This window comes from Vipera berus (genome assembly GCF_964194415.1).
Source record: "Vipera berus genome assembly, chromosome: 6".
Lineage (NCBI taxonomy): Eukaryota > Metazoa > Chordata > Lepidosauria > Squamata > Viperidae > Vipera > Vipera berus.
The window spans coordinates 8,171,870-8,315,494 of record NC_138208.1 but is presented as its reverse complement, the minus strand read 5'-3'; the positions used below and the strand labels follow the sequence as shown (position 1 = coordinate 8,315,494).

Sequence of the window (143,625 nt, the reverse complement as noted above, 5' to 3'; positions counted from 1 at the left end):
AAACTTCTCTTCCATCTTCTCCTCCAGTTTCTCCTCCAGCTTTTCCATCATATCTGACATTAATTGTGAATGCTTTTCGAAGGCATCCTGTAAATCCTTAAGCGTCAATGCCGGAGCAGGTGCAGGAGGAAGCAGAGCTTGCAGCGAAGTCTGTTGCACCGGGGAAGCCCCCGCACTCCGAAGAACTTTGGAGGCTTTCGTCGCCATCTTCCCCCACTTTCACTTGCTGCGCACTTTCACTTTAAAGCCATAAAATCCATTGAGCTAGAGAGTAAAGATAAAAGTCCACTTCACCTTGACCTCCTGTACCGCTCTGCCTGCGTCTTCATACTCAAGAGTCTTTCCTTCTGGCAGGGGTGGTTGCTAACGCTTGGCTCTGCTCCAAAAATCATGGAGCAGAGACGCTGCGCAGCCCGGAGCAAACCCAGGCTTCGGGGGGGCTCGATCCTTCAGCCGCCCAAACTTAAAGCTCAGGCGGCCCCGGAGAGCTCAACCCCTACCTGGGGCCTCACCCCCTCCTCTTCTCCCGGGGAGGGGGCTTCCGAATCACCAAAACAGCTGATCGGCGCTGTTTTCAGTGATTCAACAAAGCTGCGGAGCGGACAGCCCGGAGATGGCTGTCTTCAGCGTCGCGTCGCCACTGGAAGGCCGGTTACATGGATTCTAAGCCCCCTTCTAGCTCATCCCTAGCCCCCCCTGGCAGTGCGAAATTCTAGCTAAATATCGTGCAACCTTGTTTCTAACAATGGTCACAGGCCCCTTGCTAGCATCTAAGTTTCCTGTGCTATGTCTGTGGTTGGGTACAAGCGAGACATATGTGGTTAGCTGTAACTGAGCTCTGTGACAGCTATCTCAAAGGTGCCCCAGGGGTGAATGTGTGGTCTGACATTTTCCATTTCCTGGTTCTTCTTCTAACTAATACACGTATTACTCTTTATGCCTTACTTTTGTGTCCTACCTCACATTTATGACATACAGCATCCATAGGTATTATCTATATTGGCCTTTATGGCCTGCCTCATTCCCCCCTGTTGAGACTCAATTTCCATTTGGACAAGGAGTCTCACCTTCCATGATACTCCTTTATTTCAGCAAGCAATTCCCGTTTCCCCAGCAAGCAAAGATCAAAACCATTGTATATTAGGATAGGTGAACAGTATAGCAGAGCAACACTTGGAACTGGCACTTATCAAGACAGAGATAGATAGCGACAAGCAAAGAAAGCAAGAAGTATTCCATGAGTTAGACTTCATCCTCCTCAGGCACTCTCTCTAAGCCCCAAGGTCCAAACCGCACATATATTCCACCATCCGGATCCCTTCTTTCCCTTGGAATCCCAGGTGTGTATCCATTTTCCAAAGATCCCTCGAGCATAATCAGTTCCTTTTCAATCCGTATCTCTTTCATTGATCTCACAGCCAATTGCCTCATTAAGGGAATTACACACGGGATGAAGGCTAATCCCGCTACTCCACAGAGCAATAGGAACAGCACTTGCTTGACCCATGCGGTTCCTGGTAACCAAGAGAACCATTGGTCAGTTCCTTGGATTCTCTGGCTAATTCTGGATGCTCTGTCTTGCAGATCCTTTGCCACCTCTCTGACCATTCCTGATTTATTCATGTAAAAGCAGCATTCTTCTCCTAAGAAGAGACACAAGCCACCTTTTTCAGCTGTCAGGAGGTCTAGGGCCCGCCTGTTCTGCAACACTACTGCTGCCAAGGAATCTATTTGGTCTTGTACTTCGACCAAGGTCCCAGCAATCTGAGTTAGACTTTGTTGAAATTCCTCAGAAAGCTGTTGAAACTGGATTGTAGAATGGGCCAAGCCTCCCACACCTGTTCCCACTGCAGTACCTATTCCTAGGACAGCTAACAGGGGTATCACTAGAGGTACCCTTTTTTGCACATGTCCTATGAGAGGAACAGGGAGGGCTTGTCCACCCTTAACAACACCCATCTTGGGAAAAAGGTGTACTAGAGTACAAGTTCCAGTCCAGTTTGTAGGCAAACACACATAAGCATTTTCTCCACACAAGAAAAAGACTCCATTCTCTTCCAAACACACTGCCATACTCATAGAAAAGGCATGGAGTCTACGATCATACTCATTGCTCCACACTCCCAAAGTTCCTGCCATGAACATCACCGGAGCCTGCGATAAGGCCGTTTTTAGAGTCTCAAAAGCCTGTCTTTGTGCATGCATCCAGACAAAAGGCTCCTTTTCTCCCCCCTGTGTGGACTCATAGAGTGGTTTGGCTAACAGGGCAAAATTTGGTATCCATATTCTACAATATCCTGCTGCTCCTAAAAACCCTCATAATTCTCTTCTATTTGTGGGCTCTGCAATGCGACACACAGCTTCCTTTCTTTCATGTCCTATACATCTCTGACCTTGACTGATGATGTAACCTAAGTATTTTACCTGGGTTCTTACTAGCTGGGCTTTCTTCCTAGAGGCACGGTATCCTCTTTCCATTAGAAGATGAAGTAGTTGGTTCGTGTTCTCCCAACAAATTTCCTTGGTTTGCCCCGTGACTAAAACATCATCAACATACTGAAGTAATACATCCCCTTCCTCACACGGCTGAAAGTCTTCTAAATCCGAGGCCAGGGCGTTGCCAAATAGAGTAGGTGAATTTTTAAATCCTTGAGGAAGCCTGGTCCAGGCGTATTGTCTCTTGCGACCTGTTGCCGGATCCTCCCATTCAAAGGCAAACAACTTCTGACTGTCTTTATGTATGGGAATAGTGAAAAAGGCATCCTTCAAATCTACCACCGAGAACCAAGCAGCTGATGGGGGAACTAAACTTAACAAAGTATAGGGATTTGGCACAGCAGCATGGACCGTGATTGTGGCATCATTGACAATACGGAGATCTTGCGCTGGCCTGAAATTTCCGTCGGGCTTTGGAATGGGTAAAATAGGGGTATTCCATGGAGATTGGATGGTTGTTAGAATGCCTGCTTTCAGGTACTTAACAATATTATCTTGAATTGCTTGTGCAATGGGGCGGGGATAACTCCTCTGTCGAAGGCGAACAGGCACTACTAGAGGCTTCACTTGGATGACTAATGGTACATGGTGGGCTGCAAAGCCTGGCATGTTATCTTCTGCCCATAACTGAGGCACTCCAAAGTCCTGCCAGTTATCAAATATTGGAGTCTCGTGGGCCACCATTATTCGCCACATTTCATCAGGAGGGTGTTTCATTCTGAGTGACATTTGATTTTCTTCAAAGGATAGAGTTGCTCCCATCTTACACAACATGTCTCGGCCCAACAAAGGAATGGGACATTCGGGCATGTATAGGAATTGATGTTCCAGGTGTCTCCCATTTAGGGAACATCTCAGGGGCTTCAAAAATGTGTGGCAATTAACGGAACCATCAACTCCTTGTACATTAATAGTGGCGGTAGAAAAAGGAGCCAATAACTTAGTAACTACAGATCTAGATGCCCCTGTATCAACTAAAAAGGTCACATCGTTGCCCCCTATCTTCATTCGGACCAAGGGTTCAGGGGGGGCTTGACTTAACCCCGGTCCCCTTCAGTTTTCAGCCCATTGTTCAGCTGCCGCCAGTCCTATGGCCTCTGTTTGTTCCTGAGACCGCCCTCTCCCTCTTCCTCAGAGTCCATATGGCTGTGCCCCTGAGCCTTTTGTTTCCCCCTGGAAATCATAGATCTTGACCTCTTGAGTCAACTGTCCACGGCCTCTTCCTCTTCCTCTTCCTTGTCCCTGCCGACCCCTTACATTGTCAAACTGTCGAGGACACTCATGTTTCCAGTGTCCTTCTTGTTTACACAAGGCACACTGATTTCTCCCCAGGACTGCGGAGTTCTTGGACAGAGCTATGGCCAATAATTCAGCCTTTCGTTGCATTCTCCCCTCTCTCTTCCTTTCTTCCAGTTTTTCTCTATTCACGTAGACCTTTCGAGCAATCTCCATCAGATGACTCATGGTCATACCCAATGCCCCTTCTTGTCTCTGCAATTTCTTTTTAATATCGGGGGCACTCTGCGATATGAATGACATGGCTAACATACGGGCGTTTTCAGGGCTCAAAGGGTCAATGGGGGTGTAGGTTTTATAGGCTTCAACCAAGTGTTGGAGAAAGGCTTCAGGACTCTCTTCTGACTCTTGTATTATCAAAGAGGGCTCTAGGGTCACCATAGTCCCCACTAAAACCTTTCTTAAAATTCTGTAACATGCATTGAAGAGGTGTCTGAGGGACACTTCCTCCACCACCCATGTTCTAAGACACTGCCACTGACCTGTGGTGCCGGACGTTCCGATGGTCACCAGCAGGAACTGCAATGGCTTAACCACCCACACAAACAAAACTCTGGGGTCACGTTAGAATGCACTGATCCTGGACCCAGGGGGGTGATCAGGTCCACTCTTAGTGGGTCTATAGTCCCTACGTTTTACAACAAATGGGACTATTCCATCCACTTTTTGTTTTCCAACGAGTGGGACTACCCTTTTTCAATATACTTGCCTGGAGGCGTCTTCTCCCTCAGACGTCAAGTTCTGGTTGTGGATGACTTATTTTGATTCCGTGCGGGTTCTTGGATCGGTTGGGTGTTCACCAGGCGCCCCACAGAGTCCTCCGCCTCCTTTCGGAGAAATCGTCTGTGCCGGCTAAAGGAAGACAGGACGACCCCGGCTGGGCCCCAGGTGGTCCGTGCCGTCCTCAGCGAAATATCGCTCCAAGTCCCATCTCTGGGTGCCAGAAAATGTTGCAGAATTAAGAGACTCAGACCTCAGAATCAAAAGAAGTTTGGTTTATTTTGCGCGCAAAAGGTTCAGATTAGAAAGCAAAGGCAATGTCTGAACAACTTTCCAGCAAACAAGCAGGTACATTTATAGTTTTCAAAAGTCACAGAACACGGAAATGTAAATTATTAACTCTGATTGGTTACATGGATTCTAAGCCCCCTTCTAGCTCATCCCTAGGCCCCCTTGGCAGTGCGAAATTCTAGCTAAATATCGTGCAACCTTGTTTCTAACAATGGTCACAGGCCCCTTGCTAGCATCTAAGTTTCCTGTGCTATGTCTGTGGTTGGGTACAAGCGAGACATATGTGGTTAGCTGTAACTGAGCTCTGTGACAGCTATCTCAAAGGTGCCCCAGGGGTGAATGTGTGGTCTGACATTTTCCATTTCCTGGTTCTTCTTCTAACTAATACACGTATTACTCTTTATGCCTTACTTTTGTGTCCTACCTCACATTTATGACATACAGCATCCATAGGTATTATCTATATTGGCCTTTATGGCCTGCCTCAGTTTAATTCGGTATCGTGCCTGGGAGCGGCTGGTATTTTGATCCTCCTCATTCCTTCTATCAAGGCACACGGTCATCATTGCCAGATTATTGTCTGCTGGACCACGAGAACCTCCAAAATACATACCAAATATGGGGGAGGCCCTCCCACCATCTAAGCAGATCGTGGTTTGAACCCTCTCCTGCAGTCTGCCTTTTTTCCACATTGTGAGGGATCTCCCGTCCCACCTCTCAGCGTTTTGATGGAGACCATCTCAAGCCCCCTTCTTCTGACCGTTGTCTTCCTCCTGGGCCTGTGCTTGCTTTTACTCACGTACAAGTTGCCCTCAGCCACAACTGAATCTGAAATCTCCGTTGCTAAGCAAGGCAGTTGCTAGTCGTTTCCAACTCTAGGGGCCGGTGCTCATCTCTGTTTCAAAGCCGAAGAGCCAGCGCTTGTCCGAGGACGTCTCCGTGGTCATGTGGCTGGCATGACTAGACGCCAAAGGCACATGGAACGCTGTTACCTTCCCACCATAGTGGTCCCTATTTCTCTACTTGCATTTTTACATGCTTTCGAACTGCTAGGTTGGCAGAAGCTGGGACGAGTAACAGGCGCTCACTCTGCTACGCGGCACTCAGGATTCGACCCACCAAACTGCCAATCTCCTGATCGACAAGATCAGCATCCTAACCCACCGAGCCACTGCGTCCCTTTTGCCCAGTGGTGGGATTCAAATAGGTGAACAACCGGTTCTCTGTGTGGATGTCACTTCCGGAAGTCCATTCTGGACCTGGGCAACAAAAAAAATTAGCTACCGGTTCCGCCGAAGTGGTGTGAACCGGCTGAATCCCACCACTGATTTTGCCCCATTTTCACGACCTTCCTTGATAACAGTTGTTAAGTACGTCTCTGCCCTGCTTAAATGAGTAACTCAGTTGTTAAATGAATCGGGCTTTGACTTTGCTTGTCAGAAGGTCATAAATATAAGCCAGTTGCCAAGCGTCTGAATTTTGATCCCATGGCTGTAAGGATGCTACTATGGTAGTACGTGTGAAGAACGGTCATAAGTTGCTTTTTCCCCCAGTGCCGTTGTAACTTGAAGCAGTCACCAAACGAAGGGCTGTACATAGAGAGGATTACCTGTACTTGTTTCTGATTACCTGTACGTGAATCTTGGCTCCTCCTCAGTGGCCATTAGAAGAGGACGTGGAATACGTGGAATACGTGCCGGAAACTGGGAACGGCAAACAACCTCTTCCATCACGCTGGCACAAAGTGGCACAGTTGTGTAAGGAGTTGAGTTTGACTGAAAGCTGGCAGGAAGTCCATCATCATCATCATCATCATCATCATCATCATCATCATCATCATCATCATCATCATAATTTTATTTATATACCGCCCTTCTCCCGAAGGACCATCTCTTCTGTTGGGTGAAAACTTGACTTCTGCTTGACTTCCCATTTCTCTGATTATTCTGCTTCTGGTCGCAGAACCTGTTCTGCAATTTGCTTTGCTGGTTTTTGATTTTCCTTGGCCTTTCTTTTTTTTTATTCTTTCTTCATTTCTAGGTAGCCTCCTTTTCAAAATCTGGCCCAGCCTGAAATCCCACACTCTCCCCGTGTTGATTTTCAGGCCCCAGGTTAGCATGGAGATGCTTGCTTATCTGTTGGCTGGAAACACCATTTATTTGGCTCCTTCTGACTGTCTTTACAGAACTCCTGGCTCAATTTTTGGAGCTGTTTTTCCAGCTTCGTTGTTGTTGTTTTATTTTTATTTTTTTCCCCTTTTCCCCAAGGCTTCCTTGGGCCACCCATTTAGGAAAAACGGCTTTAAAAATGTAAGTCAGCAAATCTGGCCACACTAGGATGGTGGGTGATGGGGGCTTATGATACCTTATCCGATGGACTGCAAAACATAAGTAGTGTATGTTTGTACAGGTGATCCTCAACTTATAACTTATATTTAGCGACGTTTGAAGTTACAGCTGCACTGAAAAAAGTGATTTGTGACCGTTTTTTCCCCCCACCCTTGCAGCCACTGCAGCATCCGCCAGGGTCACATGATCAAAATCAACTGGTTCATACTTACGACGGTTGCAGTGTCCCGGGGTCATGTGATCCCCTTTTTGCGAACTTTTGATAAGCAAAATCAATGGGGAAAGCCAGATTCGTTCAACAACCGTGTTACTAACTGAACAACTGCAGCAATTCGCTATAACAACTGTGGCAAGGAAGGTCATAAAATGGGTCAAAACTCACTTAACGTCTGTCTGGCTTAGCCATGGAAATTTGGGACTGAATTGTGGTCGTACGTTGAGGTCTGCCCGTGCTCTGTGGTCATCTGCGGCTTCCTCAACCGCTATTTAGTCGTAAGTGTGAAAAACGGCCGTAAGTCACATTTTTTTCAGTGCCCTCGTAACTTCGAACAGCCACTGAATGAACTGCTGTAAGTCGAGGACTGCCTGTTAATTGAAAACTATGAATAAATCAATTAAAAAGAAAGGAAAAAATGAACAAAATGTTATTCTGTTCTCTGTTAAAAAAACTCAAAAGGCTCTTTTTTCTAGCTGCCTTTTCGCTGCTTCTCCATTTCGAAGTGCTTAGAAGGGAACAGATTCTTCCAACTCTGATCCATCGTAAAGTGATTATTTTTGGCACCGGACAGAAACGTCTTATCCCAGTGTTTTCTTGATTACCCAATTTAGTCTGCAGCTCCAGGTTTACGACGTTGTAGATATTCTTCTTAATAGGAAAGAAGACCCATCAGACCTGAAATCCAGACCGTTTTATAGCAGAAGTAGAGTTCGCCGCTGCCAGGCAAGCCAACAGCAGCGAGAATTATGTATGCCCAATATTGGAAAAAATAAAAATTTACTGACTGAAGAAGTACTAATTAAGAAAATATTAGATTGTGCAGAAATGGATAGGTTAACTTTAGAGATTAAAGAGAAAGAGCATTCAGTTTACTATAGAACTTGGAATAAATTTTATCAACCGCTAGATAAACGAATTAGAGAGGAAGGAATGTGATATGTAATTTTGACTTTGTTTGAGCAAGAAAAATACTATGGATTGAAAACAACATTGTGATAGCTTACTATACTTATTATTGTTATCAGTAATTAGTTTTATTATTCATATATATATATATATATATATATATATATATATATATATATATATATATATATATATATATATATATATATATATATATATATATACACACACACACACACACACACCCCCAGGCAAAGTGAAATAATATGAAATAATATTATATGAATGTAATATAATATAATATGAAATAATATGAAATATGAAATATTGTCAAATATTGAATGTTATTGGGGAAAACCCCAACCCTCACCCCAATCTTCCCTGTATAAAGGTAAAGGTTCCCCCGCACATGCGTGCTAGTCGTTTCCAACTCTAGGGGCCGATGCTCATCTCCGTTTCAAAGCCGAAGAGCCAGCGCTTGTCCGAGGATGTCTCTGTGGTCATGTGGCCGGCATGACTAGACGCCAAAGGCGCACGGAACGCTGTTACCTTCCCACCGTAGCGGTCCCTATTTTTCTACTTGGACTTTTACGTGCTTTCGAACTGCTAGGTTGGCAGAAGCTGGGACGAGGAACAGGCGTTCACTCTGTTACGCGGCACTTGGGATTCGACCCGCCAAACTGCCGACCTTCTGATCGACAAGCTCAGCGTCCTAACCCACTGAGCCATCTTCCCTGTACCCTAACCCTAATCCCCACCCTTTCACTCCCTTTCCCAACCCTATAAAAACCAATAAAAATTTTCAAAAAAGAAAAAAAAAAAGGAAAACGTCCCAATGTCCTAAAATGTAATAAATGGCCAGTTGGCTCTTCCTGAGATTTCCTTGAAAGAGATTCTTATTCTCAAATAGGACTCTAGAGGGCAGATGAATTACATTTTATAATTCCACCTGCAACGAGAGAAGCAATTGGCTCAATCTTTCCTTCTTTCCAAGGGAAAAAAAATGTAGTTACATTTGAGGGAGCTGGAAACACTCTCCTAGAGATAGCATTTTTGGTGGAAGGCAATCATTCTTATCCCAAGAAGTTCTCGATTTGCATTCATTCAGTGTGTCGTGGTTCCGACAGATGATACTCTTCAAAAGAACTTCAAGGCATTGTTTACCTTGAAGAATCTTTATTTGAGTAGCATGGCATCGGCACGCACATAAGCGAAACCAAAATCTGTATTCCCCTCCTCTGGGCATATAGTATCAAAGCACCATTCCCTCCTCTAATTAACTGTCATAAATCACATTCTCCAATTAGTTTGAAATGCAGGCTTTCCCTCCAGTTTTCCAGCCCTCCAATTCTTATCTCTTATTTCAATAACCTTGGTTCTCACACTAGCTTCAGTATTGTTATGTCTAGCTAAATTCTCATGCACATTCCTCCTCTCCCAGCCTGGTATCATCTAATTCTAACTCTAATTCTGAGAGTAAAGCATAAGAAAGCAAAGGGCTGCATCTCCATACGTTGTCAAAGCAAGAACATCCGATGTTAGCAGCATTGACACAATGACTGTTCGAAGTTACAGGGACCCTGAAAAAAGTCACTTATGGACCAGTCCTCTTACTTACAACCATTACTGCACCCCAAGGGTCACGTGATCAAAATTCAGATGCTTGGCAACTGGCTTGCATTCACGACGGTTGTAGTGTCCCCCAGGGTCATGTGATCAAAATTCGGACACTTGGCCACTGTCTCGTATTTACGACGGTTGCAGCATTCTGGGCTCACCCGATCACCATTTCCCATCTTCCCAGCCGGCTTCCAACAAGCGACGTCAATCGGGGAAGCCAGATTCATATAACGACCTCATTGGCTCACTAAACAAGTGCAGTGATTGGCTTGGCATCCATGGCAAAAACAGTCATAAAAAACAACACGCCCAGCTTAGCCATAGAAATTCTTTATGCACACCGCTCAACCAAGAACTGCCAAAGCGGCTGGTAGTTAGTTGCAAGGTTGCCCAGAGCTATTCTTCCTGATCTAATAGATTTAATTCAATGCAATACAATACAATAACAGAGTTAGAAGGGACCTTGGAGGTCTTCTAGTCCAACCCCCTGCTCAGGCAGGAAACCATTTCAAACAAATGATCGTCCAGCCTCTTCTTAAAAACTTCCAGTGTTGGAGCATTCACCACCTCTGGAGGCAGGTTGTTCCACTGGTTAATTGTTCTCACTGTCAGGAAATTTCTCCTTAGTTCTAGGTTGCTTTTCTCTTTGGTTAATTTTCATCCATTGCTTCTTGCCCTGCAGGTGCTTTGGGAAATAATTTGACCCCCTCTTCTTTATGGCAACCCCTGATATGCTGGTGATGACCTATAAAGCCCTAAATGGCGAGGGTCCGGGATATCTGAGGGAACACCTGCTGCCGGCATCAAGTTCCCTTCGTCCAGTGCGCTCCCACAGGGAGGGTCTTCTCAGGGTGCCACCGGTAAGAGATTGCCGGCGGACGACACCCAGGGATAGGGCCTTCTCAGTGGGTGCACCTGCCCTTTGGAACCTGTTACCCGTAGAGCTCAGGACTGCCCCCGACCTCCGTTCATTCCGCCGGGACCTGAAGACCTGGCTCTTCAAGCTCTCTGGCCCAGGCTGAGAATTTGAATTTGAATTTGAATTTGAATTTTAACTGGGGTTTTATTTGTTCAGGGACGGATATAATTTTTTAAATTGTTTTTAACTTTTGTACTTTTTGTTTTAATCACCCTGTAAACCGCCCTGAGTCCTTCGGGAAAGGGCGGTATATAAATATAATAAAATAAAATAAAAATAAATATAATTCACACTATCATAGCGTATGGCCACTAAAACTGATAGCCAGTAGGACACTTGGGATTACAGGTAATCCTCGATTTACGACCACAATTGAGCCCCAGATGTCTGTTGCTAAGCAAGACATTTGCTAAGTGAGCTTTGCTCCATTTCATGGCCTTCCTAGCCAGGTTTGCTGAGTAATTCCCTGCAGCTGTTAAGCTAGCAACACGCTTGTTAAGTGACTCTGGCTTCCCCCATTGACTTTGCTTGTCAGAAAGTCGCAAAAGTTCATTTAGTGACTGTTCAAATTTACAACGACACTGGAAAAAGTGACCCGGGACCGTTTTTCCACACTTGCGACCGTTGCTGCATTCCCCGTGGTCACGTGATCAGAATTCAGATGTTTGGCAATTGACTCGTATTTATGATGGTTGCCGTGTTCCGGGGTCACATGATCCCCTTTTGTAACCTTCTGACAAGCAAAGTGAAGGGGCAAGCCAGATTCACTTCACAACCGGGTTGCTAACTTGGAGCCTTGGTGGAGCAGTGGGCTAATGCCTCCTTAAGTAACACCAGCTGCCTGCAATTAGTGCAGGTTCGAGTCCCACCAGGCTCAAGGTTGACTCAGCCTTCCGTCCTTCCGAGGTAGGTAAAATGAGGACCCAGACTGTTGGGGGCAATTAAGCTGACTTTGTAATAATGCCGCTTGGGGTGTGTGTGTGTGAAAGCCCTAATAAGCAGGCATATACATAGAATGAAGGCTACTGCTAAGCTTGTAAGCCGCCCTGAGTCTTCGGAGAAGGGCGGGATATAAATGGAATTAAAATAAAATAAATAAAAATAAACTTAGCAACTGCCGTGATTCGCTTAGCCACTGTGGCAAGAAAAGTCGTAAAAATGGGGCAAGACTCACTTGATGACAGAAATTTGGGGCTCAGTTGCGGTCGCAAGTCGAGGACTACCCCTACCCAACAATTTGGGAATCTCAACTTTGAAGACTGGGAGCCGGGCATCCTGTTTCAAACCATCTGCTTTCTGCAATGCGATTGCCAAGCCAAATTGCGCTTCAGTTTTTCTTTCACTTTTTAGAAGGAAGGAAAAATGAGATAAAAGGCCAACAGGAGTTGACTTGCAGGGCCAAGGAGGCTTAGATAACATCTGGCACAGAGGTAAAAGACCGTTAGCAATCTGCTCTGTATTTGCCAAGCTTATCTTCAGCGAGCAGCCTTTATGGAATCATGATTTATGTTGTTTGATTATTTCTTCGCCAAATAAGATCTGAGCAAAGTTAAAGCTGGCGTGTAGCTAGGACATTGGATAGTCTGCTTCAGTACTTTTTTTGTAAAAGAAAATGGTGCCGGAACTCACACATGTCATACAACCCGCCTTGCCTACCCTACAAGGTTCCATCCAAAAAAGGTGCCGGAACTCCGTTCTCAGCATTCTATGACAAAAAAAGCCCTGGACTCTGCTTGAAAGAAAGATTTCTTCAGCTCAGTTGCTCTTAACAGGAATTAGAGGACCGGAGGCTAAAACATACAAAGAGCGGTTGCAGGAATTGGGTTGTTGTTGTTAGTTGCGAAGTTGTGTCTGACCCATTGCGACCCCATGGACAACGTTCCTCCAGGCTTTCCTGTCCTTTACCATCTTCTGGGGTCCCTTTAGGCTCACGCCTACTGCTTCAGTGACTCCATCCAGCCACCTCGTTCTCTCTCGTCCCCTTCTTCTCTTGCCCTCAAACCTTTCCCAGCATTAGGCTCTTCTCCAGTGAGTCCTTCCTTCTCATTAGGTGGCCCAAGTACTTGAGTTTCAGCTTCAGGATCTGGCCTTCTAAAGAGCAGTCAGGGTTGATCTCCTCTAGGACTGACCGGTTTGATCGCCTTGCAGTCCAAGGGACTCGCAGGAGTCTTCTCCAGCACCATAGTTCAAAGGCCTCAATTCTTTGGCGCTAGTCTAATGAAGAGAAGGACCAGGGGAGACATGATAGCAGTGTTCCAATATTTGAGGGGCTGCCACAAAGAAAAGGGAGTCAAGCTATTGTCCAGCCTGAAGGCGATGGAGGGAAATTGTATGTTTGAACAAGAGCAAGCAAAAGAGGTACACCAAATCTTTTCATTACTTGAGCTCTCTTTCCCAACTTCCTTGTATTTCACATCAGCAATAACATCACAGAGAAAATGTCTCCTATATACTACCATAAGAGCTCCATAGTCAGTCCTAACATTACACTCAAATCACTTGACATGCTATACTTCAGTGTTTGATCAGAGAGGAGAACATCTCAACCAGTTTATCAAAGGTATGCATCAGAGGGCATCTAACTTACAGAAGGAAAGCTACCTCTCTCAAAATTGTGGATCTACTGTGCCCAACACCTTTTCCCATTAAGTTGAGAACATGATGGGTCATCCTAAAGCTTCCATTGAGTTGAGAACATGATGAGTCATCCTAAAACTTCCACTGAGCTGAGAACATGATGGGTCATCCTAAAACTTCCATTGACTTGAGAACATGATGGGTCATCCTAAAACTTCCACTGAGTTGAGAACATGATGGGTCATCCTAAAACTTCCACTGAGTTGAGAACATGATGGGTCATCCTAAAGCTTCCACTGAGTTGAGAACATGATGGGTCATCCTAAAACTTCCACTGAGCTGAGAACATGATGGGTCATCCTAAAACTTCCATTGACTTGAGAACATTTTTTTTATTTTTAATTCCATTTATATCCCGCCCTTCTCCGAAGACTCAGGGCGGCTTACAAGCTTAGCAGTAGCCTTCATGGGTCATCCTAAAACTTCCACTGAGTTGAGAACATGATGGGTCATCCTAAAGCTTCCACTGAGTTGAGAACATGATGGGTCATCCTAAAGCTTCCACTGAGTTGAGAACATGATGGGTCATCCTAAAACTTCCACTGCGCTGAGAACATGATAGGTCATCCTAAAACTTCCACTGAGCTGAGAACATGATGGGTCATCCTAAATCTTCCATTGAGTTGAGAACATGATGGATCTAATGTGCCCAACACTTTTTTCCACTGAGTTAAGAACATGATGGGTCATCCTAAATGATTTCATTTGGTATGGGGGTCTACCAAATCTAGGAAACCCACAAATAGAAGGTCAAGATATATCTCCTCACCCATCTTTGCTGTGGGCACCTCGTTCTAGGCTAGAAATAAATGACTAGCATTCCTTGGTTGATCTGCCCTCTAGAACCTTGGGTGCTTCTAAGGTCATCTAAATTACCATCTAACACAACATCTTGCAACAACACGTTCTTCTACTCAGATCCAACTATGACCTCTGAATCACTCCCTTCCTTTTTTTATATATTTTACACCATTCAATTCAGCTTTTGCAACAATATCTTTTTAGTGGTGGGACTGTCTGTTGGGGGAAGTGTGGAGAATTTGCACTGTTTGAGTTTAAGGTAGAAGTTCCTAACTTCAAGATCAGAATTGCCTTGCGTTTAGAACACCCCACCATGCTCAACACCATCTTTGCTAGATGAAATATGGAAAGAATAACACTGTTTTTCTTGGCAAAATTCTTTCGACTAAAATTATGCTTCTGAATTTATTTTTGTCACTCTGAGAGAAATTCTTCAGATGCTTCCTTGAGGTTCAAGCTTTGTTTGCCACCCAGGAAGGCCACTGTCTGAACTGCAATAAGATCCAGGTTGAACTGCAGCTGATTTGATTTTTTTTTTCAGTGTAATGCCTATGCAAAGCCATTATTTGCTTTTGAGCAACGTTGGGTGTGAGAAAAATGGTTACCGTTTTGATAAGGGGAAAAAAAAACAACTTAGGCAAGAAAGAACAGTGGGTCTTGAAGTCTTTATGAGATTGCCAATGCTTAAATTGATCAAATTTAAGTGATTCCACTATGTTTGTTCATCTCCCTTCTTCTAATTTAGCAACACATTCAGAACACTGTATCCCAAAGATGCTTTTTCAGGAGGCAACTGGACTTCCTTGTTTTTCTTTGAAGACGTTTCGCTTCTCATCCAAGAAGCTTCTTCAGCTCTTCTTTGGCAGCACCTTTGGGATAGCTATTGTGGGAAGTCAGCTCCCCAGAGAAGGAAATATTAAAAGGGCAGAAAAATATGTTTCCTAAAAAGATATTGAAGAACCAGGAAAGCATGCCCAGTTTTCTTAATAGCCCCAGGTCTCCTTCCCCCAAGCAGAAACCAGTTCTATAGAAATGCAGATGCAAACCATTAGGAAGGTTGCAGGCCCCCAGCTGGGAGATTAAGAAGACAAAGACACCTAAAATCTGCATACCTCACCCAAACTCCAAAGAGTCATAAGCCCAGTCCCAGGAAAGCAGGACATGAACTTTGGACATAATAGGATTAACCCATCACCATCACAATACCAGAAAGGCACACTCAGACTCAGGTCACAAGTTCATGACACAGGAAATAGCCTCAAACAGGAACAGGGAGCATCTCCAAACAAAAGGCTCCAGAGGGTATAAAAACCCACTCCCTACATGTGTTCAGTCCTTTTTCTGCCAGACATCTTCCTGTCTGGTTCTCCTCTCCAATAAACTACAACCTTCTTCCCAAAGCAGTTGCCATGTTTATTCCCTGCTTGGATGAACCACGATGAAGACCTTTCTTCCAACACTGTGACCTGGATGACTGAGAATCTTCATAGGCAGTCAGGACACTGATTGAATAGGGTTGCAACAATCGACATGACCACGAGATGGCAGCAAAACGATTTGAGCTATGGAACCACTGGCTGCCATCTAATGGTTTGCTGGATGTTTGCAGCCTAGATATGGAAGCTGTATTAAAGTGTCCTTCAAGTCAGAAGATGACCTTGACCACTATCAGCACCTGTAATCAATTTGTCCTGAAGTCCTCCAGAAAAGTTAGAGATGATCTCCTCCAGATAGAAATCTACAAATCTTGCTACAGCAAAGTCTTTGCTTTTCCCCCACTGTGGAATTGGTGAACTACTCTTAAGGGCTCTGAATAAGTAGCTACCAAAGCTTTTTTCTCTCTCTTAATAAATAGTGGTTGTCTTCTGCAACAAAGAATAATAAACTGTATTTATATTTTTTGTAAGTTCATCCTGATTTAAATCAGCAAGAAGGAATTGACAAAAGTTTTGTTGCTTTTTTAATGCTTGTTCTTAGTATTCTTAGAAAGATAAAGGACTACAAATGTAGAAAAGGGAAAGGAAACTTAAACAACACAACACTTGGAATACTGCATCCACTTTTTTTGTACAAGTTTTATTATAAAGAACAGGGAGGGTTGTCAACCTATTTTCCAAAGAAAGAAAGACAAGAAACAATGGATGGAAAATATGGAGATTCTCAGTCACCAACATCATAGTTATCCCAAAGGTGTTTTTTCATGAGGCAACTGGATTTTCTTGTTTTTTCTTTGAAGACGTATCGCTTCTCATCCGAGAAGCTTCTTCAACTCTGACTGGATGGTGGGGAATGGAAGGATTTATACTCCTTGCAGACAGCTGGTCAGTTGCCTTTTTTTAGAGCAGGGGTGTCAAACTGCCGGCCTGTGGGCCGGTTGCATCATGCGGAGGCTGCATCCATCCCAGCTCCGGCAATGTGGAAAAAAGTCGTGATATGTCGCGACACGTCATGTGATGCGGCGAGCTTGACACCCGTGTTTTAGAGAGCCGTTGAAGCCACTTGGAGGTTTATCTGTGTCCTCAAGGTCACCTGAGTGGTGTGGAGCCTTCTTGGAACTGCTGAAAGGACTGTGTTGTAGATTGAAGATAGATGATGTCGTATCCCTCCCTCTCTGTTGAGAGAGGGCTGTTCAGTTGGACACAGATGGCTTCTTTGGCTCCTCTTTCAAACCAGTGGTCCTCTCCGTCCAAAATGTGGACTTTGCTGTCTTCAAAGAAATCATCTTCAAGGAAAAACAAAGGGAGTCCAGCTGCCTCTTGAAAAAGCACCTTTGGGACAAAGGCCTCATTCTTTCCTATCTAAATATTCTCCCGCCAGGTTCTGCTTTTATGTCAGTTATCACAAACTGCTGACATTTAACCAATCATTGTTGCTAGTTCTCATTTAATCAGCTCGTTGCTTTTCCTTCTGCTCCAAAGAGTACCAAGGACTCCCTGAACTACACATACTCTCTTCTGTAAAAAAAATACCTGCCTGAGGACCTAAAGCAAAACAGCTCTAAAGTTTTATACAGTGTAAAACATCTATTTCAGGAGTGTGGGGTTTTTCTGGGAACTTCAAAAGCAATTTCCTTCTGAATAGGATTCTGTCTAAAATTGTCTAAAATCTTCATTCTTATTATGGACAGATTGGATGTTTTCCTTGGATTTTATTTCAATCTCTACACAACTACCGCCATTCAAGGAAGAATCCTACCAAAATTAAATCCTCGGGGTTTATTTAAGCTGGGCAGAGGTTTTATTTGCTTGTATAAACACGAAGAGAATGTTTTGTGTGTTTAGGACACAGAGAATGTGAACATTCTGGCTGTGTTTGCAAAACAAAGTACAGCAGAAAATTTGCTAACGAGGGCAGGCATTCTACCATCTTACACACAAACACAGATCACGCATGGCTCCTTGTTGGTTACAAAATCTGTTCGATCCAACTGGGGTCCTTCTGCGTTTGGATAACACCATCCCATAGCGAGGATGCCAAACTATGGATGAATCCAAGGTATCCACCAAGAATTAGGGTATATCTCATTACAAACATGTGATTTGCCTAGAATGTTAGTTGAAGAACTTGGGTCTTTGTCTTAACCTTGATAAATGTGTTATGCCAGATATGGTTTCGACATCTGTAAATAAAGAAATGGTGGGCCTTGATTCCTATATGGCCCTGGAAATATTTGTAGGCTAGTTTTACGTATTTATTTATTTACATTTCATATTTCTTAACCACCCATATCCTTCGGAAAGCTGGGAGGTGTACAATTCTTCTTCTTCTTCTTCTTCTTCTTCTTCTTCTTCTTCTACTACTACTACTACTACTACTGCTACTGCTACTACTACTTCTTCTTCTACTACTACTTCTTCTTCTCCTCCTCCCCCTCCCCCTCCCTTTTGTCATCAATAAAGTTAAACATTAAAATCAGAATAATTTAGAATTAAAAGGTTTAAAATTATAAAAACGACATTATAAAACTTTCAGAAGGTGAAGAATTCCAAGTTGGGGGATTAACACATTTAATTAATTCAACACATACCATACTAAACCACACATTTTGTTAGAAACATAGACTTCAACTGGGTTTTTGTTTGTTGTTCTGTTTACCATAGTTTCTGAAACAAGCCAAATTCACTTTGTTCGTCCTTAGCCAAAATCAAAACCAACCACAGACCACTTGTAAAATATTCTCTGGTTTGCTTCATAGTTTTCAACAAAATTAACTACCAGGTCTAGCTGATCCCTAGAAATAAGCCAAATACTTCAGATTTTCAATTAAAATTTCACTGAATTTGTCTACAATGTGACCCTCTATAGCGGGGGTAGGCAACCTTGGCTCTTTTATGACTCATGGACTTCAACTCCCAGAATTCCTGAGGCAGCCACGCTGAGGGGAAAGGGAGAGGTTTCCAAACTGAGCCATGCTGGCTCAGGAATTCTGGGAGTTGAAGTCCACGAGTCATAAAAGAGCCAAGGTTGCCTACCCCTGCTCTATAGGTAGAAAACCAAGAAGCCATAACATTTACAATTTAAAAATATTGCAATAAATTTATTTCTCTAGGCCACAGGTCTGCAACCCGTGGCTCTGGAGCCACATGTGGCTCTTTCAACCATCTCTTGCGGCTCCCAGTCCTCTGCAATGTGCAGTCCCAAAAAAAAAGTGGGACTAAAAAAGTTCAACCAATCAATTCAAACTTCTCATGGAAAAAAACACCTTGCGAAACCTTGAATTGATTGGTTGAAATTCTTTGGTTTGTGGGACTTCCCACAAACCTCTTTTCTTCCTCGGACTGCACATGGCGGCAGCAGAGGAAGAGACAGGAGGACTGCTGGAAAGTTGAGTGGTTTGGTCAGATGGGGCATGCCGGGGAGCGGGAGTTCTCTGTGTGTGTGTGTGTGTCCTCTTCCTTTGGGCCAAAGACGGAGAGCACAGCGGCTACCATGCCGGCCTGGAGCACCTCCAGCATCTCTCAGCGAGTGCACTAGGCCACCCCAACAGCAGCAGCCATCGCCGGAATGATTGCTCAGCTCTTGGGGCCCGCTGCTGCCATGGGGGTCGGCCCAGGAATTTGTTTCTGGGGGGGGAGGCAGAGGCTGATGGAGATGCGGCAGACCTCCAGCGTCTCTCTTGCTGCAAAGCAGAGATTTAATCTTCCAAACTTTCAGATTTGTGCTGGAATCCAGGAGAGCTTCTCTCCAGCACTGTGTGTGCTTTGGGCTATTCTGTGTGTAGTATTTATATGGTGCTTGTTGTGTGTGTGGCTTTTTAGTGGTCACTTGGGTTGTTGATGGCTGACTATTAAGCTGTTGGCTGTTGTTTCCTTCTGCTGCCAAGCCCTCAGCTCCTAAGTACTTGATAAGCTGGTGGTAAATCAGCACGCCTGTTGTCTGGCGAGGGGCCTGTTTCTCAGGCTTCTATTACTTCCCTGGCTGTTTTTGTACCTGCTCGGCCGACAATCTTAGTTGCTGCAAAATTGAACGTATGTCCTTGTTCATTGCAATGTGATCACACAGAACAGCCCAAAGTACATTTTCTGCTGGAGAGAAATTCCCTGAGGATGGGCCTCAGCACAAGTCCAAAAGCTTGGAAGATGAAACCTCTGGTCCCGGTGACCGACCCAGATTGGATCCTGCAATCTATAATATCATTTGCAGTCAGGAAACATCCATAAAGGAACCAAGACCTCTTGAGCTGAGATCACGCTTGATTCAAAGACAGAAAGAGAGATAAAAGCAGGTCTGCCAAGAAATTTAATTCCTTCATTTGCCAATTCATTTAAACACCAACAAGCAACCATCTGAACAGGTGACTAATATTGCAAAAAAATATTAGCCCAAAATTTCTGTCCCAAACAAGTGGCTGTCCAGTCTCTTCTTAAAAACCTCAAACTTCTGGAGGCAGGTTGTTCCACTGGTTAATTATTCTTACGATCAGGAAATTTCTCCTTAGTTCTAGGTTGCTTCTTTCCTTGATTAGTTTCCATCTATTGTTTCTTGTCTTGCCTTCTGGTGCTTTGGAGAATAGGTTGACCCCTTCTTTGTGGCAGCCTCTTAGTTGGCAGCATATATTTTTGACTGTTTGTTCCTTTACTGTTAATGGTTGATCCGGAAAAAAAAACAGAAGCTATATATCCTTTTATTAACTTCAGTATTGTTGAAGGAAAAATCTTCATCAGGGTTTAGTCCAAGCCAGGAATAAACAACATGGCGACTGCTTTAGAAAGAAGGTTGCATTTTATTGTTTGGTTCCAGTTTCTTTGGATCCTGAAAACCCAACTATCCTTACTCCAGCCACCTAGCTAACCCAGAAGACAGCCAACTGGCCAGCACCAGCAGGGAACTTTGTCCCCAAAGACATGTACAAACAGCAATGAAGAGCCTTGGTGGAGCAGTGGGCTAATGCCTCCTTAAGTAACACCAGCTGCCTGCAATTAGTGCAGGTTCGAGTCCCACCAGGCTCAAGGTTGACTCAGCCTTCCATCCTTCCGAGGTAGGTAAAATGAGGACCCAGATTGTTGGGGGCAATTAAGCTGACTTTGTAATAATGCCGCTTGGGGTGTGTGTGTGAAAGCCCTAATAAGCAGGCATATACATAGAATAAAGGCTACTGCTAAGCTTGTAAGCCGCCCTGAGTCTTCGGAGAAGGGCGGGATATAAATGGAATTTAAAAAAAAAAAGTTCAAGTACTCGCCAACACCTTCTGGAAGCAAGAATACTGGTCTACCTTTCAAGATTGCCGCAAGTGGAAGACCAAAGAGCCCAATCTATAAAAAGGAGACCTTGTCTTGCTGAAAGACAAAGACGCCCATCGGAACTCTTGGCCCATGAGACTTGTGCACCAGGTCCTACCCAGCTCTGATGGACTAGTTCACCATGTCAAAGTCCAGATCATGAAGCCACAAGAGTCGGGTCACGACTCGCAGACTCTCATTAAACGGTTTTACACCGGACCAATCACTGAACTGGTCCTGTTGCTGAAGAAGACCAAACTTGAAGACTGAACCTTCAACTATGCGTATTGTGTCTATCTCATGACTGCATTGTTTGATGTAACACTTTGCTTATCTCAGATATAGTTATGCATGTTTTGTATTTACCTTACAGTTATGCATGTTTTGATACCATATTTTTTATACTAGTTAATAGTCAGTTAATAGTCAAAGTTGCATGCTTGATGCTATGTTTTTTGCTTATTCTAGTTAGTTAATAGTGGAAATTGTATATTTCCAAGTAAGGAGTGTGCGGGACCAGCTGCTCCATTTTATATCTAGTTTAGGAAGTAAGAACTGTGTTAGCATATTTAGCATTTACAGCAGACATGTCAAACACAAGGCCCGGGGGCCGGATCCGGCCCGCAAAGTGGTTTCATGCGGCCCGTGAAGCCATCCTGGAAACAGTGAGGGAATGGCCCCCACTGCCTTGGCCCTGGCCCAGAGACCCTCCTTCTGCCAGAGACCCTCAGATCTGTCCCACTCCTGCCCAGGCCCCCATAGGCACCCTTGATGCGAACGCTGTAGAGCTGGCCATGCCCACCCAGTAGGCCATACGCACTCTAGCCATGCCCACCCAGTAGGCCACGCCCACCCTGGCCATACCCACCCGGCCCCCTGAGGGCAACCGCAGTGCTGATGCGGCCCTCAATGAAATTGAGTTTGACACCCCTGATTTACAGGATTCATGTTGTTTCACTGAGAGGATTGTATGTTAGAACGCTTAGCATTTAAATGGTTAAAGCTATTTCCTTAAGAGATGGCTTCTGGGAAATGTAGTCTAGCTATTTAGTGAATCCTAGGCTTATTTAGTTAAGTGGGAGGAGCTTCAAAGTTTATTACTGGATTTCCTGGCCACGAGCAGGGGTTTTAAGTCTTTTGTTCTAACCAACTATGCTACACGTGTGACTAGCAGCTGTAATCAAGAATAGCTGAGAATTACTCCTTTTTTACCTACAAAAATGAAATATGTCAACATTCATATGTTGTGATGACCAGATGTTTCCCTGTAAAATGCGAGTCTTTGCTTAAAGCTTCTGGAGAATAAAATGTCAGTTATACAATTATTTTTGTTCGAGTTAAACTGCATGATTTCTGGAGCTAAAGAAGCATTTTGGGGTTCTGGAAATCAGAACAGTGCCCCTTTGGCATCTGTGGGTTAATCCTATTATGTCTTGTCTTAGAATTTGGGTGGGGTATGTAGATTTTAGGTGTCTTTGTCTTCCTAAGCTTCTAGCTGGAGGGCACCAACCTTCCTGAATGGATTATCACATCTGCATTTCTACAGAGCTGATTTCTGCTTGGGGGAGGGAGACTTAAGGCTATTAAGAAAAACTGGGCATGCTTTTCTGCCTCTTTAAGATCCTTTGAGGAAATATAATATTCTGCCCTTTTAATATTTCCTTTTCGGGGGGGCTGACTTCCCACAGTATAATTAAAGCAAGTTTTTTCTTTCTTTCTTCTTTCTCTTTTCCTTTCCTTCTCACTGTCTCTCCTGTTATGTCAACACTGCAAAGTCGGCTTGGCCTTTGTTTTTTTGTTATTGAGCAAGCCATAAACGCTTAATCACATCCCGTGAACTACTGTGACAAGGTCAGCACTGAACCTCTAGTAAATGCTTAATAGGTGGAGGAAGTATTAATTCCGGGAAACTATTACAATGCCTTAGGCTCAGGTTTTTGTAGCCCAGCTGTTGTTCTATAGATCTAATATTTGGGGAGAAGAATGGATGGCAGCCACTCACTGCTCTGAACTTCTCTGAAGTGGAAGGTCCTCCACTCAACGTGAAAAGCAGACTCTCAATGTGCCAGTAGTAAAAATTACTGATGACTTATTTTATTTGTAAACCAGCTTCCTTCTAAGGAGCACTTAGGGTCAAGAAAGAGGCTGCAGGACCACCTTAAAACATGCCCAAAGCTTATGAGGAAGAAAGCTAGAACATAGGAAGTGGGATAAGACAACATTTCCACAAGTGGAGAAACAATCTACCTACCCTGCCCCCCAAAAAACTTTGGAGATCCCAGTGCTTCTACTGCAAACTGGATTCAATACTTTTCCTTTAAAAGTATAGGCCAGGGGTAGGCAACCTTGGCTCTTTTATGACTCGTGGACTTCAACTCCCATGGGGACAGGGAGAGGTTTCTAAGCTGAGCCATGCTGGCTCAGGAATTCTGGGAGTTGAAGTCCACGAGTCATAAAAGAGCCAAGGTTGCCTACCCCTGGTTTAGGCTGTGTTGCTGAAGAGAGACAATCTGGTAGACTGTCCCAAAGCTGCTTTTCAAAAGGCAACTTGGACTTTCTTGGGTTCCCCCCGCCTTGAAAATGTTTTGCTTCTCATCCAAGAAGCTTTTTCAGTTCGAACTGAAGAAGCTTCTCGGATGAGAAGGGAAACCTTTTCAAGGGGGGAGGGGAAACCCAAGAAAGTCCAGCTGTCTTTTGAAAAACACCTCTGAGACAATCGTAGAGGATTCAGAATCTCCATAGAAATCTAGTAGAATCGGTGGTGGGATTCAAATAGGTCAGGGGTGTCAACCTCAATTTCATTGAGGGCTGCATCAGCATTGCGGTTGCCCTCAGGGGGCCGGGTGGGTATAGCCAGGGTGGGCATGGCCTACTGGGTGGGCGTGGCCAGAGTGCGTATGGCCTACTGGGTGGGCGTGGCCAGTTCTACATCGTTCGCATCAAGGGTGCCTATGGGGGCCTGGGCAGGAGTGGGACAGATCTGAGGGTGTCTGGTAGAAGGAGGGTCTCTGGGCCAGGGCCAAGGCAGTGGGGGCCGTTCCCTCACTGTTTCCAGGATGGCTTCGCGGGCCACATGAAACCACTTTGCGGGCCGTATCTGGCCCCCGGGCCTTGTGTTTGACATGTCTGAAATAGGTGAACAACCGGTTCTCTGCACGGATGCCGCTTCCGGAAGTCCGTTCTGGGCCTGGGCACCAAAAACAATTAGCTACCAGTTTTTGCCAAAGTGGTGCGAACCGGCTGAATCCCACCACTAAAAGCATGGAGCTGATCTTGAAAGGACCAAACTCCAGTATGGAGAGACCTTCCCCCTCAATTCTTCCCAGTTTTTTCCCCCCTCTTGGTTTCAGGCCTGTCCATCAGCCTGAGCATTTCAATGTCCACCTTCAAAGACTTTACAATGGCTCTGTAAATGAAAGAGGATCTGGGACAACAGGAATCTTTCCAGATCTCCAGGATCAAGAGATAAAGGCGTCCACCAGGGTCTTCACCACAAATAAGTGACTTTTCTAGACTGTGCTAAACATCCAAAGGGCATAATATTCAAAATATCTTCATTCAAATCTACAAATCAAGTGATGCCTGTTGCTGCACTATCTCCCTCCTCATGTGGAAATCTGTTTTTCTGAGAACACTTATCAATCCAAACTTTCAGCTACGAGTCAAGGACACCAAGTGAGTTTTGTATTAGCAAATCCACGAAATTCCTCCACCCACATGGATATTCAATAATTAGTTAATTTTAAATGGACTCATCTGAAATGCAGGTAGTCCTCAACTTACAACTGTTTATGGTCGAACTTGCAACAGCATTGGAAAAAAGTGACTTATGACCATTTTTTCACCCTTGCGACTGTTGAGGGGATCCCCCCCCCATGGCCACACAAGCAAAATCCGGACGCTTGGCAACTGACTCCTATTTACAACAGTTGCAGTGTCCTGGGGTGTGTGTGTGGAGATCACGGGATCCCCTTTTACAACCTTCTGACAAGCAAAGTCAATGGGGGAAGCCGGGTTCATTTAAGAACCGTGAAGATGCAACATATTTTCATGTATGGTGGACTTGTAAAAAGGTCAAGGTTTTCTGGATAAAAATTTGGTGGAATATGCAGAAGATTTTCAAGCAAAGAATAAAGTTTTGTCCGCAACTCTTCTTGTTGGGAATAATCACAGATGCTATGGTTGTGGACACTAAGTTGATGTTAAATTTAATTACGGCAGCAAGACTTTTAATAGGTCAGTATTGGAAGAAGGAGGAACTGCTGACCATAGAAGAATGGACTTTAAAGGTTTCCGACCTGGCAGAGATGGCAAAGATTTCGGCTTATTTGAAAGATCACTCGCAAGAACGTTATATCATGGAATGGAGAAAATGGATTGAGTATATCCAGAACAAATATAGGGTTAAGAAGTTTCATGTAGCATTTGAATAAGTCTTCCTTCTTTTTTTTTCTTTTTTTATTTCTTTTTTCTTTCTTTCTTTTCTATATATATTTAATATTACTAAGGTTTGTATTATCCTATATAAGCTAGAGAGTGATGGATTTTAGAGCTTATGGTTGTTAGTATATGGTTGTTTATGATTGTTTTTTTTTCTATACCTTGTATTTAGCTCTGGGAAGTCGGGGGGGGGAGGGGGGGAGGGAGAGGGAGGGAGGGAGAGGGGAGGGGGAGGGGGGACTGTTAAAGATAAATTGTATGTTAAAACTTTTCAATAAAAAAAAAAAGAACCGTGTGACTAATTTAAACAGATGCAGGGATTCACTGAGCAAATGTGGCAAGACAGGTTGCAAAATGGGGCAAAGCTCAATTAATAAGTGTCTCCCTTAACAACTTAAATTTTGGGCTCAGTTGTGGTCGTAATTCGAGGCCTACCTATAATCTTCTGCTAGTTGACCTAAGCTTAAAAAAAGAAAATAATAATTCCAACTGAGAGTTGAGCCACTGGATGTAATGATTAATTTTCAAGTGCCTTTTCCCTGTTTGCTCTTCAAACGGCGCAATGTGAAAGCACCCACAGAAAGCATTTAGGCCTCTCGTGCTTTCTTTGCACATCCCAAGCAGGACTGAAGGAGGCTGTGATTCATTCCCATTGTTAGCTGGCTAAATCATCATCCGTCTAATCTGGATGCCTCACATGGGAATCAACAACGACCTCATTGTTATTTCATAAAGGTAAAAGTAAAGGTTCCCCTGCACATGCGTGCTAGTCATTTCCAACTCTAGGGGCCAGTGCTCATCCCTGTTTCAAAGCCGAAGAGCCGAGGACGTCTCTGTGGTCATTTGGCCAGCATGACTAGACGCCAAAGGCGCACGGAACGCTGTTACCTTCCCAGTGTAGTGGTCCCTATTTTTCTACTTGCATTTTTTACATGCTTTCAAACTGCTAGGTTGGAAGAAGCTGGGACGAGTAACAGTCGCTTACTCTGTTATGCAGCACTGAGGATTTCACCCGCCAAACTGCCGACCTTCTGATCGACAAGCTCAGCGTCCTAACCCACTGAGCCACCTTGTCCCTCATTGTTATTTCATATAATTATTTAAAAAATTCCATTTCTATATTGAACAGGTATACAAGTATTAAGATATCATCATCTGCACTCTTTCCAAAGTCTCAGCATCTTTTTTATAATATGGTGACCAAAACTGGATGAAGTATTCTAAGTGTGGCGATTATGGTCTCCCTGCCCTTAACTGCCAATTTTTCCCCATTTAGATATGATCAACCCATCATTGCACGCATTTCTTTTCAGGCAAGTCCTTGATTCCTTCCATCATTTGATCTGCAATGATTTTGCCCTGCATCTTGTTAACTTTTTTTTTTTAATCGGGGTACATTTGCAATGGGTTGTCATTTCTTATCTTCAAAACCTTCACCCCAACAGGGTGGAAACAAAACAGACGATAATCCTTTTAATTACTAGTATACAAACACATCAGAAAGGGGTTAATAACCCTTTGCCAGAGAGCAATTTGTTTTTTCAAAAAAAAATCTTCATTTTTTCAGGAAACGGAACCGTAGCATTCTTGTTAAACAGCAATCGTGTCAGGATGCAGCCCCTACATTGGTTCTGCTGCTTGTTTTGGGTTAAAGATGCCATCAATAACATTAAACTAAAATTCTAGATTTCTCCATTGTTTTCTGGGTGTGTGTGTGTGTATTTTTCTCATCTGTCTGCCCCGTAGGTCGGGGGGAAAAAAGGGGGAATTTAAGAAAGAGTGGGATGAATGATTCATTTTAGTCTCTTACGCACTCTCCCTTCCTCCCTTTTTAAACCTGTGGTCACAGGGGCATGGGAAAAAGGAAAAGCAAGCGTTTCAAAATCCTAATCGTGTCTAGAAATGGTAGATAGATAAGCTAGTAGAGAATAATGTGCCCTAATTCCCTCTAGAATAGGAATGACTGCTTCTTACCTCAGCAAGCCAGATGGAGGGATGCACTGGCCATTTTGCTAAGAAAATCTATTTTCTAACAACGCCCAGAAATTGGTGTCCTCTTTGCTCCCTCAGCTTGGTGATTTGCTTGCAGCTGTTTCATTACCCAACTACATAACAACATGAGAGCGAGGATATGTGAGGCTCCTGGACTAGTACCGCCTTTAGGTTGGATGGACAGGTAGACCAACAAATCAGAGCAACACCCATGGGCTCACCCCTCTCAGGACTCATGACAGAAAATGCAATGCAGCATCTAGAAACTATAAAACTCTCGCAATAAATGTTACGGAACTGGTGCAAATGCATCCATTTCAACCTCCCCACCCAAAAAAGCTTGCCTTGAGTTGATTGAATGGGAGTTTTGCTTGTTTGAAGCAAATATAACCCCCCCCCCCTTTTTTTTTGCACATCACCCCTATGGAGGAAGGGAAGGATAAAAATAATAATAATTGGCAAATTTAAGAAAAATGCAGAGGGTAAAAAGAGGAAGTTATCAAGACTTCGGGCATCTTTAACAATGAAAATCCTGAAGAAAGAAAAAGGGCAAGCCGATTTTTGCCTGTACAGATTTTTGCCTATACTGGTAGGATCTAGACTTACAACAGCTCATTTAGCGACCGTTCAAAGTTACAACGGCACTGAAAAAAGTGACTTATGACCGTTTTTCACGCTTGCGACTGTTGCAGTACCCCAAACATCACGTGATCAAATTTGGACGCTTGGCGACCGACTCATATTTATGACGCTCACCGTGTCCCAGGGTCACGTGATCCCCTTTTGCGACCTTCTGATAAGCAGAGTCAATGGGGGGAGCCAGATTCACGTAACAACCGGGTTACTAACTTATCAACTGCAGTTTCTTCACTTAACCACTGCAGCAAGAAAGATTGTAAAATGGGCCAAAACTCACGTAACAAATGTTTCCCTTAGCAACAGAAATTTTAGGCTCAATTGCAAGTCGAGGATTACTCGTACTTGCTTGAGATGGGAACCTATAGAAATTGAATGAATGAATGAATAAATACAGAAGTAAACTTGCTCGAGATGGGTGACTATAGAAAATGAATGAATGAATGAATGAATAAATAAATACAGAAATAAACTTGCTCAAGTTGGGTAACTATAGAAATTGATTGAATGAATGAATAAATAAATACAGAAATAAACTTGCTCAAGATGGGTAACTATAGAAAATGAATGTATGAATGAATGAATGAATACAGAAATAAACTTGTTCAAGATGGGTAACTATAGAAATTGAACGAATGAATGAAGGAATACAGAAATTAACTTGCTTTAGATGGGTGACTATAGAAATTAAATAAATACCGGAATAAATACACACAGAAAGAAACAGGACTTTATCTCTGGCAAAAAGATTACACGTGATACAGGTGTCACCTAGGCCAGTAATCTAGATTACACCTTCTCTAAATTACTGGGGGAAAAAATTGTTCTGGAAGATTCTTGGTGACCAAACACACGATGGTGAACTGGGACTGGGGCTTATAGGCTCTGGGGATAGCCACAGCACATAGTGGGGTTGGGACTTGATGTATAAAATCTGTAAGTTTCAACAGTATGGAATGAAATGGATGAAACCGCAACAGGATGTATATTTGCGACACCCTAATTGGGTGGAACCATGGATATCCACGGGGAGGCATCAAAATGATGACACGCGCATGACGAAATAATAACACAAGTGCTGGGAATAAATAATTGACTCAGGCATCATAATGCAAGGACATCGCTAATTACTTCTTGTGCCAAATCATTGTGCATTATAATTTTGATATCACAGATTATTTGGTGGACACCACTGAACGGAGCTGATGGCTTCCCACAGGGAAATGGAACTTGTCAGGTTAACGATGAATAAACCAACAAAAATACTTGCCTTAAGGCACAAGCTGGTGCCATCCAAGCTGTATGTATAAAAGTAGAAATTAATTCAGAATGTTTCCCCCCCCCACCCAAAAAAACCCTCATTTCTGTTTCTTTGACCATCACAGGACTGGGACATAGAAGAGCGTCACTGGGAAAAACAGGGATGACTTGAGGGGGAAAGTTTCAACTTTCTGAATGAATGCAATTCAGAGCAAGAAAATATATATATTAAATGATAGGAACAGACTAGTGCACACCAGAAGATTGTCTAGAAAAAGTTGGTTGAACTTTGGGCAAATTGAAGACCCTCTGAATAGACAGGGTCACTGTTTAGCCCGGTTCGTTTTTGAATTCATGGGTTAAGCATGTTTTAAAATTTTCATTCGTGGTGCAGGAACGAATGTCTATGGAGTGTTGTGATTCAGGGTCAGCCTGTGGGTTTGGCAGTTGGGTCGGACGACTCAGAGGAGGAGGAGGAGGGGGGTGTTGAAGAGCTTGCTGAGGGGATTGGACAGCTTGATGAGAGCCCTCAGCCAGGCCCCTCTCATCTGGTCACGACGCAGACCCAGCTGTGTGAGCCTGACAGCGTGGATGAAGATGACCCACAGCTGGCCCTGTTCAAGGACGCCCGACACAGGAGGCAGTCAATCAGGAGTAAACAGAGGAAGGCAATGGGGCTCCTCGGAAGGAGGCAGAGAGAAGCCACGCCCTGAACTGTATTTAAGGGGGAATGCGTGGGAGGGCTGGTTTGCTGAAGGCAACCGTTTGAAAAGCTCCTGTTTCTTGGTTTGTGTCTTGTTCTATTTGTTTTTGTAGCAATAAATTTGGCAGGCGTAATTCCAGCCTCTTGCCTTCTTGTAAAAGGGGTTGTCCCTGCCTTTCCTGCAGGGCCGGTAGCAGGCTGGTACAGAACATGGAGATTCTGGGTCACCCAGGTCAGGTTTGTCCCAAAGATGCTTTTTTTCTCTTCCCTAAAAGGCAATTGGACTTTCTTGTTTTTTTCTCCCCTCTGAAAACATTTCACTTCTCATTCTCTGAACCGAAGAAGCTTTTTGGATGAGAAGTGAAACATTTTCAAAGGAAAAAAAAAACACACACAAGAAAGTCCAGTTGCCTTTTGGATAAGAAAAAAGAAAAAAAGCACCTTTGGGACAACCCTTACCTGGATGATGGAGAATCTTCGTAGCCATTCGTTCCTGCACCATGAATGAAGATTTTAAAACAACCCATGAATTCAAAACAAACCGTGCTAAAAGTCACCAAGTTTATTCAACGGGTCACCAATTTGCACCTTCGGGACACAGCGTAGCTACCGGTAACCAGGGGTAGGCAACCTTGGCTCTTTTATGACTCGTGGACTTCAACTCCCAGAATTCCTGAGCCAGCCACGCTGAGGGGAAAGGGAGAGGTTTCCAAGCTGAGCCATGCTGGCTCAGGAATTCTGGGAGTTGAAGTCCACAAGTCATAAAGCAGCCTAGGCCTAGGCCAGGGGCAGGCAACCTTGGCTCTTTTATGACTCGTGGACTTCAACTCCCAGAATTCCTGAGCCAGCATGGCTCAGTTTGGAAACCTCTCCCTTTTCCCTCAGCTTGGCTGGCTCAGGAATTCTGGGAGTTGAAGTCCACGAGTCACAAAAGAGCCGAGGTTACCTATCCCTATCCGGGTAAGCAAATGCCTGGAGTTACACTGCCAGTCTGCAAGAGGCAAAGGACGATGGGAAAAATGAAAGCGAAGGAAGGAGGGTGGGTGAAAGGGAAATGAAAGTGATGCGAGGAGCGAGGAAAGCGACTGAGATGCGGGACAAGAACCAATCAATCCGAATAGAGCTGGAAGGGACCTTGGAGATCTTCTAAATCTACTTCAACTCCATGCTCAAGCAGGAGACGCCATCTCAGACAAATGGTTGTCCACCCTCTTCTTAAAAGCCCCCAGTGAAGCCCTCGCAACTTCTGGAAGCAGGTTGTTCCACTGGTTAATTGTCCTCACTATCTATTAGGAAGTTTCTCCTGAATCCCAGGTTGCTTCTCTCAAAACTGAATTAAGAGTGGTTCTCCCCAAACGTCCTTCGCTCCCTCTCTCTTCTTCGCTTTCTGATTCTTGTCAAGCCGGATTTTCACTTCGTCCCTGCTTCTCGTTTGCCAGCTCTGGGGCGTCTTTCCAAAAGGTGGTCGGTTCACAGGAGAAAAGCGGGATGGGAATCCAACTCAGTCCAAACGCCGTTTGGCTCCATGACCCTCCCAAACTGAGGAGCCAAAGTGCTTTTACGCAAAGATGCGAAGAAGATCCAATCTCTCTCGTCCTCCCCCCCTTTGTCCTAGGGCAGTGGTGGCAAACCTTTTTGAGACCGAGTGCCCAAACTGCAACCCGAATCCCACTTACGCATCGCCAGGCCCACCGCCGCCACCTGAGGATGAAGAGCCTGGTGCGGTGTCTCAGAACCCTGCACCACCGCCATCTTTGCGCTGCTGCCAGGTGCCACCTCAGTGCCACGGCTTCCTCTGCCTCATGCCCCGCTGCATGCAGAGCACGCCAGGAAACCAAGGGCACCGCCCAATCAGCCTGATGGGCAGAAGCTGTCGGCGGACTCCTGCTCCTGGCCTGCTCCACGTGCAGCCACCAAGGCAGAGGGAGATGGAGTCCCTCCCCCAAGGCCACACGCAGTGCTCGCCGGGAGCAGGAGTGAGACTGACAGGGCAGTGCACTCGGTTTCCTGGTGGAGGAGGCCGTGGTGCTGAGGAGGTGGCACCTGCCAGCAGCGGTAGCACAGGGTTCTGAGACACAGCACTGGGATCTTCATCCTCAGGCGGCGGGGCCTGCTCATCGTCTGCTGCTGCCTCTTCCTCGGCCTCGTCTTCCCTCGTGGCTGCTGCTTTGTCCAGTGCAGCGGCAGTGGTGTCCAACCTGCGCAAGTTCAGCCAAAAGATCGCGCTGCAGAAGCAGCAGCAGGCTGAGGAGATGGCAGCCTTCAAGGAGGTGATGATGGAGCTAGGCACCACCCAGGTAAGCGGGGCCCCATGAGGGGAAGACCTCACACGGAGCACACGAGGCAAGAAAAACAGCTCCCCACTGCCCCCCATTAACAATCTGCTCCCACCACAGGCTGAGGCAAGAGAAGGCAAGGCCCCCATTGCCATTAACCACGGCCGCTGCCCCCCACCATGAATGATCGCCACCGACTTACAAGTGGAGGAGTGAAGGCAAGAAACACCCCCCCAGCTGCCATTATGGCTCATCCGCCGGCTTACACATGGCTGAGGGAAGGCGAAGAACCCACCTCCTGACTGCCATTATCGCTCGGCCGCCACCTTACACAAGTCATGGCAGCACCCCGACCCCCATTACCGCTCTGCTGCCCCCGCCGCCCCTCCTCCCCGTGTGGCCAGCTGCTGAAACGTACAGATGTCGGCTCGCGGCCGCTCATTCTCTTGTCTGCAGCAAATGCCGCTTCTGCGGAAAGTTCCTTTTTATAGCCTCTCGCTTGTTCCCAGACTGCGCACGCGCGGAAAGCTGCACGTGCGCAATCTGTGGAAAACTCTGCATGTGCGGAGAGGAGGGAGCAGCTTGGCCCAGCAATGGCTCACGTGCCACCGGAGACGGCTCCGTGTGCTGCCTGTGGCACATGTGCCATAGGTTCGCCACCCCTGTCCTAGTCTCACTGCGAAGCTTTTCTTTTCCTTCTTTCTTTCTCGCTCTTTCTGTCTTTTTCTCTCAGGCTTCCTTTCTTTCTCTGCTTTCTTTTTCTCTCCACTCTTTCAACTCTCCTTCCTCTTTCTTTTCCCTTTCTCTCGTTCTTTCTCGTTCTTTCTTTTTTTCTCGCTCTTTTTTTCTCTTTTTCTCTCAGGCTTCCTTTCTTTCTCTGCTTTCTTTTTCTCTCCACTCTTTCAACTCTCCTTCCTATTTCTTTTCCCTCTCTCGTTCTTTCGCTTTTCTTTCTCGTTCTTTCTTTCTCTCCTGCTTTTTTCTTTTCTTTTCTCGCTTTCTTTCTCTGTCTTTTTCTCTCAGGCTTCCTTTCTTTCTCTGCTTGCTTTTTCTCTCCACTCTTTCACTCTCCTTTCTCTTTCTTTTCCCTTTTCTCTCTCTCTCTTGCTCTTTTGCTTTTCTTTCTCGTTCTTTCTTTTTCTCTCGTTTTTTCTCTCACGCTTGCTTTCTCTGCTTTCTTTTCCTCTCCACTCTTCCACTCTCCTTTCTCTCTTTTCCCTCTTTCTGTCGTTCTTTCGCTTTTCTTTCTCGTTCTTTCTTTTTCTCTCTCGTTTTTTCTCTCACACTTCCTTTCTTTCTCTGCTTGCTTTTTCTCTCCACTCTTTCAACTCTCCTTCCTCTTTCTTTTCCCTCTCTCTCGTTCTTTCGCTTTTCTTTCTCGTTCTTTCTTTCTCTCCTGCTTTCCCCCCCCCCTCTTTTCTCTCTCTCCCAAGTGGGAAGGGACAAGACTGCGTGGGGATCGCTTTTCATTCCTCTTCCAAGCTCCGGCTCCCGCAACCGACATCTCCCCGCCGCGGCATTGCCGCAGCTCGCCTGGCTCAGCCTCCGGCTCCGGCGGGAAACCAATCGTCGACGGCGGCGGCGGCGGCGTGAGGCCGACCTTCCCTCCTCCCGCCCCCCCCCACCACCACTTTGAGGACCGAAGCTCCTTCCTCTCGCGAGAGCCGGCTAGTAAACAGCCCGCTTTCGCTCCGCCGCCGCCGCCGCCAGTGCAGCTGCTGCGCTCCATCCTTCCTTCCCGGCGCGGTGCAGGCGAGGAAAGCGGCCGGCTTGCAGGCGGGGAGCGCAGCCAGCCAGCCAGCCGGGCGCGTGGAGGTGAGCGCGAACGGGGTTTGCCCAGCCAACTCGCCGGCCGGGCAAGGGCAAAAGGAGAGCAGGAGGAGGAAGAGGAGGAGGCGCGCTCCAGGGGTACCCAATCCGTGTCTCCAACGGGGCGCACGCAGCAGCGCTGAGCCCGCTTCCAGGCACGAGCTGAGGCCGGGCCAGCTCTGGATGTGTGTGTGTGTGTGTGTGTGTGTTTATGTGTGTGTGTGTATGGGTCTTTCCAGAGAGGAGGAGGAGGAGAAGCTGTCCAGAGCGAACCGCAACCGGGGTGCCCCGTGCGCCCTTCTTGGTTCTGCCCTTTGGTGTAGCTAGGAAGGATGCGCCCGGCGCCGGAAAGCTTGGAGGGGCTTGGGGGGGCCGGGGCAAAGGGCGGGTGCCTGGCCAGGAGGGGTTGTGGGCTCCAGGCTGGCTGAAGCAAAGACCAGACGGGCCTTCTTTCCCGGGGCCAGCGAAAGGGCAAGCCGCGGTGCCTGGCTTAATCTCCGCGTCCGGGTACCCGGTCCCGGTCCGGATTCGAGTCCGGTTAGGAGAACCGGGCCGGGGAATGGGGTAGTAGGGGTGATGAACTTCCCTCCTGCAGCCAGTTGTTGGAAAGGGGTCCCCAGCTGCTAACATGGCTGTTGGTGAAATCCAAGACTATATATAGAAAGAAATGAATGGCACAGAGAGAGAGAGAGAGATTGTGCCAAGTCACTTTCCCGTTTCACCCGCAAGCTGGCAGAGATGTGCAGGAGAATCGTTGATGGTGGCGGTTGCTTGGCCTCTCTAGGGATTTGCAGAGGAGGTTTTGGGGGGTGGGGTGACTCTGAGCGTGGGTTATCTCCAGGCTTAGGAGTTAATAAGTGGCTGGGTTCACAAGCCTTACCTGTAATTAACTGGACCTTGAGGCCACTGAATTAACGGTCTGGCCTTCTTGATGTGAATCATATACAATAGAATAACAGAGATGGAAGGGACCTTGGAGGTCTTTTAGTCCAGGGGTCCCCAAGGCCCCCACCCCCAGGTCTGTGGATCATTTGTGGGCTGCGGCATGCCAGCAACCGGTCGGTCCACACAAAGAAGCAAAGCCCCATCCGTGAGAGATGCACGCAGCATCTCCGGTCTGCGGAAAAATCTCTCTCCACAGAACTGGTGCCCAAAAGGTTGTGGGGCTCTTTTCTAGTCCAACCCCCTGCTCAGGCAGGAAACCCTATGCCATTTCAGACATTCCAGTATCTTCTTAAAAACTTCCAGTGTTGGAGCAGTCACAACTTCGGGGGGCAGGTTGTTCCACTGGTTAAAATTGTTCTAACTGCCAGGAAGTTTCTCCTTAGTGCTAGGTTGCTTCTCTCCTTGGTTAGTTTCCATCCGTTGCTTCTTGTCCTGCCTTCAGGTGCTTTGGAGAATAGCTTGACTCCCTCTTCTTTGGGGTAGCCCCTGAGATACTGGAACACTGCTATCCTGTCACCCCTCGTCCTTCTCTTCATTAAACTAGACATACCCAATTCCAGCAACCATTCTTTGTGTGTTTTAGCCTCCAGTCCCCTGATCATCTTTGTTGCTCTTCTCTGCACTTTTTCTAATCTCGACATCTTTTTTACATCGTGGTGAGTGAATCATGAACTAGCATGGGGACTGGATTCACATGATTTTTCAGAATCAACCACAACATTATCTGACTCTGAACTATCATGCTTGCCTTATCCCACATTCTCTTTTGGTGGTGCGTGAGTCTTACTGATTGCCCGAAGCTTGCTTTCAATTGGCCACAATAGTCAAAGATTTAAACAAACTTTGATTTAAAAACTCCCTTCCTCTTCACTAGCACCCACTGGTATTTTCTACGGATAGGAAAAGTTCCAGAGAGCAGTCTTTGGTTGCTGAATAATACGCAGCTGTGATAGGAATTGTCTACTCAGTGGGGGGAATCATTTTAGGAATCCCATCTTGGAAATGGTAAAGGCAGCCTGGCTGCAGAATAAGTCAGGTTTTGCTTTTGAAAGTTTCTGGCATGATTGATTCCTTGAGACAACTCTAGACACTGAAGCAAAGGTTGAGTGACTTTCTTAAATCCAGTCGGATAGGTGAGTTGCTTTCCAAGTTGGAACCATGAAAAGCGTATCTACCAGTCTGTCTGTCTATAACCATCCATCTATCCATCCATTCATCCATCCATGTCTATCTGTCCATCTGTCTATCTGTGTATCTCTACCTTTTTTCTATCTCTACCTATATCATTTATCTATCTGCCTATCTCTGTCTATTATCATCTCTCTCTCTCCTATCTATCTATCTATCTATCTATCTATCTATCTATCTATCTCTATCTTTATCATTATCTATCTCTATATTTATCTCTATCTATACCTTTATCATTTCTGTCTGCCTATCTATGTCTATTATTTCTCTCATCTATCTATCTATCTATCTATCTATCTATCTATCTATCTATCTTTATCATTTATCTGCCTATCTATGTCTATTATCTCTCCCTCCTGTCTGTCTGTCTGTCTGTCTGTCTGTCTATCTATCCATCCATATCTATCTATCTATCTATCTATCTATCTATCTATCTATCTATCTATCTATCTATCTATCATCTATCTATCTTTATCATTTATCTCCCTATATGTCTATTATCTCTCCCTCCTATCTGTCCGTCCATCCATCCATCTATCTATCTATCTATCTATCTATCTATCTATCTATCTATCTATCTATCATCTATCTATCTATCTATCTATCTATCTATCTATCTATCTATCTATCTATCTATCTATCTATCTATCTATCTATCTATCTAATGCCTCCTTAAGTAACACCAGCTGCCTGCAATTAGTGCAGGTTCGCATCCCACCAGGCTCAAGGTTGACTCAGCCTTCCATCCTTCCGAGGTAGGTAAAATGAGGACCCAGATTGTTGGGGGCAATTAAGCTGACTTTGTAATAATGCCGCTTGGGGTGTGTGTGTGTGAAAGCCCTAATAAGCAGGCATATACATAGAATGAAGGCTACTGCTAAGCTTGTAAGCCGCCCTGAGTCTTCGGAGAAGGGCGGGATATTAAATGGAATAAAAATAAAAATAAAAATAAATATCTATCTATCTATCTATCTATCTATCTATCTATCTCAGCTGTTTGCCTGCCTATCCATATCTATGTATTGTCTCTCCCTCTCTCTTGTCTCTTTCCATCCATCCATCTATCCATCCATCCATCCATCCCATTCTTTGTCAATATCAGCCACTTGAAAATGTGTGGACTTTAACTTTTTGTTTCCCATTAATTCTGAACGGTTTTTACAAGTAGTCTTTCACTTACAACTGTTAGCCTAAGCGACCATTCAAAGTTACAGTGACATTGAAAAAAGGGATTTATGGCTGTTTTTTCACATGATTGTTGCAGCCTCCCCGTGGTCACGTGATCAAAATTCAGAGGCTTGGCAACTGGCATGTACTTGTGACGGTTGCTGCGTCCCAGGGGTCATGCAATCCCCTTTTGCGACCTTCAGACCAGCAAAGTCAATGGGGGAAGCCAGATTCACTTTAACAACCGTGTGACTAACTTAACAACTGCAGGGATTCACTTAACAACGGTGACAAGAAAAGCTGTAAAATGGGGCAAGATTCATTCAACAACTGTCTTGTTTAGCCATGGAGATTTGGGGCTCAGTTATGTTCGTAAGTTGAGGACTACCTGTATTCTTATTATATTGGGCTTTGTAATTGCAAGGAGTTTATCTGCTGTGGTTAGGACGTTGTTTAAGGAGTATGTGCGTGTAGGAAGTAGTTTTGTAAACATTTTTATTTTGCACTTGGAACAATGTTGTTTCCCTTGGTTTTATTTTTTCAAAAGAGTGAGAAATATTTTAATTTGACAGTGTATCCACAAAGATCCTTAGGTAGCTGATGCATTAAAAGAAACAGGAGAATTATTTTAAATGCAATATTCATCCGTCAGATGGAGAGAGTCAACTGGCATTATTTAGGAAACTGTTCGGTTTTTGTTGACTTGAGTGGAAATTTTACATATCTTTGGAAATAAGGATTGGCATAAATGAAGCAAACCATTGAAAACAAAACAGTTTAATCATGATGTATGAATGCATTTCGAGATTGGCTAGAGATTGGGAGTAATTATATTTCTTCAAAATAAGACTTCTGTAAATAAACAAGACAATAAAAGAAAATATGTGTAGTTCAGGGTTGAAACAAGACAATCAAAGTTTTAATAAGCCACTTTGGTCTAGTGGTTAAGGCACTGGACTAGAAAGCAAGATACTGTGAGTTCAAATCCCCCCCTTAGGCATGAAAACCAGGTGGATGACTTTGGGCCAATCACCAGGAGATGGTGTGTTCTAGTTCTACCTTAGGCATGAAAGTTGGCTGGGTGATTTTGGCCCAATCACCAGGAGACGGTGAGTTCTAGTCCTGCCTTAGGCATGAAAGCCATCTGGGTGACTTTGGGCCAATCACCAGGAGATAGTGAGTTCTAGCCCCACCTTAGACATGAAGCTGGACGATTTTCAGCCAGTCACCAGAAGACTCTGAGTTCTAGTCCTGCCGTGGCCATGAAAGCTGGCTAGGTGACCTTGGGCCAGTCACTGCCCCTCTCTCAGCCCAACTCACCTCACAGGGACATTGTTGTAGGGAAAATATGAGGAGGATAGGTGTTGGATATGTTCGCTGCCTTGAGTTATTTGTAAAAATAATAAATGTGGGATATAAATAAACAGGCTATATAAAGGAATGGGACGCGGTGGCTCAGTGGGTTAGGATGCTGAGCTTGTCGATCAGAAGGTCAGCAGTTTTGGCGGGTCGAATCCTGAGTGCCGCGTAGCAGAGTGAGCGCCCGTTACTTGTCCCAGCTTCTGCCAACCTAGCAGTTCGAAAGCACGTAAAAATTCAAGTAGAAAAATAGGGACCACTCCGGTGGGAAGGTAACAGCGTTCCGTGCGCCTTTGGCGTCTAGTCATGCCGACCACATGACCACGGAGACGTCCTCGGACAAGCGCTGGCTCTTCAGCTTTGAAACGGAGATGAGCACCGGCCCCTAGAGTCGGAAACGACTAGCACGCATGTGTGGGGGAACCTTTACCTTTTTATATAAAGAAAATAAACGACAGAAAATAAAAGAGTTAAGGAACCTTTGCCATGGATATTGTTATTTTGAATTATCTTCTGAAGCACCCTCATCCAGAATCCTTTTGTTACAGATAGGAATAAGGAATAATTTTACCGAGAAAGTCCATATGTCTGTCTTGCGCTTCTTGGAGATACTGTGAATTGAATCTTGGCACCTTCTAGATGCAAAAAAGCGTGTGCTTGAATGCTGAGTTGCAAACCTTCATTCTTATAAGAACAGGGGTTTTTTATAAAAAAGAAAAAAAACATATAGAATTTGAGGAGAAGATCTGATACCGGAACTACGATCTGATTGTCACTATCCTGGACCGTTCAGTTCGATATGATTTCACCAGGTGCCGAAATGCAGTGGGAATTTTGGCCAGTGCAAGCGGAGGCTGTTGTGATGTGTGAAGAAGGCCTCTGGACATTTTTTTCCCCTGCCTTTCTGATCACCAACAGGGAGAAACAAAAGAGGCCTTTTCTTGTAGACATCACTGAAAAGATAAAGAACAATTTGGTAAGACAATCCTTCTGAAACTCCTCATTTAAAATGGAGTTTATTTGCCATTTGATCCGACCTTAGACTTCGGTTTGCAAGATTACCTTAGGCTTGCATTTGCAGTGTTCTGGTATTTGAGGGGCTGTCACAAAGTGTGTGTGTGTTGGGGGGGGGGGAGTGTCAGTCTATTCTCCAAAGCACCTGAAAGCAGGAAAGAAGCAATTAGGAATGAAACTAACCAAGGAGAGAAGCAACCTAGAACTAAGGACCAATTTCCTGAGAGACAGAACAATAAACCAGTGGAACGCCTTTGCCTTCAGATGTTGTGGGTGCTCCATCGCTGGAAATTTTTAAGAAGAGGCTGGGCAACCGTTGGCCTGAAATGGTACAGGATCTCCTACTTGAGCAGGGGGTTGGACTAGAAGACCTCCAAGGTCCCTTCCAGATCTGTTATTCCGTTCTGTTTGCTTCCAAAGAAATACTTCCGCAATACTAGTGCAACTAAAATTTAAGAGAATGGATGTGACACGGATTTCAAAGAAATAGTTCATTGGATCAGGTCTTACCCATCCACGGATCTGGCAGAAATATTGAATTCTCTTTCCCTGTTCGAAAATGAGAATGGCTGGAGCTTTCTGAAATGTCTGTAGAGAGTTTAAAGGTCAACAATAAAGGTTGATTTAAAAGAAACTCTTATCTTGGTGCCGGTGAATTTATGAGAGATACTGGCTGAGTTCAGACACTGAGCTAAGTCATAACTTGGTGTGTTTAACTTACCACGTTTCTCCACTCGAAAAACATGGTTGATGGCATCTTAGGAACTCAGTTCGTTCACAAGGGGCCTTGTGTTTTCCCACAGAACAGGAGTTGTGTGCAGTATGTTGTGTTGAGAAAGAGGGAGTGATCCAAAATCTCTCAGGAAGCTTTCAGGGCTGAGGGTGGATTACAATTTGCAGGCTCCATGTTTAGCAGCTTAAACCTACCTGCCTTGTATTTTTTTTTAATACGAAACCGGATTTCCTTGTTGATTCCCCTTTTATCACCGTGTATGTGGTATTTTTGTGCCGGAGAAGGGAGATAAATGTACATGGGCTCTCCCATTAAGATTTTTCTTACCGATAAACGTGAGCACATCGCTAAGGTAATGCAAACAGCTAAGTGGTTGAGAGGGACAATGTTCTCATTATTGCACCTTCCAAATTAATTTTCCAGTGCTGAATAGCTGCAACGATGCCAAGTCAAACCCAGGTTTAGATGTTTGCATTCCAGAAGTAATGGGAGACGAAGTATTTTTAGGATGTATGAAAAGATGGTGTGGCTTTTATTTAATTAAACCATGGGTGACACTCAGCCCATTTGATAATCGAGGAATATTTGAAAATAAGGGGGAAGTGCAGCTTACTAGTTTAAAAGGGTGTTCCACAGCCTCAGCAATTTTAAGACGAGAGGACCTTCAGCTCCCAGATATCCCCAGGCTGACTGGGGAATTCTGGGAGTCGAAGTCCACACATCCCAAAATGGCAGAATGTGAGACACATTGGTTTGGAAGAACATTGCCGTTAATAGTTCTGATATTCAGCTTTACGTATAGTTGATTTAAAGTATTTAGTATAGTTTATAAGCCAATTATTTATCTAACTGGTTTGTTTCCAAGTGGGTTGCCGGTATTTAATTTTGATAGCAGGGCAGGACCTGGGTGCTGAACTGAAATGTTAAGTCAGGGACAAATGATATAGGACAGGGGTAGGCAACCTTGGCTCTTTTATGACTCGTGGACTTCAACTCCCAGAATTCCTGATCCAGCATGGCTCAGCTTGGAAACCTAACCCTTTTCCCTCAGCGTGGTTGCCTCAGGAATTCTGGGAGTTGAAGTCCACAAGTCATAAAGCGGCCTAGGCCAGGGGTAGGCAACCTTGGCTCTTTTGTGACTCGTGGACTTCAACTCCCAGAATTCCTGAGCCAGCCACACTGAGGGAAAAGGGAGAGGTTTCCAAGCTGAGCCATGCTGGCTCAGGAATTCTGGGAGTTGAAGTCCACGAGTCATAAAAGAGCCAAGGTTGCCTACCCCTGACATATGAGTTGCCTACCTCATCTGGTCCATATTTGAAGTCCTTTCACCTCCATTGTTCCTTTATAAACTTAATTCATAAATAGTTGGGACTTTCAAATTTGCCTTATGATTGTACCGGTAGTCCTCAACTTACAACAGTTCATTTAGTGACCCTTCAATGTTACAACGGCACTGAAAAAGCGACTTATGACCGCTTATCCCACTTATGACCGTTGCAGCCTCCCCGTGGTCACATGATCAAAATTCAGAGGCTTGGCAACTGGCATGTACTTACGACGGTTGCAGCATCCCGGGGGGGATGTCATGTGATCCCCTTTTGTGACCTTCTGACAAGCAAAGTCAATGGGGGAAGCCAGATTCACTTAACAACCGTGTGACTCACTTCACAACTGCAGGGATTCACTGAACGACTGTTGATGAAAGGTCGTAAAATGGGGCAAAACTCACTTAACAGATGTTTCACTTAGCAACATAAACGTGGGGTTCAATGGTGGCCATAACGTGAGGATTACATGGACTAGCCTTCTGTTAAATGCATCGGACCTCTAGATTATGGACAGTCCTCATCTAACAGCCACTACTGCAACGCTCTCTACATGGGGCTGCCCTTGAGGACCACCCGGAAGCTCCAACTGGCACAGAATGCAGCCGCGAGAGTTGTGTTGGGAGTTTCCCGATACTCCCATGTCACACCTCTGCTCCGTGAGCTGCATTGGTTGCCAGTTGTCTTCCGGGTGAGATTCAAGGTACTAGTAATGGTGTTTAAAGCCCTACATGGCAGGGGTCCGGAGTACCTTAGGGAACACCTGCTGCCGGCGTCAACTTCCCTCCGCCCTGTGCGTTCCCACAGAGAGGGACTCCTCAGGGTGCCACCGATCAGAGAATGTCGATTGGTGGCCCCCAGGGGGAGATCTTTCTCTGTGGGCGCCCCGGAGCTATGGAACCAGTTACCGGTTGAGCTCCGGACGGCGCCCGATCTTCGCTCCTTTCGCCGCGATCTGAAAACATACCTGTTTGAACAAGCCGGCCTGGCCTGAGGGGGGATTGGTGGGGTTTTTTAGTATCATTTTATTGGGGTTTTTATTAATGTATTAACTGTTTTTATGGGCATGTATTTAATTATCTTTTAATTTTTGTAACTCTTGTTTTATTCTTGCCCTGTACACCGCCCTGAGTCCTTCGGGAGAAGTGCGGTATAGAAATATTAATAGATTAAATTAATTAAATTAAATTTGTTTAGTGACCATTTGAGGTTATAACAACACTGAGAAATGTGGCTCCTGGCTGATCTTTCAGTTGCTGCAACTGTTGTAGCATCCCTACAGTCAGTTCGTGTGATCAGAATTTGGACACTGGGCAACCGGCATGTGCAGATGGTCCTCAACTTACAACAGTTCATTTAGTGACTGTTCAAAGTTACAACGGTGCTCGAAAAAAGTGACTTACGACTGTTTTGTAAAGTGATGACCTTTGCAGCATCTCCACGATCACCATGATCAAAATTCGGCCGTTTGGCCACTGGTTCGTATTTGTGACCTTTGCTGTATCCCAAGATCCCGTGATCCTCTTTTGCGACTTTCCGACCAGCCAAGATTCGCTTAACGACCATGTTTACGAAGTTATCAACTACAGTGTTTCACTTAGCAGCCGTGGCGAGGAAAGGTGATAAAAGGAGGCAAAAACTCACTTCAGCAATGTCTCACGGAAATTTGGGCTCCGTTGTTGGTCATAAGTCAAGGACCAATTGTATTTACAGCAGTTGGTCCCCTGATTGCCATTTGCAATCTTCGGAGCCAGTTTACAAGAAGCAAAGTCGATGGAGAAAGCTGGATTGGCATAACAAATATGTGACTCGCTTAACAACTGAGGAGAATTGCATAACAACCGGGGCAAAAGAGGTTGTAAAAATGGGGTGTGACTCGCATAATCACCTTGCCTAGAAATGGAACTTCTGGTCCCTATTGAGGTTATAAATGGAGGACTACCTGTATATTCTTTCTACCTGAAAGGCTGAGTAACTTTCCTCCTATTCTCCCCTAATCCATTTAGCATGCTTTATGTCAGGGGTCCTCAAACGTGACCACTTTAAGACATGTGGACTTCAACTCCCAGAATTCCCCAGCTAGCCATGGCTGGCTGGGGAATTCTGGGAGTTGAAGTCCACACGTCTTAAAATGGCCACGTTTGAAGACCCCTGGTTTATGTGATTGTGTTCACACTTTTTTTTGCTCTTGCCACCGAGGATTGTTAAAAAAAATAAGAAATCTACTTCTAGCCCTTGGAATCCAGCGTGGGTTTCTACGAAACAGTGTCGGCTGCTAGTAGAATATTTGGAAATTAATGAGACACAAAACTGTGTTAGGTCTCGGTGCAACCACACAACAATATTACAATGCTAAAAATAGGCAATAACGCATGCTGAGCAGATGCCAAACAGCAGTCTGAAAACATCTGCTGGTTTGTGCCACTTGGGATTAGTAGAATGAGTTAATAAGGAAACGCCTTAGGGGTGGGTACGATAGGCAGGTTGAGGTAAGACAAATCCAACAACTGTGTGTTTGTTTAAGAGCTTTATTTTCAGGACTTGCCCTGGGCAAATTTGGATTCTGAAGTCTGAATATTAATCTTCTGAGAAGCAGGAGGATGCGGTTAAAAAAAGAAAAATCAGCTTTCCCCTTTCCCCCTTAAATCACAATGACGTTTGAAAGAGTTGTGTGCAGCTAGTCTTACAACGGCTCATTTAGTGACTTAAAAGTTAACAGCAACACTGGAAAAAGTGAGTTAGGGCTATTTTTCACACTTAATGACCGTTGCAGCCTCCCCGTGGTCACGTGATCAAAATTCGGATGCTTGGCAACTGGGTCATATTTATGACGGATGAAGTGTCCCGGGGTCACGTGATCCCTTTTTGCGACCTTCATACAAGCAAAGTCAATGGGGAAGCCAGATTCACTTAACAGCCGTGTTGTTAATGTGGCAACCGCAGTGGTTCACTTAATAACTGCGGCAAGAAAGGTTTTAAAATGGGGCAAAACTCACTTAACAAATTGTCTTTCTTAGCAACATAAATTTTTGGCTCTGTTTTGGTCGTAATTTGAGGACTCCCTGTATTGTTTTAAGAAGTAAGGAGGGTATAAGCAGCAAAGGACTTTAAAAGGCAATATATTTTTAAGGATCTTAGCTCCCTGAAAACAATTTGGAGTGTAAAGGGAAAATCGTTGGAAACAGGAGTTGCCGTAAAAAGAAACTGGAGGTTTATGATCTCTTTTAAGGCCTGGGACAATTATAATTAATAGCAGAAATAAACCGCCAAGTTGTTTGAAAGCGTCTAAGGAATATATATCTGAGATTAGAATTATGGCTGGTTGACAGCTGTTGTAGCTTTTTTGGGTGATATACCTGTAAAATAAATATCCATGGGCACAAACACACTGGATTTAAATCTACCAAGAATACCACAATTGCAATTTTACTGGGTGTTTTTGTTTTTCTTTTGGTCTGCTTGAGTAGAAGATCTTCAAAAAAATAGCCAGGACTTCATTGAGTTATTTGACCTTCTGCAAACTGAGAAGAACAGGCAGTCCTTGAATTACGACATTCATTTAGTGACCATTCAAAATTATAACGATGCTGAAAAAAACGTGACTTTGATTGTTGCAACATCCCCATGGTCACGTGCCCAAAATTTGGGCACTTGGCAACCAGCGTGTGCTTAACAACTGTTGTAGCATCCCAGGATCATGTGATTGTAATTTGTGATCTTCCCAGATAGGTTTCAAGAAGCCCAGTCAGTGGGGAAGCTGGATTTATTGAACTATTTATTGATTCCCATAACAACTATAGTGATCAGGCACAATCTGATATAATGCTGTTTAGATACATTTATGCATATTAATAAGAACAATATACTTTTCCACATCTTTTTTTTAACCTTGTTCATCAAGAAGCTTTTTTGTGTGTGAGATCTTCTGCTTCCTCCCTATAACCCAGACCAAGGACATCATCGTTAATATCCAAATTATCTAGATCCACTTCTAGATCTTCAGTGCCAGATACAGCTTTATTCCCCTTAGTTTCTTTTAGTTCTCTGGAGTCATCTCAAAGTGACCCCCCCTAAAGGCTAAAAAAAAATGAAACCATAAGCTTTCAGATGATACCGTACATGTGTGTGGTCTACAAAAATCTACGCCAAATGGTACTCGTTAGTGTAAGATGTTGCAAGGCACCCTTTGGTTTTGCTGCGGTTCCCAAGGGTGCTTTTGCAAAAGGCAATTGGGCTTTCTTGTTGTTTTTTTTCCTTTGAAGATTAATAATGATGATGATGATGATGATGATGATGATGATGATGATGATGGAAGGGACCTTGGAGTTCATCTAGTCCAACCCCCTGCTCAGGCAGGAAACCCTACACCATTTCAGACAAATGGCTGGCCAGTCTCTTCTTAAAAACTTTCAGTGTTGGAGCATTCACCACTTCTGGAGGCAGGTTGTTCCACTGGTTAATTGTTCTAACTGTTTCTCTTCTCCTCCAAGAAGCTTCTTCAGTTCTGAAGGAATGGCGGAGAATGGAAGGACTGATATTCTTTATAGTCACCTGGTTGTTAGTGCTCTCTCTGAGTGCTAAGCTTTCTTGGATGAGAAGGAAAACGTCTTCAAGAAAAAAACCCAAGAGAATCCAGTTGCCTTTTGAGAAAACCATGCCTTTGATATATAACCATGACCTGGATGATTGAGAATCTCCATAGGCCTTTTGCTGCCATATAGATCAGGGCTTTTCAACTTTTTCACCCATTGTGCCACTTTTAGGATATGGCAACATCCGAGGACCACCAGTCGCCTAGCAAGGTGTCAAAAACTTGAGGACCAAAACAAGGAAAAAAGGGATGAAGGTAGTTCTCGACTTACAACAGTTCGCTTAGTGACTGGTTGAAGTTACAATGGCACTGAAAAAAGTGCCCCCCAAGCCACAGCCGAGCAAGACACCTGCCTGCCTGCCCGCCGGTGCTCTTCCTCCTGTCCGAGGTTTTTTGTTGTTGTGAGCCTTTCCTGTTGAGGATTGGCAGTGGGGGTGGGGTGGGGGGTGTTTGGTTTTTATTCCTCCCGTCTGCTGGGTGGTTGCAGCAGGTTTTGGTCACTTCACATGACCCTGGGACACTGTGACCGTCATAAATATGAATCAGTTGCCAAGCATCTGAATGTAAGTCACAAGACCCTGGAGATGCCGCAACATTCCAGCTGATTGCTGCTTCTTCTGGGCTCAGCAGAAGCGCCAGGATCAGCGCTGAGCTCCAGCTGGATCCTGGCGCTGATCCTGGCGCTTCCGCTGAGCCCTGACAGCCCTGCAGCTCCAGCCGTCTCTCGCTCAGGCTTGTGCGGTGCTGTTCAGCTCGTTCCCCTCCCCCGCTATCACTTTTGTAGGATGGTCGCGTACCACCTGCCAGGTGCCAATGTACCACAGGTGGTACCCGTACCACTGGTTGAAAAGCCCTGATCTAGATCACTGCTGCTCACCCGGAATTCTGCAGCCCTGCTAACCTTTTTTTTCCCCCCTTGTGGTCTTCTCTGACATAATCCGCAGTTCTTTGGAGCAGGAACTAAGTTACTATTTTCAGGCATTTTTTTCCCCCTGAACTTCATCGATAACTCATTTCACCTAAACAGTTTGCACGATTTTAGTCAGCTCATAGCATAACTAAGAGTGGTTAGTCTCACCCCTTTTTTCCCATCATAACATCCTACTGTGGATTATAACCTTACTTGTTATTTGTGCGCGGCAATAGTTGAAAGGAACATTAAAAAAGCTGTTTTGGAAAATATTTTGGAAATCCTTGGATCAAAATCTTAGAGGGGCCCTTGGTGCTCTCTGAGCCTGGTGGTTTTCTTGCAGACGTTTCATTGTCCAAACTAGATAACATCATCAGTGCTAAAAGGAAGTGGAGTCTTCTCTTATTTTTATATATTAGTGGCTTGCCCAGTCGGCGTAAGAGCAAACCCCACTCCCTTCTAGCACTGACGATGTTACCTAGTTGGGTAATGAAACGTCTGCAAGAAAACAACCAAGCTCAGTGAGCACAACCCTGACCAGAGAATAGGAGTTGGATAACTGGCTTGTTTAGGCAGCTGTATTTTTCAGTCCAGCAGCTTGGATAATTTATAACCGTGTTGTTCCTCACTGAACATGGGGCATCCTTGCTGAGGCTGATGGGAGCTGTTTGGTTCTGATAGACGAGGACTCAGAGTGGTTTTACAATGAACGAGTTTATTGAATACACATAAGTCAACTGTCAACTGTCAAATGTTGCAAGCTTTTATAGTGGAACTGTTTGAACTGTAACCAATCAATAGAGTCTATTTTCCCGCTTCTTGTTTGTTGTAACCAATGAATGCACCAGAATCTCCCGCTCTAAACCCGGCTATATTGCAATCTGCTATTTCCCTTGTTTGCAACTATTTACAGACACAACAGGAGCTGTGATTCAAAATACCTGGGGGAGATTTGAAATATGAAGTCCTTAGTGTTAATAATAATAATAATAAGTTGGAAGGGACCTTGGAGGTCATCTAGTCCAACCCCCTGCTAAGTTCTTGGAGAGCACCAAGGATTCCACATCTCAACCCCGAGCTACAAATATATTCTCTTCTCTCCGATTTGATAGAAGCTCTCATAAGACATTTATTGCACACACCAGCGTTGTAACACTGAATATGACCCATCTTTCTAGTTGTGGGGATTGCTTCAGGTTTTTCTAGGTAATTTTACTTTCATTTGTTATGTATCCTTTCCCTGCCTTTGTATCAAATTAGGTCACTCACACAGCCATTGAACGTGTACATTTGTGTATTTACTGTAAATGTACAAATATGTTCGTATATTTATAGTATAGGCACCAGGAGGATCTATATAGAATAAAGTATATGAGATTCACTTTTGGTTTTTAAACTCATCAGCTGAAGCGGCAGAAAACCGAAGTCTTCCATTTATTTATCTCTTGCTTTTAGTCTCCCTCTAAGTCTGCAGTGAAATTTCAAATAAAATGGTCATTGTTCCGTTCTGACGCTCTTCTAATACTCCACTCAGGATTGGATCATTACGGGAAAGGTTATTTTAAGAGACTTTGCTTTCTGGCTAAAGGCTGGGAAAGTAATCTGGCCAAAACATTACGTAGGAGTTGTCTGCACTAAATTAATTCCTTATTTGGCTTAGTAGCTGATGAAACGTCTGTCTGGAGCAACTCACATTACTCTAAAGTTTGGGCGCAGCTTCCTTTCATTGAGATTGTCAGCAGAGAACTTCACCAATGGGATGAAGTCACTCAAAGTCATACCTCTTTCGTGTGATTCATTGTTTTGGCTCAATCATTGTAGCTGCCTGTGTGGTTTCCATTCATGGCTCGTATTCTGCATTGCCCCAAGAAGGAAAAGATTGATGTGTTTCTGAAGATCACTTTCGTTTGTGGAAGATTTCTCTGGCTTTGAGATGGACAACCATCTTTGACATTAATTGTCCAGGGAGGTCCATATAAAAAGGAAAAACAGGAATTCCGTTTTTCAGATGCATGAAACCCCACCCTGTTGAAGGAAAAAAATCTTCATCGGGGTCCAGCCCAAGCCAGGAATAAACAAACATGGAGACTGCTTTAGAAAGAAGGTTGTAGTTTATTGAAGAGGAGAGCCAGATAGAATGATGGCTCTGGAAAAAAAAAAAAGAGAGAGAGAGAGCGAGAGCGCACATGTAGTAGGGAGTGGGTTTTTATACCTTCTTGGGCTTTTGTGTGGAGTTCTTTCTGTGTCGTGAACTTTAACCTGAGTCTGAGTATGCCTTTCTTGTATTCTGATGGTGGTGGATTAATCCGGGGCTTTTCAATCAGTGGTACGGGTACCACCTGTGGTACATTGGCACCAAGCAGGTGGTACGCGGCCATCCTAGAAAAGTGGTAGCGGGGGAGGGGAATGAGCTGAACCGGTGGCAGCACCAGACAAGCCTGAGCGAGAGACGGCTGGAGCTGCAGGGCTGTCAGGGCTCAGTGGAAGTGCCAGGATCAGCGCCAGGATCCAGCTGGAGCTTGGCGCTGATCCTGGCGCTTCTGCTGAGCCCAGAAGAAGCATCGATCAGCTGGAATGTTGCAGCATCTCCAGGGTCTTGTGATTTACATTCAGATGCTTGGCAAGTGATTCATATTTATGACGGCCACATTGTCCCAGGGTCATGTGAAGTGACCAAAACCTACTGCAACCACCCAGCAGAGGGGAAAAAAAATAAAAACCAAACACCACCCCCCACCTCTGCTGCCAATCCTCAACAGGAAATGCTTACAACAATGAAAACCTCGGACAGGAGGAAGAGCGCTGCCGGGCGGGCAGACAGGTGTCTTGCTCAGCCGTGGCTTGGGGGACACTTTTTTCAGTGTCATTGTAACTTCGAACAGTCACAAACTGAACTGTTGTAAGTTGAGGACTAGCTGTACTTCATCACTTTTTTCCTTTTTTTTTTTTTGGTCCTCAAGTTTTTGACACCTTGCTAGGCGACTGTTGGTACTCGGATGTTGCCATATCCTAAAAGTGGTACAAAATGGGTGAAAAGGTTGAAAAGCACTGCATTAATCCTATTATGTCCTGTCTTAGAGTTTGGGTGGGGTATGTAGATTTTAAGGGTCTTTGTCTTCCTAATCTCTTCAGCTTCCAACTGGAGAGCTCCAACCTTCCTGAATGGATTGTTACATCTGCATTTCTAAAAGCTGGTTTCTGCCGAGTTGTCTGGCTGGGAGGATGTGTGGAGAAGTTTCTGCCTTTTTTAAAAATCTTCTCCATTATTCCTTTGGGGAAATATATTCTGCCTTTTTCATATTCCCCAAAATATTTCTTTCTCTGGATTATTCCCACAACCCCCAAATAACATTTTTACTGCAACAACTCTGAAGATTTGGTTACACAGCTGAATATCCTCAAATTATTATCTCTGTCCATGCTCAGGTCACATACAGGCAGCCCTCAACTCCTGACCACAATTGAGCCCCACATTTCTGCCACTAAGCAAGAGTTATGGAGTTTTGCCCCCTTTTACGACTGTTCTTGCCACAGCTGGGAAGTGAATCACCGCAGTTGTTAAATTAGGAACCCGGTTGTGACGTGAATCTGGCTTCCCCGTTTCATTTGGCTTATCCAAAGGTTGCAAAAGGGGATCATTGCAAGTATACGGGCAGTTGCCAAGCCTCTGAATTTTGATCATGTGACCCTGCGGGGATGCTGCAAAGGCGGCGACTGAAACACGGTCCTCAGTCCCTTTTTTTCAGCGGCTGTCGTAACTTTGAAGGGTCACTAAACCAACGGTGGTAAGTTGAGGACTTACCTGTGTTCTGGTTTAACGTCTTCTCGATTTGACATCCTGGTGCGTTAGGAAGAGCTGGCAGCCGACTGTGTTATGTGCGCCTCTCGGGGAATTTGGATAGCGACCTTTAGAAAACAGACAGCAGATGGAAAACGCAAACAGTAAGCTGTGTTGTGTCTTTCCGTTAGCAAGCACAACCTGTGCATTTGGAACAGATGCAGTGGCAAATGGCTGCTCTGAGAAGGTAGAATCCTGGCGAAAGTTTGGGATTGGCAGCCTTTCCCTAGCAGTTGCAAAGTTCCAACGTTGGCAAACTCAGCCACTTAGCTTATTGGCGACACCCACCGTGACGAACGGCGCAGGCAGCCCTCGGCTTACGACCAGAACAGAGCCCCCAAATTTACGCTGCTAAGCGAGACATTTATTAAGCGGGTTTTGTCCCGTTTTACGCCCTTCCTTTCCTCCCAGGGTTGTTAAGCGAACCCTTGCGCTCATTAAATGAGTAACCCGGTTGCGAAGTGAATCTGGCTTCCCCCATTGACTTTGCTGGTCAGAAGGTCACAAAAGGGGGATCACGTGACCTCGGGACCCGTCATAAATGTGAATCAGTTGCCAAGCCTCTGAATTTTGATCATCTGACCGTGGGTGATGCTGCAGTGGTCGTAAGTGTGAAAAACGGTCATACGTCACTTTTTTTTTTCATTTGGTGTGGTAACTTTGAACGGTCGCTAAATGAACTGTTGTAAGTTGTGGGTTACCTGCACTTTGTAATGGAATTAACCAGTGGAACAACCTGCCTCCAGAAGCTGTGAATGCTCCAACACTGGAAGTTTTTAAGAAGAGACTGGACAGCCATTTGTCTAAAATGGTAGGGTTTCTGGCCTGAGCAGGGGGTTGGACTAGATGACCTCCAAGGTCCCTTGCAACATTATTGTTGTTGTTGTTGTTGTTGTTATTGTTTTTATTATTATTATTACAATTTTTTGGTCACCCCTGTTTTTGGCATTGAGTTAGTGTCTCGTGTTCAGAGGTACCCAACCTTTTGTGAACCAGGGACTGGCTCCATGGAGAGAGGTTTTTCTGCAGACCGGAGGGTGCGTGGTTTTGTGTGTTGCCTGCATCTTCTGCATGGGACTTTGCTTGTTGTGTGGCCTGGTTGCTGGCATGCCACAGCCCGGTACTGGTCACAGACCAGGGGCTGAGGACCCCTGCTCCAGTGTACAAAACGTAATATTAGCAAAACCAGAGAACTGTAGAAGGTAGCCATAAGCTGGGAGGCATCTTCAGATGTTTTGATGTATCATTCCACAATCTGTTGGCTTTGGTCTTGATGATCTCTGGTCCAAAACCTCTGGAGAACATGTCTGTGGAGATTCTCAGTTATCCAGGTCATGGTTGTCCCGAAGGTGCTGTCTGCAAGGAGTACAAATCCTCCCATTTCCCACCATCCCGTCAGAGCTGAAGAAGCTTCTTGGATGAGAAGTGAAACATCTTCAAAGAAAAAAAATGAGAAAGTCCAGTTGCCTCTTGAAAAAAGCACATTTGGGACTCTGGAGAACATCAACGTTTAGGTCTTTTATTCACCTGTGGAAAACCGAACATTAAACAAGTAAACAGGATTCTCCATCATCTTCTAATAAAATTAGTTCAGGAGCGAGATTGCGTTGTTACCCCTTTTTTAACTTTACAGATGGTCCTTGACTTCCAACAGTTCATTTAGTGACCATTCAAAGTTACGGCACTGGAAAAAGTGAGCGATGACTGTTTTTCACACTTAGGACCATTGCTGCATTCCCATGGTCAGGGGGAGGCAACCTTGGCTCTTTTATGACACGTGGACTTCAACTCCCAGAATTCCTGAGCCAGCATGGCTTAGCTTGTGAAATCTCTCCCTTTCCCCTCAGCGTGGCTGACTCAGGAATTCTGGGAGTTGAAGTCCACAAGTCATAAAGCGGCCTAGGCCTAGGCCAGGGATAGGCAACCTGGGCTCTTTTATGACTCGTGGATTTCAACTCCCAGAATTCCTAAGCCAGCATGGCTCAGCTTGGAAACCTCTCCCTTTTCCCTCAGCGTGGCTGGCTGAGGAATTCTGGGAGTTGAAGTCCATAAGTCATAAAATGGCCAACTTGGAAGACCCCTGCTTTTAAACAAACCAGTCACCTCTGACACAAACACAAATGTTTGCTTCCTTCCTTCCTTCCTTCCTTCCTTCCTTCCTTCCTTCCTTCCTTCCTTCCTTCCTTCCTTCCTTCCTTCCTTCCTTCCTTCCTTCCTTCCTTCCTTGATGCGCAGTTCTTAGAAGGCAGCATTGCAGGCTAACTCTGCTCACTGCCAGCAGTTCGATCCTGACTGGCTGAAAGTTGACTCAGCTTTCCCTCCTTCCGAGGTCGGTAAAATGAGGACCCAGATGGCAATATGCTGACTTTGTAAACCGCTTAGAGGGGGCTGTAAAGCACTGTGAAGTGGTACGTAAGTCTAAGTGCTGTTGCTCTTGCTATGTCTTAGCCACACTCAAGAGGTGGTGGTTTTATGTCCTGTTGTAAGGAAAGAGCTGTCCCATTCTTGTTTATTGCCCAGATAGAGGGAACAGATCTGGCCTTATGCTAGACAAATTGGCTTTCTCCGTGAGTCATCTTGGGTAGCATCATAATTTTGATTAGCCTTTTGTTCCTCTTCCTAAGACGAAAATCACAATTTATATTGCTCACACTCCACAGGCAGGAGAACTGGGGTCCAGGGGACGTGACTAAAGGACACGTTTTCAGAGCCCTAAATTGCTTTTCTCCAGGGCACGCTTATCTCCTTATATCACCTTTCCCCCCCCCCCCTCTCTTATGAATTAAGATCTGTGTCATGTTTTTGCGGGTGCTTCCTTTTCTCTGGCAATAAAAACAGGGCCCGCTTTTGTGAAATTCAGTCCCTTGCAGGCAGCAATGAAAGCGTCCCTGAATTCATTCGAGGTTATGTTTCCCATTCCTCTCCGATCACATTGGGAAGAATTTTCAACGTCAGCTTTATCAATAGTCCCTTCTTTGCAGACTGGACGCTTGGGTGGTGATGGTGGGATTCCCTAAGCCAACTACGACTGACCGAGAGAATAGAGGATTTGTTGTCCTCCACTTGTGACTTTTCCAAAACAACTTTCTCATGTGGGCCAACTGTTTGGATCATGTGTTTGGTGCTCCGTGGGGCTGTTAATCTGTTTGTGTGCCGTGACTTCCCAGCTGCAGCTACACGGCTGGTGTTTTAACTACAAGGCCATTATATTCAGGCTGCTCTTATTTTGGGGCGGGCGGGCGCTGAATGTTCCCTTCTGTTTCTGTTTCAAGATTTATTTTTTTAAAAAAATTAAAATAAAATAGCAAGCAACTCGGAGATCTATTTGGCGGCTAGCAGCAAGTCAAAACCAGCTGCAAGAGGCGGGCTGATTGATGGAAGGGAGGGAGCGAGGTTTACAAGTAGTCCTTGACTTACAACAGTTCACTTACTGACCGTTCAAAGGTACAGCGGCACTGAAAAAAGTGACTTAACGACCATTTTTCACACTTAACGACCGTTGCAGCATCCCCCAGGGTCTCGCGATTTACGTTCGGATGATTGACAACTGACTCGCATTGATGACGGTCACAGTGTCCCGAGGATCCCCTTTTGCGAGCTTCTGACAAGCCAAGTCCATGGAGTCACCGGATTCACTTAACAACCGTGTTAGTGACTGAACGACTGCAGTTGTTAAATTTTTATTCCGTTGACCTTTCTCGCCACCGTTGTTAAGTGAATTGCCGAACTTGCTAAATTTGTAACCCGGTTGCTGAGTGAATCTGCCCCCCCCCCCCGTTTATTTTGCTCGTTCAGCAGGTTGCAAAAGTTGATCACGTGATCCGCAGGACAATGCAACGGTCGTAAATACGAGTTGGTTGCCAAGTGTCTGAATTTTGATCACGTGGCCGTGGGGAGGCTGCATCGGTCGCAAGTGCGAAAAATGGTCGTAAGTCACTTTTTCAGTGCCGCTGAAACTTCAAACGGTCGCTAAACAAACTCTTGAAAGTCGAGGACTAGCTCTAAATATCTGGCAATCGTCCGATGACGTTTTGGCATTATTCTGCAGGACTCCCAAGGCTGCTGCAGTCTGGAGTCAAGGCTGAAAATATTAACACAAATTGCTTCACACACACACACACACACACACACACACACACATCACACACACACACACACAGCATTGCTTCCTGCATGATTCAAGCTGGGCTTATTCATTTCAGATGGTCAGAGGTGTGTGAGTGAGAGAACGTGTCACCTTGCCAAACGACATTGGGAGGAACTCTGCATTCCCACCCTGGATTTGGGAGGAGGAGAAGACAAGGAACAATTTTTATTCCGTTGAGTAATTATTATTTTATGGGCCCTGTTTCGTTGCAGGTTACTATGGCAATGACTGCAGGGACTGCAACGCCTTTTCCTATGAGCAACCACACCCGTGAGCGAGTCACGGTGGCCAAGCTTACGCTGGAGAACTTTTATAGCAACCTCATCTTGCAGCATGAAGAAAGAGAAACCAGGTATTTAGAGGACCCATCCTGCTTTAATATCAAATCTTTGGTGAGGTGCAGACATGGGGTTCTCTGGTTGGGGTCACACTTTGGTTGGGGACAAGAACGGACTGGCGGGAACCAAAATAATGAGTTGTGGGCCCCTTGGTGCTCTCTGAACTTAACCATGGCCTTCAAGAGAACTTCCTTCCAAGTTAAGAGTGGAGTCCAAGGAAGCCTTTGGCCGCCTCCATCTATGTGGGCATCTCCAGGCCAATCCATTATGATAGAGGAGACTATTTGTAGCTCAGGTTTAACTGCGAAGTCCTTGGTGCTCCCAGAGCTAGGCTTATTTTCTCGCAGATGTTTCATGACCCAACTGGCTAACATCATCCATGCTAGGAGACAGTGGGGTTTGTGGAATGGAGGAGGAGGGGAAGGAGAAAAGGAGGAAGAGGAAGAGGACTGTGGGGTCCTTGGTGTTCTCGGGTTGTTTCCTTGCAGACGCTTCATGACCCAACTAGGTAACATCATCAACATTAGAAGGGAGAGGAGGACTGTTAATAGAGGAGAATATTTCTAGCTCATAGCTTACATGAGGACTCCTTGGTGCTCTCTGAGCTTGGTGGCTTTCTTGCAGACGTTTCATTACCCAACTAGGTAACATCATCAGTGCTAGAAGGGAGAAGGGCTTGCAGAGAGGAGGAGGAGGAGGAGAACTATTACAATTTTCTCTTCCATCATAATTGATTTGCCTGCAGATGTCCACATAGATGGAGGCAGCCTAAGGTTTCCTTGGACTCCACCCTTACTTGGAAGGACATTCTCTTGAAGGCCATGGTTGCCCACTGCCCATGCGACTCGAGAACAATCATTTATTTATTTATACCCCAGTTTTTTTTCCTCCTGGTGGATAATAACGCAGAATACTCAACTTCACTGTGTGAAAAGTTGGAACCCCCAAAATAAGCTGAACAAGTAGGCAGCATCTAAAATGTAGCACCCTGACTAGTATATTGCTAAGACGTTCAAGAAGAGCTTGGTGGACACAGGTTCTTCTGAGGAGACCTCAGCCACAGAAAGCTACTAAGTGACTTTGGGCCATTCTTTCTTATTTCATTTGCCTCAGGGCTTGTTGTAGGGAGAAATGTTAAAAGGAAGTACTGGAAGAAGGATGGCATATACATCTAAGGTAGGGGTAGGCAACCTTGGCCCTTTTATGACTCGTGGACTTCAATTCCCAGAATTCCTGAGCGAGCCATTGCTGTGGGAAAAGGAAGAGGTTTACAAGCTGAGCCATGCTGGCTCAGGAATTCTGGGAGTTGAAGTCCACGAGTCATAAAAGAGCCACATTTGCCTACCCCTGATCTAAGGAATAAATAAACTGGGTTAGACCTGGTTAATGCTTGGATAAGAGACCACCAGGAAACTGGGGGGGGGGGAGGGGGTAGAGGAAATCTCCAAAGATGGAGCATTTTCATATTGTTGCCAAGAAAACTGCAGATTGACCTGGATTTCATTTAGTGACTCTTCAAAGTTACATTGGTACTAAAAAAAAAAGTGACTTAGGACTATTTTTTTCATACTTACGACTCTCCTCATGGTCACGTGATCAAATTTCAGACGCTTGGCAACTGTTTCATATTTATGACGGCTGCAATGTCCCGTGATCATGTGATCCCCTTTTGCGACCTTCTGACAATACCTGTGCTGCTAGCCTAATCACTGTAGCAAGAAAGGTCATAAAATGGGGGCAGAAGTCACTTGCCAACTGTCTTGCTTAGGAACAGAAATTTTAGGCTCCGTTGTGGCCATATGTCAAGGACTACCCCTATTGGAATGGGTCTGCGGAGCTACGAGGAGGCAAGTTCAAGTCCAAAGAGACTTTACTGGAGCAGCAAATAGAGAAATGTCCTCACAGTTTGTTTTTCATTGTGGAGAATCGTGTACAATGTTAATTTTCTTTTAATGCTTACTTAACCAGAAGACCAAAGCAAGCTTTGTTCTTGGGCACAACCGTTGTTACTCTTCAAACACTTCTGTTGACAAAGCGTACCTCACACACCTTGTTTGCCAGCTGCAAACCTTATCTGGGTGGAGATGATTTGGCCACGATTGCCTAACCTTTGGCTATCTCCAGTTGAGACTTTCACAATGCCTTTTGTGTGAAAAGTTGGCTTCAAAATTCGATTAGAAGCTGCGGCAGATCCAGCATAATCTGTGATCACATCCAGTCAAGTTGCATTATCAAGACCCCTGAGGCTCAGCTGATGTCTTCTTGATGGACATCTCAGTGGTTCTTCTTCCCCTAAATTTATTTTTTAAAACTTATGATTTTTCAAGTGATGGAAACTTTTTTGTCCGAGATGCAATTATCTACAGTATGTTGGACGCCATAACATTTTTTTTTCATTGTTGCCCCTTTTTTTCTATAGGTAAGTCCTCGGCTTACAACCATTTGCCTGAAATGGTATAGGGTTTCCTGCCTGAGCAGGGGGTTGGACTAGATGACCTCCAAGGTCCCTTCCAACTTTATATTATTATTATTATTATTATTATTATTATTATTATTATTATTATTATTATTATTATTATTATTATTAGTGACCGTTTCAAGTTACAATAGCACTGAAAAAAACGACTTAGGACTGTTTTTTCACATTTACAACCGTTGCAGCATCCCCACGGTCACGTGATCAAAATTCGGATGCTTGTCAGCTGACTCATATTTATAACGGTTGCAGGGTCCCGGAATCATGTGATCTCATTTTTGCCACCTTCTGACAAGCAAATTCAAAGGGGAGGCCAAATCCACTTAACAAACTGTGTTATTAATTTAATCACTGCAGTGATCCACTTAACATCCTCGGCAAGAGGGGTTGTAAACCGAGGCAATGCTCACTTAACAAATGTCTCACATAGCAACAGAAATTTCGGGGCTCAGTTATCACCGTATGTTGAGGACTAGCTGCATTTGTAAACTGTCTAGGATCTTGGATTGCAAGTTATAGAAATAAATATTTCATAGAAAAAAATAGCTTTAAAACATATCTGGTTATAGCAATTGGTTTATTTATCCCTTAAATAGCGTGTCCCCTTTTTCATCGCTGAATGGCAGAGAAATTAACTAGATGAAAATGTTTTGCAAATATATTGGAAATAAATTTGGGAGAAAACTGCCGTAAGACATAAAAGATACCTTACTTATTATTATTTTTTCTGATACCTTGATTTTTTTTTTCTGGTCTCGTATCAAGCTAAATTAAATGCTTGGTATGATAGATCCACTTAACTGCAGGTGTTCCTCAACTTATGACCACTCTTGAGTCCAAAAAATATGTTGCTGAGTGAGACATCGGTTAAGTGAGTTTGGCCCCATTTTACAACTTCTCTTGCCCCGTCTGTCAAGTGAATCGCGTGGAGTTGTAAATTAATAACACATCAGTTAAGTGAACTTGGCTTCCCCCTTGACTTTCCTGGTCGGAAGGTTTCCAAAAGGGGACACTGCAACCGTCATAAATGTGAGTCAGCTGCCAAGCATCTGAATATAAATCATGTGATCATGGGGACGCTGCAATGGTCGTAAGCGTGAAAAATGGTCCTAAGTCACTTTTTTCAGCGCCGTTGTAACTTCGAACGGTTACTAAACGAACTATGGAGACATACCTCCATAATGTACAGATCGGTGCTTCTCAACTATGGCAACTTTAAGACGTGTGGACTTCAACATCCAGATGTCAGCGCTGCTAAGATTGGATGTTTTTGCTCTGACAACAGATGGAGAGGCAACCATTCTCTTCTTATGTTTTACTCTTAGAGTTAGAGTTAGAGTTAGATGATGCTGGGGGGAGGAATGTGCACGAGAGTTTAGCTAGACATAACAATACTGAACCTAGTGTGAGAACCAAGGTTATTGAAATAAGAGATGATAAAGAATTGGGCTGGAGAACTGGAGGGGAAGCCTGCATTTCAAACTAATTGGAGAATGTGATTCATGACTGTTAATGGGGGGAGGGAATTGTGCTTTGATACTATGTGCTCAGGGGAGGGGAACTCAAGCTAGTTTTTGGCTTTGACTGTGTTAGTGCCGATGCTATGCTACTCAAATAAAGATTCATTAACGGAAACAATGCCTCGAAGTTCTTTGAAGAGTTTCATCTATTGGAACCATGACACCAGAATTCTGGGTGTTGAAGTCCACATGTCTTAAAGTTGCCAAGCTGGGAAACTTCAGTACAGACTATGATGCCTGGGTTCAGACGTTCCACTAAGCCACAATACAGCTTGCTTGGCTTCAGATGCAGCCATTTGCGTTCCTTCAATTCATCATGGCCACGTGGACCGTGACTTCACGTGATGCTTGAATCCTGCAAGGTCTCTCTTTCCCATTTTCTTGGTTTTGGTTTAGCATCCCGGAAGTGGAGGGAGAAATTTGGCCAGGTTGTAGTTATAAATAAATAAATCCCTCTCCCCCCCTCCCCCCCACCCCGTCTCAAGTACAAATAAAGAGATCTGGATGAGAACTTGAATAATGCAACAGAAGTAGAATTTTGGAATGAGAAAGACTCTCTCTTTCCTTAAGTGCTGATCTCCATAACTATTAACTTGGCTTGTGTTGTGTAACTCAAACCTTGGACCCAGCTTTCCGTCTTTGAAGTGAAATGACCGTTATTTTTTTCCAATTCTACAACAGATTAGAGTATTCTTTATTGGCCAAGTCTGATTGGACACTCAAGGAATTTGTCTCCCATGCAGAAGCTTTCAGTATTCATACAAGCAACAAAGTGATAAATCATAAGATAACAATCATGTGTCGTAAGATACAAGCAACAAGCTGAAAGTCATAAGATACCAATTGTTGTTAGCTGCGAAGTCGTGTCCGACCCATCGTGAATCCATGGACAACGTGCCTCCATGGATACCAATAAGATACCAACAGGAGTCGGCAATAGGAAAGATGAGAAGGATAATAGTAGTACTGTCCTACTACATGCTTAGATATCCTTAGGCATAAGACAGTACTGTGGCAATTACATGTTTAACAGGGTGATGGCAGGGGGGAAAAACTGTCTTTGTGTCTAGTTGTTTTGGCATGCAAAAAACAATGGCTTGCAAAAAAATGTGGGTTGTTTCATAATATGTGATGTTTTTTTTCCCCCTGTGTGTGTACCTCCAACTTAGGCAGAAGAAACTAGAAGTAGCCATGGAGAAAGAAGGCTTAGCAGATGAAGAGGTAATTCAGACACTCACGAAGCTGGACGTTTTTATACTTTTGCTTGTTTGGGATTGGTACAGTACTTAGTGATTTCATAAGTTGCAGGCAAATTTGTGTGTGCTTTTGTTTTAATAATATCAGCCAGAAAAAGTCATCAGAAGCAGTAAATGGGAGAAAGGGCAAGCAAAAAATAACACACACAAAAAAACCCCAGAATGTTTTCAGATATACACACACGATTTCTATTAAAGGAACTGCACTGTGATAAATATTTTGTAGGTAAATAAATAAAATAGTGATAAGGGCCCCCCTGTTAGAACATTTATGTCAGGTAGACGTTAACATTTACAAGATAATAACTTCCTCATATTCCATATACACAGATAGTCCTCAACTTACGATGATTGGGACCAGTGATCACAAGTCAAGGACTACCTGTATTTTCCAGAAAAAATTAAAAAATTAAAATATTAACAGTCCTTCTGTCAGGAAAACACAAGCTATAAACCGTGATTATGGTAGTCAAACCAAGTTAGATTCTCCTTTTGTACAATTCAGAGTTTACCCATTTGTGGAACTTTTACAGACGCATCGCTTTCTACTACGGCCATATATCACAGAATGAATTATTGATGTACTCTATATATTAATGTTTAATAGGATATATATATATATATATATATATATATATATATATATATATATATATATATATATATATATATATATATATATATATATATATATATATATATATATATATATATATATATTAAAGGTAAAGGTTCCCCTGCACATGCGTGCTAGTCATTTCCAACTCTAGGGGCCGGTGCTCATCTCCGTTTCAAAGCTGAAGAGCTTTGAAGAGCTTGTCCGAGGACGTCTCCGTGGTCATGTGGCCAGCATGACTAGACGCCAAAGGCGCACGGAACGCTGTTACCTTCCCACCATAGCGGTCCCTATTTTTCTACTTGCATTTTTACGTGCTTTCGAACTGCTAGGTTGGCAGAAGCTGGGACGAGTAACAGGCGCTCACTCTGCTACGCGGCACTCGGGATTCGACCCGCCAAACTGCCGACCTTCTGATCGACAAGCTCAGCGTCCTAACCCACTGAGCCACCACGTCCCTCATATATATATATGTGTGTGTGTGTGTGTGTGTGTGTGTATATGTATGTGTGTGTATGTGTGTGTGTGCGTATGTATACACACACACACACATATATATTTCTTCCAAATTATATGTAGTTATTAATTATTGCTGTTATGCGATGCTATCACATTTCTTCCTAAATTGCGATGTTAGGACTTGCTGGATTGCGCGTGACATTATTTCTTCTTTATAGCAATGTAAAATGAGGCTTGTTTTGTTCAAGGCGCGGGGACAAGAGAGAGCTGTCTCTTTGCCCTGGCGTATGTAAAAGGCAGAAGCCTTGTGTTGAATTCAATTAGCCTATCGTGCCACCTGGTGGTTTAAAAATGATTTCAAAGCACGGCAGTCTTTAACGTTGCTCTGGTTGCCCTCAGAAAAAGCTTCGGAGATCCCAGCATGCCCGCAAAGAAACTGAGTTTTTGAGGCTGAAGAGGACAAGGCTAGGCCTAGATGACTTCGAATCTCTGAAGGTGATTGGAAGAGGCGCTTTTGGCGAGGTTAGTGATAACAGACGTCGGGCTTCATAAGAATTATTTTCCGGGATATCTTCGTGACAACTTGGCAGGATCACGGAATCAACTCCGTGAAGCTTTTGAAGGAATAACAGAATAACAAAGTAAAGAGCTGGGATCAGCGGTGGGATTCAGCCACTTTGCACCACTTCGGCAGAACCGGTAGCTAATTTTTTTTGTTGCCCAGGCCCAGAATGGACTTCTGGAAACGGCATCCACACAGAGAACCGGTTGTTCACATATTTGAATCCCACCACTGTCTTGGAGGTCTTCCAGTCCAACCCCCTGCTCAGGCAGGAAACCCTATATACCATTTCAGGCAAATGGCTGTCCAGTCTCTTCTTAAAAACCTCCAGTGTTGAAGCATTCACAACTTCTAGAGGCAGGTTGTTCGACTGATTAATTGTTCTCACTGTCAGGAAGTTTCTCCTTAGTTCTAGCTTGGTTCTCTCCTTGATGAGTTTCCATCCGTTGCTTCTTGTCCTGCCTTCAGGTGCCTTGGAGAATAGCTTGACTCCCTCTTCTTTGGGGCAGCCCCTCAAATACTGGAAGCCTGCTCGCATATCACCCCTACTCCTTCTTTTCACTAGACTAGACGTACCTAATTCTTCAACCGTTCTTCAAGGAGAACAAAACCATCAGGATGAATAGAAGATCTTTTATTTTTTTATGGCTTTTCCTTCAGATGTCAAAGAGCGGTAGTTAATTAGTTAATTAATATTAGTTAATTCCCATTGTTCTTCATTTCTTAAGAAGAGACTGGATAGCCACTTGTCTGAAATGGTACAGGGTCTCCTGCCTTAGCAGGAGGTTAGACTAGAAGACCTCTAAGGTCCCTTCCGCTCTGTTATTCTGTTATCTCTTATTTTGTCACATCGCCTTAAAGATTTCTGATTTTTAACTGGGACTCTTTGCTTCTCTATCAAGTTCATATATCAGAGTAGGCTTCACTTGCCAACTTCAGACTTTGTTGTTGTTGTTTCTTTGTCTGTGTGCTTATTTATTTTTCCCATTAATTATATGATTTACCCATCACCTGCAACCTCCATACATGAACAAGACCCATAAAAATTGGATGGATAAATAAATAAAGTGAATTCCTTCATGATATCGGAAGCAGAACATATGTATGTATGTATGTATATAGCATGCGTATATGTGTGCTATGTATATCCATAGCTAGATATATACTTTCTTTTGAGAGCAGGCAATAGAATTTCATTTTTAAGATGGGCCAGTGTGCCTACAATAAAAAAATGACCATAAAGATGATCTTATCTCTGAAGGATTGGTGCTTGGCTTGCATTGTGCCTTTACTGCTACTTTCCATTTGGCTTGGCTAATTGTCTTCAGAGATGACTTTGTTGATGGATGGAGCTTGCAGGGATCTTGAATTATACAGAAACATCTGGATGTTCTGGAACTGAAGGCCCTAAAGATAGAAAAAAATGGCCTTGGTAATGCCAACATTTGCTTTAAGCTTGAGAACAACTGGAGGGGAACAACTTCATGCTCATTTTGAATTCGTGCTTCAAACTTGCAAGCCCCCGATTCAAAGTTTCCTTCTTTTAAATCCTTAGGTTCGCTTAGTTCAGAAAAAAGATACGGGTCATATTTATGCCATGAAGATCTTGAGAAAAGCCGACATGCTGGAAAAGGAGCAAGTATGACTTTTTGTTTCCAAATATAACGCCAAAGCACATTCAAACCAGTGTCCGAAAGAAATATATTTTTGCAGTGAATTATATGTGTATTTGTTAAACAGGGACTAGTTGTTTTGAACAAGGACTGGTTTGACCAGCCCAGTGTGATTTGGACAACACCGCACAGAATTTGCACTGGCTATGATAGATATGGAGACGCCCTCTATAAGTAGGGCAAACCACCATTATCGAATTGTGGCTGTGGAGTCGAAAAACGAACCACAGATAGTCCTCGACTTATGAAAATTCATTTAGTGACTGTTCAAAGTTACAACAGCACTGGGAAAAACTGAGTGATGGTTGTTTTTCATACCTACAACTGTTGCAGCGTCCCCATGGTCACATGATCAACATTTGGATGCTTGGCATGTACTTATGATGGTCAAACTGTCACGTGATCCCCTTTTGCGACCTTCTGACAAGCAAAGTCAAGGGGGAAACCAGGGTCACTTAACAACTGGGTTACTAAGTTAACAACTGCAATGAGTCACTTAACAAGAAGGTCGTAAAATGGAACAGAAACTCCATTGTGGTCATAAGTCGAGAGCGCCTTGAATCTAACACATAGTCCCAGAAGGTCAAAACAGAGCTTAATCACAGAGATTTTGCTGATTTCCCGTCTGCGACAAATCAAATTAAAAAAATAACATTTGCAGCTTAGATATTGCAATTTGTAAGCTTCCTGGTAAGATTTCAGATGTTACATTCTGTGTTTTGTATTTTATCCCTGTGTTCCTTTTTTACTGAAATGGGGCAGAATTTTACCCCTGTGCAACTTTTTACTGAAATAAGACGTGAATGTGTCATATGGTAAATAAATTCTGACTACACAGCTTGTTCTCTGTAAGCCATATCATCAATGATGTGATTTTTTTACCCCCATTCCTTTGGAGAAAGGTTGTTTTAAGTTTTCCTGTTTTTCAAAACTGAAGGGTAACAAAAAGGAGCAGGATCCCTTTAGGAGACAAAGCAATCCCATTTCCTTCCTGCAAATCCAGAAACAGGCAGTATAAATGGAGCCAAACCAACTCCACGTTGTAAACTTTAAGCACAAGGTTAGACGCGAAAATTCCAGGGTTATCAAGAGAATTGGTGTTTCCATCATTTTCTTGGAACGCCTTCAAAGAAACCCATCCATTTGTGGAGGAAAATTGTAACGTTGCTGCATCTCCTGCTGACTTTTTCTGGCAGGAAAAAAAATTGTTTACTACCATTTAAATGTCCGTCTAATCCGAACAAAGCTCTAAGAGGCTTACAAAATACTACACTGAGAGTCAAAATAAGGGAAAAAGAAAGAGTCAAACAGCAGAGCCGTGCTCCAAGGATCAGCTAAGAACATCCAGCTCAGAGTATCTCTTTGACCATCACAAATACCCTTCCAGATTGTCCGAAATAGCCAGAAACTTTGGGGTCCTTGGTGCTGTCTGGTGGGAGTTTTTTTGCAAATGGTTCAATACCAAACTAGGTAACATCATCAGTGTTAGAAGGGAGTTGGATTTGTGGAGAGGAGGAGGAGGACTGTGGAGTCCTTGGTGCTCTCTGAGCTTGGTGGTTTTCTTGCAGACGTTTCATGACCCAACTAGGTAACATCGTCAGTACTAGAAGTAGGAGGGGTTTGCGGAGGAGGAGGAGGAAGAGGTCGTTGTCCTTGATGCTTTCTGAGCTTGGTGGTTTTTTTGCAGACGTTTCATGACCCAACTAGGTAACATTGTCAGTGCTAGAAGGGAGAGGGGTTTTGCAGAGCGGTGGCCTATTGATAGTGGAGAATATTTGTAGCTCATGGTTTACACAAGGGGTCCTTGGTGCTCTCTGAGCTTGATGGGTTTCTTGCAGATGTTTCATGACCCAACTAGGTACCATCATCAGTGCTAGAAGAGAGGGAGGGAAGAAGGAAGGAGGAGGAGGAGGGACTGTGGGGTCCTTGGTGCTCTCTGAGCTTGGTGGTTTTCTTGTAGACACTTCATGACCCAACTAGGTACCATCATCAGTTCTAGAAGGGAGGGGGATTTGGACTTCAATGAAATGTTTCCAAGAAAACAACAAAACTCAGAGAGCACCAAGGACCTCACAGTTCAACCCTGAGCTACAAAGATTCTCTTCTAGCTCTAGGGCCAGATATCTCCAGCTTGGGAGGATAGGAGACAAATCTGATGAGGGTTGGAGTAGTCCAACCTCTACCGCAGACATGTCAAACACAAGGCCCGGGGGCCGGATCCGGCCCGTGAAGTGGTTTCATGTGGCCCACGAAGCCATCCTGGAAACAGTGAGGGAACGGTCCCCACTGCCTTGGCCCTGGCCCAGAGACCCTCCTTCTGCCAGAGACCCTCAGATCTGTCCCACTCCTGCCCAGGCCCCCATAGGCACCCTTGATGCGAATGATGTAGAGCTGGCCATGCCCACCCAGTAGGCCATACGCACTTTGGCCACGTCCACCCAGTAGGCCACGCCCACCCTGGCCATACCCACCCGGCCCCCTGAGGGCAACCGCAATGCTGATGCGGCCCTCAATGAAATTGAGTTTGACACCCCTGCTTTACCGAGTAACAGTGAGTTAAGAAAGGCCGCCTTGCACCTAACAGCAATAAAAGTCTCATTGCACTGAAAGCTGTTAATGAACCAATTTGTTTGACAGACAGATCCGTTTTTTTAACCTTCAACTTGGCCTTGATTTATCCTGTTCCTCATGCAGGTGGCTCATATACGAGCGGAAAGAGACATCCTGGTTGAAGCTGACGGTGCCTGGGTCGTGAAGATGTTTTATAGTTTTCAGGACAAACGCAACCTTTATCTGATTATGGAATTTCTTCCAGGAGGTAAATGATTCAGTGAAATTATTTCGGTGGATATTGTCAGTGAAAAACTGCCCTTCTCCCAAAGCCGGGATTTGTGTTGACTGTCAGATCCTCAGTCTGGCAGCCATTTTTCCTCCCTCTTAATGGTGGGTAATATTTTGTTTGCATTGACTTGGAGTCTGTGCCTCAGTAGTATTAAGATAAATCCGCTATGAATCTAAAAATCAACTGAGAATCTTGGTAGCAATGGATTTTTTTTTATGGAGCTGGACCATATAGCGCTTCTGGAATGCCTTCTCCTTATCCCTTAGTGAAGTGTCTTTGTGATTAATTCCCACAGTTAATTAGTGGAATGGCTTACCTCCAGAAGTTGTTGGTGCTCCACAACTGGAGGTTTTCAAGAAGAGATTGGGCAGCCCTTTGTCCATAACAATATAAGATGTCCTGGGGGGGGGTTGGACTAGACGTTCTCCAAGATCCCTTCCAACCTTATCGTTCTATGTTCTATTGATCCTGACCATATTATCACAGTAATTATTGGAATACTGGAGATTGTATCATTTTTACTCACTTTTCCTATATCGAAACCCGCTGTGGTGGAATGTAGTCTGGATTCCCAGAAGGGAGGGGCCGCATTCTAGAGGACCAAGAGACAGCGAAGTTCAGATCCCTTGGTTGGGAGAAAGAAGAGATAAGACAGCTCCTCCCTAGCAATTCTCAGACTATACCTTTAATGATGCAAGGGGTCTGTTTTACGTTTGGCAAGATTCTGTCTATAGGTGAGGAACAATAAAGGAAGCTGCTCAGAAGTAACCCAGTGTGTCTTTCTCGCTTTTTGGCACTAGCCAAATACAGTACTATGTCCTGTTCTCCCTGATTCAGGTGATATGATGACTTTGCTCATGAAGAAGGATACGCTATCCGAGGAAGAAACACAGTTTTATATCTCTGAAACCGTGCTTGCTATCGATGCCATTCACCAACTAGGGTTTATTCACAGGGATATTAAACCTGATAATCTTCTGCTGGATGCAAAGGTATCATACATGTCCTCTGTTTGGGGTCCTGGTTCTAGGATGGAATTTCTCAATCTTAGCAACTTTAAGCTGGGTGGACTCCAACTCCCAGAATCCCCAGAATAGAATTCCAGGAGTAGGAAGTCCACAGTTCTGGGAGTTGAAGTCCACAGCTCTGGGGGTTGAAGTCCACAGTTCTGGGAGTTGTAGTCCACAGTTCTGGGAGTTGAAGTCCATACTTCTGGGAGTTGAAGTCTGGGAGTTGAAGTCCACGTTTCTGGTAGTTGAAGTCTAGTAGTTGAAGTCCACGCTTCTGGGAGTGGAATTCTGGGAGTTGAAGTCCACACTTTTGGCAGTTGAATTCTAGGAGTTGAAGTCCACACTTTTGGCAGTTGAATTCTAGGAGTTGAAGTTCACACTTCTGGGAGTTGAATTCTGGGAGTTGAAGTCCACACTTCTGGGAGTTGAAGTACACCCAGCTTAAAGTTGCTGAGAATTGAGAAAACACTCTTCTAGTAGGTACTTGTGACATCCTCAACACCATGGCTGAAATGATTGGGCTGAGGTTGGTTTTGACATGCCCCTCCTTTCATGAGTACAGAAATCTTCTTGTCTAAGGTTGAACCTGCCCATCCAAAACCTATCCACTGAAGGGCTGATTGTAGAAATCACCCTTCAAATGACACCCTCCCCAAAACGAGATATCAATAAGTGAGGTCAGCTCCAACCCTCCTTATCATTCATAAGAGCAGGGGTCTTCGAACTCGGCCCTTTTATGACATGGATTTCAAGGCCGAGTTGGAAGACCCCTGCATAAGAGCTTAAAGATCTGGTGCTGCCAGTTTGCTTCAGGGGTCTCCGCTTTGTGGGGGGGATGTGTTGATAGATTAAGAACATATTCTACCCCTCCGCTTCTCGCCATACTCCCTCCCCATATTGTTAGCTAGGTTGATGTTTATAACATTGCACTTCTCTTATTACACTTTACACGCTTTTATCTTTTAATATTGTAAGCCGCCCAGAGTTACTGTGGCTAATAAATGGGTGGCTAATAAATTTTACAAATAAAATAGCAATAAAAATTTGCCTGAAATCCATTTGCCTGTCTATTGCTCAAGTGCGGTGAAGGCGGTTCTTTGCTTTGGCACAGTCTGCCGGTTGATGGTTAGATGTGAATCAGGGAATTGCTCCAGAAGTATGCATTTACATCAGTCATCTGGATTAATCATATGAGTAATGTTTTCTTTCTGTAGGGGCATGTAAAACTCTCTGATTTTGGGCTATGCACAGGTTTAAAGAAAGCTCACCGAACTGAATTCTACAGAAACCTTACGCATAATCCGCCAAGTGACTTCTGTAAGTACTGCAAATTCCCGCTTACGATAAATATTCTGCCTATTGTATTGATAGAGGAGAATATTTGTAGCTCAGGGTTGGTCTGTGTGGAGTCCTTGGTGCTCTCTGAGCTTGGCTGTTTTCTTGCAGACGTTTCATTACCCAACTAGGTAACATCATCAGTGATAGAAGGGAGGAGGAGGAGGACTGTGGGGTCCTTTGTGCTTTCTGAGCTTGGTGGTTTTCTTGCAGACATTTCATTACCCAACTAGGTAACAACATCAGTGCTAGAAGGGAGAGGGGTGTGGGAGGAGGAGGACTGTGGGGTCCTTGGTGCTTTCTGAGCTTGGCTGTTTTCTTGCAGACATTTCATTACCCAACTAGGTAACAACATCAGTGCTAGAAGGGAGAGGGGTATGTGAGGAGGAAGAGGAGGAGGAGGAGGAGAACTGTGGGGTCCTTGGTGCTCTCTGAGCTTGGTTGTTTTCTTGCAGATGTTTCATTACCCAACTAGGTAACAACATCAGTGCTAGAAGGGAGAGGGGTATGTGAGGAGGAAGAGGAGGAGGAGGAGGAGGAGGACTGTGGGGTCCTTGGTGCTTTCTGAGCTTGGCCGTTTTCTTGCAGACATTTCATTTCCCAACTAGGTAACGACATCAGTGCTAGAAGGGAGAGGGGTGTGTGAGGAGGAGGAGGAGGTGGCCTGTGGGGTCCTTGGTGCTTTCTGAGCTTGGCCGTTTTCTTGCAGACGTTTCATTACCCAACTAGGTAACATCATCAGTGCTGGAAGAGAGTGAGTTTGCAGAAAGGAAGAGGGCTTTGGGGTCCTTGATGCTCTCTGAGCTTGGTGGTTTCCTTGCAAACATTTCATTGCCAAATTACATCACATTATCAACGCTCTAAATGTCTAGCGCTGATGACGTTACCTAGCGTGGTAATGAAACATCTGCAAGACAACAGGGAAGTTTGTAAGATGTACCGTTTCCGATATTGTGTCTCCAAAGCCTTTGTGCAGAAAGGCTCTTAATGCATTGTAATTCTATGTGGGTGACACATTTAGGGAGGGGGGGAAAAGGATTTTCAGGCCTTTTTTTAATGTTTGCATGAGAAAAGGCCCTGCCATTCATTCCTGTCCACCCAATGCCCCTTCGTCTCCTGCATTAGACCCACAAGCATTAGACCCACAATCTTTAGGATGCTGTTAAAAAGAGAAAGCATTCACCTAGCTCTGTTTCGTGAATTCAGCCTTTCAGAATATGAACTCCAAGAGAAAAGCAGAAACGTGGAAGAAGAACAGGCGGCAGTTGGTGAGTACTTTCCCGGAGACCTTGTTGAGTTCTGCAAAGTTCTTCCAAGGAAAAAGGTTTTGAGGAAGCCAGATGGTCTTCAAGTCCTCCTTGTAGCTCTCTGAGCTGGGTTTTGTTCTTACAGACCTTTCATGACCCAACTAGGTAACATCATCAGGGCTAGAAGGGCGTTGGAGGAGGAGGAGGAGGAAGAGGACTACGGGGTCCTTGTAGCACTCTTGGTTTTGTTTTTGCAAACCTTTCATGACTCAACTAGGTAACATCATCAGGGCTAGAAGGGCATTGGAGGAGGAGGAGGAGGAGGAAGAGGACTATGGGGTCCTTGTAGGACTCTTGGTTTTGTTCTTGCAGACCTTTCATGACCCAACTAGGTAACATCATCAGGGCTAGAAGGGCGTTGGAGGAGGAGGAGGAGGAGGAGGAAGAGGACTACGGGGTCCTTGTAGCACTCTTGGTTTTGTTTTTGCAAACCTTTCATGACTCAACTAGGTAACATCATCAGGGCTAGAAGGGCGTTGGAGGAGGAGGAGGAGGAGGAGGAAGAGGACTATGGGGTCCTTGTAGGACTCTTGGTTTTGTTCTTGCAGACCTTTCATGACCCAACTAGGTAACATCATCAGGGCTAGAAGGGCGTTGGAGGAGGAGGAGGAAGAGGACTATGGGGTCCTTGTAGGACTCTTGGTTTTGTTCTTGCAGACCTTTCATGACACAACTAGGTAACATCATCAGGGCTAGAAGGGCGTTGGAGGAGGAGGAAGAGGACTATGGGGTCCTTGTAGGACTCTTGGTTTTGTTCTTGCAGACCTTTCATGAAACCAACTAGGTAACATCATCAGGGCTAGAAGGGCGCTGGAGGAGGAGGAAGAGGACTATGGGGTCCTTGTAGGACTCTTGGTTTTGTTCTTGCAGACCTTTCATGACCCAACTAGGTAACATCATCAGGGCTAGAAGGGCGTTGGAGGAGGAGGAAGAGGACTATGGGGTCCTTGTAGGACTCTTGGTTTTGTTCTTGCAGACCTTTCATGACACAACTAGGTAACATCATCAGGGCTAGAAGGGCGTTGGAGGAGGAGGAAGAGGACTATGGGGTCCTTGTAGGACTCTTGGTTTTGTTCTTGCAGACCTTTCATGAAACCAACTAGGTAACATCATCAGGGCTAGAAGGGCGCTGGAGGAGGAGGAGGAGGAAGAGGACTATGGGGTTCTTGTAGGACTCTTGGTTTTGTTCTTGCAGACCTTTCATGACCCAACTAGGTAACATCATCAGGGCTAGAAGGGCGTTGGAGGAGGAGGAGGAAGAGGACTATGGGGTCCTTGTAGCACTCTTGGTTTTGTTTTTGCAGACATTTCAATGACCCAATTAGGTAACATCATCCGTGCTAGGAGGGGTTTGTGGAGTAGAGGAGAAGGAGAAGGGGAGGAAGAGGACGATGACGGCTGTGGGGTCCTTGTAGCTCTCTGAGCTTGGATTTGTTCTTGCAGTCTTTGAAGTACCCAACTAGATAAAATCATCAGTGCTAGAAGGGAGCAAGTTTCGGGAGGAAGAGGAGGAGAAGGAGAAGGAAGACTGTGAGGTCCTTGGGGTTCTCTGAGCTTGGTGGTTTTCTTGCAGACTTTTCATTACCCAACTAGGTAACATCATCAGTGCTAGAAGGAAGAGGGGGAGGAGGAGGGGAGGAGGAGAAGGACTGTGCAATCCGTTTTCCCCAATGGGTATTTTTATTTTTTGCCAGAAACCAGAATGGTAAACAATGTTGTTTTCAGAGAACGCATGAAAACCAAACTAGACGATAGATCCGTGGTGGCGAACCTATGGCACAGGTGCCACAGGTGGCACACAGAGCCCTTTCTGTGGGCACGCGCGCCGTTGCCCCAGTCCTAGGCCTTCAGCTGGCTTTTATAAAACCTTTTCACTTTAGGCCTCCGCCGCCATGTGCAAAAAAAAAAAAAGGTTCAATCAATCAATTTCAACTTCTCAGGGGGCAGGGAGGAAAGATCTCGCAAAGTTGGAATTTTATTGATTGAACTTTTTAGTCCCACCCAGTCTGCTGTTACCACCGCAGCCACACCCACCCAATGGGCCATGCCACACCCACCCAATGGGCCACACCCACCCAATGGGCCACACCCACCCGGCACCCGACGATACATAAGTGGGATTTGGGTTGCGGTTTGGGCACTCGGTCTCTAAAAGGTTCGCCATCACTGCAATAGATGGAAGAGCCCGCGCTGTTTTCTTTGAAAGACATCACCCTGGATTTTTACTTTATTTATTTTATTTTATTATTTTATTTTATTTTATTTTATTTTATTATTTTATTTTATTTTATTATTTTATTTTATTATTTTATTTTATTTTATTTATTATTTTATTTTATTTTATTTTATTTTATTTTATTTTATTTTATTTATTATTTTATTATTATTTTATTTTATTTTATTTTTTAAAAAGGTGGGCTGAATCTCTTTCTTCAAAATATCTTTTTTTTCCCCCAGGCTTATTCTACTGTCGGGACTCCAGATTATATTGGACCAGAGGTTTTCATGCAAACGGGGTACAACAAGCTGTGCGATTGGTGGTCTTTGGGAGTCATCATGTACGAAATGCTAATAGGTGAGGCCAACAGATGGGAGCTGCATTTAAAAAAGAGGCTAAGAGGGGAAACGCAGAGTTTGCCCAAACTCATATTCGTTGCATCAGCGATCCTTTTCTAACCCCCTCATCCTCTGTCATCCCCTTCTCCTTTTGCCTTCATCGGGCATCGGGCATCATTTTTTTCCCAACATCGGAGTCTTTTCTCATCTTCTCGTTCAGTGGCCAAAATATTTGAGCTTCGGCGTCAGGATCTGCCCTTCCAAAGGACGGTCAGGGTTGATTTCCTTTTAGGAATGACCGATTGGACCTCCTTAGTTTCAAAGGAAATTAGTTTTTTTGCGCGGGGGGGAGGAGAGAACCACGGAGAATTAACGTGACGCCATCTTATCAAGTTTATTACAAGTTCTTAAATATTGTTCCTCTAATCCAGTGCTTTTCCTTTTTCTTCCGTTCTACAGGATACCCGCCTTTTTGCTCTGAAACACCCCAGGAAACCTATAGAAAAGTGATGAACTGGAAAGAAACTTTGGTATTTCCCCCAGAGGTGCCCATTTCAGAAAAGGCAAAGGACCTAATTTTAAAGTAAGTCCTTCCCTTACGTGTGCAGGAAAGCCATTGAAGTATGCCTTGGTTTGCCTGATATTGATAATCTACTTTTCTTCGCCGTTACGCTGAAGAAGCTTTACGTTACAATGATGGAATCACTCCTCGGAGAAACTTAGCTTATGGGATGGAAGGCAACCGAAGGGCTGTGTAAGTGTAGACTCCTAAACATCACTTTGGCCAACAAAACCGTGGGAATGAAGCACGGTATCAAGCGGCCCGGAAACCAGCTTAAGCTTAAGCTCTCTACAAGAATCTGAACTACTAACAGCCAAGGGAAATCAGCGGGAGATAAGGAATTCACGGTGGGCTGGGCTTAGATCTCTTGTGGGTGCGAAAGGGCTCATGGATGCATTTGACCCTTCCCTTGGGCTCAGCCCGGTCATCTGCATCAAACTCAGATTCAGCAAAGACTGGAGAGAAGAAATTGAAACTGTGGGAAAGAGCCATCGAGAGAACTAAGAGTCCAAGAAGTAAGCTGTAGATCACATCTTGAAAGGTGGATGAAAGGAGAAGGAGAGAGAACTGTTAGAAAGAAGCGAGAAGAGGAAGGAGAAGAACTAGGCTTCAGAAAAGATCTATTTAGCCCCCCTCCCCTTATGGAAAAGATGATAAACAATTAGCATCTTTTCCAGAGAACTTGTGATAACTAGAGTTTTGGGCTGATGATAGGTATCAAAAATGCGTCTTCTTGGACACCAAAATCTTCAGCTTTCTTACTTTTTGTATCAGGCTTGTTTTTCAAAGCAAATTTGCAGGCTAGAAACTGTGATTTATTGCGTCATTTACTACCTGAGTAATAACTTTAAAAAAATAAATAGCTTTTCATCTCGACCCCAAACCACATCAGTGATGCCCTTGACGTGATGTCCCGTTGCCTGGAAGCGGTCCGGGAATGGATGGGGAGGAACAGGCTTCAACTCAACCCGGACAAGACTGAATGGCTGTACATACCGGCATGTCAGGATATTCAGAGTATTCCATCCCTTAATATTGGGGGCGAGTTACTGCCCCCCGTAGATAGGGCTCACAACCTGGGTGTCCTCCTAGATTCACAGCTCTCCTTAGAAGATCACATAGGAGCTGTGACTAGGGGGGCTTTCACTCAGGTTCGTCTGGTGCGCCAGCTACGACCCTATCTGGACCTGGATGCCTTACGTACAGTCACCCATGCACTTGTGACCTCTCGTCTTGACTACTGCAACGCTCTTTACATGGGGCTGCCCTTGAGAATCACTCGGAAGCTTCAGCTGGTACAGAGTGCAGCTGCACGGACGCTTTTGGGGGCTCCCCGATACTCCCATATTACACCTCTGCTTCGTGAGCTGCACTGGCTTCCAGTTGCCTTCCGGGTGAAATTCAAGGTGCTAGTGATGACATACAAAGCCCTACATGGCATGGGTCCGGAATACCTACGGGAGCACCTACTGCCAGCGTCAACACCCCTCCGTCCTGTGCGCTCCCACAGAGAGGGCCTCCTCAGGGTGCCACCGGTCAGAGAATGCCGGCTGGTGACCCCCAGGGGGAGAGCATTCTCGGTGGGTGCGCCAATCCTCTGGAACCGCTTACCAGCCGAAATCCGGATGGCCCCTGACCTTCGCACCTTTCGGCGAGATTTAAAAACATATCTATTCCAGCAAGCCGGCCTGGCCTGATAGATTTGGGGTTTTATTTGTAGATCTGGGGTTTTATTTGTTTTATTGTTGGTTTATTGTATACTTACTTTGCTCTGTACACCGCCCTGAGTCCTCCGGGAGAAGGGCGGTATATAAAACGAATAAATAAATAAATAAATAAATAAATAAATAAATAAATAAATAAATAAATAAATAAAAATCTTCCCCCACTTCTAGATTTTGCACCGATGCTGAGAACAGAATCGGCAGCAACGGAGTAGAAGAAATAAAAAGCCACGCATTTTTTGAAGGGGTGGACTGGGCACATATCAGGTACAGTGGGTGAAAAATGAAAAGCGGAAGAATTCAGGGAAATTAAGGGATAGACAGGCCTTTACATCCCAAGTAGGAACCATATCTTGAACCTCTCGGTATCTCCTTAAAGAAGCTGCTAAAAATGTTCCCTTTGGGGTGTTCCTCTAACACCCCATAGGTTTTGATGTTTCCCTAAGACACTATATGTTCCCGGATGGGTTAGGATATTGGGCGTTTCCTTTGCTGTCCTGTTATGACCTTGCATTCATGGTTCTGCAAGTGGCCAGAGATAGCGGGGGCCATGTGCACGTATTCACAATTGCTACTGTCCCCTATGTCAACAGTCATGTAGGTCAGCGGTGGCGAACCTTTTGGAGACCGAGTGCCCAAACTGCAACCCAAAACCCACTTATGTATCATCAGGTGCCGGGTGGGTGTGGCCCATTGGGTGGGCGTGGCTGCGGGGGTAACGGCAGACTGGGTGGGACTAAAAAGTTCAATCAATTCCAACTTTGCGAGATCTTTTTTTTCCCCGCGAGAAGTTGAAATTGATTGATTGATTGAACCTTTGTTTTTTCCTTTTGCACAAGGCCTAAACCAAAAAGGTTTTATAAAAACCAGCTGAAGGCCTAGGACTGGGGCGACGGCGCGCGTGCCCACAGAGAGGTCTCTGCGTGCCACCTGTGGCACGTGTGCCATAGGTTCACCACCACAGATATTGGTCCTTCAAAATACACACCACCAGGATGCAACAAGATATTTTGGAACAGGCCTAGGCATTTTGTATACATCTTGAGTCAATGTGTACAGATAGTCCTGGACTTCCAATTAGAATTGAGCCCCAAATTTATGTTGCTAAGTGAGACATTTGTTAAGTGAGATTTGCCCCATTTTTACGAGCTTTCTCGCCACATTAAATGAATCACTGCAGATGATAAAAGTGGAAATCCGGTTGTTAAGGGAATCCAGGCTTCCCCCATTGACTTTGTTTGCCAGAAGGTTGCAAAAGGGGATCTCACCTGACCCTGGGACACTGCGACCGTCATAAATACGAGTCGGTTCCCAAGCATCTGAATTTTGATCATGTGGCCCTAGGGATGCTGCAACGGTCCAAAGTGTGAAAAGCGGTTGTAAGTCCCTTTTTCTCAGTGTCATTGTAACTTTGAACAGTCACTAAATGAACTGTTGTAAGTCGAGGACTGCCTGTATTTCCTTGGGGATTGCACAACTAAAGATAAATGTTTCCTTAAGGAGGTATTAACAGGTAATCACCTGGATCTACCTGGAAGTGCATTTAAATGCATTCAGAAAGAAAGTAGCAGATACATTTGTGTTTGTGACTGGTTTGTTTTAAAGCAGGGGTCTTCCAAGTTGGCCATTTTATGACTTATGGACTTCAACTCCCAGAATTCCTCAGCCAGCCACGCTGAGGGAAAAGGGAGAGGTTTCCAAGCTGAGTCATGCTGGCTCAGGAATTCTGGGAGTTGAAGTCCACGAGTCATAAAAGAGCCAAGGTTGCCTACCCCTGGCCTAGGCCTAGGCTATTTTATGACTTGTGGACTTCAACTCCCAGAATTCCTGAACCAGCCACGCTGAGGGTAACAGGAGAGGTTTCCAAGCTGAGCCATGCTGGCTCAGGAATTCTGGGAGTTGAAGTCCACGAGTTATAAAAGAGCCAAGGTGGCCTACCCCTGGGCTAGGCCTAGGCTGCTTTATGACTCGTGGATTTCAACTCCCAGAATTCCTCAGCCAGCCACGCTGAGGGAAAAGGGAGAGGTTTCCAAGCTGAGCCATGCTGGCTCAGGAATTCTAGTCCACAAGTCATAAAAGGGCCAAGTTGGAAGACCCCTGCTTGTGGACTTCAACTCCCAGAATTCCTCAGCCGGGCACACTAGCTAAGGAATTCTGGGAGTTGAAGTCCACAAATCATAAAAAGGCCAAGTTGGAAGAGCCCTGTTTTAAAGGTTTTGAAGCAAGATTCAATTGGGCTGAGGACAAACTTGGTTGCGGGCTTGATTTCTGTGATGTTTGCGTTTCGTTTTAGAGAAAGGCCAGCTGCGATCACTATAGAAATCAAAAGTATAGATGACACCTCCAATTTCGACGAATTCCCCGAATCCGACATTTTACAACCAGGTGAGTGCGATACTCATTGAGGCAACACTGCCCGTTTTTCTTGGCTTGCAGCTCGGACAGTATGTGCCTTTTGTTGCTTAGTCGAGCGACCTTCTTCGAATCGTATTATTGAATGGGACCTTGAAGGTGTTCTAATTCAACAAGATATATATATATATTTATATTTATTAAATTTTTATACCGCCCTTCTCCCGAAGGACTCAGGGCGGTGTACAGGGCAATAAATATTAAAAAACAAAGTACAAAAGTTAAAAAACAATTAAATATTATGCCCGATATATACAATAATTAAAACCATGTTAAAAACCCCAACCCCAAACCCATCAAACCAGGCCGGATTGCTCAAATAAGTAAGTTTTTAGATCCCAAGATCCAACAAGATGACTTGCATTGGCATATTTCAAAGGACTAACAACAGCGCTGTAGATAAAAGTATTATCCCAAGCATTTTAGATCAATCTTGGTCGGTTGTTAGTTACATCCAGTGCTTTTTTTGTAAAAGAAAAAGGTGCCGGAACTCACACGTGTCATACAACCCGCCTTGCCTATCCTACAAGGTTCCATCCCAAAAAGGTGCCAGAACTCCGTTCTGAGCGTTCTATGAGGAAAAAAGCCCTGGTTACATCCACTCCCCAAAGCTCAGAGCAACGTACATAGAAAAGAAATCTAGCTGGTAAAAAAACAAAAAAACAAAAAAAAAAACCAATAATATCCAAGAGTTTAGTTTTAGATAAACTCTTCCAGTTTGTTTTTTGTTAGCGTTGTGGTCTGCCACAATCAAGAAGTAAAGCAACACACCAATCGCGGAACTCCCAACTCAAGACAAATCACAGAAGAGAATATTTGTAAGTTAGGGTTGAGCTGCGGTCTTCCTGGAGCTGTCAAAAGTTTGGTGGTTTTCATGCAGATGCTTCATTACCAAACTAGGCAACATCCACCGATGATGCTTTCTCAGGAGGCAACTGGATTTTCTTGTTTTTCTCTGAAGACGTTTCGCTTCTCATCAGGGAAGCTTCTTCAGCTCTGACAGGATGGTGGGGAATGGAAGCATTTATACTCCTTGCAGACAGCTGGTCATTGGCCTTCTTTTAAGTTTCAGCTGAACAGCCCTCTCTCAACAGAGGGGGAGGGATATGATATCATCTATCTCCAGTTTACAGCACAATCCTTTCAGCAGTTCCAAGAAGGTCCCACACCCTTTTGCACCACTCAGATGACTCTGAGGACATAGATAAACCTCCAGGTGGCATCAACGACTCTCTAAAAGAAGGCAAATGACCAGCTGTCTGCAAGGGAAAAAAAATCCTTCCATTTCCCCCCCGCCATCCAGTCGGAGCTGAAGAAGCTTCTTGGCTGAGAAGCGAAAGGTCTTCAAAGAGTAACAAGAAAGTCCAGTTGACTCCTGAAAAAGCAACTTTGGGACAACTATGACCTGGGTGACTGAGAATCTCCAGAGGCATCTAGTTTGGCAATGAAGCAGCTGCATGAAAACGACCAAGCTCAGAGAACACCAAGGAGCACGCAGATAAACAAGCTAACAATAAGGCACAGCCTGATCAAATGAAGAACATTCCCAACAACAATGGACAGAGCAAGCCATAGTATATAAAATGAGAGCATACCCCACTTCTTTCCAGCACTGATGATGTTACCTAGTTGGGTAATGAAACAGGAAAACCACCAAGCTCAGAAAGCACCAAGGACCCGCAGTTGTCGTCGTCCTCCTCCTCCGCCTCTTCTTCCCATATCGCTCTCCCTTCTAGCACTGATGATCTTAGCTAATTGGGTAATGAAACGTCTACAAGAAAACCACCAAGCTCAGAGAGCACCAAGGACCCCACAGTTCTCCTCCTCCCCCTCCTCTCCACAAGCCCTACCCCCTTCCAGCACTGTTGATGTTACCTAGTTGGGTCATGAAACGTCTGCAAGAAAGCCACCAAGCTCAGAGAGGACCCCGCGGCTTAATAATAAATGTGTAGTTGAAAACCATTTTCTTGCCATTTGAAATGACCTTTCACGGGAAGCCTGCACCCATCGGTGTCCTCAAAAAATATATATATAAATCAATCTTTTTGTATTCTAGTGCCAAATACCACCGAAGCGGACTTCAAGTCCAAAGACTGGGTGTTTCTGAATTACACCTACAAGAGATTCGAAGGGCTGACTCAGCGAGGCTCCATCCCTTCTTACATGAAGGCCGGGAAATTGTGAGTTGCGGCGGAGCCAGGAAACATAAGAACTCAGGTACCCCGTCCATCTCCGCTCGATCTCCGACGTTCCCACCGACCGGCGCCTGCGGACCCAGCCCGGAAATTAAGGAATTCTACGGGATTAGGATTTCTGAGACTACTACAAACAAATTAGTTGGCAGTGCCAGCTGGCGGCTTCTTTTAATAGTGAATATTTTTGTTAACTTTATGACGACAGAGGTACTGGAAATTTAGAAGAAACAAAAAAAGAGAGAGAGAGAAAAAAAGAACAAGCGGCCGACATCCTCTTTGTTATCTGCGCTGCCGAAATGTTATGTTTAAAATGGTCAATTCTGCCTCTTAAGGACATTTGGTTCATGGTTCCAACTATGTGCCATTCGCCCAAGTGTAAGAAGCAACCTTGTCTGTTCCTCAGCAAGGTAGCTGCGTTTGGCTATTTACCCGGGCAGGTTTTTAGGTAGGAAAGTACAGGTGGTCCTCGACTTACAACAGTTCATTTAGAGAGCATTCCAAGTTGCAAAGGCACTGGAAAAAAATGACTTACGACTTATTTTACACACTTAACGACCGTTGCAGCATCCCCCGGGGTCACGGGTTCAAAATTTGGATGCTTGGCAACTGATTGCTAAGCACATTGATTTGTGCTTAGAGTGTAAGCTGCCCTGAGTCTTCGGAGAAGGGCGGGATATAAATGGGATTAAAATAAAAGAAATAAAATAAAAAATTCGTATTTATGACGGTCGCAGTGTCCCGGGGTCACGTGATTCCCCCTTTGTGACCTCCTGGCAAGCAAACTCAATGGGGAAGCCAGATTCACTTAACAAACGGGTTACCAACTTAACAACTGCAGTGATTCCCTTAAGGACGGTGGCAAAGAAGGTTTTAAAATGGGGCGACAACACTGAACTGTCTCACTCAACAGCAGAAATTTGGGGCTCAGTTGTGGTTGTAAGTCGAGGACTACCTGTTTGAAAAAACGAAAAGAATCAGAAACCACGTTTGGTAACGTGGTTCCCCACAGATGAAGGACGGTGACTTAAAAAGGCTGTCATAGAGTTACTTAAACTAGCTATTTTTAAAGGTTATTTGCCACACTTGCTGGCTTCCTGCTCTCGCTCAGGGCTCCTAGTTTTAACACTAAAGAGAAGTTACTACTTCCGATTGTAATTAGTAGTCAAACTGGTACAGAACTGGATTAACTGAAAAGTGAGCACTTGCCTGCTTTCAGAACTTAGACGCCACTTTTATCAAATAAAAGTGAGCAGCAGCTTTCATCGTAACCCCTGGAAACATTCTAGGACAAACAAAAAGCAAAAATCCGGCATAAATTCAGCATTTAGCTCAATCTTATTATTATTTTTTGCTTGTTTCATTTCCTTCTGAATTTAATATCGCTATGATGCTTCGTGCCATGTTGTTCTCCTCTTGAGTACCAAAGATCCTGAAATAGCTTGACCGATTCTGTTTTGTTGTCTTTTTCTTTTTTCCCCCAAATGATAAGGTGGTTTACTTTTTTTTAAAAAAAATGAGGAGTACTAAAAAAAGGTAAAACCGTTTCTTTCTCCTCTCCCCCCCCCACTTTTTTTTTTTTGAACTTGTCGAGTTCTTCTGAATTAAAATCTTGCCAGTTGCTGGGTTAGGGAAGCGAAGGTGGGATGGATATTGTATTTGATTAATTTATTTTTCTATGGGGAGTTTGAGTTAAAGAGGATAACAGAATAACAGAGCTGGAAGGGACCTTGGAGGTCTTCTAGTCCAACCCTCCACTCAAGCAGGAGACCCTATACATTCCAGACAAGTGGCTGTCCAGTCTCTTCTTGAAAACCTCCAAGTTTGTTTTCTGGAAGTAAGTCATTCCACTGGTTTGATTGTTCTCACTGTCAGGAAATTTCTCCTTAGTTCCAGGTTGCTTCTTTCCTTGATGGGTTTCCATCCATTACTTCTTATCCTGCCTTCTGGTGCTTTGGGGAATAGTTTGACCCCCTCTTCTTTGTGGCAGCCTCTGAAATACTGGAATACTGCTATCATGTGTGTCCCCCCCCCCCAGTCCTTCTTTTCATTAAACTACTAGACATACCAAATTTCTGCAACCGTTCCTCATATGCTTTATCCTCCAGTCCCCTGATCATCTTTGTTGCTCTTCTCTGTGCTCTTTCTAGAGCGTAAAAAATCTTTTTTATATTGTGGCGACTAAAACTGGATACAATCTTCCACCTTTGGTCACCCTTGGTCCTTCTTTTCATTCTAAACTAGAAAAAGAAAGGAATCCGGAAATCAGAAGGAAAACGAGGCAGACTTTTTAACAAGTGTATTTGCTTCAGAAGTGCAGCGTTTTCCAAGTTAAAGGGAGGGGGGGAAAAATAGAACAGCTCTCACGTGTACACAACAAGCACAAGGTTTTATAAAAGCTAGCTTAGGGGTAGGCAACCTTGGCTCTTTTTTGACTCGTGGACTTCAACTCCCAGAATTCCTGAGCCAGCATGGCTCAGCTTGGAATCCTCTCCCTTTTCTCTCAGCGTGGCTGGCTCAGGAATTCTGGGAGTTGAAGTCCACAAGTCATAAAGTGGCCTCGGCCAGGGGTAGGCAACCTTGGCTCTTTTTTGACTCGTGGACTTCAACTCCCAGAATTCCTGAACCAGCGTGGCTCAGCTTGGAATCCTCTCCCTTTTCTCTCAGCGTGGCTGGCTCAGGAATTCTGGGAGTTGAAGTCCACAAGTCATAAAGCGGCCTAGGCCAGGGGTAGGCAACCTTGGCTCTTTTATGACTCGTGGACTTCAACTCCCAGAATTCCTAAGCCAGCACGGCTCAGCTTGGAAACCTTTCCCTTTCCCCTCAGCGTGGCTGGCTGAGGAATTCTGGGAGTTGAAGTCCACGAGTCATAAAAGAGCCAAGGTTGCCTACCCCTGGGCTAGCTGGTTCACCCCTGAGGTTCTAACTTTTTGATGGCAAGGATCTTTCATGTTCCCACCTGACTTTTTAAAACCATTGATTCCAAGGGCAGCAGGACAAGAAAAGCAAAGGAGTTTGTGTCAAGATGGTCCAGAGTAAACATCTATGGAGATTCTCAACCATCTAGGTCATGGTTTTGCCAAAGGTGATTTTTTTTTTTGCCCCCACAAAAGGTAACTGGACTTCCTTTGTTTTTCCTTGAATACGTTACGCTCCTCATCCAAGAAGCTTCTTCAGCTCCCGAAGTTCAGTACAGTCAAAGAACTGAAGAAGCTTCTGGGATGAGAAAGCGAAATGTTTTCAAAGAAAAAACAACACACACACACACACCAAGAAAGTCCAGTTGCCTTTTGGAAAAAGCATCTTTGGGACATCCAGAGGTAAACCGGGATCGCCAGTCCTTGGAATTTTATGCTGGGAATAATGACTGGGAAGTTGCGCTGGTGGTCTGGTTTGCTGGAGAATTAGACCGTGTTTGAAATTTGAGGAATCTGAATTTAAGTTTTGAGGTTGAGGAAGGCCACGCTTATGGGACGCCCTAATGAAGAGCTCTGAGGAACATTGAACATTAGTGGATCACCAAAGGATTGGTTTCATGATGTCAGTTTTACTTCAGATGGATAAGGTGGCTGACCAAGGGCCCTTTATCTAGACTGGCCTGGATCTATATCTTGCAATCTAGATCAGCAAGTAGTTTGCATAGATGATGGCCAATAGAGTAGGTTTGGATACCACAGTTGTTCTTCAAAGAGATTTGCTGGTAATTTTAATAAGGGTATTGCTTGCTGAGATTATTTGGGGGAGATTTACAAGATGAGGTTGTACAACATTAGTGGGGCACATCTACAGAGGCTTCCTGAAAGCCCCACCCCTTCTGAGCGTGTTGAGTGACATTATGACACATACCGAAATGGGGCGGGGCTTACAGGACAATATTAATTTTGTCATTCTGCACCCTTGCAGCCACTACTGGCCGGAAAGCTCATTAAAAGGTGTCCAAATCTAATGATGAGTTTTATGTTTATATTTTTGTTTGCAGGATTTGTTTTCCTCTTTTAACAGTGTATCCATCAATTCCTGGGGCATTAATTGGTTCTTCGAGATTGTTCTAATTTTCTTTGAACATGTCAACAAGGTTGTATCTGACTTGTTTGAGGTCGATTTCATTTCAAAAGTTTGGGATTTGAATGGCCACTGTACCTTCTTTCCTTTTTTTTTTTAAAGAAAAAATAAATTCCGTAGTTGTGGTTTGCAAAAAGTTACAATAGAAGGCATTATAAATATTTATATAAGGCTTTTTACAGCATATTAAATAAACACGGCACTTTTTTGTAAAGCAGTCTTTTTGTCAAATATGTTAAAATGTTAAAAGGGGTGGGGTTTTCTTTTTTTGTATATCTCTTTCTAGATTCTTCAGAACACCTTGTACTCTTAAAAAAAATAGCACCAGATTGATTATTTTAAGCTTTAATATATCTCAATTTTAGCAACTTTAAGCGGTGTGAACTTCAACTCCCAGAATTCCCCAGCCAGAAAAAGCAATTATGTGGAAAAGACTGTCTGGTTTATATCCATTTATTTAAAGAAGCCACTCTGTGGGAAGAAACAGAGGCAGAATGGTGTGATAATAAATTACAGGCTCAAGAACAATCAAATCCTACAGTAAAAACCACACTCCGTTAAACATTCCTGTATTGGTATTCTTTATGACTGTAATGTAGGAATACAGCACAAAACGCTTCCCAAATTCTTAATGCAAAGTACTTAGAAGAATTTGCTTATCCCCAAATCACAAGAAATCAGCAGAATATTTTATACAAGTTAGGTAGGGGATAAAATGCTGACTGCCTAGCAATGGCGTTAGATAAAGAGAAGAGAGAGATTATATCCAGGTTCAGTGACTTAAAAAAGTGCTCACAACAAATCTGGGCAAGTTGTGTAGGCGTTTTATTACCAAACCTGTTCCCCCCTCCTCCCGCTTCTCGCTGGCCAAGATTCATTTATTTTCAATCAAAGAGGAAGCAATGATAAAAGTAATAAAAACTCTGAAATAGTCAAAGCTGGAGGTGGTCTTCTAGCTGGGCATTTTTTTAAAAAATTGTCTTCACAGCTGGTGGTTTATGAAGGGCTATGTTTTCGTCATTTTCCTTCACCACACCACTGAAGAATGACTTTCAGAACGAAAAATAAAGTGCATTGTGTAGATATACAAGGGAAATTTTGAAGGCACCGGTCATTTTGAATTAGGAAGCAATAACCATCTTTCAAGGGATGCGGTGGCTCAGTGGGTTAGGATGCTGAGCTTGTCGATCAGATGGTCGGCAGTTTGGCAGGTCGAATCCCGAGTGCCGCGTAACAGAGTGAGCGCCTGTTACTCGTCCCAGCTTCTGCCAACCTAGCAGTTCGAAAGCACGTAAAAATACAAGTAGAAAAATAGGGACCACTACGATGGGAAGGTAACAGTGTTCCGTGCGCCTTTGGCGTCTAGTCATGCCGGCCACATGACCACGGAGACGTCCTCGGACAAGCGCTGGCTCTTCGGCTTTGAAACGGAGATGAGCACTGGTCCCCAGAGTTGGAAACGACTAGCACGCATGTGCTGGGGAACCTTTACCTTTAATCATTTTTCCTGTTGTTTTGCTTATGTGGTTTTTGATAGTTCAGGGGCCCTCCAGAGGTTGACTGAGTAGCAGCACCGATGAGGTTCAAAAGCAATCCAGGTTGTATCCAGAGTAAATCCCCTGAAAAGTTTGTTTTTAAAAACTTTCTGTAAATGCTAAATCTCACAGCAGAATGTCTATAAACATGCCAATTTTGTCTTTATAGAAGAAAATAACTAGTGGGATTTAGATACGGAAGGCTAAGGTATATCCCACAAAGCTTTGAGCATCTCTTCATAAAAACCTTCCAGTGGCGTCTAATTTCTTAACTACGGCAGTCCTCCACTTACAACAGTCCATTTAGTGACCTTTCAAAGTTACAACGGCATTGAAAAAAGTGACTCATTCTTACGACCATTGTAGCATCCCTGTGGTCACCTGATCAAAATTCAGGCGCTTGGCAAAACTGACTCCTATTTATGACGGTCAGTGTCCTGGGTTAATGCCGTCCCCTTTTGTGACCTTCTGACAAGCAAAGCCAATGGGGAAGCCGGATTCACTTAACAACCGTTTGACTAATTGAACAACGGCAGTGATTCTCATTTAATGGTGGTGAAACGGGGGGGGGGCGAAACTCACTTAACAAATGTTTCACTTAGCAACATAAATTTTGGAGTCCTTTGCGGTCGTACGTCGAGGACTACCTGTGCAAATGGCCAGTGTTGTATTTAGGGAAGAAAATAACTAATGGCACTTGGAAAGTTGAGGTACGTCCCATGAACCTTTGAATATCTCTTCCTAAGAATGTTCCAGCACCATCTGATTTCTTTTAACTACCTTGTTGAGACAGAAGATTGCTTTTTTATGTAATTATTTCAGCCATGCAGATTTATTTTTTCTGTTTTAACTTCTTTACTGATTGTTAGCAAGCAATGATCAGCTGAATGCCTATGGAGGTTCTCAGTCTATCCAGGTCATGGTTGTCCCAAAGGTGCTTTTTCAGGAGGCAACTGGACTTTCTTGTTTTTCTTTGAAGATGTTTTGCTTCTCCTCCAAGGATCTTCTTCAGCTCTTGACTGGATGGTGGGGAGTGGAAGGATTTATACTCCTCGCAGAGAGCTGGCCATTTGCCTTCTTTTACAGAGTCGTTGAGGCCACTTGGAGGTTCATCTGTGTCAAAGTCACCCATTTCCACTACTCACTACTAAATTTTTTAAAAAGGAGGTAAGTTTATTATTGAGTGCAGCTGCCTTAGATCATAGCCTACCTACACCGACTATAGTGGCCCATTGGCATAACCAGTAAACCAGTAGTAGGTTTGCGAAATCCTCCTGCCATTGAGAATGGGTCTGGGCGCGGCTTATTCAATTCATAACTTGGGACCATAATAGCCTCTCCCAATCCATGGGGGCTACAAAGGGGCGTAAACACGTGGTGAGGTGGTAGAAGCAGTGCCAGCATGGGGTCCCAACAGGCAGGGGGGGGGCAAAATAGGAGCCAGGTGGGCGGCTGGACCAGCCCACACCCCCTAAATGCTGTGAAGTTGAGAGGATGTGGGTAAGCGAATGAGGGGAGCTCCAAATGGGTGCCAGCCACAGCTGTGTCCTAATTGCAATGCTGCTCTTCCCGGGTTTGTGCAGTTACCCAATTTGTCTGAAATGAGGGCAGGGGTAGGCAATCTTCGGCTCTTTTAAGACTCGTGGACTTCAACTCCCAGAATTCCTGAGCCAGCCACGCTGAGGGAAAAGGGAGAGGTTTCCAAGCTGAGCCATGCTGGCTCAGGAATTCTGGGAGTTGAAGTCCACGAATCATAAAAGAGCCAAGGTTGCCTATCCCTGAGGTAATGCTTAACTCATACACTGAAATGCCCTAGATCAGGCGTAGGGAACCTTGGCTCTTTTATGAGTCGTGGACTTCAACTCCCAGAATTCCTGAGCCAGCCATGCTGCCTGAGGAGTGGGTTGGACTAGAAGACCTCCAAAGTCCCTTTCAACTCTTGTTATTCTGTTCTGTTCGGATTGCCAGACAGTAGATTCCACAGCTGAGGCGGGGGGGGGGGGGAAATGCCTTGGCGGAGAGCTGCGTTGGGGGGGGGGAGGAGGAGGAGGAGGAGGGTCCCAGCCTGCGCCCCCCCTCCCTCCCTCTCCCTCTCCCTGCACACGCCGGGTCCCCCCCCCCCGCCCGCCCGCTCGCTCGCTCGCTCGGTCGCTCCGGGCGGCCGCCTCTCGCGAGAAGCAGCGCGCTTCGCCCCGGCCAGGCTGAGCAGGGCGCAGAGGCGGCGCTGACGGCACGGCCGAGCCCCGCTCGCCTTCACGCGGCGCCCGAGGAGGAGGAGGAGGAGGAGTCAAAAGGGGGATCGAGACCCCCCCCGGCCCCCCTCCCTGCCTCCGGGGCGCGGGAGCGCCGCCTCTGCCGCCGCGCTGGGGAAGCCTCGGCCATGGCGGAGGCGGCCGGCGCGGGCTCAGGTGAGAGCGCAGGGAGCGCCAGGTAGGAGCGTCCCGTCGAGGGCGCGGGGGGGTGGGGGGGGTGGAAGGGGGCAGGTCGCTGGAGCTCCCCCCCCCGCGTCTTCAGGCCGCTGGAGGCCCCCTTGCTGGTGGGGAGGGGAGATCCAAGAAGAGGGGAGCAGAGGGAGAGCTTGAAGTGGCGTTAATTTCCTGGCACTTGGAGGGCCTGGCTTCCTCCCGGGCTTCGGATATGCCTTGGTCAATCTCTCTCTCCCTCCCTCCCTCCTTCCTTCTCTCCGTCTCTTTCTCTCTCTCTCTCTCTCCTTCCCTCTCCCTCTCTCTTTCTCTCCCTCTGTCTCCTTCCCTCCCCTCCCTCTCTCCCTCTCTCTCTCCCTGCCTCCTTCCTTCTCTCTCCCTCTCTCCCTCTCCCTCCTTCCTTCTCTCCCTCTCTCTCTCTCCCTCCGTCTCTCTCTCTCTCTCTCCTTCCCTCTCCCTCTCTCTCTCCCTCTGTCTCCTTCCCTCCCCTCCCTCTCCCTCTTTCTTTCTCTCCCTCTGTCTCCTTCCCTCCCCCCTCTCCCTCTCTCTCTCTCCCTCTCCCTCCCCCCTCTCCCTCTCTCCCTCTCTTTTTCTCTCTCCCTCCCTCCTTCCCTCCCCCCTCTCCCTCTCTCTTTCTCTCCCTCTGTCTCTTTCCCTTCCCCTCTCTCTCTCTCCCCGTCTCTCTCTCTCCCTCCCTGCCTCCTTCCCTCTCCCTCTCTCTCTTTCTCCCTCCCTCTCTCTCCCTCCCCCCTCTCTTTCTCCCTCCCTCCCTCTCCCACTCTCTCTCTCTCTCTGTCTCTTTCCCTTCCCTTCCCCCTTCTCTCTCTCTCTCTTTCTCCCTGCCTCCTTCTCTCCCTCTCTTTCTCTCTCTCCCCCCTCTCTTTCTCTCCCTCCGTCTCTCTCCTTCCCTCCCCCTTCTCCCTCTCTCCCTCCTCTCCCTCTCTTTCTCTCTCTCCCTCCCTCTGTCTCTCTCCCTTCTCTGCCCCTCTCCCTCTCTCCCTCCTTCTCTCCCTCTTTTTCTCCCTCCCTCCTTCCCTCCCCCCTCTCCCTCTCTCTTTCTCTCCCTGTCTCTTTCCCTTCCCCTCTCTCTCTCTGTCTCTCTCTCTCCCTGCCTCCTTCCCTCTCCCTCTCTCTACCTCCCCCCTCTCTTTCTCCCTCCCTCTCCCACTCTCTCACTCTCTCTCTCTCTCTCTCTCTCTCTCTCTCTCTCTCTCTATATATATATATATATATATATATATATATATATATATATATATATATATATATATATATATATATCTCCCCCCCCATCTGTGTGTGTATGTGAGAGAGACAGAGAGAGGGAGATTTTTTTTTCCAGCGGGGGACTCACTGTCAGCAGCTCCCAGCCCTTCCCCTCCTCTTTTGCTCTTCCTTCCTTCAGAAAGAGGGAAGAGCTAAAATAACGTGGGATCCCCCCACTTCTCTCCTTTTCATTCGGGAGCCTCCCTTCCCCCACCCCGGAAAACTGATTACCCCGACTCAGAATCTATTTCAGAAGTTGTTAAGTGCAAGAAAAGTCGTTGGTGCTGAGCCTCGAATTGAGTTGGGCAGTTTTTTGTTTTTTTTTTAAATATACCACAACTTTCAGAACTGGAAAAAGTCTGTGAGGTCCAGATTTGATTTGGAGCTGTAGGATCAGCTTCTGGCCACGAGGAGGAGGAGGAGTCGGAGGAGTCAAGATCCTGTAGGGCTTTCGGATCCAAACAGACAAACATCTGGTCCACATCACTATTGTGGAAAAGGAAGAAAGTGGTTCATTGATATTGCAGCACCAGGCAATGCACGAATGGAAGAGAAATAGCTACAAAAAACAAAAAAATATATATCATGGATTAGAGGACCTACAACAGGGGTCTTCAAACTTGGCCCTTTTATGACTTGTGGACGCTGGCTGAGGAATTCTGGGAGTTGAAATCCACAAGTCATAAAAGGGCCAAGTTTGAAGACCCCCCTGACCTACAAGGCTCTTCCAACTCTGTTATTCTGTATTAATTCTGTATCCTGTACTCTCTTTACCTGGCTGCCTCCTGGTTTTAGAACTTGGAAATATTAAGTTTATTTGCACAGTTGGAAAATGGGGGAAGTCTCTGGCTGGCCTTCCCCATTGACACCTTTCAACCATACTGAGAATCTCCTGCAACTCTCTAAAGAACGGAGTAACTCCACTGGGGTTTCAATTTACAAAAAGGCAGTGGAGGCCAACCCAGCTAATTATTGTCTAATCAGCCTGCTGTGTATAATCAGCAGAATTATATCTTTTATCACCAGCTGGCTGGATGAAAGAAGGAACAGGCTGTGCTGCCTTTCAGAGAAGGTGGTGTTTGGTTTAATTTCTTGAGGGGGTTCATGGCCAACATTGTCAGTCTCTCAAGTAGTTGTCTTCTCCAGGGCTGCTGCTCCACGAAAACACAAGATAGGTATAAGGAGAGTGGAGAACTATATATTTATATATATATAAAGGTAAAGGTTCCCCTGCACATGCGTGCTAGTCGTTTCCAACTCTAGGGGCCGGTGCTCATCTCTGTTTCAAAGCCGAAGAGCCAGCGCTTGTCCGAGGACGTCTCCGTGGTCATGTGGCCGGCATGACTAGACGCCAAAGGCGCACGGAACGCTGTTACCTTCCCACCGTAGTGGTCCCTATTTTTCTACTTGCATTTTTATGTGCTTTTGAACTGCTAGGTTGGCAGAAGCTGGGATGAGTAACAGGTGCTCACTCTGTTACGTGGCACTCGGGATTTGACACGCCAAACTGCCGACCTTCTGATCGACAAGCTCAGCGTCCTAACCCACTGAGCCACCGCGTCCCTTTTATATATATATAACCCGCTGTAAGCGGGTTGGTTGGCTGTGTTGTTACATGTTGATTGGTTGATGGGGTAACAACACAGCCAATCAACCCGCTTACAGCAACAAAGCCAGCACCCCACACCCCCCCCACCAATATTTATAGAGACGGCAGCTCTGATCACACTTTGCTCACACAAGCACGAAGCCGAAGACACCAGCCTGAAGATGACAAGTGGGACCTCGTCGAAACATCGCCAAGACACCCTCACACACACACACACACACACACATACACACATATATATATATATATAAAATATGTGTCTGTGTGTGTGTGAAGTATTTAGATGAGAACAAATAAGTTTGAAACAGCTATATCAGTCTCCCTTTAATTCTTTGTTAGCAATCCAAAAAATTTACACAAATATGAGCTGTCACTGTGTGACTACAGCCTGTTGATGGCCTTGGGTTAGGCTGAAACAGGAAATAAGATTTGCCCCGTGTTTGGGGCCTAGCAAGGTATTCTAAATACTTAACAAACACTTAACACATATCTCCCTTGCTTCTCAGCTAACAAAGCGAGAAAGAGCCTGTGGCCTAAGGGTTAGAACAATTGCCTAATGTGCAATCAGCCCAGGTTCGAATCTCAGAAGGGTGTGGCTGACTGATGAGAACAAATAAGTTTGAAATAGCTATATCAGTCTCCCTTTAATTCTTTGTTAGCAATCCAAAAAATTTACACACACACACACACACACACACACACACATATATCACACCTATGTATAGATAAGATAGATTAGATTAAGGTCTGGATAGCGGATGGGGCAGTGCCTGCAGACAGCAGAACAGAAGAGAAAGAACTGGAGAAGATAATAAAATATAAAGACCTGCAGGTAAAAGTGGAACAGCTATAACAAAAGAAAGCAAAGATAGTACCAATAATAATAAGAAACTTGGGTGCAATTCCAAAAACATCTGGAGCACCAATTAAACATCCTCAGCATTGACAATGTTGCGATCAGTCAATTGCAAAAGGCAGCTTTACTAGGAACGGCTTACATCCTGTGATGATACCAACACTATCAAACTTCCACATCTGCCTATTCCAGGTCCTTGGGGAGGACTTGATCGGTGGACAAAAATGCCAAATCCAGTCCGAACATCTGGCTGATTGTCCTGTAAATCATAATAACTGCAAGGACACCTCTAACATCGTCAGACATCAATATCTATCCCAAATCCTTGGGAATTGATAGGATAAATGCCAAATCTAGTTTCAACCTCTGGCTGACTTTGCGATGCCCCATAATAAATACTGTAATAACAACTAAGATAATTCCTTTTTCCTGGTAGTTCAGCAAATTAATTTCCTCTTTCAAGTTGGGTGCTATTTGTCTGTTTTCAGATAATCTTTCCTGGGAAGGAAACCAGGCTGTTGTTTTGGCAGGTGCAAACATGTCTCCCGTGACCCCTTCAATAAATTCATTTACGGCGGAATTTCCTAGAAAGCGAAAAGGGAGCGACTCTGATACTCAGTAAGTGAATATTTACTTTTTTTTGTTAAACAATATCCTGGGTTGGTTTTGCTTTGCACTGAAGTGTGCTTGTTATTCCACACCTGACATGTTTGATTTGGAAAGCTCAGCTGCTTTTATGGAATGGGTATAAATTTTCCTTCAAGCAGCAGGATGTCGGACGGCCCCCAGTGCTGATTTTATTATTTTTCTATTATCTGTGAGGACAAGAGAATTGAGAATTTGCTTTTTTCATAGTGCCATTCTCGGTTTTATGCTTGAGTTTATGTCTATGGAGATTCTCAGCTAGCCAGGTCATAGTTATCCCAAAGATGCTTTTTCACGAGGCAACTGGACTTCCTTGTTTTTCTTTTGAAGACATTTCGCTTCTCATCCAAGAAGCTTCTTCAGCTCTGACTGGATGGTGGGGAATGGAACCATCCAGTCAGAGCTGAAGAAGCTTCTTGGATGAGAAGCGAAACGTCTGTTCAGTTGCCTCCTGAAAAAGCATCTTTGGGCTTGAGTTTATGAAACCATGCAATCTCAGAATAAAATATGCTTTGCGTTACTGGTAGTCCTTGACTTAACGACCACAACTGATCCCAAAGTTTCGGTGGCTAAGTGAGACATTTGTTAAGTGAATTTTGCCCCGTTTTACGACCTTTTTTGCCCCATTTCTTAAAGTCAGTCGCTTCAGTTGTTAATTTAGTCATGTCAACGCTGCTAACATCGGATGTTTTTGCAGTGACAATAGTTGGAAATGTAGCCGTTTTCTTCCTTTCCTTTTAGAGTTAGATGATGCTGGGAGCGGGGAGGAGTGTGAGTGAGACTCCAGCTAGACATAACAACACTAAACTTAGCGTGAGAATCAAGGTTACTGAGCCCAGAGCTGATAAGGATGCCCACGCTTCAAGCTAATTGGGGAATGTGATTTGTGACTGTTAACTGGAGGAGGGAATTGTGCTTTGATACTATCTGCAGAAAACTGAGAATTCAGTTTTTTTGGCTTCGATTACTTAAGTGCTGATATTCTGTTACTCGAATAAAGATCCTTTAAGGTAAACCATGTCTCGAAGTTCTTTTGAAGAGTTTCATCTGTCGGAACCAGGGTTGTTAACTGAACCTGGCTTCCCCACTGACTTTGCTTGTCAGAAGGTCAGAAGGTCGCAAAAGGGGGAATCACATGATCCCGGGGCACTGCCACCGTCATAACTGTGAGTCGGTGGTCAAGCGGCTGAATTTTGATCACGTGACCGTGGGGATGCACCAATGGTTGTGTGAAAAACGGCCGTGTCACTTTTTTCAGTGCAGTTGTCACTAAACAAACTGCTGTAAACCGAGGACTACCTGAAATGCAATCTCAGAATGAAATATCTGCATTATTTTACTCATCTGCTCCTTGCAGGCAGCTCGTAAGAATATAAGCCTCTTCAGATGTCCCCGTTTTCTGCTTTGTGACATATTCCAAAATTACATTTTTATCACTGCTTTTTTTCTTTTCTTCCTCTATCCCAGGGATAGCCAACCTTGGCTTTTTTATGACTCGTGGACTTCAACTCCCAGAATTCCTGAGCCAGCCATGCTGAGGAGAAATGGAGAGATTTCCAAGCTGAGCCATGCTGGATCAGGAATTCTGGGAGTTGAAGTCCACAAGTCATAAAAGAGCCAAGGTTGCCTACCCCTGCTCTATCCCTTCTGTTCATAATTTTAATTGTAATGTTACCACAGTGCTGGAAAGAGTAAAATCTCCAGATGCATTCAATCAGGGGAAATCCACTTTTCACCTGAGGGAGAAATAGGATTGTTTTGGTTTTTTTCCCCTCCAAATCTAAAAAATATCATCATTAATGCCAGGGCTGAGTCTCCAAATGGTTAATATTAATCAATATGTCCTAGGTTTTTTTTGTATAGAATCAGTCCAGTTTTGAACCAATATCTCATATCTCAGCTCCTGAAAAATATCCCACTTTTTCAAGAGGCAACTGGACTTCCTTGGTTTTTCCTTGAAGACGTTTCGCTTCTCATCCGAGAAGCTTCTTCAGCTCTGACTGAAGTTGAGTGCTGACTCCAGTTCAGTCAGAACTGAAGAAGCTTCTTGCGTGAGTAGCGAAATGTCTTCAAGGAAAAAAAACCAAGGAAGTCCAAGTTGCCTCTTGAAAAAAGCATGATAGCCATGACCTGATGACTGAAAATCTCCGAAGACATTTCGTTCCTGAAAATATTTATCTTCATAAAATCCCCGCATTGTCTTTTTTGGTTGCCGTATCTCCAGTCCAACAATTTAGATAAAATGGGCTACAATTCCATCATTGTGGTGTTCCTGAATATGACTTTTATTTAAAAGAGTACATCTTCAAGGCCTTTGGGGGGATTTCTGCATTTTCAGTTCTATTTTTAAATCAGGGATGTTAAGTTTACTGGGACATTATCAGTGTAACTCCAGTCAACAATAGAGGTCAATATTTCCTTTTCTCTGTCTCTGCCAGTTCATCTTCAGCTCATGATTTATTTTTGGTTATACTGATTTTACATTCTTTGGATATCTTCTGATTAATTTAAATTCTCTTTCCCTAGATATACCTGTGATACTGAGGCCGATGATCTCCAGAGCAGGTAGAATGTTTTATCAAAAATAAAACAAAAAAGAGAGATGAATTTTATCTTCTTGGCGGTGTTTAGGCCTATCTAGGGTTAGGCAACCTTGGCTCTTTTATGACTCGTGGACTTCAACTCCCAGAATTCCTGAGCCAGCATGGCTCAGCTTGGAAACCTCCCCCTTTCCACTCAGCACGGCTGGCTCAGGAATTCTGGGAGTTGAAGTCCACGAGTCATAAAAGAGCCAAGGTTGCCTAACCCTGGATACAGAACATTTAAGTAAAATCTATCAGATGAACTGGAAATGCTTAGAAGTTTTCAAAACACACGTTAAAATGGTTAGGCAGCCTCTTCCTTCATAGTTAGACAACAAAGTGCTATTTTAGTTTGGACAGTCCAACTATTTAGAACCTTAGAACTAATTGGCGCATGCTCACACAAGCCAAGTTCAAAACAATTTGCAATGTTCAGACAAACAAAAATGGGGGTTAGTCAATTGGAAGAAGTAACGATAATCTAAGTAAAATATAGACTTTTTACAGTTACATTTGACAATGATTGTCTAAAGCGACTGTAGTCATAGTTGAATTTTATAAATGGGAAACTTTGAAACAGGTAAGTCCTTAACTTACAACTGGAGACTTAGTAACCGTGATTTATGATATATATTTTTTTTGCCAGGAATCAGCATTTACTACTGTTTTTTGGCAAAAAAACCCCATTTCAGACAAAACTACCACCGCGGAAAATAAATATATAAAATTGGCACTATTTACGACTATAATTCTGGGCTGAATTACAATTGTAAGGACTACTTGCATATTGTAAATGGTTGAAATTTCTCTCTATTTCAAGATTCAGGTTATTCTCCAACTCTAACTAAAATTAAAATACTTTTCAGCTACCCTAATTCTTTTAATCATATTTCCATTTTTAAGGATTATTCAAATGATTATTCACAATAATCGATAATACCTTGTTTGTATTTCATTGATACAAATATAAAGAAACCTTTTTTTCCATCAATGCGGAAGAATGTGGAAATTTATATATACATATTTATATAGATGCTTATAACATTTTTTTTTAAAAAAAAATGATCCTGTTTTCATTGAAGTGGACAGATTATTTCAAGTGTTCAAGTCTCCTGCCTTGAGCAGCGTTTTTGTAATAAGCAGTATAGCATTGTAGAATCTATCTCCAGGTTTATCCAGTTGCATTGTATTTAATTTTAATCCTTTCTTTTCCTAGGAGTGAAGATGAGGAGCACGTGAAAATTAAGTATTTCAGGTACTGCAAATTGGACAATGATTTATTTCTCAAAAGAAAACTAAAACTTAAAATTAATTTTGGGTATTGTGGTATAAACAGGATATGTCTTCTTGCAAAAATCTGTTTAATGGCATAAATGCTGAACCATCACATGTAATTTCCACTTTACTTTTTTTGTGGAGCCCTATTAAAAATTGGATTTCAAAGTATTTGGCAAGATCTGTCCGTCTTTACCTGATTTGGTTCAGAATCTTGATTTGAACATTCAGAAAAATAACCCAGTTCAGTTTGGGCCAAACTCAACTCCTCTCTGTCTTATTGATTCTCACTGGGAAAAAATCGATAGATGACTGCAGTAATTTTTTTTTCTAGAGCATTCTTGAGTGAAATTCCCATCAGTGCTAATCCTTAGGGAAAAATGACATTTCACTTACAATTTTCAGGCAAAAAAGCACAGCCTGCGCCATTAGATGCTGACTTTTAGAAACAGAAACCGTGGCTTCAGTTTTTTTGTCTCTTGTAAATATTGTGTAAATTGCAAGGCAGTTGACTTTTCTAGGGAATAAATTATAATAGGTAGTAATTTGCGGACTAGCTGTAGTCCAGTTTTTTTTTAAAGAAACATGAATAAATGACTATGGAATTCCAGCAATCTAATTAAGTCTTTTTGTGATTGTTTATTGGTTCCCCTTTCTATTCCACTTAATTCTGAGTTGAATACAGGTATAGTCCTTGAATTAACAACAATTTGTTTAGTGACCATTCAAAGTTACAACGGCACTGAAAAAAAGATTTATGACCATTTTGCACAGTTACAACCGTCGTAGCATCCCTATGGGGGTCATGCAATCAAAATTCGGGAGCTTGGCAACTGAGTCACATTTATGACGGTCGGCGTGTCCTGGGGTCAAGTGATCCCCTTTGGCGACCTTCTGGCCAGCAAAGTCAGCAAGGAAACCAGATTCACTTAACAACCGTGTTGCTAACTTATCAACTGCAGTGATTCACTTCACAGCCCATGGCGAGAAAAGTCATCAAATGGGGCAAAACTCACCTAACAAACGTCTCGCTTTAACAGTAGAAAATTTGAGCTCAGCTGTGGTCGTAGGTCGAGGACTACCTGTAATTTGAGGGGTTTTTTTTCTTCTTTACCATAAATTGTATTTTAAACTTCCAGTTTTTACTGCTGACCCAGATTTGCGTAAGCTGTTGCAGACTGAAAATATTCTATATTTTTCTGATTCTCCGTAAGATACAGGCCATCCGAGATTCTGTTCGGCTTCTTTATAGATTAGAGATTGTGATTTTAAAAGAAGGAACAGAGTTGGAAGGGACCTTGGAGGTCTTCAACCACCTGCTCAATCAGGAAATTCTGTACCATTGTAGACAAATGACTGTCCAATCATCTCTTCTCCTCCTCCTCCTCCTCCTCCTTCTTATCCCTTTCTCCTCCTCCTTCCATCCTCCTCCTCCTCCTTCTCATCCCTTTCTCCTCCTCCCCTCCTCCTCCTCCCCTCCTTCTCCTCTTCCTCCTCCTCCTTCTCATCACTTTCTCCTCCTCCTCCTTCCATCCTCATCCTCATCATCCCTTTCTCCTCATCCCCTCCTCATCCTCTTCCGCCTCCTCCTCCTTCTCATCCCTTTCTCCTCCTCCTCCTTCCATCCTCCTCCTCATCCCTTTCTCCTCATCCCCTCCTCATCCTCTTCCGCCTCCTCCTCCTTCTCATCCCTTTCTCCTCCTCCTCCTTCCATCCTCCTCCTCATCCCTTTCTCCTCATCCCCTCCTCATCCTCTTCCGCCTCCTTCTTCTCATCCCTTTCTCCTCCTCCCCTCCTCCTCCTCCTCCTCATCATCACTTTCTCCTCCTCCTCCTTCCATCCTCCTCCTCATCCCTTTCTCCTCCTCCCCTCCTCTTCTTCTTCCGCCTCCTTTTCCTTCTCATCCCTTTTTCCTCCTCCTCCTCCTCCTCCTTCTCATCACTTTCTCCTCCTCTTATTTTTATTCTTCATTGATTCTGTTATTCTGGCATAGCTTGAAACATTTCTTTTATATATATAGACCCTTGAGTTTTGGAGGATTTTATTTTCAGTTTCACATTTGAGAATGACTGAAAAATGAAAGAGGTCCTGCGTTTCTTTGTAGCAACCGGTCAACAGTATTTTCTCGTGGTGTGGGGAGAAAGAAACTTCTAATGGGGAAATACTTATTTTTGTCTTCTCCCCCCCCCCCCCCAGGGAGGCTCACAGCCAGACGGAGAAAAGGAGAAGAGACAAAATGAATAACCTGATAGAAGAATTATCCGCTATGGTACCTCAATGCAGTCCAGGGGCTCGTAAGCTGGATAAGCTTACAGTATTAAGAATGGCTGTGCAACATTTAAAGTCACTGAAAGGCAAGAATAAAAACTTATCAAAAATTCTGAACGGTGCTTCAAAAGCTGTCCTTTTAGCAGCTACTATTGTTTTCCTCCATATTTATAAAAAGTTCTAAAGTTGATGGGGTAATCAATCCAGTTCAGACGGTGAAAGCTAAAATAATTCTTCCCGTACTCTTACCGATACCGTGCCAAGGAGAATTGATCAATACTTAACTCATCTCGCAGTGAATGTTACTCAGTTTTTAATCGTCCTGGCATCGGCTCATTGCTACTACTAATGAAATACGGCGACAGCTTTCATCCTGTCCAACTGTTGGGAGGGAAATCTTTGGGCTACATCACCCTGTCTTGTTTTATTCTTGGTTTGGTGCATAAACTGCTGTAAAATCTCACGTTGGTTTTCCATAAAAGTGATTTGTGTTAATTTTAACTTTATTGCAATCATGACAAGAAAAGGGATTTAGAATGCTATTTCTGAGTTGTGTTAAGTAAATGTGTTGTGTATTTGTTTTAGTTAATTAAGGAGTCCTCTCTCCCTCTCCTTCCTTCCTTCCTTCCTCCCTCTCTCCCTCCCTCCCTCTCCATTTCTTTCCTTCCTTCTTCTCCTTCCTTTCTTCCTCTCCATCTTCTTCTTTCCCTTCCTCCCTTCCCTCTCTTTCTTCTTCCTTCCCTCCTGTCTTCCTTCTCCTTCCTTTCTCCATCTCCTTCCTTCCTTCCTTCCTTTCTTCCTCTCCTTCCTCCCTCCCTCCCTTCCTCTCTGCTCTCTTCTTTCTCCTTCCTTCCTTCCTTCCTTCCTTCCTCCCTCCCTCCCTCCCTCCCTCCCTCCCTCCCTTCCTCTCTGCTCTCTTCTTTCTCCTTCCTTCCTTCCTTCCTTCCTTCCTTCCTTCCTTCCTTCCTTCCTTCCTTCCTTCCTTCCTTCCTTCTTTCCTTCCTTCCTTCCTCCCTCCCTCCCTCCCTCCCTCCCTCCCTCTCTGCTCTCTTCTTTCTCCTTCCTTTCTTCCTTCTTTCCTTTCTTCCCTCCCTCCCATGTTCTCTCATGAGTATTTTGCAGGTTCCACCGGTTCTTACTCAGAAGTTAGGTATAAGCCTTCATTTTTACAAGACGATGAACTTCAACAGCTCATTCTTAAGGTATATTAAAGTTGGACACAGGGGCCTGCTCTTTCTGTAAGCAGCAACTGTACTATAGAATAGTGTTTACGTCTGCATAGTCAGCATCCTAGTTTTAAGAGTATTTATAAACTGATGTGCAAATTTTCCTTTTTGAGCTCAAAACATGCTCCTCAGGCTTTAGAGATTACTCCATTGTATATCTGGAAATACTCTGAATATGAAAAGTATTTCATTAAAAGAATACTTCAGCTGCAGACAGAATAATATTGCAATACTTCATTTTTTTGAACTTGGGACAAACCCTTTTTAAACTCCAGTCTGGATGTTTTCACATTTGAAATTTCTTAATTTGTACCCATCTATTCTAATACAAGACTTAAAATAGATGTTGCATCAAACTGGGACTTTAGAAGTTTTCAGATGATGTTGTAAGTCGAATGGAATTTAGTAAGCTGCTTGCTACGCTAAATCACAGATTAGTTTTCGTTAAAATTTTAATACTATTTAAGGAATAAATAAATGAGCTAGACTAAGTCACAGATTAGTTTTAGTTGAAATTTTAACACCATTTAAGGAGTAAATAAATGATCTTAATATTAAATTAAGGAAACGAGGCAGATGACGTATGTGGTATTTAAAGTACGTACGTGATCAGACTGATTATCTTCGTGATAAAAATTTCAACTAGGGTACATTGGAAACCCATGTCAAGTACTGATAAAAAAAAGAAGCTTGCTATTAAATCCAGGTAATTCAAATCCCCAATAACAAAGGTAGACGTGAAAATGTTGACTGAGGTTGGCTGGTCTTTCAGAACTTGATCCTTATTTAGTAAGTAAGTAATTAAGATGATTGGCTTGAATCAGAATCCCAAAGGATTTATTTCAGTAACCGCAGAGCACACCCCAGCACAACACGTAGCGATCGTGAGGCTTAAAATATAGCACTGAAAGTGAGGATGATAAAATAAATTCTATAAACAACCTAGGGCTAATTCTAAAACTGATTTAGCCCAGAGTCTGTAAAGCAAGGGTCTTCAAATTTGGCCCTTTTATGACTTGTGGACTTCAACTCCCAGAATTCCTCAGCCAACGTGGGGGAACTATGGCCCCTTCATGACTTGTGGACTTCAACTCCCAGAATTCCTCAGCCAACGTGGGGGAACTATGGCCCCTTCATGACTTGTGGACTTCAACTCCCAGAATTCTTCAACCAGCGTGCCTGGCTGAGGAATTCTGGGAGTTGAAGTCCACAAGTCATCAAAGGGCCAAGTTTGAAGACCCCTGCTGTAAAGTTGAGGAGCTACAATCCCCTTTCTAAGATTGCAAGGTGACACAAAACGAAAATGGCTGATTTATAGCTGATAAAGAGCATTGTATGAAATTTAGGATGTGTTAAATTAGCCTGCAGAATAATAAAATTGGAAAGGATCTCGAGGTCTTCTAGTCCAATCCCTTGCTCAAGCAACTGACCCCCATGCTATTCCAGACAAGTCCAGTCTCTTCTTAAAAGCCTTCAGTGATGGAACACCAGCAACTTCTGAAAGCAAACCGTTCCACTGTTTGATATTTCTCACCGTCAGGAACTTTCTCCTTAGTTCTAGGTTGCTTCTCTCCTTGCTTAGTTTCCATCCGTTGCTTCTTGTCCTGCCTTGAGGCGCTTGGGAAAAATAGCTTGACCCCCTTGTCTTTGTAGGAGCCCCACAAACATTGGAACACCGCTATCATGCCACCTCTAGTCCCATTAAAGTAGTTGGGATTAGAAGAATGAAAGGTTAATTCTTGACTACCAGCATATCAGGGAAGGAAACGTTGGGAATGTACTAAAAGAGAATTTGAACGGCTATGTTGCTGCTTGCGCTGATGACGCTACCTAGCTGGGTAATAAAACGTCTTCAAGCAAAGGGCCAAACTCACAGACCACCAAAAACCTCCACAATTTTGGAAATGTATAGCTTACAGTGCAAATGTATAAAGGTAAAGGTTCCCCCGCACATGCGTGCTAGTCGTTTCCGACTCTAGGGGCCGATGCTCATCTCCGTTTCAAAGCCGAAGAGCCAGCGCTTGTCCGAGGACGTCTCCGTGGTCATGTGGCTGGCATGACTAGACGCCAAAGGCGCACAAAACGCTGTTACCTTCCCACCGTAGTGGTCCCTATTTTTCTACTTGCATTTTTACGTGCTTTCGAACTGCTAGGTTGGTAGAAGCTGGGACGAGTAACAGGCGCTCACTCTGTTACGCGGCACTCGGGATTCGACCCGCCAAACTGCCGACCATTTGATCGACAAGCTCAGCATCCTAACCCACTGAGCCACCGCGTCCCTTTGCAAATGTATAGCCTACTACAAATTCCTGTGATTGTGACTGGGTGGAGCAAAACCCTTCTTGCTAAAAGGAGGTGAAGGGAATACCACAACTATTTATGGGTCTGTCTTCGGGGCAAAACAATATTCATGGTGCTGATTTCTCTTGAGTTTTCCTGACCTCCTAAATACTCATGAAAATAATATCAAGGCTTTAATGTTGTTTTCCTCTATCCTCACCTGACTTCTTACTACAGAGCTGCCTGCCTGTATCCATTACAGTCTTATATTTGTCTCCTTAATTTATAGGTTGCCGATGGTTTCCTATTTGTGGTTGGATGTGACAGAGGAAAAATCCTGTTTGTTTCCGAATCTGTTTCCAAGACACTGAATTATGATCCTGTAGGTAGCCTAGTATTTCAAATCCTTCCATCAATAGCCTTGGATTTGCTGTAAAATGTCACCTAGGTTGCTTGATGTGGGCAAAAGGATCAGGAACAGAAAGGTGTGACTTGCGTAAGGGGCCCTCAGTACTCATTGTTACAGCGTGGAAGTATCCGATGTGCAACTGATTGGAATAGGATTTTTAAAATAGGGCTTAGAAAAAATGTTCCTGCTTAATTGAAACAATACTGTACTGTACTGCTATAAGGACTCACGGACCCATCTCATCAGCCCTCTCCTGATAAAATACCCGGGAAATACTGATCTTTTTTTATGTACAACTGCTGTTATCAGATCAGTCTGATGTAGTCTCTTTGAATGTAGCTAGATTTTGTTATACTTAATTAAGCAGACTTTGACTCCATTGACAGTCACCACCAATTGTTCAATATTATCTTATCTTCCTGTCCTGTCCTATCCTATTCTACCCTACCCTACCCTACCCTACCCTACTCTCTGCATTCTATTCTATTCTATTCTATTCTATTCTATTCTATTCTATTCTATTCTATTCTATTCTATTCTATTCTATTCTATTCTATTCTATTCTATTCTATTCTATTCCTAATCTTTATTCTATTCTATTCCTAATCTTTATTCTATTCTATTCCTAATTTCTATTCTGTTCTATTCTATTCTATTCCTAATCTTTATTCTATTCTATTCCTAATTTCTATTCTATTCTATTCTATTCTATTCTATTCTATTCTATTCCTAATCTTTATTCTATTCTATTCCTAATTTCTATTCTATTCTATTCTATTCTATTCTATTCTATTCTATTCTATTCTATTCTATTCTATTCTATTCTATTCTATTCTATTCTATTCCTAATCTTTATTCTATTCTATTCCTAATTTCTATTCTATTCTGTTCTGTTCTGTTCTATTCTATTCTACATTCTGTTCTATTCTACATTCTATTCTACTCCTGTTCTGTGACCATAATAAAACTACTACTACTACTACTATTAAAATAGGGCCTAGAAGAACAAATGTTTCCACTGAATTGAAAAGATGATAACAGTGATGAAGTTATTTCATCGCTCAAACATTAGACTCTTGTGTTTTTATTTGGTTGCTTGAATAAGATGGTCAAAGCAGGCTCCTAATCTGATCATGGTGTCTTCCATCAGACACATCTGATTGGTCAAAGTCTTTTTGATTATCTTCACCCGAAGGATGTTGCCAAAGTAAAAGAACAGCTGTCCTCTTCAGATGCTTCACCCAGAGAAAAACTGATAGATACCAAAAGTAAGTATGCAGTTAAAAAATCATTAACAAGACATGGCAATTTCCCCCCCCCCCAGTGTATATCACCTATATTTCGCATATATGATTGCTTCTGGGTAGAAATGGAAAAAAGGAAACGTGTGCATGTTTTAGAGTACGGAAATGAATAATGTGCATATTCTAAATTAGGGGTCTCCAAACTTGGCAACTTTAAGTCTTCTAGACTTCAACTCCCAGAATTCCTCAGTCGGTGTGGCTGGAGAATTCTGGGAGTTGAAGTCCGCAAGTCTTAAAGTTGCCATGTTTGGCGGCCCCTGTTCTAAATTACGTGCCCATTTCTTAAATTCTTTTGCTCCAGTGTATCAGCTTAGTAGAAATGTCCTGATATACAGGTGGTCCTTGAATTATGGCGAATCCACCCAAAAGCTACTTATGATCCAGTTCCTAAGTTCTGACAGTTGTCCCCCTCCCAGTCACGTGACCACATTTTGGATGCTTGCCAACTGGCCTGCATTTAACTTAGACAACTACTGTAAAAGTTACCAAATTTCTAGCAATAATTTGCAGAAGCTGGATAATAGCCCCCTCTTGTTACTGTTTACGGTCTGGTTTCTTTCTATTTCATTCTTTTTTTTAAAAAAAAGTCCTTATGTTTTGTTGGTCTGGGACTGTCAATAAACAGTTTGATTTGGTGAATTAATGTGGCAAAATATTCATAGCTCTGTTACAAACGTATGTTTGCATATTCTGCTCTGACGGAACTTGAAAAGCTGGTTTGCAAGTTCGCATGGATTTCCAAGCGGGATCATCTTGTCTGCATTCTGGTGCTCGGCGTTCATTTTTTTGCCGCATCAAGTACACAAAAAACACAGTCAAGGAAGAGAAGGACTCCCTGTCGAACTCAAAAAAGAAAGGTATCGTTGAAATAAAAAATGGTTCTCTTTCAGACCTGTTAACTGGCAATCCTGATGAATTATGATGTGCTTGAAGGTGGCACTGTAGGTTGGGGACCCCTGATTTACAGCCCCCTCTAAGTGGTTTACAGAGTCACCCTATTGCCCCCCCCCTCCAACAATCTCGGTCCTCATTTTACCCACCTCAGCAGGATGGAAGGCTGAGTCGACCTTGAGCTGCTGAGGATCAAACTCCTGGCAGTAGGCAGAGTTAGCCTGCAATACTGCATTTTAACCACTGTGCCACCACAGCAATAGAAGTAGAAGCAAAAATAGAATTTAGACTTATATACCACTTCACAGTGCTTTACAGCCCTCTCTAAGCAGTTTACAATGTGGGCCTATTCCCCCCAACAAACTGGATCCTCATTTTACCAAGCTTGGAAGGATAGAAGGCTGAGTCAACCTTGAGCTGGTGAAGATTGAACTCCAGGCTGTGGGCAGAGGTTGATTGCAATACTTCATACTAACCACTGCACCATCACGGCATTGAACAGAATAGAGTAGAGTAAGAATAGAATAGAATAGAATAGAATAGAATAGAATAGAATAGAATAGAATAGAATAGAATAGAATAGAATAGAATAGAATAGAATAGAACAGAACAGAACTTAGACTTATATACCACTTCATAGTGCTTTACAGCCCTCTCTAAGCAGTTTACAGAGTTAGCATTTTGCCTCCAACAATCTGGATCCTTACTTACCAACCTTGGAAGGATGGAAGGCTGATGTATGCTTATGTACGTGTGCACCCCGGTTTTTTGTAAAATTAGAAAGACGCTTCCATAGATCATATAAATTGAATAATGCTTAAAAACAAATCTTACTGATAAAGATTGTGGCCTTCTGCATCAATTTCCTGCTCCTGCTACCCTCAGGGGGAAAAAATTGAAATTAAAAAAATATATTCTGCTTTGATTCCATTAGATCATAAAAAGTATCGTACCATTCACTGCACTGGTTATCTAAAAAGCTGGCCCACAAATGAGGTGGGAATTGAAGAAGATACGGAAAAAGAGAGTGGCAGTTTTAATTGTCTTGTGGCAATTGGCCGATTACACCCTTACACCATTCCACAAAAAAACATTGAGATTAAAGTCAAGGCAACAGAATTTGTAACCCGCTTTGCCATGGATGGAAAATTTGTGTTTGTAGATCAACGGTAAGCATTTTTGCCTTACTGCCTTGTTACAATGCACTTGGCTAAGGTTTTCAGTATTTAGAATATGAATTCTATTTTCTATAATAGCTCTAGTAAAGTATTGGCAATATAAAACATTTCTTTAGCAGCTCAATGCTGTATCCAGTGTGTTTTAAATTTTGTAAAAAATTAATGAAAACCAAAATGTGCTAGTTAACTAAAGTTATAAGATTGTAAAGATTAGACGTTATAAAAATTTCAAATTTGTGTGTTTGTGTGTATGTCTTTCACCAGATCAGTTCACCTTTCTTTGCTATGTGTTTTCTATTTTGTATATGCTACAAAAAAAACCTACTGAGCTGTGGAAAGTTAATTTTAGAAGTTTGTAGATTATACTATGTTTACATTTCCCAATACAGAGCAACAGCAATTTTAGGATATTTACCCCAAGAACTATTAGGAACATCTTGTTATGAATATTTCCACCAGGATGACCACAATCATCTAACTGAAAAACACAAAACAGGTACACTATAGCTGCTATTCCTTAACTCTAGTGTAGAACTCTTGAATAAATATTTTGCTATGAAGCTTCTGAACTTTTAGTATGCACTGGTTTAATAAATAGCACGTATCACTTTGTACACTGGATTTGTAAAAAGATTTCATCGGATTGCTTAGTTCTGGGTAGAATTGTCTTCCATATAATAGTTCTTAACAAAGGCAAAGAAACTCTACAGTTGTTTAGCTTATCAAAAGGAAATACAGGTAGTTCTCGACTCATTCATTTAGTGACCGTCCGAAGTTGCAGTGGCATTGAAAAAAAGTGAATTATGATTTTTACACTTATAACCATCGTGCCATCCCAATAGTCACATGATTAAAATTCAGAGGCTTGGCAACTGGCACGTACGTATGACGGTTGCGTTGTCCCAGGTCATGTGATCCCCTTTTGCAACTTTCTGACAAGCAAAGTCAATGGAGAAGCCAGATTCGCTTAACAACCGTGATACTAATTTAACAACCACAGTGATTCACTTAACAGCTGTGGCAAGAAACAACGTAAAATGGGGCAAAACTCATTTTAACAGCTGTCTTTTCTCAGCAAGAGGATATTGTGGTCTTAAACTGAGGGCTACCTTTGAGAATTTAATTCCTCTCCGCCTTATTCATTATGTTCCAAAATATGCAAAGGGAAGACAATTACGCACATCCAGATGGACAGGTTGACAAGGTCTCCACAATGGATAGGTTTGTAAGGAAAATTTGTGGGTGTGTTGAATGGAACATAGAGCTGTGATCCGAATCTTAACACAAATCCATCAAACTATCAGATTGCTCAAATATAATGACCCATTTTTAAGCGCTAGAAAGTTATCGTAGCAAAACAATGTAACTCTTTTAATCTCCCTTTCCACTGGCTGGCAAAAACCTGGAGCTGAATTTTGGATTTGATGGTCAATTTCTTCCCAACTCTTATATTAATAAAACTCTTAAAAGTCGTGAAATTGCCATGTCGGTAAGCCTCATTTAGTTAACCACAGTAATTAACTTTGGTTTTATTGAATAACTTTTTTCTGTCAAATTTATTTTTCCACAGTGTTACAGAGCAAAGAAAAAATATTTACCAATTTCTACAAATTCAAAGCGAAAAACGGCTCTTTTGTCACGTTAAAAAGTCAGTGGTTTAGCTTCATTAATCCATGGACCAAAGAACTGGAATACATTGTGTCAATCAATACTGTTGTTTTGTAAGTTTCTTGGTACTCTATATAAAACAGCATATTTTTACATAACTCTATTTTATATTTTAATTATATAGTATTAAGCATGGAAGTCAGCTGGGTGACTTTGAGCCAATTACTAGGAGACTTTCAGTTCTAGATCCGCCTTAGCTGTGAAAGCCATTGGGTGACTTTAGGCCAATCACCAGGAGACAGTGAGTTCTAGTCCCGCCTTAGCTATGAAGGCCATTGGGTTACTTTAGGCCAATCACCAGGAGACAGTGAGTTCTAATCCTGCCCTAGCCATAAAAGCCAGCCAGGTGCCTTTGGGCCAGTCACTCTCTCTCAGCCCAACTTACCTCATAGGATTGTTGTTGTGGAGAAAATAGGAGGAGGAAAATAAGTTATTATTTGTAAAAAAAAATAATTAGATGGAATACATACAAATAAATAAAATATTTGGAGCTGGCTGCTTCAACCATTCTTGGATGGTTTCACAAGGGATATAAAGATTAGCAATTATTTTCCTCTGACATATTAAAGAATATAGTTGTTGTTCTTAGAGGAGACTACGTATTCAGAAGTTTACACAGATGTTAGAAGTTAGCCCTGGAATGAGGACTTTCAAAGATGCTGAGTTAGCACCCAGGTGAAAAGTTTATGCAGAAAATGGGGCTAGGATCACATTATGTGCTTTTATAAGGGATATAAAACTGAATATCCGGCATTTGATTATCTAGTAAGTAGTGGCAATTGAAACAGATTATAAGCCTAGCTAGATCCAAAAATTTAACCCCCATTTCAATCTAAGACTAATTCAGCTGGGACAAAATGGTCTTTTTTTTTTTACTTCTGCAGAATAATTTGTGAAACTCCTGTTTCTCTTCTGTTTGCTTGTCTCTAACACGAAGCAGCAAATTGTGCATGCAGCATAGGACTTGTAGCTATGTAGAGAAACTGATTTGGGTATTTTTGGTTTTATATTTTTAGAGGTCACAACGAATCGGGTGAAGAAACTCTACTAGCCTGCGGTTCCTTGTCTCCAGAAGGCAAGTCCATCTGTAGGGGGAATGGTGGTTCCCCCCCCCCGAGTTGGATTTAGTAAAGGAAAAGAAATATATGGAAAGAGGAACCATAATTGTAATTTTAAACAGTGCCAAGGATATTCTATCAGAACACAGTTTTATTGAAAGGAAATGTCATATTACTCATAAAGATTCAAATGGATGGTTGCCTATCATAAAGGGCCATGCAAAACAAACCTATGAAGTACAGTAAGATTAAAACAAATCTACCCTCTTCTTTTAACACATTTCATTTTAGAAAAGATAAAAATTTTCTCTTAAAATACAGATAACCCAAAGCCGCAATTTCTTGATGTACCAGGAATGTCTACAGGGACCATCCTCGGAGCTGGTAGCATAGGAACCAAAATTGCAAATGAAGTGTTAGATCTGCAGAGGTACAGTTAATCATTCTTCAGTTCTGGCTCTACCTTTCCTACCGATTGATGGCTCTTTTTGGAAAAGAAAATGGATGCCACCTAAACTTTTTAAAAAACGCAACGTATCATAAATAGGGACGCGGTGGCTCAGTGGGTTAGGACGCTGAGCTTGTCGATCTGAAGATCGGCAGTTTGGCGGGTCGACTCCCGAGTGCCGCGTAGCAGAGTGAGCGCCTGTTACTCGTCCCAGCTTCTGCCAACCTAGCAGTTCGAAAGCACGTAAAAATGCAAGTAGAAAAATAGGGACCACTACGGTGGGAAGGTAACAGTGTTCCGTGCGCCTTTGGCGTCTAGTCATGCCGGCCACATGACCACGAAGACATCCTCGGACAAGCGCTGGCTCTTTGGCTTTGAAACGGAGATGAGCACCGGCCCCTAGAGTTGGAAACAACTAGCACGCATGTGCGGGGGAACCTTTACCTTATCATAAATATAAAAAGAGATGTCAATGCTTCTTCCTTATTTCCCCTTTTTTCCTTGCTTAACCTCCCTTTTTTTTTTATTTTGGTGAGAGGTTTCTCATGCTTGTAAAAGGAAGAGCAGTGATCAGAACAATGAACCGATACAGATTGCCCCAGTGTTGCAAAAGGAAAAAAAAGTTCCCTTCTCTGCTGAAAGAAGAACATAATCATAATAGCAAAGTTGGAAGGGACCTTGGAGGTCATCTAGTCCAACCCCCTGCTCAGGCAGGAAACCCTATACCATTTCAGACAAATGGCTGTCCAGTCTCTTCTTAAAAACTTCCAGTGTTGGAGCATTCACAGCTTCTGGAGGCAGGTTGTTCCACTGGTTAATTGTTCTCACTGTCAGAAAGTTTCTCCTTAGTTCTAGGTTGCTTCTCTCCTTGATTAGTTTCCATCCGTTGCTTCTTGTCCTGTCTTCGGGCGCTTTGGAGAAGAGCTTTACTCCCTCCTCTTTGTGGCAGCCCTTGAGATATTGGCACACAGCTATCACATCCCCCCTTGACCTTCTCTTCATTAAACTAGACGTACCCAATTCCAGGAGCCGTTCCTTATATATTTTAGCCTCCAGTCCCCTGATCATCTTCGTTGCTCTTCTCTGCAATCTTTCCAGAGTCTCAGCATCTTTTTTACATCGTGGTGACCAAAACTGGATGTAGTATTCCAAGAAAACAAACACCTGTTTGCTGCCTTAGATTGCTATTGGAATCTCATTCCAAGGAGAACTTGTTGGAATTGTAGTGTGGTAACCTTAAATTTCCTTCTAGTATTAATCTGAGCAATTCGATCCAAGTCCCAGGGTCATGAGCCCCATTGCTCTAAGAACATAGAATAACAGAGTTGGAAGGGACCTTGGAGGTCTTCTAGTCCAACCCTCTGCTCAAGGAGGAGACCTTATACCATGGGTAGGCAACCTCGGCTCTTTTATGACTCATGGACTTCAACTCCCAGAATTCCTGAGTCAGCATAGCTGACTCAGGAATTCTGGGAGTTGAAGTCCATGAGTCATAAAAGAGCCGAGGTTGCCTACCCCTGCCTTATATACCATTCCAGACAAGTGGCTGTCCAGTCTCTTCTTAAAAACCTCCAGTGGTGGAGCACTGACTACTTCTGAAATCAAGCCATTTCACTGGTGGTTTGCTCTGATTATCAGATTAAGAGCTTGATCTGGTTTACTCTAGAGTAGCCCTGAACTTGAAATTAATTCAGAACTGACTTCTTATTTAGAGGGTCAGTTCAAGGTTTGGTCTGGAGAGTGCAGCTGGTGAAGAATCTGGCAGTCAAGAGTCCAGAATTAAAGCAATTGCCAAGTTCAAAATATGGCCGAGGGCTTTAAAAAACCTAGGCAACTTTTGACCGAGTCACTTGGTAGTTTATCTCCTCCACTTTTGTGCCTAAGATCCATAGAGAAGGTCAAACGTTTATGTTGCTGTTTTGCATTAACCTCAAACTCTAACTAGAAGTCTAACATTCATTGTATTGGATTCTGATAGATAGATAGATAGATAGATAGATAGATAGATAGATAGATAGATAGATAGATAGATAGATAGATAGATAGATAGATAGATAGATGGAGGGATGGACGGACAGATCAATCACTCATATAGGTGGAGGTACATATATAAACACACACATACATATATATATATACACACACATACACGCATATATGTGAATATGAATATACAAATGAACAAAATACAAATGAACAATATACAAATGAACAAAACCTAATATAAAGTGAGAAAAAGAAAACCAAAAGAAGTGCAAAAAAGGAAAAAGAAAAAAAAAATCGAAAGCAAAAAGATACAAAAAAGAATAGCGTCTGATTTCCTGTAAAGGAAATCACTTAACGGTCACAACACACGTCCTTTTCTGTAATATATTCTTTTTAATCAACACAAAAAACATTAATTGTATCATATTGTATCCCAGTCTGGAATGATGTTTTCTGTGTAGAATTTGAAGGGATCTCAATTGAAAAAGTTTCTTTTTATTAAAAAAAAAAAGGAGAACAGTTAACCAGTGGAACGACTTGCCTCCAGACGTTGCAGGTGCTCCATCACTGGAAATTTTTAAGAAGAGATTGGACAATCATTTCTCTGAAATGATAACAAGTTTTCCTGCTTTGAGCAGGGGGTTGGACTAGAAGACCTCCAAGGTCCCTTCCAAAATCTGATGTTCTGTTAATTAGGTTCCAAGCATCCAAGGAAGGAAGACTCTAAAAGAGCAACATACAGTGTGGGGTCCTTGGTGCTCTCTGGGCTTGGTGATTTTCTTGCAGACGTTTCATTACCCAAACTTGGTAATATCATCTGTTGCAGGAACTGGGTATGGCCAGTCTAGAGAAAAGAAGGACCAGGGGTGACATGATAGCAGCATACCAGTATTTGAGGGGCTGCCACAAAGAAGGGAGGGGGTCAACCTATGCTCCAAAGCACCAGAAGGCAGGACAAGAAACGATGGATGGAAACTAATCATTAGAGACAAACAACCTGGAATTAAGGAGAAACTTCCTGACAGTGAAGACAATTAACCAGTGGAACGGCTTGCCTTCAGTAGTTGTTGGGTGCTTTATCACTGGAAGTTTTTAAGAAGAAATTGGACAACCATTTGTCTGTAATTGTATAGGGTCTCCTGCTTGAGCAGGGGGTTGGACTAGAAGACCTCCAAGGTCCCTTCCAGCTCTGTTATTCTGTTCTGTTCTGTGATTTAGAAGTTTCGTATAGATCGTCTTGTGAGTCATCTAGGCCAGGGGTGTCAAACTCAATTTCATTGAGGGCCGCATCAGCATTGTGGTTGCCCTCAGGGGGCCGTGTGTGTGTGTGTGTGTGGCCTGAGTGGGCGTGGCCTACTGGGTGGGCATGGCTAAAGTCATATGGCCTGGGTGGGTGTGGCTAGAATGCCTAAGGCCTACTGGGTGGGTGTGGCCAGCTCTACATCATTTGCATCAAGGGTGCCTATGGGGGCCTGGGCAGGAGTGGGACAGATCTGAGGGTCTCTGGCGGAAGGAGGGTCTCTGGGCCAGGGCCAAGGCAGTGGGGGCCGTTCCCTCACTGTTTCCAGGATGGCTTCACGGGCCACATGAAACCACTTCGCGGGCCGGATCTGGCCCCCAGGCCTTGTGTTTGACATGTCTGATCTAGGAGTACTTTCAAAATACCAGATAGCTGGGATACGTTTACGTGAATGTATTTCTCTTGCTTTTTAACAGGTGCCATTGATGACAAGCATTATCTGTAACCCCGTACTTTAACAACGCTCAAATAGTATGTTTTGCTTTATCTAGATTACACGCATCGCCTCTTGGTGAGTTATGCCCGTCTGATCTTAGGAGGAAGTCTTCTCCTGTCCTAGATGTTAGTTGTGATGATGTAAGTATCCATAACTAGATCCAGACTTCTGAACCGGATTAGTTGTGATGTACAAATGTGACTTGCATTGTGTGCACTGAGGGAAGACCAAGCAAGGCAGCTGACTGCATCCCTGCTGCAATGTCGGACCTGGTCCCTATCTCTTATATTATCTGCCCAACCATTTTTATCTTGTAGAGTTGGCATACTCTGGGTTCCTTTGATTAAACAAGGTCATCTATTGGGATCCCAGAAGTGTCTCTTCTTTGTAGTGATGCCAGATCTCTGGAATGAGGTTCCTCCCAAGATCCAGGTGGCCCTACTCAATGCTGCTCAGAAGAGTGGTGAAGCGTCTTCCCCCAGGCCTTTGATGGGAGTGAGACTCTTCGTTTCATTCCATCTTTTATTTGTTTTATGTCAATTCTTTGCACGAGTGTGGTGATCTGCCCAAAGTCCTTGGAAGGTGGGTGACACACAAGTTGAATAAACTATTGTTGTTCTTGTTATGGCATGGATTTTGGTGAAGAATGTCATAAGTCGAGGACTACCTGTGTATTTTGCTCTTGAATTATGGCCTTGAAATCACAATCAGTACACAACTAGTACGGGTAGTCCTCGGCTTACGGCCACAATTGAGCCCCAAATTTAAGTTGCAAAGTGAGACATTGGCTAAGTGAGTTTTGCCCAATTTTATAACCTTTCCTGTCAAAGTTGTTAAGTGAATCATTGCACTTGTTAAGTTACTTACACCGTTGTTAAGTGAATCTGGCTTTCCCCCATTGACTTTGCTTGTCAGAAGGTCACAAAAACGGATCACGTGTCTCTGGGGATGCTGCCACCGTCCTAACTATGAGTCAGTTGCCAAGACTCTGAATTTTGATCGCGTGGAGATGCCGCAATGGACATATAAGTGTGAAAAACGGTCATAAGTCTCTTTCTTCAGTGCCATTGTTAACTTCGAACACTAAATGAATCATTGTAAGTCAAGGACTATCTGTATGAAGACCATATTGGTAATTTGGGACAATTAAAGATGCTCTTATTTGTAATCTTTGAGCCATTTTTTTCACTAACTCTGTCTCTGTGTGTGTGTGTGTCTGTGTGTACTGATTTCATTCATTTTTTTAAAAAAATGTCATTTCAGGCTCCAAATAAAGAGCTTTGTTCTCCAGGGATAGAAGATTTAGAGACCCCAGGGCAAAATCGAGATGTGATTTCATTCTCCAGCAATCAGCCTCATCTCAGTAAGTTCTGTCTTCCTTGAAAATTCGGAAAAGCTTACGGGGAAACAAACACTACGCTTCTGCGTCCAGCTGGGAGTTCCAGCCAAGAGAAAACATCTTTATAACATGGCGATTAAAGTCTGACCCACTGACGGAATAGAAAAAGCAACTCAGAACTGGAAAATTGTTTTCCGAGCCTCTGTCCCTTCACCTTGTAATTCTGGCAGAAGCAGAGCTTTTAAATCTGTTCCTTTTGAAACTGGGCAACTTTAAGATGTGCGGACTTCAGTTCCCAGAATTCCCCACCCAACGTGGAGCCTGGGGATTGGCCCGCATTTATGGCAGCGTCCACAGTCACATGACATGATTATGGGGTGGTTTTTGGGGTTTTTTGCCGGAAACTGGCATTTTCTGTTTCCAGCAAAAAAAAAAACCTATTCTGGACAATGGGTTTGCTGAATGAGAGTTACATTCAGTTAATGACCATGAAGGAGTGACATGATAGCAGTCTTCCAGTATTTGAGGGGCTGGCACAAAGAAGAGGGGGATGGGGGGGCTCAACTTATTTTCCAAAGCACCCGAAGGCAGGACAAGAAGCAACGGATGGAAACTAGTCAAGGAGAGAAGCAACCTAGAACTAAGGAGAAACTTCCTGACAGTTAGAACAAATAATCAGTGGAACAACCTGCCTCCAGAAGCCGTGAATGCTCCAACACTGGAAGTTTTTAAGAAGAGACTGGACAGCCATTTGCCTGAAATGGTATAAGGTTTCCTGCCTGATCAGGGGGTTGGACTAGATGACCTTCAAGGTCCCTTCCAACTCTGCTATTCTATTCTATTCTATTCTATTCTATTCTATTCTATTCTATTCTATTCTATTCTATTCTATTCTATTCTATTCTATTCTATTCTATTCTATTCTATATTCCAATATCTATTCTATTCTAAATTTATTCTATTCTATTCTATTCTATTCTATTCTATTCTATTCTATTCTATTCTATTCTATTCTATTCTATATTCCAATATCTATTCTATTCTAAATTCTATTCTAAATTCTATTCTATTCTATTCTATTCTATTCTATTCTATTCTATTCTATTCTATTCTATTCTATTCTATTCTATTCTATTCTATTCTATTCTATTCTCCAATATCTATTCTATTCTACTCCTAAATTCTATTCTATTCTATTCTATTCTATTCTATTCTATTCTATTCTATTCTATTCTATTCTATTCTATTCTATTCTATTCTATTCTATATTCCAATATCTATTCTATTCTATTCTATTCTATTCTATTCTATTCTATTCTATTCTATTCTATTCTATTCTATTCTATTCTATTCTATTCTATTCTATTCTATTCTATTCTATTCTATTCTATTCTATTCTATTCCATAGTGATTTATTTAACAACCTCTCCAGTGCAACTTATGACCCTAATTCCAGATTCAATTATGGTCGTACAGGTAGTCCTCAACTTACAACAGTTCATTTGAAGTTACAACGGCAGTGAAAAAAGTGGCCATTTTTCACCCGACCGTTAGAGCATCTCAATGATCACGTGATCAAAATTCAGACCCTTGGCAACTGGCATGTACTTATGACCGTCGCAGTGTCCCAAGTTCACGTGATCCTCTTTTTGCGACCTTCTGCCGAGCAAAGTCGATGGGGGAAGCCAGATTCCCTTAATGACCACATGACTCACTTTACGACTGCAGTGATTCACTTAACAACTGCGGCAAGGAAGGTCGTCAGATGGGGCGAAACTCACTTAACAAATGTCTCACTTAGCAACAAAAATTTGGGGCTCAGTTGTGGTCGTAACTTGGGGACTAACTCTACTTGTGTGCCAAAAGGGGAAGGAATCTCTCCGGATAAATAGTGAATTATGTAGTATCGTTTTGGCATTACTGTTTTTTCCTGTAGGCTATAAAATAATGGCCTTTATGCTATTTTATTTTATTTTTTCCATCGGTAGGTGGCACTTCTCAGTTAGATTTTGAAAAAGAGACTTCCGTGGCTGCTCTTATGAATTATTTGGAAGCCGAAGGAGGCCTGGGAGATCCCACAAAGCTGAGTGACATGCAGTGGACTCTCTAAATTTACACCAGCGAGGAGAAGATAAGCATTTTCAATGCACAGAAAATAACCGCTCATCCTCAAGTACTGTATTGGTCATACCTTAAAGCTTTAGTTCCTACGTACAAGAAAAATACTTACAGCGTTAATGTTTTTGAAAGACTTTTGCCTTATTTGTCTTGGGCTCCCAGACTGAACAGATGCAATATTTTGTAAAGACAACACAACCTCAATTTTGTTACCGATGTGTCAGTAGACTTTAAAATAAGCTTTAAACGTGTGTATCTTTTTACTGAAATCTTTCAAGGGGCGTTATTATAAGCAACAAGCGTAGGGATCGTGTTCTGAAATATCTTCATTATTGAGATATTATTTATTGGTGGGGTTTGGTTGATTAATGTTGCCTAATCCCAAAGAGGTGCTTTTTCACGAGGCAACTGGACTTTCTTGTTTTTCTTTGAAGACGTTTCGCTTCTCCTCCAAGAAGCTTCTTCAGCTCTGACTTCAGCTCAGCTCCTTCCACTCCCCACCATCCCGTCAGAGCAGAAGCAGCTTCTTGGATGAGAAGCGAAACATCTTCAAAGAAGAACAAGGATGTCCAGTTGCTTCTTGAAAAAAGCACCTTTGGGACAAACCAGGACCTGGATAGACTGAGCATCTCCATAGGCAATGTTGCTTAATATTTCTTCAGGAAAAATACAGGGAGTTCTCGACTTACGAACACAATAGGGACTAGAGTTTCTATGGCTAAGCAAAGTGACTGAGTCACAATCTGATTTTACAGTCATTTTTGCCATGGTTATTGCTGTTGTTAAATGAATCTCGAAGTCATTAAGTGAAACTGGCTTTTCCCATTGAGTTTGTCGGAGGTCGGTTGGGAAGGTTGCAAATGACAATCACACACAACCCCGGACAAAGCAACCATTGTAAATACGTGCTGGTTGCCAAGTACGAAGAATTTTTATCACATGACCGTGAGGTTGCTGTAACTGTCGTAAGTCTGAGAACCAATGAAAGTCAGTTTTTTCATTGCCATTGTTATTTTGAACGGTCGCTAAATGAATAGTTGTAAGTTGAGGATTATCTGCACTAGGCTTGAGTAGGTTTAGATTCTTTGTTAGTTCCCATGATCGTTGTAGTGCTTATACCATATTGTGCTTCTGTTCATGAAATTTATAATCCGGGAACTTGATTATAGAAGGGTTGGTAATTGATTCATCGCACTTACCAGAAAACAGCACCGTGCTATCCCAGTACAAAATTGCTGCAGGAAAGGCTGAAAGAACAAATAAATAAGATAGTTAACTTGGAAAAGAGGGATATATTGTATTTCAAAGTGCAATGGGCTTTCAACTACAAATGCAGGACTTGCGACTCTTTAAAGCAACTACATCTTTAAAGACAAACGGCTGCAGATAGTGGCTACATTCATACTTCTGCGTCCTCTTAAAGACCTTCTCGGAACTCGGTCAGAAAATGAAGACCAGACACGTTTTTATATAAGAAGCACAAATTAAAAATTACCGTATATACTTGAGTATAAGCCGAATTTTTCAGCCCACTTTTTGGGCTGAAAAATTCCACTTCGGCTTATACTCCAGTCAACAAAAAAACTTACCGAGGACTTGTGCGCGGCCGAGGCTTTGGTGCTTCCGGGATCGCGGGCACCTCTCCCAAGCCACCGCCGTCCGAGACCTGCCGAAGTTTGGGGAGGTTTGGGGAGGTGCGCGCGCACCTCCCCAAACCTCCCCAAACGGCAGGTCTCCGTTCCTCCGCGCCCTGCCTGCCTGCTTCTTTCCGCAGCGGAAAGAAGCAGGCAGGCAGGGCGCGGAGGAACGGAGACCTGCCGACGTTTGGGGAGGTTTGGGCGCCTCCCCAAACCTCGGCAGGTCTCCGTTCCTCCTGCCGACGTTTGGGGAGGTTTGGGCGCCTCCCCAAACCTCCCCAGGTCTCCGTTCCTCCACGCAGACCTGCCGACGTTTGGGGAGGTTTGGGCGCCTCCCCAAACCTCCCCAAACGTCGGCAGGTCTCCGTTCCTCCTGCCGACGTTTGGGGAGGTTTGGGCACCTCCCCAAACCTCCCCAGGTCTCCGTTCCTCCGCGCAGACCTGCCGACGTTTGGGGAGGTTTGGGCGCCTCCCCAAACCTCCCCAAACGTCGGCAGGTCTCCGTTCCTCCTGCCAACGTTTGGGGAGGTTTGGGCACCTCCCCAAACCTCCCCAGGTCTCCGTTCCTCCGCGCAGACCTGCCGACGTTTGGGAAGGTTTGGGCACCTCCCCAAAGCTCCCCAAACGTCGCGCAGACCTGCCGACGTTTGGGGAGGCGCCCAAACCTTCCCAAACGTCGGCAGGTCTGTGCGGAGGAACGGAGACCTGGGGAGGTTTGGGGAGGCGCCCAAACCTCCCCAAACGTCGGCAGGTCTGCGCGGAGGAACGGAGACCTGGGGAGGTTTGGGGAGGCGCCCAAACCTCCCCAAACGTCAGCAGGAGGAACGGAGACCTGCCGACGTTTGGGGAGGTTTGGGGAGGCGCCCAAACCTCCCCAAACGTCGGCAGGTCTGCGCGGAGGAACGGAGACCTGGGGAGGTTTGGGGAGGTGCCCAAACCTCCCCAAACGTCGGCAGGAGGAACGGAGACCTGGGGAGGTTTGGGGAGGCGCCCAAACCTCCCCAAACGTCGGCAGGTCTGCGCGGAGGAACGGAGACCTGGGGAGGTTTGGGGAGGTGCCCAAACCTCCCCAAACGTCGGCAGGAGGAACGGAGACCTGCCGACGTTTGGGGAGGTTTGGGGAGGCGCCCAAACCTCCCCAAACGTCGGCAGGTCTGCGCGGAGGAACGGAGACCTGCCGACGTTTGGGGAGGTTTGGGGAGGCGCCCAAACCTCCCCAAACGTCGGCAGGTCTGCGCGGAGGAACGGAGACCTGCCGACGTTTGGGGAGGTTTGGGGAGGTGCGCGCGCACCTCCCCAAACTTCGGCAGGTCTCCGGACGGCGGCGGCTTGGGAGAGGTGCGCGCGATCCTGGAAGCACCGAAGCCTCGGCCGCACGCAAGTCCTCGGTAAGCTCCGGGCGGTCACTTGCTTCGCGTCTCCTGAGGGAAGGGGGGGCGACTGGAGCGGGCGTGTTTCCTCGCCTGCTGGGCGCCGCGATTTGCCCGGGGAACGCGCGGGCCCCGAATGGCAGCGTGGAGCGAGGAAGCGGACAGCCAGGGCTTCCCCGAGAGCCGCGGCCACACAGGGTATTCCTGTGTATTCAGGCTTGCAAAATGGCGGATCGAGCCTCTGCTGGCGGCAGAGGCTTGCAGAGCGCGGATCCAGCCTCCGCCGGCGGCGGAGGCTTGCAGAACGGCGGATCGGCTTATACTCGAGTCAACAACTTTTCCCAGTTTTTGGGGGTGAAATTGGGGGTCTCGGCTTATACTCGAGTCGGCTTATACTCAAGTATATACGGTAAGCTCAATATGACAAGAACATGTACATCTTTGTGTATGGTGCATTAACAATTCATCACAGCCTGATCGTCGCTTTAAGGAAAAATGATTCGAATGTTAGCCTAGAGCTTGGACCATTGAGATATAGCATCGTGGAATAAATAGGAGCCAGACTTAAAAAGTGAGACACTTTTTGACAGCTTGTTGGGAAGAGGCGTAAGGTATAAATTGGTGGAAATGGATAGAATAGAAAAAAGCACTTGGTTTTCTACATGAAACGAAGACGTTGTAACTTGGTAATACAGCCAAACTTTTCCAAGCAGGTTTTATTTGAACACTCTGCGAGGTGTACCTCCACCCCCCCACACACACACACCTCTGCTAATGATGCCTTGCCTTGAAAAGCAACATTGGTTTTGACTGCCCAAAATAGCCTCTTTTGCACATCCTTCATGATTAAAATTGCACATGCTAAATTGGCGTCGCTCAAATCTTGAAGGTAAGTTTATTCTTTTCTCCCCAAACTGCAATACCAATTTTATACCTGCTCAGAGAGGCAACCCTTACGAGAATGGTTGAAGACAATTACGAAAACGTTGCAGTCGTTGGGCGTATTACTGTTATGATGTAAATCTGTCTGTATGGGTCAAATGTCCCACTGTCTTCAATGAGGCTATGTAATAGATAATTGTATTTAAGATTGCAGCCATACAGCTCTGATCTAGACTCCTTAGAACGTCCTTCTACAATAAATAAAATGCATTTTCAGCCTGTGGTGTTGGATCATCTGAAAAATATAAGTTTATTACACAAATAAGTACAGGTAGTCCTTGATTTACAACAATTCATTTAGTGACCAGTGAAGTTACGGCACTGATTTACATTTGGATGCTTGACAACTGACTCACATTTATGATGGTCGCAATGTCCTGGGATCAATAGGGAAGCCAGATTCACTTTAACAACTGTTATTAATTTAAGAACCGCAGCGATTCACTTAAGAAATGTGGCGAGGAAGGTCGTAAAATGGAGCTTCTCACTTAGCAGCATAAATTTTGGGCTCAGCTGGGACTGTAAGTCGAGGACTATCTGTATCAACATTTTTTTATATTGGTTAAAAATAAAAATACCCTTCAAAATGTGTGGATTTCATTTCATAGAGTGGTAAATTACTTAAACATGATCTCACAGGTAAAACCTATTGAGAAGTGGCAACTTTTAAAAATATTGGTTACTACTTTATGAAAGATATTCTAGGAATCTAACATTTAACAATCAGCGGGTTCATAAAAACTAGTTTTAGACTTAAAATTTTGTAGGTTTCATGTAGAATTATGTATGTGAGGCTCTCTTTGTACGGTATAAAATCATTATACGGACTGTTCTGTGTCCGTGATCTAGCTACTGAGAACGTGCGTGTTGGTTAAATGGTTGAACCATTTGTGTTTCCTGTACCTGCAATTTTTAAAAGCATGTTTGCTTTTTCTACATGGTTGATATCAGTGCAAATGTAAATTTGTATAACTAAGCGACAAGAGGATTTGTTCCTACGCTAATTGTAGAGAACAAGGTTTCACCGAGATGTGGACCTAATGTGCAAATACCAATTGCCAGGATCATTTTAAAGCAAATGGATCTTTTTTGTCTGTAATTGCATGTCAGTCCTGAAAATGATGCCGCTGCTTTACAAGGTACCAAACTGGTGTTACTTCGCACCTCTGCAAAGGCCAAAAAAATCACATGAGAGAGAGAGAGAGAGAGAGAGGAGACTAATGACTTCAAACAACTGCTAGATGTCTTAATTACTTCTATTTTAGAGCAAAATGTAGATTGTGTTGCAACAGTTTTATTGCAGAGTCTATATTATAATGTCATGTGCAATTACAGAACAGAAATACTGAAGTACCAAGTATGAATTTTGGGGGAACATTCAGAAGCCGAACCTTGTGTGTGTGTGTGTGTGTGTGTGTTTTTGCTTGTTCCCCTTTTAAGAGTTTCTATAAAACATTGCATGTATCAAACATACTATAAAGTACTGCTGACATCAAACCTTGTTGACACAGTAAGGAGGATTGTAACTCCTCATCAATGAGTAAGTAAGAGGTGATTACCTTCGACAGGTGTGCTATCACTTATATCAGCCATTTTCCAAGCTAGAAATGAAAACAGTAGTGAAGTATTGATATCCCTCGTAGTAGGGTTCAGGAAGGAACGATGGTATAATGAATTTGTTTTTGTTCACTATTGTCTGGAGTAAATGGTTACCAATGGGGATATGTGTGTGTGTGTGTGTGTGTCAAAAAAGTCCTGGTAATGAATGTGTCTTGGCTTTGATCCTGTAGTGAACCTGCCAAATCAGAATTGTATACAAATGGACGTAGACTGAGCAATGTGTGTATGTGTCTTTGAGTCCTTGTGGACTCTTGGTGTGACTGCCCGGACTATTCCCGGCAATTTTCTTGGCAAGTATTTTTGGAAGTGGCTTGCCATTGCCTACTTCCTAAGGGCTGAGAGAGAGAGTGACTGGCCCAGAGTTACCCAGCTTGTTTTGTGCCAAAGATGAGACTAGAATTCACTTTCTAATTGGCACAGTCACCCAGATGGCTTTCATGCTTAAGGTGGGACTAGAACTCCCAGTCTCCTGGTAATTGGCCCAAGTCATCCAGGCAGCTTTCATACTTAAGGCGGGACTAGAAATCCCAGTCTCCTGGTGATTGGTCCAAAGTCACCCAGGCAGCTTTCATGCTTAAGGTGGGACTAGAACTCCCAGTCTCCTGGTGATTGGCCCAAGTCATCCAAGCAGCTTTCTTGCTTAAGGCCAGACTATAACTCCCAGTCTCCTGGTGATTGGCCCAAGTCAACGAGGCAGCTTTCATGCCTAAGGCGGGACTAGAATTCCCACTCTCCTGGTGATTGGCTCAAAGTCACCCATCTGGCTTTGTGCCTAAGGCAGGACTAGAACTCACCATCTCCTGGTGAATAGCCTGGTGCCTTCACCACTGATTTGACTCATAAACAATTAAATGGGCTTGCTTTGTTCTCTTAATAAAACTCCCTTTTTACAACCCTGTAATCCCTTACTATTTAGTTAAATAACAACAACTTGGAAATGGGAAGATGTGATTTTTCAATACTGTAGGTTAACGTGGAAAATCTTATTAACGGATCTCTTTCTGCTCTGCTCTGAACGTGCATCGGCTTTGGAAGTATTTCAAAGGTTTAACGCAGAGGTCCCCAACCTTTTGGGCACCGGGGACCGGTTCCGTGGAAAGAGGTTTTTCCGTGGACCGGAGGTGGCGTGCTTTTGTGTGCTGCCTGCATCCTGCAGATGGAGCTTTGCTTGTTTGTGCGGCCCAGTTGCTGGGATGCTGCGGCCTGGTACCGGTCCACGGACCAGGGGGTTGGGGACCCCTGGTTTAACGGATGGGCCAAAAGAGGAAAGCGTACGTCTGTCCACTTTTAAAGACTACGTAGATTGCATAAACATCTTCCGATACCGACTTATTCAGTGTCATAATTAGTTCTGTCAGCAACATACACAGATTCCGTGGTTATTTGCTCAATTATTGTTTTTCCTAAATGTATCCGTTGGAAAGCGCACTGAATTTTCTTTGCACCATTATCAGCTTCTACTTCTAAATGTTATATATATATATATATATATATATTTGTATTTATGCTAATTGATAGATAAAATTAAAACTATTTATGCAAAAATGTCCTCCCAAACCCGAGTCTTTTACTGCAGGGGTGTCAAACTCAATTTCATGGAGGGCCGCATCAGCATTGTGGTTACCCTTGAGGGGCTGGGTGGCTGTGGCCAGGGTGGGCGTGGCCTACTGGGTAGGCGTGGCTAGAGTGCGTATGGCCTACTGGGTGGGCGTGGCCAGCTCTACATTGTTTGCATCAATGGTGCCTATGGGGGCCTGGGCAGGAGTGGGACAAATCTGAGGGTCTCTGGCAGAAGGAGATGGGACTGGGGCAAATGCCGAGGAATGGTCCACTGGAGGAGCCTCACTGTTCCTCTCAGGCCATGCGGGGGGGCGGGGAAGGCTGGACAGTGATGCGGAGGTCAAATGCCCAGCCTAGCCCTCAAACACCCGCAGCACTAAGCCCACCCCCACTTCCCCAAGGGGGTGCCCAGCTGCTGTGCTTGCTCTTCTTAGCCAGGTTGCTCATGATGGGTATGAGGGCAACATCAGAGGCCCCACTTCCTCTCCATGTGAGGAGACCTGGCTTTGTATCCAAAGCTTCCTTAGCAATAGGATGGGAGACCACCCAGGTTAGGCCAGGAGGAGGGGGCAAGGGGATGGTGAAAGGGCAGCAGCGAAGGACTAAGGCAGGACTTCCCTCAGACCCTCCCTCTCCCTCCCTCCCTCCCTCCCTTCCTTCCTCCCTCCCTCCCTTCCTTCCTTCCTTCCTTCCTTCCTTCCTTCCAACAGAGTGATGGGAAAATATTTGAGATGAGGGAGGGAGAAAAACAGGCAAGAAACGCAGCTGGGGAAGTGTCATCCTTCATGAGGAATGAAGAAATGTACCATCGCCTGGAAGTTTCCAGCACATGGCCCTCTCCTCACAGCGCCGAGAGGCTGAGCCGGGTGGCACAAATCTGAAGAGAAGCACAATGCTGCCCAGCCCCTAGCCTGCCCGAAGTAGGCAGGGCCATGTGCTGGCCACTTCCAGGCGATGGTGCATTTCTTCATTCCTCACAAAGGGTGATACCTCCCCAGCGTGCACCCGGGGGCGGGGCCGATGCGGCAGGGGCCGGTCCCTCACTGTTTCCAGATGGCCTTGTGGAGCTAAGACTGAATGTATTTCAGCATAGATGACCACCACAAAATTGTACATTGGCTCCTGGCCGGCCTGGGCCAGAGCCGAGGCAGTGGGGGCCATTCCCTCACTGTTTCCAGGATGGCTTCGCGGGCCACATGAAACCACTTCGCGGGCCGGATCCGGCCCCCGGGCCTTGTGTTTGACATGTCTGTTTTACTGTATATTGCAGTATTAGCAGTCGTGAAGTTCCTGGAAATAGGATTTTACTATTTTTCTGCTGAAGCATTGCAAACTGAGATTTCAAAAGGTAAAAACTTCCCTTCGTGTCTTGCAGATTTGGTCCACTGTCGTCCTTGCCCGTTCTCTTGCTTGTGAAGCAGGGATGTGTAACTTTTCCCACTGAGTAGGCATCCCAAAAAGCTGTGAGAGAAGCATTATATTATCAATAGAAGAGAGTATATGTAGTTCACGTTTGAACTGTGGGGTCCTTGGTGCTCTCTGAGCTTGTTGGGTTTTTTTGCGCATGTTTCATGACCCAACTAGGTAACATCATCAGTGCTAGAAGGGAGTGGGCTTTGCAGGGAAAAGGAGGAGGAGGAGTGGGGTCCGTGGTGGTCTCTGAGCTTGTTGGGTTTTTTGCAGATGTTTCATTACTCCAACCTGGTAGCATCATCACTGCTAGAAGGGAGTGGGGTTTGCAGGGAAAAGGAGGAGGAGGAGGAGAATGACTGTGGGGTCCTCGGTGCTCTCTTGAGTTTGTTCGTTTTCTTGCAGACGTTTCATGACCCAACTAGGTAACATCATCAGTGCTAGAAGGGATTGGTGCTTGCATCTTCTAGAACTGAGGATGTTACCTAGTTGGTTCGCGAAACATCTGCAAGAAAACAACAGAACTTAGAGAACACCAAGGATCCCACGAGTATTATATTTGATTTTGTGACATTTGATTGATTGATATATTCCCATGGTGGCGAACCTATGGCACGGGTGCCGCAGGTGGCACGCAGAGCCCTCTCTGTGGGCACGCGCGCCGTTGCCCCAGTCCTAGGCCTTCAGCTGGGTTTTATAAAACCTTTTCGCTTTAGGGCTCCACCGCCATGTGCAAAAACCCCCCAAACGGTTCAATCAAATTTCAACTTCTTGCGGGGCGGGGGAAAAAAAAGATCTTGCAAAGTTGGAATTGATTGATTGAACTTTTTAGTACCACCCAGTTTGCCATTACCACCGCAGCCACGCCCACCCAATGGGCCACGCCCACCCAATGGGCCACGCCCACCCAATGGGCCACGCCCACCCAATGGGCCATACCCACCCGGCACCCAACAATACATAAGTGGGTTTTGGGTTGCAGTTTGGGCACTCTGTCTCTAAAAGGTTCACCATCACTGATATATTCAATCAAGTTGGTGCCAAGTTTTAATGATCAAATAGATAGACTATTAGATAGAGGAACTTTTCCCAATTTCCAAGCTGGGTCCGTTGACTTGGCTGTAGGCCTTCTTCTTCTCTTTCCTTCCACTGTTCCCAGTAATTCTAGACTTCTCTAAAGAGCTAGGTCATTGCATAATGTGTGAGTAATAGGATCATTTGAATCTGCAAATGCATGACATGGATATTTAATTAAATTTAAACAGATCTTTCTGATTATTCTCATCAGGAATTTTTCAGGAACATCTAGGTAGTCCTCAATTTACGACCACAGATGAGCCCAAAAATTCTGTTGCAAAGTGAGAAATCTGTTAAGTGAGTTTTGCCTCATTTTACAACCCTTCTTGTCGTTAAATGAATCACTGAATTTTTTAATAACACGATGGTTAAAGGAATCTGGCTTCCCCATTGATTTTGCTTGTCAGAAGGTTACAAAAAGCGATCAAATGACTCTGGGCCATTGCAGCCGTCATATCTATGTGTCCGTTGCAAAGTGTCTGAATTTTGATCACGTGACCACGGGGATGCTGCAACAGTGATAAGTGTGAAAAAAAGTCATAAGTCCCTTTTTCAGTACCTTTGAATGGTCACTAAATGAATCGTAAGTCAAGGTCTACCCATTTATATATATATGTGTGTGGATGTGCTTGTGTGCATAAAATTCATGTCCTACATTACTGCATTTTCCCTGAATGATTCTTACTTAGTAAATGATATTAAAAGAAAAGCCTAATGGTTAATCATTACGGTGTGATTTCCCATGCATATAATTGGAAATAAATTACATGGAAAAAAATGTTCAGCTTGAACAGACAATAGTCTTTTCTCCCTAGTAATTATTAGCTAGATGGGTCAGTTATTCCAGGCCTAATTCCTGGAGAATTGCAGATTCTGCATCTTAATTTAGACAGCAGTTGTGCCTTCCTTCCAAGTTTTCCCATTTAGGGCTTTTCAGAAGCTTAAAGACTCCTTCAACCAGGTATTGTTCAAACCAAACTTTTATGTGCATGACAGACCTTTAAGGCAATCCTTAAAGTAAGACCATACTTGGAATACTGCATCCAGTTCTGGACACTACAATATATATATATATATATATAAAAGATGTGACTCTGGAAATAGTGCAGAGAAGACCAACGGGAATGATTAGGGGGCTGGAGACCAGAACATAGGAAGAACAGTTGCAGGAACTGGGTATGTCTTGTAGTCTAATGAAGAGAAGGATCAGGAGTGACTTGACAGCAGTATTCCAGTATTTAAGGGGCTGCCACAAAGATGAGGGGGTCAACTTATTTTCCAAAGCACCAGAAGGCAAGACAAGAAACAATGGATGGAAACTAATCAAGGAGAGGAGCAACCTGGAATTAAGGACAAACTTCCTAACAGTGAGAACAATTAAACAGTGGAGGACAATTGAACCGTGTGGACAATTTACCAGCTTGCCATTAGAAGTTGGGGGTGCTCCATCTCTGGAGGCTTTCAAAAAGAGACTGGAAAACCATTTATCTGAAAGGGTGTAGGGTGATGTGTGAACCACCAAGGGGCCTCAAGAACTCTCTAAAACAATGCAGATGACCAGCTGTCTACAAGGCTTATAAATTCTTCCTTTCCCCTCCATCCAGTCAGAGCTGGAGAAGCTTCTTGGATTCGAAGTGAAACATCTTCAAAGAATAACAAAAAGTCCAGTTGCCTTCTGAAAAAGGGACACCTACCATACAATATCACAGAAGCCCCTGGAGCACAGTCTTCCATCCCTGCAGGAGAAAAATGATTTACAGGTAGTTCTCAACTTACGACCACGCAGTGGAAGTTGCTAAGTGAGAATGTAAATCACATGACCGTGGGGAGGCTGCAACGTTCACAAGTGGCTTTTTTCCACTGCCGTTGTAATCTCGAAGGGTCACTAAATGAATGGTTGTAAGTCGAGGCCTATCTGTATTAAGACTGGACTTCACCAGATGCTGGCTCAACTACGACAACGTCACCGTGTCAACCCTGAAAAAACCAGGTCATTTGCCTCCCACCCCAAAGTAAAATTAGATAATTATTGTCCTTTTTTTTTCCTGTGGGCACAATGCCACACATTAAAAATGAAATTTAGTTGCTTGCTGTCAAAGTGTACGCGTACATAACACACATTTAAAACATACTATATACAATAAATAACATACAAATATTAATCACTGTCCATCTTGAATGCATAACGGAAGGAGGAAACTTTAGAGTTCACAAGGTTAACACTGTATGGAACAAAGTGGTGACTGAATCTGGATGTTCTGCTTTGGATACTACGGTGCCCCCTCCTCCCAGATGGTAACAAGGAAAACAAGTCGTGAAGAGGGTGTGTAGTGTCCCAGACAATCTTGCGGACCCTGCTCAAGCAACGCTTCTGTGCTATGTCCTGGATGGGAGGGAGGGAACTGCCAATGATCTTTTCTGCCGTCCTCACCACTCTCTGCACCGCCTTCCTGTCCGAAGCAGGGATGCTTCCAAACCAGGCTGTGATGCTGTATGACAGGATGCTCTCGGTCATTCCTCTGCAGAAAGTGGTCAGGACAAGGGAAGGAAGATGTGCATTTCTCCTGCGACGCAGAAAATGCAGGCTCTGCTGTGCCCGCTTCACCAGTGTCTCGCTGTTGAGCGACCAAGTCAGCCTTTTTAATTCAATTTAATTCAATTAATTGAAGGGTCCTAATTCTTGCCCTGAGGGACGTGGTGGCTCAGTGGGTTAGGACGCTGAGCTTGTCGATCAGAAGGTTGGCAGTTTGGCGGGTTGAATGCCGAGTGCCGCGTAGCAGAGTGAGCGCCTGTTACTCATCCCAGCTTCTGCCAACCTAGCAGTTCGAAAGCACGTAAAAATGCAAGTAGAAAAATAGGGACCACTCCGGTGGGAAGGTAACAGCGTTCCGTGCGCCTTTGGCGTCTAGTCATGCCGGCCACATGACCACGGAGACGTCCTCGGACAAGCGCTGGCTCTTCGGCTTTGAAACAGAGATGAGCACCGGCCCCTAGAGTTGGAAACAACTAGCACGCATGTGCGGGGGAACCTTTACCTTTAATTCTTGCCCTAAGTCTTGGTGCATGGATTTATTTGTGTATTATTTATCCACTCAAATCCCCTTGGTGGAGTTATTCAATAAATAATGGCTAAACAGTCTTATTCCACCCTGATGTGTGGGGACCCCAACTCCTAAAATTCCCAGCCAGTATAATCAAAGTCTGGCTGGGAATTCTGGATTCAGATCAAAACATTTGGAGAACTCCGAGATGTAGGAAGTCTGCCCTACGGAGGCTGTGAGGATGTTTTTATTTATGGAGCTACAGGACCACCGTTTCTACAGCACTAAATAAATTCCAGTTGCTTTTTTCAAAGATCGGGATACAGAGATCTGTATTGATTCCAAGCATCCTGTCCCTTTCTGAAATGCTAACAAAAGTAGGAGGTTGGGGGGAAAAAACCACAAAGATGAATAGATGGAAAGGAAATGAGCAGTGAACAGAAATGAAGATCTGTCACCACGTTCCGGTTCTTGTTTTTGTTTTAATTGTGGGACTTGAAGTGAGATGAATGTTTGCCAACTTGTTGTTTTGATACATCTCAGGTTTTATTTTTGGGACTCGCTTCCAATGCCCCGAGCGCCTTCGACATATTCTGTTTTCAGGTGCACAGAGAAGAGTTTGATTGCGCAACCTGGCATTAAAAGGGGAGTAAATAATTCCTTTCCTGATATGGTAAAAGAAGAACTGTTCAATTTGAAAAGATAGGATATAGGGTGATATGTCAGGAGGAAGACGGTGGTGAGCACAGCCTTGTTGTCGGCGGCTTGTTGCCATCTTGACCCAACCACGGAAAGGAGATCTTCAGCGATTTTCCCCCAGCAAATCTGGTAAAGTGGACATTAGGACAAGGCTCTCCTAGATTTATTTTATCAGGACCACGTTTCGGGAGAAATCTGGGGGCATTCAGAGTAGGTATGTTGCAATTTCTCAACCTGATCTCTTTTTTCCCCCGTCTCCCTGCCTCTTTCTGGCTTTCTCTGCAGTCAAACAGGAAAGCATCTGGTCGATCCTTCTTATCAGAGATCACGACTTGTTTGCTTGCAGAGAAATTTTGAACTCGTGAGACAAAAAGGTTGGCAGTTCGCCTACCTTTCCCTGCCGGAATAGAAAGCCTTACAGAATAACAGGATAACGAAGTTGGAAGGGACCTTGGAGGTCTTCTAGTCCAACCCCCTGCTCAAGCAAGAGACCCTATATTACATTTCAGGCAAACGGCCGTCCAGTCTTTCCTTTAAAAAATCCCAGTGTTGGAACATCCACAGCTTCTGAAGGCAAGCCATCCCACTCGGTTAATTTGTTCTCAATGTCAGGAAATGTGTCCTTTGTTCTACGTTGCTTCTTCTCTCCTTGTTTAGTTTCCATCCGTTGTTTCTTGTCTTGCCTTCTGGTGCTTTGGAAAATTGACACACACCCTCTTCTTTGTGGCAGCCCCTCAAATATCGGAACACTGCTATCACGTCGCCTCTAGTCCTTCTTTTAACGAGACTAGCTTCTCTGCTTCTGCGTTTCAGGTGAGTAAATCTGAAGAGGCAGGTGACAATCCAGCTTGAATGCCATCGTAATGGATGGAAATTAATCGAGGAGAGAAGCAACAACAGCCTTGGTGGAGCAGTGGGCTAATGCCTCCTTAAGTAACACCAGCTGCCTGCAATTAGTGCAGGTTCGAGTCCCACCAGGCTCAAGGTTGACTCAGCCTTCCATCCTTCAGAGGTAGGTAAAATGAGGACCCAGATTGTTGGGGGCAATTAAGCTGACTTTGTAATAATGCCGCTTGGGGTGTGTGTGAAAGCCCTAATAAGCAAGCATATACATAGAATGAAGGCTACTGCTAAGCTTGTAAGCCGCCCTGAGTCTTCGGAGAAGGGCGGGATATAAATGGAATTAAAATAAAATAAATAAAATAAACCTAGAACTCAGGAGAAACTTCCTGACCGTGAGAACCATTAACCAGTGGAACAGCTTGCCTCTAGAAGTTGTGGCTGCTCCATCATTGGAGGTGTTTAAGAAGAGATTGGACAGCCATTTGCCCGAAATGGTATAGATTTTCCTCCCTGAGCAGGGGGTTGGACTAGAAGACCTCCAAGGTCCTTTCCAACTCTTGTTATTCTGCTATAATTCAGTAAAGAATATCCATCTTAGTCCATCAATTTGTTTCTCAAAGGAAGATATTTCTGAGCTGCTCTGAAGCATCTTTACTGAAGACATGGAAACTTCAAGACCAAAAGCCCCTAATATTATTTTATTCAAGCCTCTTTTAAATCTACACAAGTTGGTGGCCTTCACCGTGTCACTTGAGAAAATCAGTGGACCTTCTAAGTCTAAGCCAATTATGACACACATGATTCAACTGTTATCCCGATTACACTGAAACTCCTCTGAGTAATAAAAGCAGGTGTCTAACCTAATGTTTGCCTCTAGCCCTTCTAATTTGTGTGCGTTCGCATCTGAACTGACCTTTGTTGTCACCTATCGTGCAGGTAGATCCAAAGTCTGATAATTCTTGTGTAAAGTTTCTTTAGACTCTGTTAAAAGACGCTTGGTCCTGAGGAGGAGAGCCATGGCAAATTTAGACAGCACACTAAAAAGCAGAGATATCACCCTGTCAACAAAAGTGCGTATAGTCAAGGCCATGGTCTTCCCAGTTGCAATGTATGGCAGTGAAAGTTGGACCATAAGAAAGGCTGAGCACCAGAGAATTGAGGCCTTTGAACTGTGGTGCTGGAGAAGACTCCTGCGAGTCCCTTGGACTGCAAGGCGATCAAACCAGTCAGTCCTAGAGGAGATCAACCCTGACTGCTCTTTAGAAGGCCAGATCCTGAAGTTGAAACTCAAATACTTTGGCCACCTAATGAGAAGGAAGGACTCCCTGGAGAAGAGCCTCATGCTGGGAAAGGCTGAGGGCAAGAGAAGAAGGGGATGACAGAGAATGAGGTGGCTGGATGGAGTCACTGAAGCAGAAGGCGTGAGCTTCAATGGACTCCAGAAGATGGTAGAGGACAGGAAGGCCTGGAGGAACATTGTCCATGGGGTCACAATGGGTCGGACAAGACTTTGCAACCAACAATAACAAAGATGAAGTGATGGAGAGCTACGTTACTGTGGACCTTTAAGCGAGAGACCTATTACAGCCAGAGGACTCATAATGCTAATAATTCATATGGTTTAATGTGAGCAGATGAGACTTTTCCCATCTCACCTTAACGTCAGCGAGCCTGCTTTAGGCACAAAGGAAGGAGGGATACTCCTCAATTTGCAACAGTTCATTTAGTGACCATTCAAAGTTACGACGGCACTTTAAAAAAGTGTCTTATGACCATTTTTCACACTTAACGACCATCGCTTCATCCCCATGGTCCTGTGATCAAAATTTGGATGCTTGGCAACTAGTTCATATTTAGGACGGTCACAGTGTCCCGGGGGTCACGTCGTCCCCTTTTGTGACTTACTTTCGAGCAAAGTCAGTGGGGAAGCCAGATTCATTTAACAACGGTGTTCCTAACAACTGCAAGTGGTTCACTTAACAAAGCTGGCGAGAAAGGTCGTAAAATGGGGCACTTAACACCTGTCCTGGGCTCAATTGTGGTTGTAAGTCAAAGACTACCTGTGTTACATTTTCTGCAAAGGATTTTCCTTGTTGATTTTTTGCTGTTTGGATGAATTTCAACTATGCTGGTCCTGCAATTGTTCCCATTCCTGCCATACCAATTCTTGCCTCTCCAAGATAATAAAAGTAGAAAAGGTTAACAGACAGGACCATTTGTCTGAAACAAACATTCTCTCCCTCTCTTTGTTTGTTTTGTTTTTCCCCCCTCCCCTCTTTCTGAACAACTTAGCACTTTGGCGTTTCAAAGACTTTTGCACCGGCAGATTAAACCCCCAGTCTGTGAAATCCTACTCCTTATTTACAACTGGAGACAGAGTCAAAAGTCTTTAAGAGACAGGGGTGGGGTGGGTGGTGGGTGGGTTTGTTTCTTGGAAAGTTCGGGTTAAGTGAACTTTCCTTTTTTGTGTGTGTGAGTATAGGGTGAACATGAATTATAAGATAAGAGGATAGGATAGGATAAGAGGATGGGATGGGATGGGATGGGATGAGATGAGATAAGATGATAAGATAAGATACGATAAGATAAGATGATGGGAAGGGATAAGATAATATAAGATGAAATAAGATAAGAGGATGGGAAGGGATAAGATAAGATGAGATGAGATAAGGATGGGAAGGGATAAGATAAGACAAGACAAGGCAAGACAAACAGATAAGAGGATGGGAAGGGATAAGATAAGAGGATAGGATAGGATAAGATAAGAGGGTGGGATGGGATAGGATGGGATGGGATGGGATGGGATGGGATGAGATGAGATGAGATGAGATGAGATGAGATAAGATAAGATAAGATAAGATAAGATAAGATAAGATAAGATAAGATAAGATAAGATGAGATGATGGGAAGGGATAAGATAATATAAGATGAAATAAGAGGATGGGAAGGGATAAGATGAGATGAGATGAGATGAGATGAGATGAGATGAGATAAGGATGGGAAGGGATAAGATAACGTAAGAGGATAGGATAAGATAGGATAGGATAAATTGATAGGATAAGATAGGATAGGATAGGATGATAAGGTAAGGTAGATAAGACAAGATGCTAAGATAGTGATAAGACAAGATAATGATGAGATGGGATGGGATGAGATGAGATAAGATCACATTTATTGTCATTTTTTACTGTGAGCATACTGGTCCACATTAAAAATGAAATTCTGTTGACGGTAGATTCTAGAGAGATGGTTTTACCTTATCCCAATCTAACTACTCCTAATCCCCCTTAACTCTGGAGCCCAGAGAAGGCCAACCGGGGTGTGGAGAGGGTTAGAAATCCCTGAATTACGGTGTATAAAGAGGCACTGTTGCAACCTTAGCATGCCATTCATTCAAAATAAGAAAAAGTCTCTGATAACAAACTCTGCTTAGACTTGTACAGAAACTCTTCTTGGGTAGAAGAATTCCAACTATGCTCACAAATATTTGTCATTCGGCTCCCTCTTGGTCAAACCGTGTTATGAACAGACTGTATTTATTCACTTTCTCTTCTTTTTTTTAGACCACCCAGACCAAAGGATCTGGGGTTGATTCTTGAGCTTTCTTTGGAAAAACGGAAAGATGGATCAAGTTGAGTTGACCGCCCCAACGAGGAAGGCACGTCCAGCATGCCGGCTTCTTAATGCAGGCTTCGCTCGATGGGTGGTGCTGCCGATGGATCGGGACCCCATGATGAATGGGGTGCAGAACCCTAACATACATGGAGGGTGTTGAGTCAAGGAAGGCTGCCTTAAGTCTGTGACATTCACACAGGACAATCCCCTACCTCTAGCCAGACCCGTAGTTACTTTCAGAACCATTGGTTCAAGGTCAGATGATCTTGCAAACTATCATGGTTTGCTAGAGAGTCTTCTCTTTCTGGGGTGCAGGGGTTAGCTGGTTAACATCCTACCTGCTTTGTTTTAACAGGGAGACGAACGTAGTTGTCTGAATGCGGTTACAGCTTTTGGTCTGTTTGTTTAGCCCAGATGTGTTTGTCAGTCAATGTAAATACAAGGATGGAAAAATGGACAGGTTGAAGGAACTCAATTTGTCCTGTCCTTCCTAAATCGTATACTAGATTTGAATGGGGATCGTTCAAGATACAAAGATCAGCAGCCACAGCTAGGATGGGGAAGGCTGGGTATTGTAGTTCCTGCAATAAGTGGAGAACTACAGTACTCTTTCACTGCCATAGCAGAAGCAGAGTTGACCCATTTCTTTGCATGGTTCCAATAGTTATTGAAAAGGCAATCTTCCTCAACCTCAGCAACTTTTAGGAGGGGTGGGCTTCAACTCCCAGAATTCTGCAACTTTAAGAGGGGTGGATTTCAACTCCCAGAATTCTGCAACCTTAAGTGGGGTGGATTTCAACTCCCAGAATTCTGCAACTTTAAGAGGGTGTGAGCTTCAACTCCCAGAATTCTGCAACCTTAAGTGGGGTGGATTTCAACTCCCAGAATTCTGCAACTTTAAGAGGGTGTGGGCTTCAACTCCCAGAATTCTGCAACTTTAAGAGGGGTGGATTTCAACTCCCAGAATTCTGCAACTTTAAGAGGGGGTGGGCTTTAACTCCCAGAATTCTGCAACTTTAAGAGGGGTGGATTTCAACTCCCAGAATTCTGCAACTTTAAGAGGGGGTAGGCTTCAACTCCCAGAATCCTGCAACATTTTGGAGGCATGAGCTTCAACTCCCAGAATTCTGCAATTTTAAGATTTCAACTCCCAGAATTCTGCAACTTTTAGGATGGGTGTGGATTTCAACTCCCAGAATTCTGCAACTTTTAGGATGGGTGTGGATTTCAACTCCCAGAATTCTGCAATTTTAAGATTTCAACTTCCCAGAATTCTGCAACGTTTAGGAGGGGTGGACTTCAACTCCCAGAATCCTGCAATTTTAAGATTTCAACTTCCCAGAATTCTGCACCTTTTAGAAGGGGTGGACGTCAACTCCCAGAATTCTGCAATTTGAAGAGAGGTGGACTTCAGCTTCTCGGAATTCTGCAACTTTTTAAAGAGTTGTGCATTTCAACTCCCAGACTTCTGCCCCTTTAAGAGGGGTTGGACTTGCAACTCCCAGAATTCTGCAACGTTTAAAAGGTGTGGATTTCAAGACCGGGAATTCTGCACTTTTCATACTGCTGGCTGGGGAATTCTGGGAGTCGAAGTCCACCGTCCTCTTTAAAGTTTGCCAAGCTGCGGAACAGTGGCTTGCAAGCAAGGAGAGAGCATCTGGGGGGGGGGGGGGGAGAAGGGCAACGTAGCAGGGCCCGCACCGAGTTTCCACCCCCTCCCCCCTAATCCCCACTCGTAATCCTTCTCTCCAAGCCCAGCACCCCAGTTGGACTCCGGACTGGCACCCCTAAACCGGGACCTTTTTTCTCGCCTCGTTTCCTCCGAGAGTGAACTCCTGCAACACAAAAGTTTCTTTGTTGCGGGGAAATCAACATTCGTCCCACGGCGGCTGCCGGTCGGGACGGAGCAAAAAAAAAAAAAAAAAGGGGGGGTCTCTTGTCTTAAAAGTGGGGGCGTGGGGGGGGCGAAGCGGGTCAGCCTCGCGCGAGAGCCAAGGATGGGAGGGAACAGGTTGGGGGGGGGAAGGGGGGAAGAAGAGGAGGAGGAGGAGGAGGAGGAGGAGGAGGAAAATCCCCGCGGGGGGAGTGGGCAATCGCGGGCTTGGCCACGCGTGGGAGGCTCCCAAACGCCCCCCCCTACCCCGACCAGGTTTCGCAATCTTCCATCTCCTCCTCCTCCTCCTCCTCCCTTGGGCTTTTTTCCGGAGCCTGGATTTCCCCCCCCCCCCATCCCGCGCCATCCCTCCTCTTCCTCGCGGAGTGACCGTCCCCGGCTCCAATCCCATCCCGCCCGTGCTGGCGGCTCCACCTTCCCCTCCGGTCTCCGGGATCGCCCCCTTTTTTTCGGGGGCGGGAGCAGCTGGGGAAGGGAGGAGCGCCGAGCGCTGCGCCCTGGCTCAGCCTGCCTGCCTGCCTTGCCTGCTTTGCCCCGGGGAGAAGGAGCCGCAGCTGGGCATGCTTTGAGCGGGGAAGCGGCCCGGCGGAGCCCCGGAGCAGCGGCGGCCACAACTTCGGGGCGCCTCCCACGGTGGTAAGCGGGTGCGGAAAGGGACGGGGGGGGGTCTTTCGCGGCCAGGGAGAGCGAGGACGCCTCTCTCAACCCTGCCTGGCTTTGGGGGTTGCTGCTCGCGGGCCAAAAGTTCGCTTGGAAACCAGGGTCAAAGCCGCCCCGCCCGCCGTCGCAGCCTCGCGTGGGCGGCTCCGCGTGGGACTGTCTCTGGGAGCGCCCACGCGGCGGGCCGATCCCGGGCTCTTTTCCTCCCTTCCCCTCCCTTCCCTCCTCTTCCTTTCCTTCCTTCCTTCCTCCCTTTCCCTTCCCCTTCACCCCTCCTCTCCCCCTTCCTTCCTTCCTTTCCTTTCCTCCTTCCCTCCCCTTCCTTCCTTCCTCCCCTCCTTCCTTCCCTTCCCCTTCCTTCCTTTTCCTTCCCTTCCCTTTTCTCCCCTCCTTCCTCCCTTTCCTTTCCTCCCCTCCCCTCCTCCCTTCCCTTCCCCCTCCTTCCTTTCTCCCCTCCTTCCTTCCTTCCCCCTCCCCTCCCCTTCCTTTTCCTTCCCTTCCCTCCCCTCCTTCCTCCCTTTCCTTTCCTCCCCTCCCCTCCTCCCTTCCCTTCCCCCTCCTTCCTTCCTTTCCTTTCCCTTTCCTTTCCTCCCCTTCTCCCCTCCTTCCTTTCCCTTCCCCCTCCCCTTCCTTCCTTCCTTCCTTCCTTCCTTCCTTCCTTCCTTCCTTCGCTTCCCTTTCCTTTCCTCCCCTCTTCCCCTCCTCCCTTCCCTTCCCCCTCCCCTTCCTTCCTTCCTCCCCTCCTTCCTTCCCTTCCCCCTCCCCTCCCTTCCTTTCCCTTTCCTTTCCTCCCCTCCTCCCCTCCTTCCTTTCCCTTCCCCCTCCCCTTCCTTCCTTCCTCCCCTCCTTCCTTTCCTTTCCTCCCCTCCCCTCCTTCCTCCCCTCCCTCCCCTCCTTCCTTCCTTCCTTCCCTTCCCGCGGGAACTGTGAAGTTCGGGGCTTGACTCGATGAATGGGGGTGGCGTGGCGTGGGTGGGTAAGTGGAGGATGGTTGGACGCGGGGTAGGGGTGGAAGCGGGACGCGGGTGGAAAGAGCATCCTCGGAAAGCCCACTCCCCTTTCTCACCCCCCCCCGGAAAAAAAAAGGATTGCAAAAAGCCTCGGCCGAGGGAGGGCGGACGTTGGAGCAATCCACCATGGGAAGGGCGCTTGGCATCGCGGCTGCCCGTTTTAGCGCCCAATCCAGATCTAACTGAGAAAGGAAGTCGGGGCTGGCGAGTGGCAAAAGGGTGGCAATCTTTCCCGAGAATATTTCAGGTTTTCCCCCCTTAAGGCTCGGCGGCTGGCTGGCTGGCTGCGAAAGGTTAATTAGCCCTCCGCTCCGGCGCTTTAGGTAACTTTCTAATTAAAAAATAAAATAAAATGAAAAGGCTGGTTCAAAAATCCCCACCAAGAATGGCAGAAACTTAAAATCAAGCATTTCCCCCCCCCCCCACACACACACTATCCAGCCTTTTCCCCGCTTTTTAGCCCAGCTTGGACAGTTGCTGGAAAATGACCATTAAAGTGAATTTCTAAAAAAGAGAAGAGGAGATTTGTTAAGGGGGGGGGGAGGGAGGTTTGTTGAAAAACTTTTTTTTTAATTTTCCTTTAAAGAAATCCCCCAAATGAATTTTGTGGCTTATGGACTGCAGAATTGGCAAAGCCAAGGCTGGTTCTTGTGCCCTTAGTTGGGAATAAGATTTATGGAATAAATATGTATCTCTCTTGTTTGCCGTCTTTCGGATGAGCTGCATAGATATACATTTCCCCCCCCCTCCCTCTCTTCCTGTAGTATCTATTTATATTTTGGGTGGCTTTTAAAGCCTGCCAAAATCTCCGCGCTCTCTGTGCCCGCTTGAATGTGGAAGTTTTTCCATGGACACAGAATTGCTTCTCTTTTTCCCCCACCCCCACCCCCCAGTCTGTCCTTCATCAAGACAGCTGGTAGCTTATTCACCCAAGCAAAACAAACCCACCTTTTTTTCCCAACCAGTTAAAAAAAAACACCAAAAAATAAATACTGGGGCGGTTTCCTCTTAAGAGGAGTCAGGAGGGAGTAAAGTAAAGAGAGGGTGACTTGTAGCTTTGAAGCTTCTGCCTCTTGGGGGGGATGTCAGTTCATTCATGATGTCTTTTAAGCCTCTTTTGAAGTTCCCAGGGGGTGTGGGTGAAAATGCTTAGGGCCTGGAGGGGTCTGTGTGTTTGTGTGTGTGTGTGTGTGTGTGTGTGTGTGTGTGTGTGTGTGTGAAAAGCGAGCGGGATCATATCTGTTTGAATAGTCCTGGTAGCTTTTCCAGGCACCTTATATGGAGGAAGAAGTTATGAACTTTAAGGAGCTTTCTCTTCTCCAGGCAAACCTCCATTACAATAACAGAATAAATAATGTTGGAAGGGACCTTGGAGGTCTTCTAGTCCAGCCCCCTTGCTCAAGCAGGACACCTGGCCTAGAGGCCATTTCAGACAAACGATTGTCCAATCTCTTCTTAAAAACCTCCACCCACGACTTCTGGGAGGCAAATTGTTCCAAATTGTTCTTTGTTGTTGTTAGTTGCGAAGTCCTGTCCGACCCATCTCGACCCCATGGACAACGTTCCTCCAGGCCTTCCTGTCTTCTACCATCTTCTGGAGTCCCTTTAAGCTCACGCCTGCTGCTTCAGTGACTCCATCCAGCCACCTCATTCTCTGTCGTCCCCTTCTTCTCTTGCCCTCAACCTTTCCCAACATTAGGCTCTTCTCCAATGAGTCCTTCCTTCTCATTAGGTGGCCCAAGTACTTGAGTTTCAGCTTCAGGATCTGGCCTTCTAAAGAGCCGTCAGGGTTGATCTCCTCTAGGACTGACCGGTTTGATCGCCTTGCAGTCCAAGGGACTCGCAGGAGTCTTCTCCAGCACCATAGTTCAAAGGCCTCAATTCTTTAGCGTTCAGCCTTTCTTATGGTCCAACTTTCACAGCCATACATTGCAACTGGGAAGACCACAGCCTTGACTATACTATATAATTGTTCTTACTGTTGGGAAATTTCTCCTCCTTTTTTCATATTTAGTTTCCATTCGTTGCTTCTTGTCCTGCCTTCAGGTGCTTTGGAGAAGAGGTGGATCCCCTAATCTCTTTGCTATTTCCAAGAAAAAGCCTCTGTATGTACACGGAGGCTTGCTCTGGTAAATATGCAATGTATTGCGTTTTCAAATTGCATTTTTCCAGCAATTTTTTTCTGCTCTAAGGGGTGTCAGTTGGTTTGTCTGCTTTGAACTTAAAACAGCACGCAAGATGGCCATTGTCGTAGGTCAAGCAGGATTGACGGTTTGGTGTCGCGTCAATCAGCCGAGCTTGTGAAACAAAAATTGTGTGATCTAGCTATGGAGAGCTTTAGAAAGATAATACTTGTGTTTGTTTGTTGTGTATTCCTTGACTGTGGTATGGAGAAGATGGATTTAAAAGATTTTACGACGGGTTCATTTTTTGTCTTCTGTTATCCTGCCACAAAGTCTGGTTGTACGTTCTAGGGTTGATCCAAAAGACAGGAATGAAGCAATTCCTTCCTTTATCCGCCATCATCCAAGCTTACTGTCCAGCCTCTGAAAGGGAAACATTGCATGACTTTTTTGTGATTTTAAATGGCTTGCAAATTCACATCCTTCCTTCTGTGCAAGAATCCAGCTTCTGAAAAGCCCAGGAATCCATCTTAGTAAAATGAACAGGGGAATCTAGGAAGAAGAAGAAGAAGAAGAAGAAGAAGAAGAAGAAGAAGAAGAAGAAGAAGAAGAAGAAGAAGAAGAAGAAGAAGAAGAAGAAGAAGAAGAGGAGGAGGAGGAGGAGAAATTCTTTGTTTTCTTGTTTTGTTAATCTGAGCAAGTATGACAAGGACAAAAAACCCACACTGCTGTAAGATGGGACAGTCAACTGATTAATCTTGTGTGGAGAACTAAATCTAATTCATTTAAGATATGAATATTAAGGTGCCTTGGGCTGTAGAGATAACATCCCTGAGGGTTTGGGTGGATTAAGGGCAGTTTTTTTTAATCTTTATCAGGATGAGGTTTGTGTTCTGTTTATGAAATTGAGCCCAAGCATCAGATTTGGAGCTGATCTATCAATTTTTGTAACACAAATTGTCGAAGTCTGGAATATCTTCCCCGATTCAATGGTCTCAGCTACTAACTCCCACAGTTTTAATTCTAACTTACCGTAACTTCCGTGGACCTCATCCCGTATTTAAGAGGTTCCTAAGGGGACGCATCTAATAAGTTCACTAAGGTGCTTATCGTTCCAGCTCTCTTGGATTACAATACCCATCATGCCCGTTCAGTGATTAAGATGAACCAGGACTAGGAGGAATTGTAATCCGGAGCAGCTGGAAAGCCTCACACCACCAGCAACATTGTGATCCTAGTTGTGTTGTTGTTGTTGTTATTGATCATCGCAGAGTCAGCCAGATGTTCAGAATGGATTTGGCATTTTTGTCTACCTATCGAGTTCTTACCAAGGACCTGGGATAGGCAGATGTGGATGTTTGATGGTATTACAGATATTGTCACAGGATGGAAGCAGTTCCTAGTAAGGCTGCCTTTTGCAATTGACTAATGGCGAATTTGTCAATGGCAATGGTGTTCAAGTGGTGCTCCAGTTAGGTCCCCTCCATCATCATCATTATCATCATCATCATCATCAACAACAACAATAACAATGTTGGAAGGGACCTTGGAGATCATCTAGTCCAGGGGTAGGCAACCTTGGCTCTTTTATAACTCGTGGACTTCAACTCCCAGAATTCCTGAGCCAGCATGGCTCAGCTTAAAAACCTCTCCCTTTTCCCTCAGCGTGGCTGGCTCAGGAATTCTGGGAGTTGAAGTCCACAAGTCATAAAAGAGCCAAGGTTGCCTACCCCTGATCTAGTCCAACCCCTTGCGCAGGCAGGAAACCCTACACCATTTCAGACAAATGGCAGTCCAGTCTCTTCTTAAAAACTTCCAGTGTTGGAGCATTCACAGCTTCTGGAGGCAGGTTGTTCCACTGGTTAGTTGTTCTAACTGTCAGGAAGTTTCTCCTTAGTTCTAGGTTGCTTCTCTCCTTGATTAGTTTCCATCCGTTGCTTCTTAATTTTAATTAATTTTAATTTAATCCCATTTATATCCCGCCCTTCTCCGAAGACTCAGGGCGGCTTACAATCTTAAGCACAAATCAATGTGCTTAGCAATAGCCTTCATTCTATGTATATGCCTGCTTATTAGGGCTTTCGCCCCCCCCCCCAAGCGACTATTACAAAGTCAGCTTAATTGCCCCCAACAATCTGGGTCCTCATTTTACCTACCTCGGGAGGATGGAAGGCTGAGTCAACCTTGAGCCTGGTGGGACTCGAACCTGCACTAATTGCAGGCAGCTGGTGTTACTTAAGGAGGCATTAGCCCACTGCTCCACCAAGGCTCTTGTCCTGCCTTCAGGGGCTTTGGAGAATAGCTTGACTCCCTCTTCTTTGGGGCAGCCCCTGAGATATTGGAAGGCTGCTATCCTGTCACCCCTCACTCTTCTAAGAGAGTGTTGACTCTCTTAGCTATAGCAAGCATGGCGGGAAGACGGATTATGGTACATGCAGGACTGCTTTTCTAGTTTTTAAGGTTTTTTTCCAGTCATATAACATTTTAAGAAGAGGGCTTTTGTGCTTAGATGGAGCCCCAAATTTTTGTTGCTAAGACAGTTGTTAAGTGAGTTTTGCCCCATTTTATGACCTCTTCTTGCTGTTAAGCGAATCACTGTACTTGTTAATTTAGTATCACGGTCGTTAAGTGAACCTGGCTTCCCCCTTGACTTTGCTTGTGAGAAGGCTGCAAACGCTGATCGCATGACCCCGAGACATTGCGACCGTCATAAGTATGAGTCAGTTCCCAAGCGTCTGACTTTTGATCAATGACTGTGGGAACACCGCAACAGTCATTAGTGGGAAAAATGGTGATAAGTCACTTTTTTCAGTGCCGTTGTAACTTTGAACGGTCACCAGATGAACTTTTTGTAATTCGAGGATTATCTGTACTTATTTTTTAAATGTATTATTTTGTTGGTTTACTACAGGGGTCTTCAAACCTGGCCCTTTTATGACTTGTGGACTTCAACTCCCAGAATTCCTCAGCCAGGCAGGCTGGCTGAGGATTTCTGGGAGTTGAAGTCCGCAAGTCATGAAGGGGCCATAGTTCCCCCATGCTGGCTGAGGAATTCTGGGAGTTGAAGTCCGCAAGTCATGAAGGGGCCATAGTTCCCCCATGCTGGCTGAGGAATTCTGGGAGTTGAAGTCCGCAAGTCATGAAGGGGCCATAGTTCCCCCATGCTGGCTGAGGAATTCTGGGAGTTGAAGTCCGCAAGTCATGAAGGGGCCATAGTTCCCCCATGCTGGCTGAGGAATTCTGGGAGTTGAAGTCCGCAAGTCATGAAGGGGCCATAGTTCCCCCATGCTGGCTGAGGAATTCTGGGAGTTGAAGTCTGCAAGTCATGAAGGGGCCATAGTTCCCCCATTCTGGCTGAGGAATTCTGGGAGTTGAAGTCTGCAAGTCATGAAGGGGCCATAGTTCCCCCATTCTGGCTGAGGAATTCTGGGAGTTGAAGTCCGCAAGTCATGAAGGGGCCATAGTTCCCCCATGTTGGCTGAGGAATTCTGGGAGTTGAAGTCGGCAAGTCATAAAAGGGCCAAGTTTGAAGACCCCTGGTTTACTATATGCCACCAGAGTCACTTTCTATAAGATGGTCAGCCCTATTTAAATTTGAGTAATAAAAAATAAATAATCCCTTCCCCCCCAAATATCACAAAACTGCTTGCCTTGACGGATAAAAATATAATACTGAGGTTGTGTATCAAACGCCTTTCAAAATCCACCCTAAGTGTAAGACAAATAATTGGGTTGAATTAAACTCGACAGGTCTAAGGTCTTGAGTAAAGATGGAGGAGATAGAATCTTAGGTTGTTGCTTGCTCTGTGCTTTTTTTTG

General features: G+C 44.4%; 3 protein-coding genes across 7 annotated transcripts in view; all 3 read left to right on the top strand.

Annotated features, from left to right (window-relative positions):
* Positions 1–33,940: 33,940 nt before the first annotated feature.
* STK38L (serine/threonine kinase 38 like) lies at positions 33,941–84,482 on the top strand. Its single transcript, XM_081330844.1, has 14 exons — positions 33,941–34,092; positions 55,516–55,655; positions 60,807–60,858; positions 62,368–62,490; positions 64,086–64,169; positions 66,898–67,021; positions 67,883–68,037; positions 69,270–69,372; positions 70,597–70,658; positions 73,155–73,272; positions 73,713–73,836; positions 75,711–75,806; positions 77,833–77,924; positions 80,008–84,482. Exons 2-14 carry the CDS (start codon positions 55,522–55,524, stop codon positions 80,133–80,135), a joined length of 1,395 nt encoding a protein of 464 aa, XP_081186970.1. The 5' UTR covers positions 33,941–34,092; positions 55,516–55,521; the 3' UTR covers positions 80,136–84,482.
* Positions 84,483–87,956: 3,474 nt separating this feature from the next.
* BMAL2 (basic helix-loop-helix ARNT like 2) lies at positions 87,957–122,958 on the top strand. Of its 2 annotated transcripts, XM_081330839.1 has the most exons (18): positions 87,957–88,148; positions 92,383–92,512; positions 95,066–95,104; positions 96,338–96,376; positions 98,593–98,750; positions 99,787–99,866; positions 102,460–102,552; positions 103,730–103,847; positions 104,597–104,740; positions 105,709–105,943; positions 106,342–106,448; positions 107,523–107,673; positions 108,637–108,695; positions 109,000–109,108; positions 112,904–112,988; positions 114,112–114,211; positions 116,176–117,801; positions 119,727–122,958. In XM_081330839.1, the coding sequence occupies exons 1-17, from the start codon at positions 88,121–88,123 to the stop codon at positions 116,295–116,297; spliced, it is 1,797 nt and encodes a 598-aa protein (XP_081186965.1). In that variant the 5' UTR covers positions 87,957–88,120; the 3' UTR covers positions 116,298–117,801; positions 119,727–122,958. The 2 variants fall into 2 exon arrangements, with proteins under 2 accessions (XP_081186965.1, XP_081186966.1); XM_081330840.1 differs by lacking the exon at positions 114,112–114,211.
* A 13,524-nt stretch (positions 122,959–136,482) lies between these two features.
* Positions 136,483–143,625, top strand: part of PPFIBP1 (PPFIA binding protein 1) — a 117,409-nt gene continuing 110,266 nt past the window's right edge. For 3 of the 4 annotated variants that reach the window (XM_081331664.1, XM_081331663.1, XM_081331661.1), the window contains exon 1: positions 136,483–136,649. The gene's annotated coding sequence lies outside the window, so the exon portion shown is untranslated. The remainder of the gene's footprint in view (positions 136,650–143,625) is intronic. The other variant, XM_081331662.1, reaches the window with a different exon arrangement.

Excerpts from the sequence above, each read along its gene's own strand:
- STK38L (XM_081330844.1), top strand. The coding sequence starts at position 55,522 with ATGGCAATGACTGCAGGGACTGCAACGCCTTTTCCTATGAGCAACCAC. Across the intron at positions 55,656-60,806 it reads CATGAAGAAAGAGAAACCAG|GCAGAAGAAACTAGAAGTAG; the intron begins GTATTTAGAGGA and ends CCTCCAACTTAG. Across the intron at positions 64,170-66,897 it reads ACATGCTGGAAAAGGAGCAA|GTGGCTCATATACGAGCGGA; the intron begins GTATGACTTTTT and ends TTCCTCATGCAG.
- BMAL2 (XM_081330839.1), top strand. The coding sequence starts at position 88,121 with ATGGCGGAGGCGGCCGGCGCGGGCTCAG. Across the intron at positions 103,848-104,596 it reads AAAACTGATAGATACCAAAA|CTGGTTTGCAAGTTCGCATG; the intron begins GTAAGTATGCAG and ends GAACTTGAAAAG. Across the intron at positions 107,674-108,636 it reads TCAATCAATACTGTTGTTTT|AGGTCACAACGAATCGGGTG; the intron begins GTAAGTTTCTTG and ends TTATATTTTTAG.